At 37.4% G+C, this 144,179-nt stretch overlaps 6 protein-coding genes across 10 annotated transcripts; 2 read left to right on the top strand and 4 right to left on the bottom strand.

Moving 5' to 3' along the window:
• Positions 1-50,369: 50,369 nt before the first annotated feature.
• Positions 50,370-51,395, bottom strand: LOC117615221 (probable glutathione S-transferase parA). Of its 2 annotated transcripts, none has more exons than XM_034344263.1 (2): positions 51,068-51,395; positions 50,370-50,733 (listed from the first exon to the last, which is right to left on the bottom strand). In XM_034344263.1, the coding sequence occupies exons 1-2, from the start codon at positions 51,393-51,395 to the stop codon at positions 50,393-50,395; spliced, it is 669 nt and encodes a 222-aa protein (XP_034200154.1). In that variant the 3' UTR covers positions 50,370-50,392. The 2 variants fall into 2 exon arrangements, with proteins under 2 accessions (XP_034200154.1, XP_034200153.1); XM_034344262.1 differs by having other exon boundaries at positions 50,370-50,737; positions 51,072-51,395.
• A 5,970-nt stretch (positions 51,396-57,365) lies between these two features.
• LOC117615363 (transcription factor IIIB 70 kDa subunit-like) lies at positions 57,366-69,708 on the bottom strand. 2 transcript variants are annotated; one of them, XM_034344436.1, is made up of 19 exons: positions 69,366-69,708; positions 69,191-69,272; positions 68,993-69,068; positions 68,024-68,109; positions 67,856-67,932; positions 65,692-65,748; positions 65,413-65,525; positions 64,453-64,532; positions 64,261-64,347; positions 63,868-63,948; positions 63,236-63,391; positions 62,972-63,136; positions 62,293-62,368; positions 62,082-62,167; positions 61,189-61,269; positions 60,305-60,400; positions 59,631-59,720; positions 58,380-58,433; positions 57,366-57,631 (listed from the first exon to the last, which is right to left on the bottom strand). In XM_034344436.1, the coding sequence occupies exons 1-19, from the start codon at positions 69,422-69,424 to the stop codon at positions 57,419-57,421; spliced, it is 1,815 nt and encodes a 604-aa protein (XP_034200327.1). In that variant the 5' UTR covers positions 69,425-69,708; the 3' UTR covers positions 57,366-57,418. The 2 variants fall into 2 exon arrangements, 1 of the variants encoding a protein (XP_034200327.1); XR_004584003.1 differs by lacking the exon at positions 57,366-57,631 and having other exon boundaries at positions 59,631-59,722; positions 60,306-60,400.
• A 1,327-nt stretch (positions 69,709-71,035) lies between these two features.
• Positions 71,036-75,101, top strand: LOC117612747 (protein CMSS1). The gene is made up of 6 exons (XM_034341418.1): positions 71,036-71,530; positions 72,186-72,381; positions 72,553-72,625; positions 72,921-72,970; positions 74,097-74,210; positions 74,637-75,101. Exons 1-6 carry the CDS (start codon positions 71,209-71,211, stop codon positions 74,767-74,769), a joined length of 888 nt encoding a protein of 295 aa, XP_034197309.1. The 5' UTR covers positions 71,036-71,208; the 3' UTR covers positions 74,770-75,101.
• A 25,244-nt stretch (positions 75,102-100,345) lies between these two features.
• Positions 100,346-112,455, top strand: LOC117632820 (importin beta-like SAD2). 2 transcript variants are annotated; one of them, XM_034366423.1, is made up of 23 exons: positions 100,346-100,448; positions 100,545-100,659; positions 101,012-101,147; positions 101,228-101,315; positions 101,515-101,664; positions 102,755-102,917; positions 103,606-103,790; positions 103,889-104,062; positions 104,686-104,831; positions 104,910-105,033; positions 105,127-105,307; positions 106,802-106,961; positions 107,053-107,094; positions 107,175-107,293; positions 107,381-107,579; positions 108,385-108,516; positions 109,127-109,230; positions 109,537-109,716; positions 109,926-110,065; positions 110,215-110,354; positions 110,574-110,734; positions 111,312-111,438; positions 111,536-112,455. In XM_034366423.1, exons 2-23 carry the CDS (start codon positions 100,570-100,572, stop codon positions 111,694-111,696), a joined length of 3,102 nt encoding a protein of 1,033 aa, XP_034222314.1. In that variant the 5' UTR covers positions 100,346-100,448; positions 100,545-100,569; the 3' UTR covers positions 111,697-112,455. The 2 variants fall into 2 exon arrangements, with proteins under 2 accessions (XP_034222314.1, XP_034222306.1); XM_034366415.1 differs by having other exon boundaries at positions 100,380-100,659.
• Positions 112,456-114,412: 1,957 nt separating this feature from the next.
• On the bottom strand, positions 114,413-119,148 carry LOC117616587 (pentatricopeptide repeat-containing protein At1g12620-like). Of its 2 annotated transcripts, none has more exons than XM_034345948.1 (3): positions 115,767-119,148; positions 115,514-115,683; positions 114,413-114,856 (listed from the first exon to the last, which is right to left on the bottom strand). In XM_034345948.1, exon 1 carries the CDS (start codon positions 118,864-118,866, stop codon positions 116,320-116,322), a length of 2,547 nt encoding a protein of 848 aa, XP_034201839.1. In that variant the 5' UTR covers positions 118,867-119,148; the 3' UTR covers positions 114,413-114,856; positions 115,514-115,683; positions 115,767-116,319. The 2 variants fall into 2 exon arrangements, with proteins under 2 accessions (XP_034201839.1, XP_034201840.1); XM_034345949.1 differs by having other exon boundaries at positions 115,541-115,683.
• A 16,923-nt stretch (positions 119,149-136,071) lies between these two features.
• On the bottom strand, positions 136,072-143,506 carry LOC117615502 (mitochondrial import receptor subunit TOM40-1-like). The gene is made up of 11 exons (XM_034344597.1): positions 143,145-143,506; positions 142,690-142,771; positions 142,495-142,594; positions 142,309-142,404; positions 142,140-142,190; positions 140,201-140,266; positions 139,169-139,270; positions 138,055-138,123; positions 137,840-137,923; positions 136,966-137,061; positions 136,072-136,509 (listed from the first exon to the last, which is right to left on the bottom strand). Exons 1-11 carry the CDS (start codon positions 143,281-143,283, stop codon positions 136,453-136,455), a joined length of 942 nt encoding a protein of 313 aa, XP_034200488.1. The 5' UTR covers positions 143,284-143,506; the 3' UTR covers positions 136,072-136,452.
• Between the last annotated feature and the right edge of the window lie 673 nt (positions 143,507-144,179).

The raw sequence follows: 144,179 nt of genomic DNA, 5'->3' as shown, positions 1-144,179 counted from the left end.
AAATATTTATGGTTGTGCCACTGCACTTTCGTTGATCGTAATTTGTTCGTTAAAACTCCAATTTGAACCCACTATGTGTCTACGAACTCGTATTGACGTGCTCTACGCAATTGTGCTACTAAATCCCCAAATTCTTTCCCAGAAAAAAGTCAAATTTTAAACCTATTAAAATATTCTTGGGGTAAAATTGTCTTTCACTTGAATAATTTAAGAATTAATTATTAATCTAGGAACGGGATATCACAACAACACATAAGTGGCTGGACATGGTGTTGGTTCCGGTGGCCTGGGTCATGGTTTGGGTGGCTAGGTTGGTGAGGTAAGGAGAGGGGCGATTATTAAGGTAGCTAGGTTGCTGTCGTTTGTTAGTTTTATTTATTTTCAGTTTTCGGCTTTCGATACGAATCTGCTGTTTCTGACATTGTAAGACAAATTTGTATTGTAGGTTGAGTAGGCATGCTTTTGGTTGCTGAATCAAGGATTTTAATTAGTTTTTGAGTTGTGTGTTATACTCTCTAGTTCAATTCAACTTATTGTTGCGTTTGATCACTGGAGAAGATTCATTCATATTCAGCACCATAGTGTCTTTGTACTTGTTTCTGTTCCTCTTATCAACAAAATACTATGGCTCTTTATCGAAAAAAATTTAGATGACAAGGTACATAGGTTTAATTTAGTAGTTTAAGAAAGGAAAAATGTTTTCCTCCTGAAAGAATGCTTGCACCCATCGATCCCATGGAGAGGTGTGGGCAAGCAAAGACAACAACTTTATTGCAAAGGAGCAATTTCGGTTACATAGGGAGAATTTTCAGTGGTCTGAGTAAAGGTGAACATTGAAATTTCTCTTCTTTCAGTGATTGTAACAACGAAAAATCTAGAGTGTTTCAAATGACATTGTCTCATAGGACCCGGCTTCTGATTTCTTGCACTTCGGACAACTTCGACAATATGATTCGCCAGCTCATTGTCGACCTCGAGGCGGGTTCGATTAAGGAGCGCAAGCAAGCGGCCATGAAGGTCAAGCTACTCATTAAGAACATGTCTGAAAATCGATTGAGGAAGAGGAAAACCAACCCTAGAAGCTTGGATTTTCACATGGCGGTGGTGTGCTAAGAGTGGAAGCGAAAGCGATGGGGAGAGAAGTCAGTTCGATGAGAGAAGTTTGTCGAGGTCGTCTATGGCGGCTTTTGCCTTCTTGAGGAGCCAATCTCGGGCCTTTTGGATTTAGGGTTGCTGTGACCATGTTGTGAAATCCGCATATTAGGGTTTTTTTTTTTTCTTTCATTTTTTAAAATATTTTTAATTTCTAAATGTTTTGGTTCTTAATAATAATAATTTTATAAAAAAAAATCAAATAATAAGTCACGTGAACCACACGTGTCTTTTTAGATGGAAAAGTATATGAAATTCAAAAATATTAACAGTAAGGGATAAATTGATTGTTTTAATGACTTCGGGTGTTAAATTTACTAATTTTTAACTAAGAGGGTTAAATTAGACAATGGTCATAATTTAGAGGGTAAAATAGCTGAAAATCCTGTTAATTATTATAATATACGTACTTGTGGATTAAACCAACTAAATTTGACAGGACCCGAATCAAATTCCGCTTTGAAATTCGAGTCGAACCTTGTGCGTGTCCGACACTTGGCAAATGTCGGGCACAAAAGACCTATTTGCCCTTTTTCTTAAAATTTTGACTTTGATTTCTACCGAAATTTCGGCAGAGTCTCCCCTATATTTCGTTCAATCCAAAACTTACACCTGTCATAACGAGCATAAATGTCCAAACAACCAACAGCCAGTACTTCAATAAACATGCCAAAAGTTCCATTCTCACTCTAGGGCAATATATCAGAGCAATTTTGATAGTTTACGGATCACTTAATTGTTTTACATACCAACACTTTTGAACCAGAAGGCGCGGAAGTCACGATGGCCCAGTGGTGGATGTCTTGTGCTACAGCCTGGGGGCGCAAAACAGTTGAAAGTGTGAGTGGACCAAAAATAAGGGTTCAGAAAACAATTTGCGATCATAATAACCCCCACTGTAAAATAATAGTAATAAAAGCCGGATATGTAAAATGCGCTTGAATTATGCTAAATGCAAAGCTTTCACACATATATAGATAAATATAAAACATGTTCAATATCGAGAAAACTTGCATAAAATCACATTAATTAATCCTTGCATAAAAACACTGAAATCCAAAACTTGCGTAAAAATATTGAAATCAAACATGCATAAAAGCAATGTACTCAAAACTTGAGTCAAAGCACTGCAATCAATTAAAACTACCACTCGGATGTACCCCTGTAATTCCGTCAATTCCCTTGGCAGGTCTCGGCGACACGCAGTCTATCTGAGCCGCAAACTGGCAGGATTCAGGGGACTATAGTCAGCCTGATCTACTGGCAGGTCTCGGCGACACAAAGTAGACTCGGACCGCTCTGGCAGGATTCAGGGGACCGTAGTCAGCCTGATCAGCAATCCTGGCAGGTCTTGGGGACACAAAGTCAGCCGAGCCGCAAATCCTGGCAGGTCTCGGGACACCAAGTCAGCTGAGCCGTAAATCCTGGCACTCACGGTCCGAGCGTCCCCGAAACTCGTGAGGCAATGTCAAGTGCACTGACAGAACTGTAAATAGACTGGATGTCCGTAGACATCGGTCCAACTGAGGGTAATCACCATAACTGGGTACATGGTGGTTTAAATAAACATTTTTAGAAAAGTCTGATAATTAACTGTAGTTTGATAAATCTGAGCTAGGCTGCTATTTCTGTATCATAAATCTCAAAGTCTGCTGTCTATATAACTTTAGCATGTTCAACTAAGCAGTATAGAAATAAAGATATTTTACAGCACAATTCATGTTCGGTAAACCTCCAATAAAACTCATTCTAGATCAAATAATGAAATTCATTCATATAAACTTATTTATAAAATCATTTATATAAACTCATTTATAGAAAATCATTTATGAAAGAAAGGTCCACTCACTCCTGGTCCGAGCTACCTAGACCTCCTGTAGGTCTCTTCTGCAAGTCTGCCTGGTCCCGGATGCCTGGGTAAACCATCAGGAATATTTAATTAATAAAACTGTTCGGTTTAGCTTTTTAAGTAAAACCCTGACCCCCGACTTCTAGAAGTGCGTGCACTAACTTTAAAGTCATTTTCCTGCCCACTTAGGTATTTCAGATATTTACAATCGTCTGAAAAGACTCGAGACTTCATTAAGCGATAAACTTCCACCTTGGTCGAGACGGAACTCCGTGGGGTCCACGACCTTCAATGACCAATCTGAGAGTTCCTTTAAGTTCCTCACGTATCAGGAACCATATCCTGCAAGTTTGGTCTGAAACTGACGATCGGATTGACCACGATCGTAAAATCATAAAATTTCCAAACCCTAGCCCCAGGGTTCGCGATTTCGGAGTATCCGGGACTCCGATTCACAATCCGTTGAATCCTACACGTTCCTGAAATTATTTGAAACAACATATCCGAAATTGAGTGCGATCCAACGGTTCGGTAATATTGAACCCGGAAATCGCACAATATGAAAAATCCGTTCGGGGCTGAAACGGAATCCAAATTGAGATCCGCGAAATCCTACGCGCTCGTGACAACATAAGGGTCGCAACAAGACACAGTGCCACTGCACTAACCTCACCCACATACCCCAGCACGCGCCGGCAGCGATGGGTGTCTAAAGCGATTTCGGCTCGCCGGAAAAACTCAAAACCAAGGCTCCAAACTCCTACCCTAGGTAAAACACCCCATTTGGAGCCACTTTTATTCGTGGACATACCCCGAAAAGTGGCTGGAAGTGGCCGAAAATAGAGGTCAAAAATCGGCTGAAACTTCAAGCTCAAAAATCTGATGGCTACGCTACGAATCGATCTAATCCTACCCAACAGGCAGCTAGAACAGCTCGAGAGGTTCAAGATCCATACCTGGGTCGACGGAAATGGTGGCCGGAGGAGGGAGATCGACGGCGTTGAAGTTCCGGTGAGTTCCCGTCACTTTTCTGCATTTTCCGGCCAGCACAGGCCATGCCGCCGGCGGGGAAGGGTCGGGAAAGGTAGGGGACTCGACGGCGGTTCCATCCCCACCGGTCCCGTGGCCGGAGGCGCCCTGAGGCGGCACCAGCAAGCTCTTGAAGCCGGCGGGGCAGTTTCGCGCGAGAAGAGAGAGCTGGGCTGGTTTTATAGATCCAACTTCGAAATATTTACAGTTATGCCACTGAGACTCTTTTGACCATAACTTTCTCGTTACAACTCCGATTCGGGCCCACTACGTGTCTATGAACTCGTTTCACCGTGCTCTACGCAATGGTGCAAGCGGAATTGTCAAATTCCTTCTCGATCAAAAAGTCACCTTTTTCTTGATAAAATATTACGAGGGCAAAATTGTCTTTTCCCGAAACAAAATATTCCTTAATTATGAATTTTTGTTTTGGGATATTACAATCTACCCCCTTACAAAAATTTCATCCTCGAAATTTACGCGCTTGTCACTCGAAGAGGAGAAGGGACTGCTCCCACATCTACTACTCGGGTCACCACATAGCCATTTTCACTGAAATTTAAACATTTCCCATTTCTATATCTGAATTGATTGCTTCCCACAGGTGGAACCAGCCTTCAATTCTGTTGATTATTGTCTAACACATGAGATGGCTCAGATTTTTCTCTTTAGAGCATGGGAATACGAAAAACATCAAGTCATGGTGATAAATCTGCAGGCAAAGTAAGCTTGTAAGTTCCTTGGCTCACACGCTCTATAGTCTCCCTGGTCTGAAATAGCGAGGGCTTAGTTCTTTCGCTTCCTCAAATCTCACTACACCTTCCTAAGGTGATAAATTTTGATAATTCCCAACTGAAGATCCTTCTAGTATCTGCATAACTCTTTGTCAATCTTGGGTCACTTGAGTTTTTACTAATTAAACCAATATGTTTCTTTATTTTCCACGAAACTTCCAAATACCAATAATCTTTGCTTATCATTCCGTCATTATACTGAGGTGGTTTATATTATGTTTCGCATGCGGCATCAATTGGAGACATCTCAATTTTAGGCACCAGCGGCAAATTTGAAGTTTGTAATCCGAGGAAGATCAGTTCATCTGACAACTGTCATTTGAGGCACACACTCTCAAAGTGGTAACTTCTCACCCCAATCACTCCGAAACTGCAGTAAACAACGTCTCAACAACTCTTCTAAAGTTTGAGTCATTCTCTTAGGCTGATCATCTGTCTGGGGGTGAATTGCAATAGTAAACTGCAATCAGGTCCCAAAAGCTTCTTTTAACTGAGTCCCAACGGGACTTAACCTGGGGTTCTCGATCTAAAACAATAGAGATTGGTACTCCATAAAGTCTCACGATCTTATCTGTGAAAATTTTAGCCGGTTTGTTCACACTATACTTGGTTCTTCACCGGCAGAAATTAAGCAGACTTGCTGAATCGATCCCTAATTTCCTACACTCCATTCTGCTTTCTCTGTGCTCAGGGAGGCTGAACACAGAATCCATCATAAATTACTTCCGCTTCCCTTCAGAAATCGGAAATGGTTGCAAGAACCCTGATGATTTTTGTTGCTCAGCTATCACTTGCTGACAAACTCTGCTGTTTCTTTCATCATAAGAAGCCACTAGTAGAATCTCCATTTTGAAACTTCATTCTCAGAATCATAAAATCAACCTTCACTCGCAGTGTGCAATTCCAAGAATCCTGAACTTGAGCTGCAGGTATTCGTGTTCTTAGCACTGCTCTTCCCTGAAAAGTGACTAACAGTGCTCTCTGATTATCCATATCTAGCTCAACTTTGCGCTTCCTCAGTCCTACCATCACTGATAAATATCTCCGAAGTAGTCCAAATCTTTTGTTAGCTCTGACCATTCTCTTTGCCTCAATTTTTCTTCCTCTTGTATGAATAAATATTGTAATCCTTTGTGAGCTGTAACGATCTGGCATATTTCCTCATGAAAATACTGCCACCAACGTTTCTAAGCCAAAATTACTGTGGCCCGTTTCAAATCATGAATAGAATACTTCGATTCATGCTTCTTCAGTTGTTGAGACGCATAAGCGCTCACTCTACCATGCTGTATCTGTGCAAACCCCAATTCTTATTGCAAAACAACACTGTAGCACAACAAGTTCCCACTAGCCTCCTGAAGTATTGAAATCGAAGTAGTGGTCGGCCTGTTCTTGAGTTTAACATAACCCTCTTCACACTTATCTGACCACGCAAATTTAACTTCTTTCTTGGCCAAAGAGATGAGCGGTGTCGCCCTGGCGGATAACCCTTCCACAGAGCGACAGTAATACTCGGCTTACTTAGAAAACTCTGTACTTCAGTAGCACTGATCGGCCGTAGCCTGTCCTAAACGTCTCACTTTGTCTACCCAACATGGACACCTGCTGAGCTTGGCATAAACTTGCTTCCTTCTCAGAGTCCACAACCCAACGTTTAAAAATTTTCAATGTGCCTTCTATCTCTTAGAACACACCAAAATGTCATCTAGGCACACAATCACGAAGCAATCTCAATAATGCCGGAACACTCTGTTCAGGGGGGGTCCAAAATGCAACTGGCATATTCCTTAATTCTCATGGCATGACCAGGAATTCATAGTGCCCATACCTCAATCAACACGCTGTTTTAGGCACATACTCTTTCTTACATAACCCTGGAGCATCCCAATGAAAGAAACTAGGCTAGATGAATCTCTTATCTATCAACTCCTGCAATTGAGTCTTTAACTTCTTCAACTTTGCTGGTGCCATTCTGTACAGTGCCTGAGGAATAGGCTCCGTTCCTGGAGCGAGCTCAAGAATGAACTTGATCTCCTGATGAGAAGGTAATCCAAGAAGATCCTCTAGAAAAACATCTGAAGATTCCCCCTTATCTCTGGTATCATTTACACGTGCTCAGTGTCCTAAGCGCTCCTTCCTGGGCCACCTACTGAGACACGGTCTCTGGCCAATCAATCTAATCCTTAAAATGACACCCAAATCAATCACGCCAAAAGAATTCAATTTGTAACTACAGCAGGTAATACATGCGCTTCCTGCTAGGACATGTTATACAATCTAACTGTGGCCCTGGAACTTCCACCACATCCCCTCGGCTGACTGCTGTCTAGTTTTCCTACGGACACCACCACCATTAGGGCCCAATTTGAAAAGAAAACGAGAATGCACAAAGAGCAAAGTCTACAGGAAGTGAAACCTTGCTCTGATACCAAATTGACAGGACCCGAATCAAATTCTGCTTTGGAATTCGAGTTGAACCTTGTGCGTGTCCGACACTTGGCAAATGTCGGGCACAAAAGACCTATTTGCCCTTTTTCTTAAAATTTTGACTTTGATTTCTACCGAAATTTCGGCAGAGTCTCCCCTATATTTCGTTCAATCCAAAACTTACACCTGTCATAACGAGCATAAATGTCCAAACAACCAACAGCCAGTACTTCAATAAACATGCCAAAAGTTCCATTCTCACTCTAGGGCAATATATCAGAGCAATTTTGATAGTTTACGGATCACTTAATTGTTTTACATACCAACACTTTTGAACCAGAAGGCGCGGAAGTCACGATGGCCCAGTGGTGGATGTCTTGTGCTACAGCCTGGGGGCGCAAAACAGTTGAAAGTGTGAGTGGACCAAAAATAAGGGTTCAGAAAACAATTTGCGATCATAATAACCCCCACTGTAAAATAATAGTAATAAAAGCCGGATATGTAAAATGCGCTTGAATTATGCTAAATGCAAAGCTTTCACACATATATAGATAAATATAAAACATGTTCAATATCGAGAAAACTTGCATAAAATCACATTAATTAATCCTTGCATAAAAACACTGAAATCCAAAACTTGCGTAAAAATATTGAAATCAAACATGCATAAAAGCAATGTACTCAAAACTTGAGTCAAAGCACTGCAATCAATTAAAACTACCACTCGGATGTACCCCTGTAATTCCGTCAATTCCCCTGGCAGGTCTCGGCGACACGCAGTCTATCCGAGCCGCAAACTGGCAGGATTCAGGGGACTATAGTCAGCCTGATCTGCTGGCAGGTCTCGGTGACACAAAGTCGACTCGGGCCGCTCTGGCAGGATTCAGGGGACCTTAGTTAGCCTGATCCGCAATCCTGGCAGGTCTCGGGGACACAAAGTCGGTCGAGCCGCAAATCCTAGCAGGTCTCGGGACACCAAGTCAGCCGAGCCGCAAATCCTGGCACTCACGGTCCGAGCGTCCCCGAAACTCGTGAGGCAATGTCAAGTGCACTGACAGAACTGTAAATAGACTGGATGTCCGTAGACATGGGTCCAACTGAGGGTAATCACCATAACTGGGTACATGGTGGTTTAAATAAACTATTTTTAGAAAAGTCTGATAATTAACTGTAGTTTGATAAATCTGAGCTAGACTGCTATTTATGTATCATAAATCTCAAAGTCTGTTGTCTATATAACTTTAGCATGTTCAACTAAGCAGTATAGAAATAAAGATATTTTACGGCACAATTCATGTTCGGTAAACCTCCAATAAAACTCATTCCAGATCAAATAATGAAATTCATTCATATAAACTTATTTATAAAATCATTTATATAAACTCATTTATAGAAAATCATTTATGAAAGAAAGGTCCACTCACTCTTGGTCCGAGCTAGCTAGACCTCCTGTAGGTCTCTTCTGCAAGTCTGCCTGGTCCCGGATGCCTGGGTAAACCATCAGGAATATTTAATTCATAAAACTGCTCGGTATAGCTTTTTAAGTAAAACCCTGATCCCCGACTTCTAGAAGTGCGTGCACTAACTTTAAAGTCATTTTCCTGCCCACTTAGGTATTTCAAATATTTACAATCGTCTGAAAAGACTCGAGACTTCATTAAGCGATAAACTTCCACCTTGGTCGAGACGGAACCCCGTGGGGTCCACGAACCCCGTGGGGTCCACGACCTCCAATGACCAATCTGAGAGTTCCTTTAAGTTCCTCACGTATCAGGAACCATATCCTACAAGTTTGGTCTGAAACTGACGATCGGATTGACCACGATCGTAAAATCATAAAATTTCCAAACCCTAGCCCCAGGGTTCGCGATTTCGGAGTATCCGGGACTCCGATTCACAATCTGTCGAATCCTACACGATCCTGAAATTATTTGGAACAACATATCCGAAATTGAGCGCGATCCAACGGTTCGGTAATATTGAACCCGGGAATCGCACAATATGAAAAATCCGTTCGGGGCTCAAACGGAATCCAAATTGAGATCCGCGAAATCCTACGCGCTCGTGACAACATAAGGGTCGCAACAAGACATATAATGCCACTGCACTACCCTCACCCACGCACCCCAGCACGCGCCGGCAGCGATGGGTGTCTAAAGCGATTTCGGCTCGCCGGAAAAACTCAAAACCAAGGCACCAAACTCCTACCCTAGGTAAAACACCCCATTTGGAGCCACTTTTGTTCTTGGACATACCTCGAAAAGTGGCCGGAAGTGGCTGAAAATGCAGGGTGAAAATCGGCTGAAACTTCAAGCTCAAAAATCCGATGGCTACGCTACGAATCAATCTAATCCTACCCTACAGGCAGCTAGAACAGCTCAAGAGGTTCAAGATCCATACCTGGGTACACGAAAATGGTGGCCGGAGGAGGGAGATCGACGGCGTTGAAGTTCCGGTGCGTTCCCGTCGCTTTTCTGCATTTTCCGGCCAGCACAGGCCGTGCCGCCGGTGGGGAAGGGTAGGGAAAGGTAGGGGACTCGACGACGGTTCCATCGCCACCGGTCCCGTGGCCGGTGGTGCCCTGAGGCGGCGCCAGCAAGTTCTTGAAGGCGGCGGGGCAGTTTCGCGCGAGAGGAGAGAGCTTTGCTGGTTTTATAGATCCAACTTCGAAATATTTACGGTTATGCCACTGAGACTCTTTTGACCATAACTTTCTCGTTACAACTCCGATTCGGGCCCACTACGTGCCTATGAACTCGTTTCACCGTGCTCTACGCAATGGCGCAAGCGAAATTGTCAAATTCATTCTCGATCAAAAAGTCACCTTTTTCTTAATAAAATATTACGAGGGCAAAATTGTCTTTTCACAAAATAAAATATTCCTTAATTATGAAATTTTGTTTTGGGATATTACAAAATTACAATCTTGAGTATTCTTTAAAAAAAAATTACAATCTTAAGTAAATAATTTCAATGTAGTCCTCAAACGCTATTCAATTAGTAAGTTTATATAGTGCTGACTACTCGTTTTGGCTCATTGCACAATCTATCTCGTAATTTGAATTATTTACCTTTTTTTATCTTCATTGCAAGATCACTCTTGTCAAAATTAATTAAAATTGAAGAGCATTCGAACACATTACCTCATATATAAAAATAACAATTCTTAATTATTTTAACTACAAACTTTGTTGAATGTTTATATATTTAAATATAAATTATAGGAACATTCATCCTTATACTCTGTTGAATTACCATCGCTTTTGCTTGTATAGAAAAAAGAAGGAAAAGCATATCAGCGAGTGGACTTCGTGTTTGGTGTATATGTATCCACGTTGATGGTGACATGGACATTTGTAATTTGCTACCATTTGTACAATGACGGTGTTGCTTGCTCTCAAAGAATCATGTCATAAGTTTGTTTGCTTTGTTGTCCTATCCATCTATCTTTGTTCATGTGGTGGTGGGTCTGAAATGAACAAACAAAAAGCAGGTTTACGCGTATAGGGAACTGCTACTAGATCGGTCCACTGTTTGACATTTTGAATGCACGCATCCATAGGCCATTGCCACAGAGTTTGCAATGCGAAAATTGTCAATGCCCGAGTGGGAAACCTGAGACTTCGTTATGGTGATGTACGGGTACGGGCACAATCAAAACAGTCCCATACTCTTATTTTTTTATTATATAAAAACGATATTGAAGAAAGGAAAAATTAAATTTATTTAGATAAATATTTTTAACTATTTGAGTTATAAGATGATTGTAAATAAATTATTCTTTTTATTTAGATTAATCATGAAATTTTATTTTATTTTTTATTTCGATCATGTTTTAAAGGATTAAGTTAGCCCATAAAAATATATGTGTACTAACTGAGTTTGGATAAAAATTAAATGCAAAATAAATAAATAAATAAATTGGCTCCAACGTGAAAAATGAAGATGGACCTCTATCCACCAAACTTGCCGGTTTTATTTTTCAACACAGAAAAAGATCAGTTCTCATTTAGTTGGGAAAGACACTTCACAAACAAAATGTGAAAATAATAATAATAAGAGTTGGGAGAGTACCCTACATCTTTAGGAGCAAGGAAGGTGAAGTGGGTACCTCAATATCTACCATTTCTATGGCCACTCAATCTTCCACCAATTACGTTTTTGATGTATATGGAAAGGCCCCAAGATAAATGTTCCATGGCATTTGTTGGAAAATCAACAATCAGTATTACACTAATAATAATTTAAAAGTTAAGTTAAACAATAAATAAAATAACAAAATTAAATAATGCAGTAAAATAAACACTGATTGTTCTTTTAGATATAATCTTGCAAATTTGCAATGTCCTTGAAACAGAATTTCGCTTTGGCATTAAATCATAACTTGCTATTTGTAAATAAGTAATTTTGAGGCTAGTTTGATAACCATTTTTCAACTTTAAATATTTTATTTTCAGTTCTTTTGAAATAAAAAATGGAAAACATATTTATTAGCAGTTTTCAATTTCCTTTTCAAATCATTATTTACGAAAACAAATTTCAGTTCTGACTTTTGAATTTTCGCTTTTATTTTTTCCCTCTCCTTTCTTATTCACTAATTTAACATCACCAAAAATACATCGCACTCAATTCCCAAACTTGGTATCTAGGACCTCCCAACTTGGCCAGAAATCCAATGGCTAAAACTATGCAATACACAAACCATTGCATTTACAAAACGAACTTTGTAGAACATGAATTATTGAGCCCAAAACTTGGTCAACCTCATAATATGGTGGGAGGAGTCATTTGGTGAGTTTTGAGTGAAATCCAATGGCTAAACTATGCAATAAACCAACCACTCCATTTACGGAACGAGCATTGTGCGAACTTGAATTGTCCAATTTCATTGGCCAATCGATATCGGATTGAGTCCAAAACTTAGTCAACAACATAATATGGTGGGAGGAGTCATTTGTTGAGTTTTGAGTGAAATCCAATAGCTAAAACTATGCAATACACCAACCACTCCATTTACAGAATGAGCATTGTGCGAACTTGAATTGTCCAATCGATATCGGATTGAGTCCAAAACTTAGTCAACAACATAATGTGGTGGGAGGAGTCATTTGTTGAGTTTTGAGTGAAATCCAATGGCTAAAACTATGCAATACACCAACCACTTTATTTACGGAACGAGCTTCGTACGAACTTGAATTGTCCAATTTCATTGGCCAATCGGTATCGGATTGAGCCCAAAACTTGGTCAACATCATAGTATGGCGGGAGGAGTCATTAGGTGAGTTTTGAGTGAAATCCAATGGCTAAAACTATGCAATACATCAGCCACTCCATTTATGAAAAGAACTTCGTATGAACTTGAATTGTCAAATTTCATTGGACAATCCATATTGAAACGAGCCCAAAACTTGGGCAACATCAAAATATGGTGGGAGGATTCATTTGGGGAATTTTGAGTAAATCCAATTGCTTAAACTATGCAATACACCAACCACTATATTTACGGAACGAACTTCGAACGAACTTGAATTGTCCAATTTCATTGACCAATCAATATCGGATTGCGCTGAAAACTTGGTCAACATCATAATAAGGTGGGAATAGTAATTTGGTGAGTGTTGAGTGAAATCCAATCACCAAAACTATGCAACATACCAACCACGACATTTACATAACGAACTTTGTACGAACTTGAACTACCCAATTTCATCGGCCAATCGATATCGGATTGAGCCCAAAACTTGGTCAACATCATAACAAGGTGGGACGAGCCATTTGGTGAGTTTTGAGTGAAATCCAATCACCAAAAGTATGCAATACACCAACCACTACATTTATGGAACGAACTTCCAACGAACTTGAATTGTCCAATCGATATCGGATTGAGCCCAAAACTTGGTCAACATCATAGTATGGTGGGAGGAGTCATTTGGTGACTTTTGAGTGAAATCCAATGGCAAAAACTATGCAATACACCAACCACTCCATTTAATGAACGAGCTTCGTACGAACTTGAATTGTCCAATTTTATTGGCCAATCGAAATCGGATTGAGCCCAAAACTTTGTCAACAACATAATATGATGGGAGGAGCCATTCGGTAAGTTTTCAGTAAAATTCAATCCCCAAAACTATGCAATGCACCAACTACTCTATTTACGAAACGAGCTTCGTACGAACAAGAATTGTCGAATTTCATTGGCCAATCGATATCGGATTGAGCCCAAAACTTGGTCAATATCATAATATGGCGGGAGGAGTCGTTAGGTGAGTTTTGAGTGAAATCCAATGGCTAAAACTATGCAATACATCAACCACTCCATTTACGAAACGAACTTCGTATGAACTTGAATTGTCAAATTTCATTGGCCAATCGATATGGGATTGAGCCCAAAACTTGGGAAACAACATAATATGGTGGGATGAGTCATTTGGTGAGTTTTGAGTGAAATTCAATCGATATGGGATTCAGCCCAAAACTTGGGAAACAACGTAATATGGCGGGAGGAGTCATTTGGTGAGTTTTAAGTGAAATCCAATCACCAAAACTATGCACTACACCAACCACTACATTTACGGAACGAACATCATATGAACTTGAATTGTCCAATTTCATTGCCCAATCGATATCGGATTAAGCCCAAAGCTTGGTCAACATCATAATATGGTGGGAGGAGTCCTTTGGTGAGTTTTGAGTGAAATCCAATTACCAAAACTATGCAATACACCAACCACTCCATTTACGAAACGAGCTTCGTACGAATTTGAATTGTCTAATTTCATTGGCCAATCTATATCGGACTGAGCCCAAAACTTGGTCAACATCGTAATATGGTGGGGGGAGTCGTTTGTTGAGTTTGGGGTCAAATCCAATGGCTAAAACTATGCAATACACCAACCACTCTATTTACGGAACGAACTTTGTACGAACTTGAATTGTCCAATTTCATTGGCCAATCGATATCGGATTGAGCTCAAAACTTGATCGACATCATAATATGGTGGGAGGAGTCATTTGGTGAGGTTTGAGTGAAATCCAATGGATAAAACTATGCAAAACACCACCACTCTGTTTATGGAGCGAACTTCATACGAACTTGAATTGTCAAATTTCATTTGCCAATCGATATCGGATCGAGCCCAAAACTTGGTAAACATCATAATATGGTGGGAGGAGACTTTTGGTGAGTTTGGAGTGAAATTCAATCACCAAAACTATGCAATACACCAACCACTCCATTTACGGAACAAACTTCGTACGAACTTGAATTGTCCAATTTCATTGGCCAATCGATATCCGATTGAGCCCAAAAGTTGGTCAACATCATAATATGGTGGGAGGAGTCATTTGGTGAGTTTTGAGTGAAATCCAATGGATGAAACTATGCAATACCCCAACCACTCCATTCACGGAACGAACTTTGTATGAACTTGAATTGTCAAATTTCATTTGCCAATCGATATCGGATTGAGCCCAAAACTTGGTAAACATCATAATATGGTGGGAGGAGACTTTTGGTGAGTTTGGAGTGAAATTCAATCACCAAAACTATGCAATACACCAACCACTCCATTTACGGAACAAACTTCGTACGAACTTGAATTGTCCAATTTCATTGGCCAATCGATATCCGATTGAGCCCAAAAGTTGGTCAACATCATAATATGGTGGGAGGAGTCATTTGGTGAGTTTTGAGTGAAATCCAATGGATGAAACTATGCAATACCCCAACCACTCCATTCACGGAACGAACTTTGTATGAACTTGAATTGTGAAATTTCATTTGCCAATCGATATCGGATTGAGCCCAAAACTTGGTAAACATCGTAATACGGTGGGAGGAGACTTTTGGTGAGTTTGGAGTGAAATTCAATCACCAAAACTATGCAATACACCAACCACTCCATTTACGGAACAAACTTTGTACGAACTTGAATTGTCCAATTTCATTGGCCAATCGATATCCGATTGAGCCCAAAACTTGGTCAACATCATAATATGGTGGGATGAGTCATTTCGTGAGTTTTGACTGAAATCCAATGGATAAAACTATGCAATACACCAACCACCCCATTTACAGAACGAACTTCGTAGAACTTGAATTGTCCAATTTCATTGGCCAATCAATATCGGATTAAGCCAAAAACGTGGTCAACATCACAATATGTGGGAGGAGTCATTTGGTCAGGTCTGGGTGAAATCCAATGGCTAAAACTATACAGTACACCAACCACTCCATTTACGAAACGAACTTCGTACGAACTTGAATTGTCAAATTTCATTTGCCTATCGATATCGGATTGAGTCCAAAACTTGGTCAACAACATAATAAGGTGGGAGGATTTATTTGGTGAGTTTTGAGTGAAATCCAATCACCAAAACTATGCAATACAACAACCACAACATTTACGGAACGAACTTCGTACGAAGTTGAATTTTCCAATTTCATTGCCAATCGATATCGGATTGAGCCCAAAACTTGGTCCACATCATAATATGGTGGGAGGAGTCATTTGGTAAGTTTTGAGTGAAATCTAATGGCTAAAACTATGTAATACCCCAACCACTCCATTTACAGAACGAACTGCGTAGAACTTGAATTGTCCAATTTCATTAGCCAATCGATATCGGATTGAGCCCAAAACGTGGTTAACCTCAAAATATTGTTGGAGGAGTCATTTGTTGAGTTTTGAATGAAATCCAATCTTTAAAACAAAGCAATACACCAACCACTCCATTTATGAAACGAACTCGTATGAACTTGAATTGTGAAATTTGATTGGCCTATAGATATCGGATTGAGCCCAAAACTTGGTCAACATCGTAATAAGGTGGGAGGAGTCATTTGGTGAGTTTTGAACAAAATCAAATCACCAAAACTATGCAATACACCAACCACTCCATTTATGGAACAAATTGTACGAACTTGAATTGTACAATTTCATTGGCCAATCAATATTGGATTGTGCCCAAAACTTGGTCAACCTCATAATATGGTGGGAGGAGTCGTTTGGTGAGTTTTGAGTGAAATTCGATGGCTAAAACTATGCAATACACCAACCACTCTATTTTCGAAACGAGGTACGTACGAACTTCAATTGCCCAATTTCATTGGCCAATCGATATCGGATTGGGCCCAAAACTTGGTCAACATCAAAATATGGCGGGAGGAGTCATTAGGTGAGTTTTGAGTGAAATCCAATGGCTAAAACTATGCAATACACCAACCACTCCATTTACGAAACGAACTTCGTACGAACTTGAATTGTCAAATTTCATTGGCCAATCGATATCGGATTGAGCCCCAAACTTGGTCAACCTCATAATGTGGTGGGAGGAGTCATTTGGTGAGTTTTGAGTGAAATACAATGGCTAAAACTATGCAATTCCCCAACCACTCCATTTAAGGAACAAGGTTCGTACGAACTTGAATTGTCTAATTTCATTGGCCAATCGATATCGGATTGAGCCCAAAACTTGGTCAACATCGTAATAAGGTGGGAGGAGTCATTTGGTAAGTTTTGAGTGAAATTAAATCTCCAAAACTATGCAATACACCAACCAATCCATTTACGGAACAAACTTCGTACGAACTTGAATTGTACAATTTCATTGGCCAATCGATATCATATTGAGCCCAAAACTTGGTCAACCTCGTAATATGGTGGGAGGAGTGATTTGGTGAGTTTTGAGTGAAATACAATGGCTAAAACTATGCAATACCCCAACCACTCCATTTATGGAACGAGGTTCATACGAACTTAAATTGTCCAATTTCATTGGCCAATCGATATCGGATTAAGCCCAAATCTTGGTCACCATCATAATATTGTTGGAGGAGTCATTAGGTGAGTTTTGGGTGAAATCCAATGCCTAAAACTATGCAATACACAACCACTCCATTTACAGGACGAAGTTCGCAGAACTGGAATTGTCTAATTTCATTCACCAATCGATATCGGATTGAGCCCAAAACTTGGTCAACCTCATAATATGGTGGAAGGAGTCATTTGGTGAGTTTTGAGTGAAATACATTGTCTAAAACTATGCAATACCCCAACCACTCCATTTACGGAACGAGGTTTGTACGAACTTGAATTGTCTAATTTCATTGGCCAATCGTTATCGGATTAAGCCCAAAGCTTGGTCAACATCATAATATGGTTGGAGGAGTCATTAGGTGAGTTTTGAGGGAAATCCAATGGCTAAAACTATGCAGTACACTAACCACTCCATGTACGAAACGAACTTCGTACGAACTTGAATTTCCAATTTTCATTGGCCTATCGATATCGGATTGAGCCCAAAACTTGGTCAACATCAGAATATGGTGGGAGGAGTCATTAGTTGAGTTTTGAGTGAAATCTAATGGCTAAAACTATGCAATACACCAATCACTCCATTTACAGAACGAACTTCATTGAACTTGAATTGTCCAATTTCATTGGCCAATCGATATCGGATTGAGTTCAAAACTTGGGCAACGTCATAATATGGTGGGAGGAGTCATTTGGTGAGTTTTGAGTGAAATCCAATCACCAAAACTATGGAATACACCAAACACTCCATTTATGGAATGAACTTCCAACGAACTTCAATTGTCCGATTTCATTGGCCAATCGATATCGGATTGAGCCCAGCACTTGGTCAACACCATAATAAGGTAGGAGGAGTCATTCGGTGAATTTTGAGTGAAATCCAGTACCAAAACTATGGAATACACCATCCACTTCATTTATGGAACGAACTTCCAATGAACTTGAATTTTCCAATTTCATTGGCCAATCGATATCGGATTGAGCCCAAGACTTGGACAACAACATAATAAGGTGGGAGGAGTCATTTGGTGATTTTTGAGTGAGCTCTAATCACCAAAACTATGCAATACACCAACCACGACATTGATGGAACGAACTTCGTATGAACTTTAATTGTCCAATTTCATTGGCCAATCGATATCCGATTGAGCCCAAAAAAAACTTGGTCAACCATAATATGGTGGGAGGAGTCATTTGGTGAGTTTTGGAGGAAATCCAAATGGCTAAAACTATGCAATACACCAACCAACCACTCCATTTACGGAATGAACTTCGTACGAACTTGAATTGTCCAATTTTATTGGCCAATCAATATCGGATTGAGCCCAAAAGTTGGTCAACATCATAATAAGGTGGAAGGAGTCATTTGGTGAGTTTTGAGTAAAATCCAACCACCAAAACTATGCAATACACCAACCACGACATTGATGGAACGAACTTCGTATGAACTTTAATTGTCCAATTTCATTGGCCAATCGATATCCGATTGAGCCCAAAACTTGGTCAACCTCATAATATGGTGGGAGGAGTCATTTGGTGAGTTTTGAGTGAAATCCAATGGCTAAAACTGTGCAATACACCAACCACTCCATTTACGGAATGAACTTCGTACGAACTTGAATTGTCCAATTTTATTGGCCAATCAATATCGGATTGAGCCCAAAAGTTGGTCAACATCATAATAAGGTGGAAGGAGTCATTTGGTGAGTTTTGAGTAAAATCCAACCACCAAAACTATGCAATACACCAACCACTCCATTTATGGAACAAACTTTGTACAAACTTAAATTGTACAATTTCATTGGCCAATCGATATCGGATTGAGCCCAAAACTTGGTCAACCTCATTATATGGTGGGAGGAGACATTTGGTGAGTTTTGAATGAAACACAGTGGCTAAAACTATGCAATACACCAACCACTCCATTTGCGGAACGAGGTTCATACGACCTTGAATTGTCTAATTTCATTGGCCAACCGATATCAGATTAATCCCAAAGCTTGGTCAACATCATAATAAGGTGGGAGGAGTCATTTGGTGAGTTTTGAGTGAACTCCATTCACCAAAACTATGCAATACACCAGCTCCTCCATTTACGGAACAAAGTTCGTACGAACTTGAATTGTACAATTTCATTGGCTAATCGATATCGGATTGAGCCCAAACTTGGTCAACATCATAATAAGGTGGAAGGAGTCATTTGGTGAGTTTTGAGTAAAATCCAATCACCAAAACTATGCAATACCCCAACCACTCCATTTACGGAACAAACTTTGTACAAACTTGAATTGTACAATTTCATTGGCCAATCGATATCGGATTGAGCCCAAAACTTGGTCAACTTCATTATATGGTGGGAGGAGTCATTTGGTGAGTTTTGAATGAAACACAGTGGCTAAAACTATGCAATACACCAACCAATCCATTTGCGGAACGAGGTTCGTACGAACTTGAATTGTCTAATTTCATTCGCCAACCGATATTAGATTAATCCCAAAGCTTGGTCAACATCATAATAAGGTGGGAGGAGTCATTTGGTGAGTTTTGAGTGAACTCCATTCACCAAAACTATGCAAATACACCAGCTCCTCCATTTACGGAACAAAGTTCGTACGAACTTGAATTGTACAATTTCATTGGCTAATCGATATCGGATTGAGCCCAAAACTTGGTCAACCTCATAATATGGTGGGAGGAGTCATTTGGTGAGTTTTGAGTGAAATCCATTCACCAAAATTATGCAATACACCAACCACTCCATTTACGGAACAAACTTCGTACGAACTTGAATTGTCCAATTCCATCGGCGAACCAATATCGGATTGAGCGCAAAATTTGGTCAACCTCATAATATGGTGGGAGGAGTTATTTGGTTAGTTTTGAGTGAAATCCAATCACTACTACAAAAACTGAAGATGACGACCCCAAAAAAACGACGGTTTGACGGAAAACCGTCATTGTGTTTGAAAAGACGACGGTTTTATAACACCGCCGTGTATGATTAACTTAAACATCTAAAAAATGGAGATTCCAATTGGTGTTTTTAAAAAACGACACACCTAATTAAAATAGTGACATCTTATTGAAAAAGTTTTTCCTCAGAGTAAACTCGGAGCCCACAAACAACGACATAAGATATGAATCCACAGACGTAGAAAGTAAAGACGACGGTGTTAAAAAACAGCCGCCGTTTTTATTCCGTAATAAACACGACCAAGTTTTTGTATCCGGCACCGTATAATTTCAAAACAATCCATAGTGGTAAATTAGAAACTATCGCCGTATTAAATGCATGTACAATGACGGTAAAGATAAATTTGTCAACTTATTTCTTGAAGCGTACTACGACGGTATCTTTAACACTAACTACGTTGGTTTGTTCAATTAACTTTGTATAATAAAATTTAACACGTCGTAAAGTTAAAATTACCGTCATATTTATTAACTTTATACGTCAACCCTTATATATAAACCGTCGTCTTATTAATTTAATTTTTTTACTATTTATTTATTGGATTTTGGTATCCTATGACGGCAGACCAACTTAATGACAATAATTGAGAATAACCATGATGGTTTATATAGAAAACCGCTGACATAATCAATTTTCTGAGACTGTCGTATTTATTTAATTTATACTTCTCAACTTATATCTAAACCGTCGTCTTAATTGTAATTTTTTGTTATTATTTATTTCTTGTATTTTTGTGTCCTATGTCGGTAGATGAACTTAATGACAAGAATTGAGAATAACCACGATGGTTTATATAGAAAATTTCCGACAAAATCAGATTTTTCCTGAGATCCCAAGAGTTTCGAAATCTTTCCAGATGGAACTCTGTTCCTCGTCATAATCAGACCACAGAAAGACAATATTTTAGAAATTGATGATGTTTGTGTCTTTGTGTCTTTGAGATACACAAAGGCACAAACACATCAACATCCAAAAATTTGCCTCTAAAATTTGGCGACGGCAACCTCAAATTTGAAATCAGACAGACAATTTTTTGGAAGTTGATGATGTGTGTGTGTTTGTGTCCTTCAGATACATAAACGCACACACACATCAACATCCAAACAATTGCCTTCTAAAATTTTGATGACGGTAGCCACATATATTCATTCAGAGAAATTTTTGTTTGAACGTTGGTGATGTGTGTATGTTTGTGAATCAAATACACAAACATACACACACACCAACATCCAAACAATTGCCTCATAAGAGGTGAGACTGATACTGAAATCCTAATTGAAAACTGAAACTAAAAGAAATCGTCGAAAAAAATTCAATTTATAAAAAAACATTTCTTATCCACGTTGGTTATATAAACCCTAACGACATTTAACAGAAGGAATCAATGTCGGTTCGTGAAACACGGAAGACGTATTAAAATACAAACAACGTCGGTCATTAATATACAGGCAACGAGGTTTCGACAAATAACGTCGATCCATATAAAAAAAATGACGTGGTAACTTGTAATTTCACATATTCAAAAGTAAACTTTCGTCGTGTAGCAACCAACGAACCACATCGTTTTTGGAATACAAAAAGTCAAAAAGCTTTTTTACTAACCACGTCGTTTGATGTTATTTTAATGTTGTAATAAATACTTACTAGGGCGGTTTTCATGACTACCGTCGTTGTATTTATCATTGGGACACTATATAAACTTTTTGGTCACCTGACCTAAACTTTTACGTTCTCTCTAAAATTTCAGTTTTCTCTCAGTTTCCCTCTTGTTTCCGAAAAGCTGCGTTTCTGATTCTCAACTTTTACGTTCTTCCTCGATTTCGTCCCCAAAATTTGATTCCGATGAAAACTTTCTTTGCAAGCCAAAGGTTTGAAAACTTTCTCAGTCCTTTTTTTTTTCTTTACTTTCCTTATCAGTTGAAGTTTTTTTTGTTTTTGTTTTTTGTTTTTTTTATAAAAAGAACAAGTCCCACTAATGTTTGAGACAAGAAGGTGGTTTGAAATTGCCAAACCTTTCACTGTTATCACTCACAGGTCATGTGAAGACGACGGGTTTTTCTCGAATTTGACGTTTTTGTTGACACACCACGACGGTAATTAAATTTGTGCTATTTCAATAGCACAACTGTTCATACTAATCGACGTGGTGTGTTAATAAATACGACGTTTGAAGAGAAAACTGTCGTCTAATTTGAAACGAACGTGGGAGAGAGAAAACTGGGTGGTTTTTTTTATTTATTAACTTATAATATGACGACTGTTTTATTTAATTACCGTCATGTTAAGTTAATGACCACGTCGTATTAGCACATCCATGTTTCTATGGATTAGCACGACAATTCTTTTGTTTTGCCGTCGTGTGAACTTTCATTTTACGTCTGTATTTTACCTAATCGTCGTTGTTTTCCTTGCGGTTTTTATTTCCCTCTAAACATGGTTTTGAAATCTCAAAGTAAGGAGGCTCAAGCGTCAAAAGGTCAAGGAAGGACATTGCAGTTTCAAAGGCACAAATGGATGAATCCAAATCTATTCCAAGCAATCCCACAAAGAAGATGAGATTTACTTCATCTTCTGAGAAAGACCCAAGCTCTACGACATTTGATGAAGTGACGAAATCGACTCGCAGTATCAACACAATGAGCCGTGTTGTGAAGAGGAAAATCCAGAAGATTAAGCCTATGGTTGAGTACAATAAAAGCGGCAGACCACATGGCAAGACTGCTATTGAGATGCAGAGTTACGTTGGTGTTTTGGCACGCACCAGAGTCCCTTTTGTGGACAAGAAATGGATTCAATTGCCCAAGGACCTGAAGGAACAGATTTGGAAAGCTGTTCAAATGGCTTATGTTGTTGGGGAAGGGGGCAAGAAGATGGTGCTGTCTTCTGTTGCCAAAAAATGGAAGGATTTGAAGTCTACCTTAACTAGGTAGTTTATCCTTCCATTCGCAAATGAGAAGGAGAAGTTAAAAGAGCCCCATCGGCTTTATAACTTCATAGAGAAATCTCAATGGGATGCCTTTGTAGCTTCAAGGTTATCCAAAGATTTTGAGATTGTGCATTCTGAGCAGTCACAGAGAAGGGAGAAATATGACAACCATAGGTTGTCTCGAAAAGGGTACATTGGTTTGGAGGATCAATTGGAAGAAACCATGCCCGGTGAAGAAATCGATCGATCTCTGCTATGGAAGAAGGCAAGAAGATAAACAGGGAAACATCCCTGATCCAAAGGTTGCAGAGAAGGCAAAATTAATCGTAAGTCTCACTGACTCTGTTCTAAACTTGTAAAACAGAGGTTTAATTTTTCATTCAGACGTCGATCTTTTTATTAACCGTCGTTATAAATGAAACCCCATGACGGTTTTTATTTACCGCCTTTTAAAAAAGATATAACGTCAGTATTTTTATAAAACTGACGTTTGTATTAAATTACATTGACGGTTTTGTGTTTCTGTGTTAGGTTTTTTAAATCAAATTTTGAACTTTCTTCATATTCACACGCACACACACACACACACACACACACTCTCTCTCCCTCTCTATTTCTCTGCAATTGGATTGTACATTATTTTTGGATAAATGAATATTTTGGTTGGGTTTTTATCTCTGATGTCAAATAAATGACGGTTATTTCATTGACTGACGTTTTAATGTACACAAAACGACGGTAGTTTTGGGCCAACGTATTAAATATTTTTCTGCGTCTGTTTGTTAAATAAAACGTCGTCGTAACCTATTTATCACGTCGGTTAATATTTTTATTAATTTATTTATTTAATCAGTTTTAGAATCTGTTCACTCACTAACCTTCTCTTTCTCACTTTTAGGATGATTTGAAAAAACAAGTCTTCGAGGGCACTCTGACTGTCTCTGGGAGCAACGATGTTTTAACCTTGGCTTTGGGAACCCCTGAGCATGGTGGGAGGGTCAGAGGTGTTGGAGTTGGGGTTTCCCCAACTCAATTCTTCAATTTGCCGAGACAGCAGAGAGTAAAATTTGCTGACAAATTGAAGGAAAGTGTTATGGAAGCAGTGAGAGAGGAAACCAGAAAGATGGAGGCCAGGGAAAAGCAAAGTGTTTTGGAGGTAGTCAGTGCAGAGAGGGAAATTTTGTTGAAACAATTCAGTCAACTAATTCTCAACTTTGATCCCAACTTGCTCGGTAAAACTCCAACTACACCAATGACTCCAATTACTCCTGTTAAGGCCCAAAAAATTCACAGTTTTGGCCCAAATAAATTCTCGCCCAATGCAATACCTTATCGAGAAAAAAATCCAATTTGGGCATGGAAAAGTTCGTCATATGCGCTTGCACACATGCCACCCCAAGCAATTAAGCAACACGCCACGCTACAAGCTTAAGTGGGCCCAAGCTTGAGTGGGTTGTGGTATGAATGGTAATAAATCGACATGGGGACCATTGATGGGCCGAGAAATGGAAGTCTCGGGTCGCTTGGGAGCCTCGGGACTCAAGCCCATTTCTTAGGCCCAAACATGTGGGTGAGCACAAAAGAGGAAAAAAATAGCCCAATCAAAATAGCCTATTGACTCAACCAAAAAAGCCCAACATTTAATAAAAATAGCCCACTTACTTAATGAGTCCCTTGGCCCATACAATTATCATAATGAGCTACAAAGGCTCTAGCACTTGGCTGGAAAAACAAAAGCCACGAAGAGGTCTGAAGGTTCATAAAACAAAGCTGCTGGGAGGTTCCAGCACATGGGTGGAGCAAGTTTCAAGCAAAGACATTCAAGGAACCAAAGGATATTAGCGCCCAAGCTGCTAGAAGCACCCTTTGAACCAGCATGTATGCCCATTTTCTTTCCTTCATCAGATCTAGCCATGGAAGGAGGAAGGAAAGAAGAAGAAAAATAGCTGAGAATGGGAGTCTCCCACTGAAACAGCTGCGGGAAAGGGCCTTGAGCTCCCCAAAATTCCTGATTTTGTGCTAATAGACAGAGGAAATTTCACCAAGATAGGTAAAGTCAAGGGAGGAGTGGAGAAAGGAAGGAAAAAGCTTGGCCAAATTAGAGAGAAACCATTAGGGTTTCTTGGAAAAAAGATGGCTTCCAGCGGCTATAAAAGGGGCCTCTTCTACCTAACCAAAGACAACCCACACCTAAAGAGCATGCTTCCTCTCTTGCCTGCAAAAACCCAGCAATCTCGTGCACTATTCAACCTTCTTCTCCATCTTCTTCTTCTGGGAGACCATTTTCACATCTGACAGAATTTCTGTCAAGCTGCCGGAAGAACATGGTTCTTTCTTTCTCTCTTCTCAGCCAAATCTGCTTGCAAACCTCTTCTTCCTCACCTTAAACACTCTAATTTCTCCCTAGGAAGCTATATTTTCCTCTTTGGTGCTAAACTCATGCTGATTTTGTTTCCATGCCACAAGCCTCTCATGCCAAGCTAGAAAATTTATCTGTAAGCATCAAGAAATCATTTGTAAGTTGCTGTTGTTTTAGTTGGTTAAGGTAACCAGAACGTTTCCTAAGGCTCTACTGCCCTTTCGAAGCGCTTTTGGGGCTTGATCTTCGAACTCAGGCTCAAGGGGAAATTTCATCCATCTGCCCTTTACGGTAGCCCAGCCCGTTTAAGCTGCCGGAAGAAAAAAAGCCCCTACAACTCCAATACCTCCAATTCCTCAATTGGAGCGAAGCCCAAAAAATCCAATGTCTGACAAAGCAAGCTGCTCTAATGTCCTTCAATTGGAGGAAGACAATCCCACGAAGGATGTTGATGCTGATGCTGCTGAAAATCGTCAAGATGAAATGGTAAAATCTCTGACATTTGATTTTTTCTGATTTTTAAATTTTAAATAGACGTCGGGTTTAAATTTACCATCCGTCGTCTATTTTAACCTAGACGACCTTTCTATTGTGTAGCGACATTATAAAATTTACACCACAACTGTTATGTATGTACCGTCGTCTATAACCTTTACCTCGTCAATATGTTCTAGAAACCGTCGTTGATATTATATACCATGTCGGTTTTGTTTATTTGTTGGAGTCGTCTATTTTACTTCATGTACAAACTAACTTTTATTTCTTTATTTATATTTCTTGTTACAGGATCTCTCAAAGCTTGACATGCCAGCTCCTCTGTTAGCCCTATGCCAATATGTCGAGACCAAGTTGAAGCCTGCTAACGAGACCATTACAATTCACATGCCAGAGGAAATTTTTGGCACTAAGTATGATACCTGGCTCTTGTGTGAAGACGTTTTACAGTTTGCTTCCATGGTTGAGATTGGATCCACAGTGATTGCACTATACATGAGGTAATTCTAGAAATCCAATTTTGTTTTTTTTACATTTCCTTTCTTTTAAATTAAAATCTCATTTAATTGAATTTCATATATTTAATTAGGTACCTATTTGACTATTTAAAAATGGAAAATATGGTAAACCTTGTTGGCCTCGTGGACCCTGGACAAGTCAGCTCTCAATCTGGAACGTTATCTCACCGTTCAAAATATCTCTTAGACCGCCTGAAAAATGCAGATGGGGATCAATTTTACTTGGTGCCTTATAATCCAGGGTTAGTCCCCCTCTATACTTGGTCCTTGTAATATTTTTTGTTGTTGTATATTTAATCTATATGGATCATTTTGTGTAGGGGTCATTGGGTGTTAATAATTGTGAGACCAGCTAAGGAAACTATGTATTACATGGATTCATTGCCAAACCGCTCTGTTGACGAGGACATGAGAAATATAGTGAATACGTAAGTTTATTTATAAAAATCTAAGATTTTTTATTTCTGCATTTGAATGATACGACGGCTTTTTCAAATACCGACATTGTAGTGAAAACACGACGACGGTATATTATAACCGACGTTTGAAATCATTTACAACATCAGTATTATCTTGAAACCGTCGTCTTAATTGAAAAACCACGTCGTTTGTGTTTTTCATTTTAGGATGTTTTAATTTGTTCTGTTCAACTTTTATTTAAAAACAACTTTGGTTATATGTCGTTTTTCTTCGTCACCGACGTTAGAATGATACACAACGACGGTTTTTATTTTCCGACATTTGAAATAAAATATGACGTCATTTGTTTTACAAAACTGTCATCTTCACTTTTTTACCACGACGGTTAATGTTTTTTTATGCTGATTTTTAGTTTTGTCATTAACACTTTTTGTTTTCTTGAAACAGTTCAATCAAAATGTATAACTCTCACACAGGCAAACAATCATCACGTAAATCACCCATATGGAAAAATCTACAAGGCACTCCTAGACAACCAACAAAATGTAGAGTGTGGCTATTACGTGATGCGTTTCATGAGAGATATAATTCATGATGCAGGCCTAGCATTTGAGAAGAAGGTAAAATTTAAGATATAATTTCTTTATTTTAATACCACGACGTTTTCTTTCAAAACCGTCATTTTATTACTTGTAACACGTCGGTTTTTGTTCTTTATTTGCAGTTTGACAAGAAAAAGGAACCAGTTGTGTATACTCAAGAAAATATTGACGAAGTCAGGCTGGAATGGGCAGAATTCATGAACAAGCAATTACAGAACAATATATAAGTGATAATGTATATATTTATTTTAAAAATGTTTAGGTTTATTTTAATTTTTTGATAATGTATATAAACATATTTTTGGTAATTAACTAAACATTCATAAAAAAAATCAAATGAAATGTATTTTTGTTTCTAGTGTTTTTTTTCTATAAAATATTTATGTCGTGGAATGAAATAAAATGAAAATAAATCATAAAAATTTAAATTAATTCCCAAAAACCGACGTCTCATTCTAATTTATACGTTCATATATATAGAAAACCGCCGTCTTATTATAGCGAGAAAGAAAACATCGACGACATTTCTCAAAAACGTCATTTAAGATTGATATACATGTCGGTTAATTTATAAAACTGAAATCTACGAAAACAGTTGTGGAGACATACAACGTCCGTTACAGGCTAAAATGTGACGTGGCATTTATAAACAACGTCGTTATCAACATAATAATCGATAGTGTAAATTATACCCACGGCGGTTATTGAGAAAAGGTTGATGTTGTAACTCCCTAACCACGATGGTGATTACATTGCGACATCTAATGATGTCTAGGACGACGTCATGTGTTATTTAACGTTGTTGTAAACTGATGCAACGTTGGTTATCTACATTTGTCATTTAATTTTTGTATGACTTTTATATTTTTTTTCCTAATATTCATAATAATTTCAAAACAAATTCCATAAAATAAACTGACAACTACTATGCACTCATTGAAAAATTTTATGTCCCATAAATCTTTAAAAAATTTAATGTTGAAAATATTTTTATTTGTATTTAATTACAAATATTCATAATGAAAATAAATCATAAAAATTTAAATTGTTCCCAAAAACTGACGTCTTATTTTTATTTACACGTCTCATATATATAGAAAACCGCCGTCTTATTATAGCGGGAAAGAAAACATCGACGGCATATCTCAAACATCATTTAAGGTTGATATACACGTGGGTTAATTTATAAAACTGAAATTTACGAAAACAGTTGTAGAGACATACAACATCCGTTACAGGTTAAAATATGACGTTGTATTTATAAACAACGTCGTTTGTTTACTAATAATTGACGGTGTAAATTATACCCACATCGGTTATTGAGATAAGATTGACGTTGTAACTCCCTAACCACGTTGGTGATTACATTGCGACGTAATGATTTATAGGATGACGTCATGTGTTATTTAACGTCGTTGTAAACTAATGCAACGTCGGTTATCTACATTTGTCATTTAATTTTTGTATGACTTTTATATTTTATTCCTAATATTCATAATAATTTCAAACCAATTCCACAAAATAAACTGACAACTACTATGCACTCATTGAAAAATTTTATCTCCCCTAAATCTTTATAAAATTTAATGTGCAAAATATTTTTATTTCTATTTAATTACTAATATTCATAATATATTATAAAAAAATCCGAAAAATAAACTGACAAATTCTATGCACTCATGGAGACAATATCTACCCTACAAGCCTGAAAATTTTAATTTTAGATTTCAAAATTACAAGTGATAACAAAAGTGAAAAAGATTTAGAGACAGCACAATAGTCATTATACTTTCCATAACATAACCCTAAGGTTATGTGATCCATTGGTGGTCATAAAATTGAAAATTCTTTAATATAGATTTTAGCCTACTAATATAGAAGGCATTGTTGTAAGGAGTCCGTAGCAATTTTCAGTTCATTTTTCTCATACTTGTGTATTTTTTTTATAATTATTGTAAAATTTAGTGTTTAGGGTTTTGGTTTTATTGAAACGACGCCAGTTTGCTTTCACTCTTTTTGGTCAATACGCGCGTTCGAATCCCAGGAAACGCACACCAAAGCTAATTATGTAATATTTTAGACGTCGGTTTTTGTATGAGCGACGTCAAAACGTTGTACAACGGCGTAATTGTAACATAACCGTCGTTGTAAATTTGAAATTAAACGACTATTGTGTTGTATTTATTGTCGTCTTTAATAAACGCGGTCCTTTGAAATTTTTGACCAGGATTTAAAATTTTCAGAATTTCCCTTTAACCCTAAAGTATTTCCTTCTCTCTCTTCAACGTAAATTTGTCTTAAAGTTTTCGCTCTCTCTCAAAGCATTGGGTATATTCTCTGAGCTCTCAAGAATTTGATATTTTCTCTGAGCTCTCTCTCAATATCCATGTAAGTATATTCTCTCAGCTCTCTCTCAATATTCTCTTATTAGTTTGTATATATTCTCTCAGCACTCTCTTAGTTTGTATATTCTCTTAGATCTCTCTAAATATTCTGTTAGTTTGCATATTCTCTCAGCTTTGATTTCTTAATATGGGTTCTTTTATGTTTTGGGAGCTATGGGTTCTTGATTGGGAGCTATATATGGGTTCTTTTTATGTTTTGATGTTTGCATTCTGTTAAGGGTTCTTTGAAATGGAATGGGGATGGAATAATTAGGCTTTGGTTTTTTGTAAACCACGACGACGGTTGGTTTCCACAAACCAACCGTCATCTAAATTTTTATTATACGTCGGTTTTTATTTACTACCGCTGTTGTTGTTAGGCGACCATAACCCATACCTATTCTTCAAAAAGAAAACAAATATCTTGTTGTTTGCTTAAAGACGACGGTAAATAGACATGCCGTCGTCTTAATCTTGTTACGCGACAATTATTTTGTAAAAATCGTCGTCTGATTATTGTTAAATTTTTTTTTCTTCCCTTTTTTCCCACTTTGTTCTCTTCTCTGTCAATATAGTAGTGTTTCATTGCTGGTCTTTTCACTTTATTATATGTATCATTTTATAGTGTGTGAGATGGATAAGTCATGGATGCATGCGGATAGAAGATCGAAGGCATATGAGTTAGGTGTGGAAGGATTTTTGAATTTTGTTGTAGAAAATCTTGTAAATACAACTCATATTCGTTGTCCATGTGTTAAATGTGGGAATATTCGATTGTTTGGAGTTGGAATTATAAGGGACCACTTATACTTTAATGGAATTGACCAAAGCTATAAGATTTGGATATGGCATGGAGAACCTTGGGAATGGACTACTAATGCTAGTAGAAATGTGAAAGAAGATGAGCAAAGTAGGTTCTGTTTTGTTTCTGAAGAAGTAGGGATGGATGATAATGATTTGGGCAACATTGGATTTGATCCTTATGAGTTTGCCAATGTGATTGGGGATGGAGATCAACCCTTGTACCCTAGTAGCAGTAAGTACACGATGTTGTCGGCTTTGGTGAAGTTATATAATTTGAAAGCAAAACATGGGATGAGTGATGTTTGTTTTACAGAATTATTGATACTTCAAGGAGATTTGCTTCCAGAAGGAAATACACTACCTTCCTCTATGTACGAGGCAAAAAAGATATTGTCTGCTTTAGGGATGAGTTATGAGAAAATCTACGCATGTCCCAATGACTACAACTTGTACAGGAAGGATTATGAAGATTCAACTAATTGTCCTACTTGTGGTGTCTCAAGGTGGAAGGAAGGCAAAGATGCAATCTTGAAAGAGGGTGTGCCAGCGAAGGTGGTGTGGTATTTTCCTCCAATTCCAAGGTTTAAAAGGATGTTTCAATCACATAAGACAGCTAAGAGTTTGACTTGGCATGCTGCTAGAAAATCAGTTGACAGTCATATGTCTCATCCACCGGATTCCCGTCTTGGAAACTTGTTGATGATAAATGGCCCGAGTTTGGTAAAGAGCCGAGAAACTTGAGATTGGCTCTCTCATCTGATGGATTCAATCCCCATAGTTCTTTAAGTAGCAGATACAGTTGTTGGCCAGTTATCTTAGTTACATATAATCTCCCACCATGGCTATGCATGAAACGGAAGTTCATGATGTTGACCTTATTGATTTCCGGTCCTAAACAGCCTGGAAATGATATAGACGTCTACTTAGAGCCTTTGATTGATGATTTAAAATCTCTGTGGGATGGGATTAGAGGAGTGTATGATGCACATATAGGAGAATACTTTACACTCAGAGGTGTATTACTGTGGACTGTTAATGATTTTCCTGCCTATGGGAACTTATCTAGTTGTGTCGTTAAAGGATATAAAGCTTGTCCAATATGCAGCGATGATACACCTAGTCACAGGTTGAAAAATGGCCACAAAATTTGTTACATTGGGCATAGAAAATGGTTACCAATCAATCATCCATATCGGAGGCAGCGTGCAGCTTTTAATGGGAAACCTGAATATGGCACGCCTCCCGAGCCATTAAATGGAGAAGAAGTGTTGCGCATTGTTGAAGATATTAATTACATATGGGGCTCGAAAAATGGGGGAAGTGTTGGTGAGAATGATGGTGACAGAGTTTGTTGGAAGAAGAAATCAAAATTCTTTGATCTCGAGTATTGGAAATACCTTCATGTGAGGCATGTCCTAGATGTTATGCATATTGAGAAGAATGTTTGCGATAGTATCATTGGTACATTGCTGGAGATCCCTGGAAAAAATAAAGATGGGATTGCTGCTCGGTTAGATTTATTGAACATGGGGGTCAAAACTGATTTGCAACCCAAGTATGGAGAAAGACGTACTCGCTTGCCTCCAGGGCCTTGGAATTTGTCAAGAGCAGAGAAGAGAGCGGTTTGCAATTCTTTCTATGGTATGAAGGTCCCTGAAGGTTATTGTTCAAATATAAAAAATCTTGTATCTTTAAAAGATTCAAGACTTCTTGGACTTAAATCTCATGATTGTCATACCTTGATGCAACAATTGCTCCCTGTGGCAATTCGTTCTGTTTTGGAGAAGCCTGCAAGGTATGCAATAACTCGATTGTGCTTCTTCTTCAATGCTATATGTGCAAAGACGGTAGATGTTTCCAAGCTAGATAAGTTGGAAGAAGATGTAGTTGTTACTTTGTGTTTGCTTGAGAAGTACTTTCCCCCTTCATTCTTTGATATCATGGTTCATCTAGTAGTACATCTTGTCAGAGAAGTTCGTCTATGTGGCCCAGTATATTTTAGATGGATGTATCCGTTTGAAAGGTATATGAAAGTGCTAAAAGGGTATGTTCAGAACCGTACTCGTCCGGAAGGTTGCATTGCTGAGCGGTATATAGCTGAAGAAGCTGTAGAGTTTTGCACCGAGCATTTATCTGATGTTAGTACAGTTGGAGTGCCTTCAAGCCAGAAGATGGGAGTTTCGAAGCCATTATCAGGTTGCATAGTAAGCTTAGTTGATCGGGACTTGTTAAACCAGGCACATCTATATGTCTTGGAGAATACGGAGGAAGTCCTACCTTATATAGAGTACGTATGACTTTTATTGTTCATATGGAGCCATTTTAAATATTATTATTCCTTATGTTCATCTTATATACAAGGAACCATAATGCTTGATTTTTTCGTGTCAATGTAGGGAACATATGATCCACATCAAGACCACTTATCCAAAATTTAGAAAGAGAACAAAGTGGCTGCAAGATAAGCACAATAGCACTTTCATTCAATGGCTCCACTTTAAGGTATATATAAGTTATTGAATGATGACATGCATATTCAACTTTAAATTTTCTTCCATTCTATATGTTAGATTGAATTAAGATATATATGATTAATTTGCAGGTTCAAAGTGAACTTAATGGGGAAGAGCATAATGGCGTATCAGAAAATTTGAGGTGGCTAGCAGCTGGTCCAAGCATGGCAGTGCCATCATATAGGAGCTATCTTATTAATGGTGTTAAATTTAACACCAAGGCACAAGATGATGTGCGAACTGTCCAAAATAGTGGAGTTTATTTACTTGCACATACTATGCAAGTTGCTAGTGCCAAGGATAAAAACCCTATTGTCTCCAATATGGGTTTTTATGGTGTTATTCAAGAAATTTGGGACCTTGACTACCATAAGTTTAGAATCCCAGTCTTGAGGTGTGATTGGGTAGATAACACTTCGGGCCTTGTAGTCGACGAACTTGGATTTACCCTTGTAGATCTGAGTAAAATTGGACATAGGAATGACCAATTTGTTATGGCTTCTCAAGTCAAACAAGTATTTTATGTTGACGACCCAATGCATCGTGGTTGGTCGGTAGTGTTATCAATGCCTAATAGAGAATATAATGATGTTATTGGTGATGATGTGCTAGGTGATACTAGAATTGAGTGTGAGCCATTTACTAGAGGGATACCAAATGTTGACACATTTGATGACCTAGTGGGTGAGTTTGGGAATGAAAATATTAGAGCTGGGTGTGAAGATATATGGATTGATTGATTGTTGTAATGTATGACATTAGTAATTTAGTTAATTGTATGACATTAATTAATAATTATGTACATCATTTTAATTCTGATCACATTATGCAGGCTTTGGGCATGACAAATCAAACATTAAAAACGCTGGGTTAAAGCTGTAAAATACGATGGTTCAGTAAAAAAATTGGAAACACAGATGTCTAAAATAAAAACAACGTCGGGTTTTAAAAGGCAAAAGACCGTAAAACAAAAAAACAAACATCTGAAAAAGAAATCAAGACGGTTTGCTTAAAATAAACCGTCATTTAAAGAGCAAAATAAAGGCTGTTTAATTCCATTAACTGTCGTGACAGATGTTCTGCACGTCGGCTAGGCTAAAACTACTGACGTCTCCGAGCATACATACATCAAGGCAGGTTAAACAAGCGACTTTTAAAAGGACAACCACATCATTATGTAATCAAAACTGACGTGGTAAGTAATTACAACGTCAAGCAGCTGGATCTCTAGACGTAGTGACATAATTAACCACGTCCTTTATTTTAATGAAACGGACGTTGAATATATATTCCACGTCGGTTATTTTCCTATCAACGCCTTCAATACTATTTATAACGTCATCCTCTGGAAAAAAAAAACCGACGTGGGAGAGTGTTTTGTACGTCGATATTGAGTAATATTATTTCATTTTAAATCTGTTAGACGTCGGTTATTTAGAAAAAGTGACATCTAACTCTATCAAAGGGCCTTCTTTGTGCAATTTAAACAACCAGTCTCGCAAGAAACAGACATGAAAAAAGCTTAATACATTGGTTTTTGTTATAATTAGCGACATGGATAAATACATAAGCATCAGTGATGTCAGTTGCAGGACGTGGTTATTTCAGATTACAACGGTCATTGAGAGATAAATGACATGTAATTTTCTTTACACGTATGTTGGTTTTTGTGAACGACGTCGTTTATGTTTTAGACGTCAGTTTCACGTCAGTTATTTTCCTATCCACGCCTTCAATACTATTTATAACGTCATCCTCTGAAGAAAAAAAAATGAAAAAAAACCGATGTAGGAGATTGTTTTGTATGTCGATATTGAGTAATATTATGTCATTTTAAATCTTTTAGACGTCGGTTATTTAGAAAAAGTGACATCTAACTCTGTCAAAGGGCCTTTTTTGTGAAATTTAAACGACAAGTCTCGCAAGAAACAGATGTGGAAAAGCCTTAACACGTCGGTTTTTGTTATAGTTAGCAACGTGGATAAATACATAAGCGTCGGTGATGTCAGTTGCAGGACGTGGTTATTTCAGGTTACGACAGAAAATTGAGAGATAAATGACATGTAATTTTCTTGACACGTCTATTGGTTTTTGTGAACGACGACGTTTATGTTTTAGACGTCGGTTTCTTTATTTGTTTAACATAGTATAAATTAACCACGATAGTTTCTAGCTTATCCAAGTGTTTTTCCTTCATTTAGGGACGTGGATAATTATCTGTACGTCGGTTCTTCTTTTGATCTTGACATATAATACTCCTTAGACGTCTCGTTTGTAGTAGTGAATATTTTAAACCACCAAAAGATAAGGTAGAAAAGTAAGGGAATAATGTGACTCATCTCCTTTGGCCAATGATATCACAACATCACCACCAAAAGATAAAATAGAAAGGTAGGGAATAATGTTTGTGCAAATAATCTCACGGGAGAATATTCGCTTCTAGATCCCTCAACCTTCGACCTTCCTTCTCTCTCTTCCTCGTTTCCTGTAAAAGAGATTGTAAATAGACCACACCCGGGGGGTGTTGGCCAAAGGCCCTTCGATGCCTAAGTTAGTTCCAGTGTTTGTAGGAAAACAATAGTTATGTATGGTGTGAACCGGGCGGCCGGAGCCGTGTGTGGTGGCCGGAGCCGTGTGGAGAAAATATGGAGAGTGGAAAGGGAGAGAGAGCTTTAGGTATTTTTCTCGGGTATTAGGAGTAGGTTTAGATGTACCTTGAATGATGAATGAGGTCGTCTATTTATAGGAGCCTCGGGGCTAGGGTTTTGTAAAGAATATGCTGAGTTTATTCTCTACCCAAATTCGTAGGGATCGAGTCGGACTTAGATAATATCTGAATTAAATTATATTATCTCCTTTTATGAAGATAATATTTGAATTAATGATATTATCTTCTCTTTATTAAATAAAGATAATATCATATTAATTAAGATATTTATTCCAATTAATTAATTAGCCAGATAAACTGGTTCAATTAATTAATTTAAGAGATAATCTTCTTTTCCACGTGGCGTGCTGTGATTGGAGACGAAAATATTGGCTCCCACAAATGCCCCCCAGCTTCTGCGTGGCGCTTGTGTGGCAGGTAGGAGATGAAATTATTTTTTTCGGACTCTCCAACTGTGTTTGGGCTTTCTTCTGTGAGTTGGACTCCTTTTGAAGATCGGATTCCCAATTGATGTAGGCTTCTGACAGTTGTTGGAGTTGGATTCCCTGTCGGAATGAGCTTGCAATTCCTTCTTGACCCGGGTTTTCCAACTTTATAAATACAGGGCTTCTCTTCGCTTTGTGTCACATCGCAAACTTAACTTCTCTACTTTCTAGCTTCAGAAATATCTTGGAGAATTTGTACTGCTTGTCGAAGAGAGGAGTTGCCGTGCATTCCAAGATAAGTCGAGCACGTATATATTTTCTTCGTCTTCTCTTTTTCACGACGAGGACCAGTTAGGTGGGACTAGGCTGGTTGACGTTGTGACTGGCGGCCGAAGACGGTTGGAGCGGCGGTGGCCGCTGGTTGCTGCTGAGCGAGTGTCGAAAAAAAGTTGGTGGTCTGCCCCCTGCCCAAGGTGTTGAGAGATGGAAGCAGAATGGTCCAGTCTCTGATGATCTACCGGCTGGGTAGGAGGAGTGTTCTGCCGGATCCCCTAAAGAAGGAAGGTTGATGTCAAGTCTTCAATAAATGAAGCTGCGACTTTGCGGGCGAAGGATGTGTCACCATTAAGGAAGAAGCCAAGGATCCCTTCTGTTGAGAAGAGTCAAGTAGGAGCTGTTTCCCCGTCATCAGCTAGGGTTAAATATCTCGTTAGTGCAGATAGCAAGCAGATTGGCGATATGCATAATATTCGGGATGTTCCACTCAAGCCTCCTGCAAACAAGCTTGGACACCGTGATCTGCTATGTAAAGTAGTCCGTGCGCGATCTAGTTCACCTGCTGTGAGGTAGTGAGATGCAGATATTCTTCTTCGAAGTTCGGTCATCTACACCAGTCAAAGGATGAAGGTCGAACAAGGAGGTCATCTCATTTACCCAGCCATCATGATCCAGCAGTTGAGTCACGAGCACTCAAGCGTGGAGTAGATTCAGCGTCGTTGACTCATTTAGAGGTAAGGATGACGATGGCCAAGAAGACGAGAGAGTCATCTGCCAGGGTCGAGGGCTCTTCTGCAACGTCAGCGACTAATCCCAAGGTGGACAAGTCCACCCCTGCAGGGGATGCAGGCATGCCTCATCTGCTCAAGACAGACTTTCTGTAAAGTCCATCCACTTGTGCTGAGCTGGTTGACCAAATCCGTCAGGCTAGCGATCTTGGCCTTTTCTCAAGTCTTTCCTTGGAAAAACAAAGGGAAGCAGCATTTCACCAGCTTCAAAAGAGAGGTGGTGGAAGATATTGCGAATCAGGCAGGTGGAGCTGCTGAGAGCATGGCTGATCAGGCGGATGCGGAAGAGACTGCAGATCAAGGATCTCCTGCTGGCGTCTCGGAGTAGATGAAGACTCATTTATTTCTTTTCAGCTTTTGTAGTCTGCTATCTGTTTAGAATAATTGGTCTTGTTTGACCATCTTCTTTTTGTTGAACTTGGCCGGTTGATCACTTTGCTATGGAAATTTCAGTTGTTTTTTTTTTTTTTAATAACTTCAATTCGCATAGTGTCTTGTGAATTGCTTGAGTTTCTAAGTTGTGGCATGTTTAGCCTACGTCTGGAGACATGTCGATGAGAGTGGCCCGTTTGGCTTACATCCGAAGACGTGTCGATAAGTGTGGCCCGTTCGGACTACATCCGGAGACATGTCGATAAGAGTGGCCTGTTTAGCCTACGTTCGGAGACGTGTCAATGAGTGTGGCCTGTTTGACCTACATCCGGAGACGTGTCGATGTGTATGACCCGTTTGGCCTACATCCGGAGACGTGTCGATAATAGTGGCTCGTTTGGCCTACATCCGGAGACGTGTCGATGAGAGTAGCCCGTTTGGCCTACATCCGAAGACGTGTCGATAAGTGTGGCCCTTTTAGCCTAAGTCCGGAGACATGTCGATAAGTGTAGCCCGTTTGGCCGACGTCTGGAGACGTGTTGATCAGAGTGGCCCGTTTGGCCTACGCCTAGACGTGTCGATGAGTGTGACCCGTTTGGCCTACTTCCGGAGACGTGTCGTTGAGTGTGGCCCGTTTGTCCTACGTCAGAAGACGTGTCGATTGCTTTTGTGAACACTCCATTGGAAAGAAAAGCTTGAACTTGTATTGATGTCTGTGTGACTACATTGCTTTATTGAACAAAAAGATGAGCTTGCGTGAGTAACATCAAAACTAACTTGTCTTCAATGGGGGTGAGGGAGGCTTGGGTGCCTGCTTAGAGCCCAGCTGATAGGTGAAGAGTTTCATGGATATTCCCCCTGGAGGTGATGGGCATTCCATTGCCTTGGAACTTCCTTCCATTGAAAGATGATGAAAGGTTTGTCTTCCATAACTTGGTAGCTAGTGACAGCTTGGAAGACAAAAGTCGCCTGCTTGATCTTTCTCTTCTGCCCCCTGGTGGTTAGCCGGGGCTCTTGGAGTAAGCTAGGATCGTGTTGATCCATATGGTTTTTTTCGTATAGGCTAATTGTTAGTTGCGTCACAATCCTTGATTTGTTGAATAGCCCCCCTTGAGATGAATTATGTGCAATGGCCGTCTCTAACTAGATCTTCGAGGTACCTTTTCCAGGCGAAGTAGTCGTTTGTGTAATGACCATACCCTTCATGGAATGTGCAGTATCTACTAGTATCCTTCTTGGTTAGGTTTCCCTTTAAAGCTGATGGTTTCTTCAGCCAAGGCATGTCATTTACTTAGGCTAGGATCTGGTGTATTGGGATAGTGAACTTGGTGTAGCTCTCCGTTGCTAGAGCACCTTCCTGAGGCTGTGATTTGCGTTTGCCGTTCTCTTTACTTGCCTGCTTAGCTGCTTGATCAGCCTTCTTTGCTGCAATCTGGTCGTCGTCCCATAGTGCGTAGCGCTCTGCTATAGCAAAGACTTCTATCTATGTTTGGCGGGGAGAGATGGTCAGCTCGCGATACAACTCACAGTCAATTGGCAACCCCCTTTTGAAGGCGGAGGACGCAATTTGGTCATCACATCCTACAATGTTTGCCCTTTTCGCTTTGAACCTCTTGATGTAGTCTCGGAGGGATTCATCGGACTTCTTGTGCACATTGAATAGATGGCCAGGGTTCTTCTTGATCGTCTGATAAGAAGTGTACTCTTTGGTGAAGACATAAGTAAGCTCCTTAAAGCTGCTGATCGACCCGGATGGCAGGGTGTGGAACCAGTCCTGAGCTGTTCCTCGCAAAGTCATTGCAAACACCTTGCATATTAGCGCGTCTTCAGTTTTGTGTAGGATCATAAGGCTCTTGAAATGTTTCAAATAGCATTCGGGATAAGAATCCCCTTTGAAGCATGTGAAATAGGGCGTTGAGAATCATTTCGGGGGAGCAGCTTGCTCGATTTCGGTGGTGAAAGGTGAGGAGTTTCCATGGTCTACCTCCATGCGTAGTGCATCTTTGAAATTTCCTCCAATCTTTAAGTCTCGAAGTCGGTTATTCACAAGCTTCTCAACGTCTTCCGCACACATGGCTGGTCGGCCACGTTGATGACCTTTACGATTTGGGCGAGGCTGATTAACTTCCTCATTAGTTTGCAAGGGTCGAATTTCTCAATTGTGCTGCCTAGGCGGCGTGTTGGTGGACTGCGTTTGCAAGGAATTTTTTGTAACTTGGCGATGAGAATTGGTTCTACAAGAGAGAGTAGTAGAGCGCCTCTCTTCACTGTCCTCATTGTGGGGGTTATCAAGTTGACCTCCTTGGGGGCCTAGGCGGGCGCGGATACCAAGTTGTGGGCCTAACCTATCGTACACGTTGGTCTTAAATTCAATATGGATGGGAGACTTCGTCTGCTCTAAGTGTGGCTTGCGGATGCTTGCGACATGTTAGCGAGCTGATCGCGTTATTGTGCATTTCCTTGTCTGCTTACTCTTACTCGACCTACTTGGTTCCCACTGAACTGCCTATCGGCGTGTTCGTTCATCCTTCTCTCTTCGCCTTGTTGTCCAAGGCCAAGGTTTTGAGACAAGTTTATTTGGTTGAGGAATTGCCTCATCAAATTGTTTTGGTCGTCCATTTTTTGAGTTAGTTGGTCAACTCTCAGATTAAGGTCTACTTGACTTCGTGGATCGGGAGGAAAGAAATGTGTGGAGCCCAATTGCACACGGGCTAGGGTTTCATTGGATGTGTAGGCGGGAGCGTGCGTCGAGCGTAGAGGCAATGAAGGGAATGCTTGAAGTTGCTCTAAGATTGGGCCAAAGTCAGCGGTGGTAGTGAGCCCACCTTGATGTGAGGTTCCACCATGCTCGGCGGCGGTGCTATGAAGGTGGCTAGATTCGGCCAGGGGGCCTTAAGATGGTATGATGGCGGCAGAGGCCGGTGCGGTGGTCCCAGCTGCGAGTCCCGCGGATGGCACGATGGTTCCAGTCACACGGGGCGGCTGCTGTGGTGCGACAACAAGGGTTTGTTGTGGGTTCATGGCGGCGAGAGATGGTTGAGCCACCATGTCGATCGCTGGATCGTGGGAAGAGTAGCTTTGGGCCATCACGGATTGAGCCATCGCGGCGGTTTTGCTCCTCGTGCGCTTGCTTCCAACCATGGTTGTTTGGAAGGCTTCGGTGGATTGGAAAATAGGAGGAACGGATTCCTTGAGCATACGTTGAGTATAACTCATGCTCTCAATGAAAGCACCAAATGTTTGTGCAAATAATCTCACGGGAGAATATTCCCTTCTAGATCCCTCAACCTTCGACCTTCCTTCTCTCTCTTCCTCGTTTCCTGTAAAAAAAGATTGGAGTAAATAGACCACACCCGGGGGGTGTTGGCCAAAAGCCCTCCGATGCCTAAGTTAGTTCGAGTGTTTGTAGGAAAACAATAGCTAAGCAAAGGGTACGGAGTTGTATGTATGGTGTGAACCGGGTGGCCGGAGCCGTGTGTGGTGGCCGGAGCCGTGTGGAGAAAATATGGAGAGTGGAGAGGGAGAGAGAGCTTCGGGTATTTTTCTCGGGTATAAGGAGTAGGTTTAGATGTACCTTGAATGATGAATGAGGTCGTCTATTTATAGGAGCCTCGGGGCTAGGGTTTTGTAAAGAATATGCTGAGTTTATTCTCTACCCAAATTCGTAGGGATCTAGTCGAACTTAGATAATATCTGAATTAAATGATATTATCTCCTTTTATGAAGATAATATCTGAATTAATGATATTATCTTCTCTTTATTATGATAATATCTGAATTAATGATATTATCTTATTGAATAAAGATAATATCATATTAATTAAGATATTTATCCCAATTAATTAATTAGCCAGATAAACTGGTTCAATTAATTAATTTAAGAGATAATCTTCTTTTCCACGTGGCGTGCTATGATTGGAGACGAAAATATTTGTTCCCACAAATAATGTGAGTCATCCACCTTTGGCCAATGATATCACAACTTCACTTGTTGCTAGCATGTAAGGTGGCATGGAAATGATGATTTGATTAAAACCAATTCTAAGTCTCTACACATGGATAACAAGAATGGTATCATTTTTCAACTAAAGGGATAATCTCATACTAGGCTTCAGATTTAATAACATATAAGTCTTCACAATAAATATTTAAATAAGAAAAATTCATATTAATAAATAATTAATATGCAGTATGAATAATTATTTAATATATATTTTACAGGTTCTCACATTGCTAATTTTCAAAACTGACATGATTGTCTCTAATGATGGATTTGCTTGTGAGAATCCAATCCAATCTAGTTAGTTTCATGCTTATTTTGCTCGTGTAAGTATTTGTAATTGAAAAATTTATGAGCATTTTAAATCATTTGATGGAGTTTTGTTTAATATATTATAGAATCAAAATAATTTTCTCTAGCATTTTATTTATATTTTACATTTTACGTCTATTAATATGTTTGATTAGATTAAACCTAATGTTAAATGTTTCATATTTTATTATCAAAATCGATCATCCAATTCAATATCAATTTGATCATATTAAAGAGGACTAAACCTTGAATCTGATCAGATTGGATTAGAAAAATCATAATCCAATCTATATTGGATCAATTTTGAACCGACAGATACCCCTAACTTATTTTAAAAGATTTGAGGAATTAACAAATCAATTTTTGTGTGGTGTTGGTGGGGAATTGGGCTTTGCATGATTTAATTTCTACTAAGACTGATATTGTGGAAGAGCCTTCACCACAAATCATAACTCTCTTGAATTGAGTCTGATGCTGACCCAACCATTACGTGCTCTAAAAGATGTCTGTTCTTATTTTATGCTAAAACCGAATGCACAATGACAACCCATGACAAATTGCAATATGTGCATATATAAGTTTGGCTTAAAACCAAACTTATAGTTTGGCTTAAAACCTTTGACCAAAAAAAAGTTTGGCATAAAACCTAATTCATTAACCCTAGCTAATGTATAGTCAATAGGGAGGAGCCAGTATATGGCCTGCAGTGATCCTGGCCCCAAAAGTTCTCAAACATTATCGATAAATTGGCTGTGAGAGTTCACGTTTTCTGAAACAACTCTCTTTAACTAATACTTAGTCAAACAGTTTGGTATAAAATTGTGATATTGCATAAGTATATGTATGTCCCAGCAACTCAATGAACGAAATAAAAAATATGCCATTATCTATCCCATTCGAGCGAGTATTCGTCTTCACCTCAAGAAACTGCTGTAGACAAAGAAATTTGGCACAATAAATTTCGTTAAATAAGAAAATAATTAGGATTTGATGGATTAAATTGTGGGTCCCATAATCCGCTCATGTGGCATACGACTCATCAAAATCGAATTAGTTGTCAAAGGTGACACATGTCGACATCCGGCGGAGTGCATCAAATGGTTCAAAGTGAAGACAAATTTAAAGGGAAGAATCTTCTGTGATTGACTTTGATTTAAATCAAATATCAATCAAGTCAATCAATCGAAGATAATTAGGTTAAATTGCCAAATTATCATAATTGATTTTAAATCAAATCAAAATCTCACAAAGCAAGGTCCTAAAGAAAGAAAGCTATTTAGGTCAAGCGTCATGCAGGAGCCTATAAATAGGAGGCCTCAAGATGAAAGAGGGGAGCTTAGACAAACCAAGCATTCAGAAGAAACAGAAAACTCTCTGCATTCTTCACCTCACTTTGGAAGAGCCACCAAGCACAACAAATACGTGCCAGTTCCTCCACCCTAGAAAAATCTAATCACCAAACAAGCCTTGTGCTACCTATTTGATCAAGATCAAGTCTCTACGACCCTTGTATCAAACACAAATTTTCATAAAACACTTTGGAGATTGAATAAGAGAATATAATACAGAGATTGTAACCTTAAATTTCATTCATAGGAATATTATTTTGTACACGTGTTGTTCCCTCATTTGACGCAGGAAATTCGTGTTTACAAATTTGGCACGCCCGGTGGGACTATCTCTGCCTCTCATCTCTTTCTCTAGTTCCAAGCTTAATCAATACATTGAAAATGATGTCTTCCAAGAAGACTCAAACCATTCCCGCGACGAGAGGCAAAAGCTTGAGCGCCTCCTTCTCAAGCAAAGTCTCTGCTGGGGTCATCACCTGGAGTGCAATGCCAAGGTGATATCCACAACTCAACATGTCACTTCCATGCCGACTCAAGCCAAGGCGAAAGATGTGAATCGAAGGCGTGAACCTATTATCAATTTGGCCTCCTTGGGGGCAAAGAAAAATACCCCCCGAGCGGATGAGAGAAACTCTAGGAAAGGAAGAAAGGAGTTTTTCAGGCTCGAAGAATTCAAGAGAACGTTCACTCTCGCCTGTTTTAGACGCTGACTCGAGCACATGCTCATACTATGGATCCAATCTGACGACCAACAGAAGAAGATTGTCATGCAACCCTCGACGTCCACAAGTGAGTCTTATTCTATGGCCATGCATGTCAGGGTGACAAGAGCGATATCTATTGAAGAACAGCTAACCCATATGAGTAAAGCGGTCACAAAACTGACGAAGATGGTCGAAGAGGAAAATGCGCAGATTGCTTCTCTCATTACACTACTACAAAAAACACTTTGCAGGACGAAATAAGTTTGTTGCGCAAAGTACAATTTCGTCGCGCAAAACTTGAGCAACGAAAATTTTGTCGCTTATGATCCATCGCGCAAAACTCGTGAAGAAATGGTTTGCGCGACGAAAAATATTTTTCGTCACGCAAAGTATCTTTGCGTGACGAACCTTAACTCGCGCAAATCTACCTTGAGCGACGAAAAAGTATTGGTCGTGCAAAATTTTGCGCGATGAAAAATATTGGCCGTGCTAAGGGAAAAAAATATTTAAAATAAAAATCCCACGTCCCATTTTTGGTACCCGCCCAAATTTTTAAAGTTTTGCGCGACAAATAATAACGTTGTGCAAATATTTGCGCGACGAAATATTTTTTGTGTTTTAAAATTTTTTAATTAAAATAAACTACTTTAACAGTTTGATCGACGAAATATTCTGTCACGTAAGGTTTTAGACTTTTTATTTTAATATTAATTTAATTATATTAATTTTTTTCGAATTTTGACTTTTTAAATTTAATTTAATTGTATGATTTTTTTTAAATTACTTTAATTTAAATTGAAATATTCAAAATAAAATTACATATCAAAAATAGTGATCAAATTATCCAATAAATAAATAAATATATAATATTTAAAATTACACATAAATTAACAAAGTACAATAATAAAATCTTAATACAAGCCTATTGTGGTGGTAGTGGCGGAGGATATGTTTCGATAGCATCCTAATCGTCAACTTTAGCCGTCAAAGTCTCGATGGTTCCCTAAAATAAAAAAAATATATGGTCAAATAACCACCAAAATATATATATATATATATTGGCATAATCTCCCCTAAAATTGTTATACCACAAATCCAACCAAAACTCCAATCCTCACCCTATACTCCACCCCAAACCCCACACAAACTCAAAACTAACTCCAAAAACACATATTAATGAAAAAAAAAATTTTTAATTTGGAGACAATATACCATTTGGCAAGATTGAGAGTGAGTGAGAATGAGAGGGAAAAGTGAGTGTGAGAGAATAACAGAAGATAGTGAGAGAGAGATGAGAAAGTGAGTGAGAGTGAGAGATAGTGAAAAGTGATATGAGAGAGTGAGTAAGAGTGAGAGATAGTGAAGAGAGAGATGAGAGATTAAATGAGAGGAGTGAGTGTGAGAGAAAGGGTGGGATTTGGGGAGAGGGAAAGAGAGAGGAGAGGTAAGAGTAGAGAAAGACATTGAGAAAATGGTGAAGGAGTTATTTTGGTTTTAAAAACCGTATCACTTTGCGCAACGAAAAATATATATTGGTCGCACAAAGTTTTGCGCGACGAAAAATATTGGATTATTTGTTGCACAAAGTTTTGCGCGACGAAAAATATTGGATTATTTGTTGCACAAAGTTTTGTGCGACGAAAAATATTGGTCACGCAAAGTCCAAAAGAAATTTTAAAAAAAAAATTCACACGTCTCATTTTTGGTACCTGCCCAAAATTTTAAAGTTTTAGGCGACTAAAAATATTAGTCGCGTGAAGTTTAAAATTTTTTTTTCTGATATCTCATTTTTGGTACCCGTCCAAAATTTTAAAGTTTTGCACGACGAGAAATATTTGAATATTGGTCGAGCAAAGTTTTGCTCAACGAAAAAGTATTGGTCGCAAAGTCTTAAAAATAAAAAAAATCCCACGTCCCATTTTTGGTACCAACCCAAATTTTTAGAGTTTTGCGCGATGAACGCAAAAGTTGGTTCGTAGCTCAGTATTTATAAAAATAATTGTTATGAATAATTAAAAAAAAATTATTTTATTTTACGATTTAAAATATAAATAAGGTTAAAGCTACTTAATAAATATGTATACTATTCAATTTCTTAAGTGTTATACGTACAAAATAAATTAATTTAAAGCTACTTAATAAATATATATATATATTATACACACACACACCATTGAACGATCCAACCGTCAAACTTGTTTGTATATACTTCGAGATCGTATACCCCAAAAAAAATCACAAACAACAAACATTTAGATATCTAGTAACGGGACAAAACTTTTCGATGGTTATAAATGAAAAATCACGATTTAACGGTTATTTTAACCCCGGTTTTGATTTTTTTTACAGCTACACTCCTTGACCCTATATGAATACAATGACTGAATTTGATCTTCAATTTAAAATGTTTACACAAGTGGATACCACAAAATCTTATGTTATATTTAACGAAATTATAAATAAACTTTTAATTGTTAGTGAATATATTGTTTTGATGGCATATGCATTCTACGAAACTAGTTTCAACGATCCAACTGTCAAACTTGTTTGTTTATAGAGATCATGTACGCCAAAAATCAAAAAAAATAAACATTCGGAGATCAAGTAACGGAATATAACTTTTCGACGGTTATAAATGAAAACTCACGATGTAACGGTTACTTTAACTCTGACTTTGATGATTTTTTACAGCTACACTCCTTGACCCTATATGAATAGAATGACTGAATTTGATCTTCAATTTAAAATATTTACACTAGTGGATAGTACAAAATCTTATGTTATATTTAACGAAAGTATAAATAAACTTTTAATTGTTAGTGAATATATTGTTTTGATGGCATACGCATTCTACGAAACTAGTTTCAACGATCCAACCGTCAAACTTGTTTGTTTATACTTCGAGATCATATACGCCAAAAATTGAAAAAAAATAAACATTCGGAGATCAAGTAACGGGACATAACTTTTCAACGGTTATAAATGAAAAATCATGATTCAATGGTTACTTTAACTCCGATTTTGATGATTTTTTACTGCTACACTCATTGACCCTATATGAATACAATGACTGAATTTGATCTTCAAGTTAAAATATTTACACTAGTGGATACCACAAATCTTATGTTATATTTAATGAAAGTATAAATAAACTCTTAATTATTAGTGAATATATTATTTTGATGGTATACGCATTCTACGAAACTAGTTTCAACGATCCAACCGTCAAACTTGTTTGTTTATACTTCGAGATCATATATGCCAAAAATCAGAAAAAATAAACATTCAGAGATCGAGTAATGGGAAAAAAAAAAAAAATTGACGGTTATAAATGAAAAATCACGATTTAACGGTTATTTTAACTCTGATTTTGATGATTTTTTACAGCTACACTCCTTGACCCTATATGAATACAATGACTGAATTAGATCTTCAATTTAAAATATTTACACTAGTGGATACCACAAAATCTTATGTTATATTTAACGAAAGTATAAATAAACTCTTAATTGTTAGTGAATATATTGTTTTGATGGCATACGCATTCAACGAAACTAGTTTCAACGATCCAACCGTCAAACTTGTTTGTTTATACTTTGAGATCATATACGCCAAAACTCGGGAAAGATAAACATTCAGAGATCAAGTAATAGGACAAAACTTTTGACGGTTATAAATGAAAAATCATGATTTAACGGTTATTTTAACTCCAATTTTAATGATTTTTTATAGCTACACTCCTTGACCCTATATGAATACAATGAACTAATTCGATCATCAGTTTAAAATATATATTTTCTAACAAAAACCCAATCTGAACTACAATAATATATTTTTCTAACAAAAATCCGATCCGAACTAAAATATTAAATTTAAAGCTACTTAATAAATATATATACCGTTTAATTTCTTAAGTGTTATGCATACAAAATCAAAAACAAAAACAAATTGATTTAGGCGACGAAATGTTTGGATTATGTCATGCAAAGATATAAAAAAAAAAATTATTTATTTTATTTATTTTTGTAAAGACTTTGCGTGACGAAACACACTTCGTCGTTAAAGACTTTGTGCAACGAAGTTTATTCTTTCGTGGTGCAAAGTCACTTTGAGCGACGATGTATTGTCGTCGCACAACATTCGTCGCGCAAAGTCACTTTGCGCAACGGATTGTTTTTCATCGCGCAAAGTTTGGTCGCGCAAGACTTTGAATGACAAAGTATTGTCGTCACGCAAAAGTTTGTCGTGCAAAGTCACTTTGCGCGACGAATTGTTTTTCATCGAGCAAAGTTTGGCCGCGCAAGACTTTGAGCAACGAAGTATTGTCGTCGCGCAAAGTGACGTTGCGCGACGAATTTTTTTCGTCGCCCAAGACTTTGAGTTTCAAAGTTTTTAGTTTCGTCGCGCAAAGTGACATTGAGCGATGAATAGTTTTTCGTCGCGCAAGGTTTTTTTTTTTTTTACTAGTATTGACAAGTGAGAGGCATATCAGGATAAAGAGCCTGGTCAAGACGTGCATAAGAAAGGACTACATCATGAAGTTGAATCCAGCGAGAAAGGATTGGGTCATGAAACAGTCGGGTGAAAAGTTGCATGAAAAAGGCGACGCTGCCTTGGTGGGTTCTTTATTGGTCCAATAACTTCAGGATATGATCGCAAACACCATCAGGGTTTAATACGGAGCTCCTTCCCGAGACAGGCACATATATTCCGAGTCATACATCAGGAGGATAGACAACCTGCGACTGCCAAGAGAGTGACGAGGTTCGGCAAAATCATGCCTACATCCCCAGATAGAGTATTTAACTATGCAAAACTAGGGATCAACATTTTTCCTAGGACCGATGAGCCGAGTGGGTAACCCGAGGCCTGATGCCAAAGCCGATCGACCCCATTGTTTAGGCCCGCTTGGCTTGACTTGCTCTATGATTTGGTAGGGCTTGGGCCAAGGCTTTGAGACCTTAAGCTTGCCCCCAGCTCGGCCGGTTTGAGACCTTGACCAAGCCCTCAGCTTGACCAGCCAATAAGTAATAAATAATAAATATAATACCCAATTAAATATTATACTTCTTTACTCAACTTTCTTACTTGTGAAGCTTTATTCTCTCAAATTTCAATCTCCTTTTTTTTTTTTTTTTCCTCAATCTCTCTAAATCCTCATTCCCTTGGTGATGGTGTTCTCATTCCTTTATTCTCTCAAATTTCAAGCTCCAATTTTTTTAATCTCTCTAAATCATCATTCCTTTGGTGATGGTGCACTCATTCCTTTATTCTCTCAAATTCAAGCTCCAATTTTCTCAATCTCTCTAAGTCCTTATTCATTGGTGATGGTGTTGTCATAACTTCATAGTGGTGGTGCTCTCATTCCTTTGTAATAAAAAACTATAAAAGACTTAGAAAAAAATATTGAAAAAAAGGGACCAGCCTTTCTAGGCCCATGGGCGGCTAGGCCTGACCCAATGGGCATGCCCATGTCTGGAAATTTGAAACCTCATCTCGGTCCGACCTAGGTTGAAAATTCAAAAAAGCCCATGACGTCCGGCCTGAATCCAAAAATTCCGGGCCTAGCAGCCCAACCTAATGATGAACCCCAAAGAGAATAATAACATTACAATATACACTTGATGAGTTAAATCAACATAACCCAAACCCGAAACCCTTCTACACCCACTCACAATATTTCCCAAAAAACTCTATCTCTTACAAGGTCTCTTTTCCTCTCTTGCTTTCCTCTCGGTTTCTCTCAAGGAGGTGAAGGGTGTGATAGATTTGGTAACAGATGAAGATAGGAAAGGAGGAGAATGAGGAAAAATGCTGCTGAGATTAAGGAGAAGATAAGATCATCAATAAGAGATTATGCTGAAGAAAAGGGGTCTTCTGTTAAGGCAATGGATGCCTTTGTTGCTACTGTTTCATCAAGAAACAAGAAATAATTAAAATCCAGTAACTCTGTTGTTAGTAATTCGTTTCTCTTGAAAAGAAATGAAAGAATAATTTTTACTTTCAAGTCCTTTGAGAAATGACCAATTGTTTGCAAATTATGGATCCAATTATGTTTTCGGGACTTGTGAATTAGTAGTTTGGAGTTCTAATATTCGTTTTTCTTTCTTTTTTTTGCCCTACTTTCATTTCTTATACACTATTCATATAGATGGGAGTCGCATATACAAGAGAGTGTCGTTCATTTATAGACTTTCAAGAGAAAGCATAAAAAAAGATTGTTAATTGTCTCATGATCATCAACATCTTTAGGCACAATATGATCAATATATCCATTAACAACAAAAGGCAAACTCAATTCTGCTCTGTCTCTTATCTCTTATTCACTCTCTCTTATTTTATAACAAGCGCAATACTTCAATCCAACTTACAATTCCTAGTCACATACAAGCAAATCTGAATCTTTAAAGCAAACAATTTTTTAACTTTTGTTACTAATTAATTCCAAGCATTTTCTTGAATTCCAACACAAAGTCATAGACTTTATATTGGTCAGGAAGGCTCTTGGAAACACTCTCCCTCAGACTGCACCTTTTCACCCACTCGATGAGCTTGGGGCACTCTTTCTCTACGCTGAAATTGCAAAGAGTCTCATATGTGTAAAACCTGCAAGAGAATGGTACCAGGGCAATATCCAAGAGGCCGAAGCGATCACCTCCAAAGTAGGGCTTCTCTCCAAGCTCGCCTTCTAACAGCTTCAAGCTTTCTATGAACTCTTTCTTTGCTGCCTCTTGGTCTGCTCCCTTGCTAGCCCACATCCTTCTCCCACAGTCTGCTATCTGCACAAACATGATAAGACTAATTTGCATGACTACATGAGGATCAAATTTTTTAAAAAAAAACTGATACACAAGCTCTCGCTTAGATGGAGTCGAGTCAACGGGGTTAAACCGCCCCAAAAAAAAAAAATTAAAAAAAATTCATAGGCTTTTATTGAGTAAAAATTATTGTATGGTACTGAAATATCTCTACATTTAGACTGAAACTTTTATGTGTTTCAATATACCACCATACATAAAAGTTAAAAAAACATATGTTGGAGCAATTAATGGCATCTGGTAAAAGAATTAATCAAGTTAAATAATTTGTAAAATTTTGACTATGATCACTTACCTTCTTGTCAAAAAAATCAATCCAAAACCTTGCTTTAGCTCGCTGATAAGGATCCTCTGAAAGTATTGGAGCTCCGTCATTCCAAACATCATCAATGTATTGAAGGATGATGAGGGATTCACAAATGGACTTATCATTATGGATGATAACTGGAACTTTCTTAAAAACTGGGTTCATTTTCAGAAGCAAAGTGCTCTTATTCTTGAAAAGATCTCCTTCTTCCATATAGTAGTAGTGGACTCCCTTCTCTGCCAAAGCAATTTTCACTCTCATGACATAAGGACTAGTCCAGAACCCCAAAAGCACCACTTCATCCTCATCCATTTGACTAATTAAGCAGAGGGATTTTTCTCTGTACTTCCTTTCTGGGAGTGGTGAAGTTTCTGTTCCTTGTTTGTAGCTCAGTTGGGGCAATGGCATGGACCAACTCCGAAGGTGTATATATATACACACACACGCATATATATTTCCACTAGACTTCTTCGTGATTCAAGTCGTTTACTTTTAGGGTTATTATTGTCCCTGCAAAAATTCACTCAAATGAAAAAACACTTAATTATCTAATTGTGACCAAATCAATAGAAGAAAATCATGTTTTCTAAACAAGGAAATGTCCACAATAATAATCAAGTTGCTTGTTTACACCATAAGTAACCAAGCATATTTGGCATTAGATGACTGACACTTAGGCAAACACGTCGGTTGTCAAAGGAAATGAAACACGCTAAACATGTACACAAACAAGCCCTTAGAAGACGAGTGACATCACCCCCTTCTTAGCCTACCGAAGGAAGGTCCCCTTCCGAAACGGTAGATACCTGCTGAAGCTCCCGACCACAGAACCTAGAGCTATAGACACATGTCATCTCCACAACAAATTGCACAAAGTCCCACATCGAAACTTTGTGCAAAACTTCCATTTTCACTTCCCTATAAATAGGGAATAGTACCCGAGTAAAAAGGGTAACTATTTTCTCACATTTACTGTTACTCTGTCAAAATTACCACATATAACTGACATACGCATCGGAGAGCCTTCGGCAGGCACCACACTGGTGTCCGGAGCTTGACGACTGCTTCTTCCTCATTGACTTCTGCATGATATCCAAATACTGAAGGTCCACACCTTCTCCCCTGCTGAAGATCCCATACTCCTTTACCTAAGTTGACCCTCCCAAAAAGAGCATCAACATTGCTAAACAATTTCGAATTTGGATAAATTTTGCATGGGTTATATTTGAGCAAGGACCAAGAATTTGAACAATTCAAATTATAAAGAGTGCTACTATTTCCACCCACCTGTCCTATTTTTCCACCCACTTTATCTTCAAACTTTTAAAGACAAATTTACCCATTTGTGAAATGACTTCTAAGGACAAATTTACACCTTTTGCTTGTCTTGTTTCTCTATGGATAGAAGTTCAAGAAGAAAAAAGATCCAAGTTGACTCTTTTGTGCCATATCACTTCCTCAAGTCAAAGCGTAATTCCTCTCATCTTACTTTTCTATGTTTCTTTGCATTTACTCTTTGTCTTGTGAACCATTCGAAGAATTTTCTAGGTGGGTTTTCTTTTTTACCCAAAAGAAAAAAAAAATCTAAAATTTCTAGTTTGGTTTTGGAGTTTCTAACAATTTTAGTAAAAATTTTGGCTTGTTTGCTTGAATATTTATTTGTTTATTTTCGTTTTGGGGTTAAGGCTACAGAGAGAATTAAGATTTGTGGTTTTGGTATTACAAGTTTCTAAAGCTAATTGGAACAAAACTAGGGTTGTTTTAAGATTGGTTTTGGAGTTTTTGGGTATCCCTTGAAGCTTTGGAATGGTTTGACTTTGTGGGTATTTAGCAGAAGTGCATATATTTCATTTGGTGAAATTGTATTTGAGATTCACGGAGTTGGAAAGTTTTATTTGAGCTTTGTTTTGAAGTTCTAGGCATTTGTTTTGAAACTTATGCGAATGGCTTGACTTTGTGGGGCATTGGCGACAGTTCATTGATAAGTTGTGTGTTAGTGTTTTCTTCAAAATGAATTAAAGGGTATTTTAGGAATAATGGTGGGTGGAAAGATAGGATTGTGTTTTTTCAAATTTATATGGTGGGTGGGAAGATAAGGTGGATGGAGAAATATGACAAGGGGGTGGAAATAGTAGAACTCATTATAAATTACATTTTGGAGTAGACTCGAACAAGAAGTTAGTGTCATATTAACTTGCCACTTGAGCACTTGACAATTAAAATAATAAGGTATCAATTGACAGAGTTCTTTTCTTAGTTGATTGATATGCGTTTACACATGAATCCAAACTTCAGCGTTGGAATAAGTATGATAACTCCCAACAACATTTTTTGTGATTTTATACTCCTAATTTAAATATAAATCGTTCATTATGGTTTGAATCAACCAATTTAAATAGTTCGATAGTGAGAATTGTCAAGCCGAAATATAAATAATGTTATCAACATAACGTGAGATTCATATGTGCAGTAGAAAGATTGAATAATTGGCAAAATCAAAGTCAGTCAATTGGCTACATAGTCAAATTCTATATTTTTATTGCTCCAAAACCTGGAAAACCTAATCTGCCTTTAAAATATATATTACATTCACTTCTCCAAGCTATCCTTCTGACGTAATCCATTACGTCTATGCGTTGAGAGATAAGAGTTCTCTTCATTCAATTCATCCAATAAACAAAGGGTTAAATACAATTTATACCAAAATTTAATTTGGTCACTGAGAACAAAATTTGGTCAAATTAATTACTGTATTTTCGTAAAGTTTACAATTTTTAGACATTCCGTTATCTTTTCTTAAGTGTATTTTTTGTTTTTGTTTTTCTAGGAAGCACCTTCAGTCTTCTTCCTCTAACCCAACGAATTACGGTATACTGTGCTATTAGGGTTTAACAAATTGAGAAAATTTTGGATTGAAATCGAAATTGAGGTATAAGAACCAAATTAAAATGAAATCTACAACTTACCAGTATATTTTGGTGCTCTATCACCTTGAAGAAAATAATTGGAATGTGAAAAGCACGTGCTTTGAAGGTGGAACTTAACGAAAGATAACAAAATGTCTATAAATTGTAAACTTTGGGAAATACAGTGACCAATTTGGCTAAAAAAATTTCTTTGTGACCAAATTGAATTTCCATGTATAATCCAGTGACCAAAAAGGTATTTAACCTATAAATAAATGTAATAAAAAAAAGTTATCCATAAAGTAAAAAGATAAGGGCCAACGACGTCTAGGTGAGTGGAAAAGGGTCTTGATAAAGGAAACATATATATAAATTCAAATTTAATGGATCTTAGGCTACAACAAGCATGAATCAACTATTCAAAAGGTGGAAGTGAAACTTTAAATCATCTTGAGCCTAATATTATTTATGCCCAACATATCAAAATCCTAGAGAAAAGATAAGACTTTCTAACATTGAAGTACTCGTGGATGGTCTCCAAGTTTTCACCTTTGAAAAGGCCTTCTTCCTTGCTAGTCTCCATAAATTCCTCACAAAGATACCAAAGTAAATATTCTCTAGTTCATACACACCAAATGTAGTGAAGAGGTGAAAAAGATGACCAAGAGGAGGTAAGGTTCTCGCCCTCACCTTTAGGACTGGTTTTTACCAATTGGTGGAGAAAGATGATCTATCCTCTCTCTCAACACCATACCCAAACTTAGGAGGCTCAAACCCTAGAGAAAAATTATCTTAAGTGTGGCTTATATAGCCAACACATGGGTGAGGAAAACTCCCCACCAATATAAACGGCCAAGGGGGTATTGGCGCTTCTGTTGGGCCTCATTTTACTTGTGTTGTCATACAACACTTGTTCCTATGCCCAATGGGTTCTTGGGCTATTTTGCTATTTGGGCCAAAATGCCTTTAAAGCCCAAACCAGGTCCAATTGTTAAACTAACTTCATAATTAACAATCTAACTATAATTTGCGACTTAACCATTAAGTCATAATCATAATCCATATAGTTTGACTTGTTCAACCGTTTTGGTCATATTGAGTTGACTTTGACATTGACTTTTCCCATTGACTTTCAACGTCTTATCTACTTCATTTGTTCCTCTTATTACATTTATTGGTGTGTGATTCGTAGTTTCCAATTAGCGAGGCAGTGGATAGGTCTGATTCCTCTGAACCGTGTCTAAATTAAATTAGATCATTTAATTCTCCCTTTTAGCGAAGGCTAATTACAATCAGACCTTACAAGGCCTCCACAAGCCATGAGTGACACCGCAATATGTCATGGCTACCCAAGCTAAGTAGAAATGTGAAGAACCTATTCAAGTTGAATTGTCATGCAATTGAGTCATTTCCGGTATAATGCTCCTAATTCATATTATCAGGGCATAAATACTTTTGTCAAAACCTAAATATGAATTCTCCACTTATATGATCACATTGGTTATGTCTAGAAACTTCATTTCTAGTCATATCCACTACTCTGCAGAGATTTCCTCAATCATATCTTTGGAGAATTCTTTTTCCTTACTGAGAGCAGAGATCCCTTGTTGTACATTCACTTGCCTCTATGAGTTTATCGAGCATCATGAAGATCACCTTTTGAATCATATCTATCAACCCAACGGTTTAGTTATTTCAAAGACAAATGACTTGCCCACAAGACAAATATGATGTCTCAGGCCTGAGGACTAGTTTGCACTATTGTAACTTATGAGTTCTAGTTTGACATGTGAGTAAGACCTATATCCTATCACTCATGGTTTGATTGCATTCAGTGTACTTATCTCTATAAGCACCTACAGACTTATCTTAGTATCTCTACACACAATGACTTGAGACTAGTCATTCTCCGAATCGAGTAAATGTAGAAATATGGGGGTTCAAACCTAAGATCACTAGTCTGCAAGTCAATGCCTTTTTAAACTGGGCTAGACCCTGTTGGTAAGTACAAGATGAAAATTAGGTGCATGTTTGGCAATATACATTTATTTTTAATTTTAAATTAAAGATATACAATGGAAGAGGAGAGGAAAATAAGAAAAAGAATGAAAGATGTGAAGAATAGAGCAGAAAAAGCGTACATATATAGAATATTTGTGAGAGAATTGGAAAACTAAAAATAGATTAAAGTAGTTTCTAACTTTTTTAAAAAATACAAACGATAAACAACAGTCTGCATAGCCACAGAATTTGGGAACATATTAAACCAAATACAAAGATTTTGTTGATGATGACCCAAATTAGCCAGAACATCAGCAAACCATATTTGCTTCACGAAACAAGTGCCGAATTTCAGAAATCTGAAAATGTTGTAGGAGACGTTGAATATCCTAAAAGAAGGGAAGAATTTGCCAAGGAGGTGAACCATAAGTATTTGGGAATCGCCTTCAATTAGCCAATATTAGACATTCCAACACGCTTTAGCCCAAATAAGACCAAGCTTTAGACCTAAAGCTTCTGCCTCCAGTACAGATACAGAAGTCATATCCATCAAAATTGAGTTTCCAAGTATTCAAAGGACGTGGTGCCCATTTTAAATTAACTTTTGAAAGAAATTTCTTTGTTTTCTTTTGAACTTTCTTACACCAAGAATCATGAATATGCCAAAGTCATAAACAAATGTTTTAACATTTAAATAGGAAAATGCACATTAGGTGTTTGATTATGAAAAATAAGTTTATTTCGTTGAAACCAAATTTCCCAACAAATAGTAAGGATTTTTTCCACATAAAAGGGAGGTAAAGAATTTCAAGAAGTAATTCCAGTCTATAATATTAGATGATCTTGGTACAGGAGAATCCTGGAAAATTTCCTAACTGACATTCCGGGAGGGAAAATCGAACGTAGAACTTAAGATGCAAAGGATAAATGATCTTAACCACTTGAGTAACAAACCCCTTCCTTATTTCTTTCCCTTCTACGTCTCATTTTCTTTCCTAGTTTCTTTTGTGTACCTCTCACTTTCATTTAAAAAGGTATAGTTCCTTTTTGGTCCCTTGTTTTTCACTCCCATCACATTTGGTCATTGCAATCTTATTTTTGGTCAAATTGATCACCATTTTCTATTTTATTAATAATTTTGGTAACTGATAATTAATTAGATAGAATCCAGATTTTTCAATTCAAGACAAATATCCATCAACTTCCGAGAAAAATATTGTCGGAGAATTGAAAGACCACCCTATGGACTTTCTAAATCTAATTTCAATTTACCTATTTGATAGAAAATTGAGTCCCAAAGCACTTTTAGGGTTTTAACTCCAAGTTCGATATTGATTTGGTTGTCTAAAAATCAAATTTTAAGCTATAGACATGATTTTAAGCCAATGAGAAATTTCAAAGTTGTTAAATTGCTGATTGAAAGCTACATCAGTAGTCATCACCATAACCATAATCTTCATAGTCGTACTGTTCATCAACATTTTCAGGATCAAGAATATTGTAGCCAACTGTTCCTTCATTTCCATCATCTTCATTTTCATCATTTTTGTATGCATCGAATTCAAGCCCCTCTTCATGTTGCATCACAGCATCAATGTCAGGATGCGATTCTTTCTTTTTCTTGGAGTTATCTGGAGCCTCCTGTTAGAACAAGCAAAACCATACTTCATTGGAGGATTCATGGAAAAATCTTGAGTGTTTGTGTGTGCGTGCCTTAGAGAGAGAAAAAATAGAGACGGGCGTGGCACCCCCAGGCCCAGAAGGTGGTCACCTCAGCCCCGAAATTAGGAGGCTTAGAACTGCTAACTTATCCTATTCGGCCTAAGCCAAATCGGTTTGTCTAATCTGAAGTCCGAAAGTCCAAGACCCAATATCCACCATGGGTGGCTGGCCATATAGGAGTCTCTTTAGCCCAAGTCCTCATCTTTTCAACCAATAATACCCCACAGCAAGGATTGCTTCAATTTGTTATTTATCCATTTCACTCTACTCTAAAAATATCTTATAAGCTCACACCTCTCTCTACTTAACTCTCCACCAATACTCCCTTCAGCTTCCATTCTTAACCAACCAGACATCACCACCCACTTCTTTTTCCACTTTCAGCTTCCATTTAACACCCTCCGATTTTTTAACAGCCACCCCAAAGTGAATTTTGTTCTCACCACATCTTGAAAGTATCCGTGAACGTTCTGGTGATGTAACCAAATGCTTTCGAACAGAAGGTTCAAAGTAGATTATACAAGACTTAAATGAGTGAAACAGGTATAAAGCATCAAAGGTAGGTTCATATTTTCTTTGTGTGATATGGTGAAACTTGCCTTAGGAACAAATGAAAATGTAAATTCATAATAATTAAAAACTTGAACCCAATAAGAGAGGCACGTACAGCTGTTTGGAACATGTCCTCTAGGGCATCAAAGTTGATTTTTGAGCTGAGTCTCTGCAAGGAAACCATGTTGAAATCCATAAAAAACCTGGTAGAAATAGACAATGTGGCCTACAAATCCGCATTAAAAATTAATGAAAAAACAATATGAATGAACACCAGTGCTGCACACATACAGCATATAATATTAATCACCTGTTTAATTCAACATTTGGTCAATCAACTAAATTCCTGGAACATACACTTTACAGTAGGCCCTACCCTAATTTCATTTTCTCTATGCAACTCTTATCTAAGCCATACTACAGGTAAGCTTCAAAAGTCACAAGGACCAGGAAATGGACTTCCACCCAACTACTATGGGGCCCTAACCTACCACAAAGAAACGGACCACAACTCTTCTTTCACTAGTACTATATCCTGGATTCTATTAAATCTTCTTGCTCATATCTCGTCGCCCTAGATTTTGTCTCACTAGAATCTCACTGGATTCTTGAATTGAATTACTTCAGTATATGTAGGTGACAAAACAAACAACAGCGATTTTGTGTCTCTCTTGGATTCTCTGGGCATTATCATGTTGAAGGGCTCCAATTTCTTTCAAAGCTCGTATGAAGATCCCCAAATGTAACTCAGTAGGAATTCACTCAATAAATTAACTTTTTGCATCATTGTTTAATTTCTGTTAAGGGCTTAAGGTTTAGGTCTTAAGTCTATAAGCACCTAAATCCTAAACACTTAAACCTTAAGCCCAATGCCCCAAACCCCCTTAAACATTTCTCAATGCTACAATAATAAACCCTCAATAACCCCTATTCAATCTAACTAAACATTTTATTCAGAAACAATTAAAAAAGTTCAACAACAAAAAGGGCAGCATTGAATGCACATAGGTGTTCAAACGCTACGACATCAGAATGTGGGGCTTAAAACTAAATAGGCAGAATGCTCATGATTCTGTTCACAGCAAGCCGGGATTTGTTAATATCTACTCTCTCTCCAGCTTAAGGCAAACGTCATAGACATAGGCTGTAAAGGGCCTTATGTTTGCAGATGATCATTTATTGACCTAATTTCTTTTTTTCTTTCCAAGGTCAGGAATAAACACTCCCACTTTTGAGTGTCTTATTCTTAAACGTAGAAAGAGATAACGGTCAAGAATGAGCTACTTAATTTAGCTACTTACTAGAGCCTTTTGGTTATAATACATTCTTTTTCTTTTCTTATTTATTTATAGGAAGCTATCAATACCTTCTTAGTCAACATTTGGTGGACAGCTTCTGCAGCAGTTTGAGCTTCAGTATCATTCCTTGCTTCAGCTGCTCGAGCTAGTTGCCTTTCCTGAAATTTAAAATTCATAAAATAAAGGGTTGTACATTCTGTGAAAACTTATGAAGACAAAAATAATTGCGCCTATCAATAAAAAACTGTGCATCATATTAAAGAGCAATGACAGAGCGGAACAGGTAGGGAACAAATCTGATATTAATATATTAAATCTTCTGGAATTCATTGCCTCTGTGCTGCAGCATATCAGGCCTATAAATGGAGCTACATTTTTGGATCAGCCATAACTGTACAGAACTTCTCACAAAACTATTCTGGTGAAACAGAACAAGGAAATGAACAATCTATGCTCCAACAAGTCAGGTATCTCAATTAAAATTTAAATGATTGAAGCTCCCACTGACTATGTTCATGCTTCTGTATCTAAAATCACTTTAAGAGCATGGCAGTGACAAAGTGTTTTCTTTCACTTCCATGCGGCAATTCTTGTTTCGAACTTCGTATAACTGACTATAAAAAGTAAAATAAAAAAAGAACCAAGACCAGCACACACATATAGACAAATGAAATCTTGCTAAATACATAAGAACTCATCATTAATTCCTCTTACAAAAGGATGGGAGAATAAAAAGGCCCACCTTTTTTTTCTTTGCTGTGGCTACCTTCTTTGCATCTTCTGGACAGTTGGGATCCATACCAGCAGCCTTGGCTTCTCGCTCCTTAGCTGCTTGCTCCTGCAAAAGTTTAATGAATCACTGAGATACGTAGGATGAAAGTATAAAACCAACATAGCTCCAGGTATATCATGCCGTACATGACACAGCTAAGCTTTAGAATGACAGAGGGGGAGGGAGGGCTGGCGGCAGCAGAGAGTTACAAAGGACCAAATGAGGAACAAAAAATATGATGGGTTCCAATAGAAGTTCACTCCACATTACTATGGATGCTTTCCCTGAGCAATCATGACCTTTACCAGTATATAATGAAAAATTGTCATTGGGTTCTATTACATTGCTTTAAGCTAGGACATAGGAAGCAGCTGTATAAAATCAAGTTTTAAAACTTGTACATCCTCATACAATCCATTGTCAGAAAGTTTCCCTAATGTGAACTAGCGAATGCTACATCCCCCTAAATGACATAGAGTTCTGTTGCTACCTTAGACACCAAAACAAAGTAGGTTCGCTACTCAGACTGTAAAGTAACAGTCTTTAAACGATGTAACAAGTAACAATACATGTAGAAAAAACTGACTTTGTAGCCCCCAAGCCATTACACATTCTGCCTAAAACACTAGGGTTTTGGTGCTCTTGCTTGCTTCTTTACTCTAGCAAGTAAGAAAGTAAACTACATTAAATCGTGCGGCTATAAAATTATGTTAACCTCCAGAACCAAAAACCATCTTTTCAGTTCCATAGAGATATATTTGATATGAAACTTTTTTCATCATCTGTGGGATGCAAAACTACAATCCATAGAAGAATCAAGAAATGGTACATAAATGCAGAGTCAATTATGGTACCTCAATGTACTCCCGGTTCACTTCTTCCCAAATCATCTTTTTGTAACGTTTCCCCTCTTCATTTAGAAGGTAGCTATCAACCTGCACAAAGCCAAAATCTTCAGTAATGACCCAAAACTACAAGCAAATGAACCAAAATGAAGCAACATGTATAGTTTATGCATGCATAAAAACAATAAACAATTCAGGGCAAAAAATACAAATAAACAATGATGAACTACTCTCAACAGAAAGTGGTCATCATGGTAGATACATTAGTAACCAATGAGTGGAAACCATCATTTGAGATAATAACATATGTGATCACACTCTTTGATGCGAGAATCAAGGTAGGGCATACAAAATTTAAAACAACGGGAATAAGCCCTAAGAAGAGGCATTGAGCAATGATATTTGTGTTTCATTATTAATCATTATGATAGCTAATCAGTTGTATTTTGAAGTGCAAACAAAATAAGCAACACTTTCTATATCAGTATCTATAGCATTTCAGTAAAACAAAAATTAAAAGGGCAAACCCAACTCTGGTAAAGTTACTGCGTGATAAAATAACATGATGAAAGATAAAAAATCATGAAAATAGAAAAATATATAACCCCTACTGTTATTGGATCTGACAAAAAACAACTGTACAACGTGGCAAAACAACCGTACAATGTGGCAGAGTCAACCAACAGAATTTTAGCACAATTAGAACTTGGTGCAAATTAAAGTGCCTATCCAGTGTTGCTGTTAGTCTTAGATTATAAAACCACTAATAATCAATTTTTATATCACTGTGGAGCAGCACCAAAGAAGAGTTTGGTATCTGGAACTCAAGGGTCTGTTACAATAAAATTTACTTTTATAAAGAATATTAAAAAATTGACACATTTATGTTAGTAATTCCGCACCTCTGCGTCATCAATATCCGAAAGGTTGTCAGGTTCATCACAATCTTCAGTACCCACCTCAACACCTGTTTTCACCGTATCATCACCTAAAACATCACATTTTTCAGCAACCCTTCCAGTAAAACAAAGATGCATATATAAGACCCTTTATTGGGATACTATTTATGGGACTGCAAAATGAAAATGAAAGGAGGGAGAGAGAGGAACCTACCAACGCTTTCAGGCTCCGTAAACTGCAATCCTTCGCCCCCACTTTCTGCTTTTGAATTGTTTGGTTCTTTCTCACACTGTCAAAATGGAATGGGGAAAAATAAACATCAGACAAACTTTTTTATATGAGTTGGGAGGATAGTAGTTACGCTGTACAAGGTAGAAGAGTTATCGTAGAAAACTGACAAGGACCAAAAGTTCCCAAAACAAATTATCTTAAATATCTATTTTGATATAGAAAACTAGCCTTCGAGAGAATTCCAACCCTACTATACCTCTCCCCATCTACAAACACCTAAACAAACATAATGGAGTGGGTCCTTCAATAGCACTTCCCAAGGACACTAGCATAACAGGCACCCAACCTTCAGTTCCATTCCACAAACATCTCAATAAAGTGGAATAACCTAATTAACCCAAACAAGGAAAATAAATACCTTTTAATGCCAAATCATCAACTCAAAAGTCATGCCCATTAATATAAAGAAACGGAAAGCAGAATTAATGCTGCCTAAAGTATTAGTGCAGCAATCAATCAAGAATCACCATTTCTCTAAAGGGTTTCACATATTATGTGCAAGGAATTCAAACAGCCATTTTTCACATAAGAAACATTCCTATTGTTATTTTACTAATAATTACTTAATACATAGCAGAAAATAACTAAATTTAATAGTTACATTTAATATCTCTTTACTGTTGTCTAGGCTTTGACAAGGTATGCTATCAGCACCAGAGTCATTAGCATTTTCCTCAGTAGATGCTTCCTCCAATCTCTTTATTTCGGCACGCTGGAAAGCTGGAGGATTAGACCCTCCCTCAAGTCCACCTGAAATTTGCATAAACTACACCAACACGTTAAAGCACAATATACATTATGTCTATGTAAATGATAAACAGAACTTCAGGAGAAAAAAAAAAAAAAAAAGCGAATTTGGACTCACGTCATCATAGCAAACTCTACAAAGTCCATATTGAAAAGGTTTTGCACTTCCCTTATGCTCACAAAGGACTTCGTCTGTGTTATCAACTTTTACTCCCAAGTTTGGTTCTTGGCTTAATTCTTCTAGCTCCCTTGCCTTTACAAGGAACTCTTCAATCTATAGTCAGAAAAAGAGTGCAATACTGGTATTATCACAAACAAATGCATGGAAAGGAAAACATCATATATGGAATAGCTGTTAGATCTACATTATTATTTTTTGTTTACAAGAAACATAACTTTTATTTAAATCTCAAAAACAGTACAACAATCACCTTATAAGAATAGCAATACACATGACCAGAAGAAAAAAAACCATATTTGAAAAAACAAATAGACAGAAATGACCAAAAAATACAACAGCAATACACATAGAAATGCATTAACATGTCAAATTGCTGTTACCATTCGTTGTTTCTTTGTCCAGAAAAATGTGGAGATGGAATCATGTCCCATGTACAGGCAAGTTGGGAAATAGATGTAGGACATTTCAAATTTTAGTTGCACCTAATGCTGTACTCATATATTGAGATTATATTGCCAAAATGGAAATGTTGCAAATTACCATACATGGGCTCACTGCAAGAAACATACCGTCAAGCTTCCAGATTCTGTATTCTCAAACTCAACCAGCCGCTTGGTCAATGTTGCATCACAAACATGCACAATTCTGATCTGATATATACAACATAACATCATATAAAATGAAATAAATAAATGAAGTGTTACATATCTTTCCCAAGAAAAATTTGACAGAACAACATATTTAGAGCACAGGACTGAATATGACTAAGAAACAAGATGTTCACAACTTGAAACAAAATAAAGAAACCATGCACAATATTTTATTACTGAAAAAATTTGTATTAGAAAATTGAACCAAAACAATGACTAGAAAATTCTAACTGGGATGACGAGTAACACAAAGAAACCAACTCATTACAAAATTTCGTTATCACATCACAGTAGCAATTGAATCCGACTTACAATATCAGACTTGGAACACTTGAGACCATGTGAAAGTGCAGATATATATAATGCAGCACCACATAGCCCACTGGGTTTTCTACCTGTCTGTAAAAAATTGAAGATCTGTCATATGATACATTCCTTGATGATTTACAACTACACCTGACACCCAAAATGCATTAAATGCGATACTGAAAAGGGATAACATACCTGCATCCAATCCCGTTTCATGCTAGTGATAATCCGCTGTGCAGTTTGGATAACCCCTTTATCTGTTCCTCCTGGTAAACCTACAAAGCATATTTGTAACTGTTATGTCTCCCTGTTTAAATGCAGTCATATAATTTTACATCTAGCTAACTACTTTAAACCAGAACCAGAATGGTAACTGAAACGCAGATTCGACATTATACACAAGAAGAGTTTCAATTATTATTACCCATGATTAATTCACATGACTAAAGTTTCATTTATTATTTTAAAAAACAAATTTATAGTGATTTCTTACCAAAACAAAAATAAAATCACAGGTTTTGAATATTATATTTAAGCCATGGAGTATACCAGCAAACTCAAATATTTGTACCAAAAGGCAAAAGGCAAAAGGCATGTCAGACCTATTCTCACAATCAAATTACATAATGAAAATACAAAGTGAAATTAAGGCAGCAAAGAATTGGAGTTGTGTGGCTGGGAAGTAAACATTATGAATAGACATCCAAACTATCTATGAGCATGAGGGTCATAAGTTTAAATCCCCTGACCAGCTACTTCTACCTGCAAACTTTAAGTGGCTAAGCATAAAAATTGCTCAAAAGATTAAACAAAGCACTGAACAGAGGTGTTAAACATACAGGATGTACAACTATAGCAACAGTACCTATTAGTCAAAACAGTCCCATCAAATCAGAAAAGCATATGACAACTCATTTTGTTTTATTTGATATTTCTGTTGTATTGTAAAAGCAAAAGCTTTTAGAAATAAATAATAACTACATATGTATCCTTCAACATAACCACTTAGTCAAAACAATTTCAACACTGCTTAAAAAGTGCTGGCCTTGTGTTTGGAAAAGGAGGATACAAATACTTTGAACACATTCAATTGCATTTAATTTGGATCCTAGAGTAAGAAAGCTTTTCATTAATACAGGATTTTCAGACACTTACTCTCTGTAAATTTATGAATAAACCAAGAAGGATCAACAGGTTTTTGAACAATTGGGTGCTCATCAAGCATAAAAACTTTGCAAAGCTGCAAAAACACGGCACCTAGCACATAACTGCAAATCAAATTATATGAAACAATATCAAATCCAGAAGGAAACTGTTGAAGCTTAAATTCAAATCACGTCAATCAGAATGTCATTACTGAGAATCAAGGGAGAACAAAGTCAAATGAGAAGGGAAAAGGGAAAAGGGATAAAGAAAAAGGTAAGGCTTTCTCACACATTTATCTTCAAGTAATTTGAAAAATCAATAAGAAGATACGGCTTCCTCTTTTCCCTGCAAGACAAGATTCAGATTCAATACTGTTGCATATCATTATGGCTGAAATTGAATATGGATAGAAAATATAAATACAACAGGATATAATTAGCATAACTGCGTAGCACCAATATGCCAAGACTTTCATAAGAGCCAAGTAATATATAATTCACACATCTCTAATAATGTTAGATTTTCAGTAGGAATCTTGAAAAGAAAACAACAACAGAAGGAAAATTACAATTCCTTCGATTAAGGATATGTATAAACCCTTTTAGCCTGTAATCCTTATTTGTGGCACTCAGATGCTTCTAATGAACAGGTCAAGCAGCATGTCCAATATGCTCATTTATCTATTGACTTACTGATACAAAGGCCTATGTTGTGTACTCTCACCTTAATGATATCTTCCTGATGGAAAATATCATCTACTCTACCCTTCTGAATGATATCTGGACCACCCATGCTTTTATTGTCTTATGCAATAAAATTTCGTCTCTTCTGAAAAAATGTAACAGAAGACTCATCTAAACCAAGAATGGATATAATGGGGTTAGCCATTAGATATTTTTTGCGGCATCATTGAACAGCATACTTCACTTAATAAAATTGTTCATTCACACCGTTGCAGTTGCAGCTTATCCTGAATTATTGACAAGGCCACCTTTAGTTTACAAATATTTTCATTCTCATTCTATCTTCTATTATGTTTCCACCCACCCACCCTATGAATCATCCACACAAAAATGTGCACGTGAGTTGTCTAGTATTCTGCAAAGCACACTTGACTTGATCATATGCTATCCAACTGTGCTTTAGGTTGAGCGTTTGCTTACCTTCAATTTTTTCAGTTCTTTCCATTTCAGCAGATTAATCTTATCAGAAGAATCTTTAGCACATAAATTGTTTTTAGAAATATAAACAGCTGTTTGCATTTCCGGTCAATCTATACAGTACTCACTTTCAATATTGTGACAGAACATCTCTCTAATGGTTAGTCTTTCACTTCACTAATTGTATCAATGTACTTCCTAAAGCAATAATGTAATCTCAATAAAAACTCTTACCACTTCAGAAATGTGCTAATGATATTATGACCTCTCATTTACAATGATGGCCCTAAACTGTGAAAAACCAAACAAACCATATTCACCCTAAAGAACGTAAACAAACAAATTCCTTTGTTTTTGTTTCCGTTATTCATTAGTTGTTAATTTGATTCTAGATTGAATCTTCCATAAATTCCCACAAAAATATAACTTAACCAATCAGCATTCTAGACTATGTAACTAGAATTCAAAATCTAATAAAATCCTCACCCTAAGTCATACATCAAGCAAACAATGTTATGAATTCATGTGGGTCTTGGGGGAGCCCTGATAGAATAATCCCAGTAGACCTGAGAGACATACGGTAGTGTAAAAATCTGAGCCAATAGGAACCCAAAGTCTGACAAATAATGTAATCCAACCATCTGGTTCAATTACATTTTTCATATATTAAATGGAAAGGCTAATGCCATGGTCTTAGCTCTTGAATATCATGGTGTGACAATGTTTCAGGTCAGACATATACCTAACTTGCCTTTCACATTCCTAATGTATATCTTCTTTTTTCCACAAGAAACAACTTCTATTACAAACAAAACCAGTACAACACTATGTGGACAAGTGGTCAAACATCTAAACTACAACTATATGAATCAAACAGCCTACCAAAAACTAAGTGGAACTTTTAGACAGATTAAGAATAACAGATGTTAAAAGGGTGGGGTGAAGCGACTTAAAACAACCTAATCATCGCTTCCAATCCAGGAATTTGAGACAATTAAAGACGGAATTAGAATAAGCAACTCTAAACCTCTTGACGTATCGGTTGAAGTTTGTTGGTACATGAACAGATAAGCTTTTACGAGTTTAAACATTCTTCTTTAAGATTCTTTTTTTTCAATTATGTTTTTAAACTTTCTATGTATAGAGTTTGACTACATTGGTTACCACCCCCAACTGTTCTGTTAATGTAATTTCTCTAAGCACCAAAGAGAAGTTATTCAAGCTCATTTTTTCAAGAATAACATGAGGAAATAAAAATTAATATATACAAAAGTAATAAGGGGTTTCCTTACCGACATGCAATGTAAAGACACGAAGCCAGCACTTGCTCTGATTTACGCCCCCTGGTGAAATTCCGGTCTACTGCAATCTTTAAAAGGCAAAGCAGATCACAGATTAAGATGTTCATAAGTTCTCTATAACTAGCAACAATGAAGCTTAATTATTACAAGTAGACATACTCTAAAAAAGCGCTTAGCAATGTCAACAATTTCTTCATTTTCTCCCATATCTAAAGCATTTCTCATGCATCTTAATTCGTATTCGGCTGCAAAATGAAATAAAGAATAAATGAGCAGATTAATAAGGCAAATCATATTTATCTTCAGTAAATTTTTACCATCAATTTTTACATAACCTTGATAAAAATTGGCCATGTTAAAGTTTATGAAAATTTCAAAGTGGACGTGAAAGTTAATCATCTTAGTTTGTGGAAGTTGACACACTCTTCACATCAATAAAAATAATCAACAGCAACAGAATGTGCTAAGTTTAAAAGAAAATCGCAAAGCAGTGATATAGACTGACTCCAGTCTTTGCTCTGGAATATGACCTGCCTTGGTTACTGGCAGGTGATTTCAACCAAAATAGTAATATTCAATGAACTCAAGAGGCTCAAGTACCATTGTATTAAATGCAATCAGAACATTAAGTCTGTAGAAAAATGCAAAGTAGTTGATCTCCCTTATATGCTTGTTCTCGGCTGTCGAGTCTGTGAATGATTGGATAAAGCACACATACAATTGAAAAATGCAACCTAAAGGTTGTCTTCTAGTTGATTTGACCAGAAATGCTAACACATGATCCCCACAACCTTTCTATGTTCGAGTTTCATGTCTACTCCAAGTCTCCAAGCAGATTTTCTAAAGAAAATCAAGATCTTTATGCAATAATTTAACCTCACACCTACAGAGAAAATTCTAGCTGTCCGCCCACCACGCAGAAGTTAGCATTTCTTTGAACCCAAAAAAAAAAAGAAAAGATTCTTTCTTTATTTTAAAAAGAACTTGAAAAGTGGAACTTATCCATCATAAAGTATTTATATCTCCCAGAAATCATAGGCTAATAGTGCATGGGGGGTTAGGAAAGCTTCAACAAAACAAACAACAGAAAAGCCAACCTTTGAAAAGAAAAGGCTTAACAAACCATACCATTCTCGAATATCCTCGCACGGGAAGCTGAGTCATCACTCTGAATGCTACGTACATTTCTTCCAGCCAATTGGCTCTGCAAACGCACAACCAAAAACCATTAAAGAGAATATAAAGCCAATAATAGCTTGCAATTGGTGTCAAGTATAAACAGAACCACAATGAGAACCCAGAAGCAGAAGAAGAAAAACCCAATACCTGGCCGGCCGCATTTTTAACGAATGTGGGTTCGTCAGAGTAAAGGTCATACTCTAAAACCTTCCCACACCCAGAACACGATCTACAAACAATTACAAAATGAAATCACAATCAAATTCATATTAGCAACATGAAACTCCATCATTAAAATAAATAAATAAAATTTGATACCCACATTCTACCACCATCGTTAATTCCACTGACTTTCTTTCTACAGTGAGAACAAAACGGCATCCTCGAAAGCCAAGAGCTATTTTCCAATTGTGGGTTCTAGTTGTAGAGAAGCAGCAGCCGGGACGGAGAAGACCAGAATTTGCAGGGACCGGTCGGATAGAAATTTCCGACGAGTTCAGAGAAGCAGCGAGATGAACAGTGGGGGAGGAGGGAAGGGACACGTGGCAGTGTACAGATTGGGGAGAAGGACTGCAGAAGTTGTTGATGTTTCTCCGGAAGGTGAGACAACGTCGTCGTTGGAGGAGGATCGCCGAGTGAAGGCTGCGGACAAGACAACTGCCTAGTTCTGGGAACAAAGAAATAATTTATTTTGGAGCTGGGCCTTTTTTTAGAGTTGGGCCTTTCTCTCTCTTTTTTCTTTCTCTTTGGTCGAAAGTTGGGCCTTTCTCTTGGGGAACAATCTTACAAAATACTATGCAACAACTAACAACCATGCAACCATCTCTACTTACTCATGAGAGAGCACGCGACAACATCATATAATATTGACTCAGTAATTTCTCAAACATTATTGACAGATTTGTATTTAAAATGTTAAAAAAGTTATGGTTGGAACTTGGGGAACTAGGGTCTTAACTAGAGAATTCCTATCAATAATAAAGAAAACAGCAGTAAATCCGCATTACACAGGTTAAACAGCAGTAAATCCGCATTACACAGGTTGTGAGACACTTTGGTCTATATTCAATGTAGTCATTTGAACATTGAGAAAACCTTTATCACAAAATTAATTTTGATGGTATAACATGATCTATTTTGCACCTTAAGGGTTGCGTTTGCGTTACAAGTTACGACAAGCTCTTCATTGGGCATTTCATCTTAAACTATCTCGTATTGAAATTGAGAGTGATTCTCAACGATTTGAATACAAATGATCTAAGATAAAAACAAAAAACAAAATTTCTTGGAAGAGTACTATTATCTAAGTTAACTATCTAATTACACTATTACTCATGTTTATCAAGAAGTAAAGAGTAGCCGACAATTTAATATAAAAATTATTTATATTACTCTTTGTTTTTAATGTTGAAGTGTTATTACGTATGTCATAGCGTTTAGTAACATCAATCTCATTTCATGGAAGTCTTTCCCGTGACAATAGAAGAGATATATATATATATATATGTATGTATATATAAAGCAAAAGGCAGAGTATGGTGAAACATTCAAAATACCAGAAAATGCCCTTAGTTAATGTAAACATTAAGAATTAAAATTATTAATAAAATGAGGATAATATGATAAATTCACACTTTTTCATATTATAAAAAAATTAAAATTAAAAGAAAAATTAGATAATGAATCCTATTTTTATGAAACACAACCACCCATTATCTTTTTTAATTCTAAAATAAATTTTCGATGTATTTTTTTAATATCAATTGAAATCTGAATTGAATACGCCCAAATTTTTACAAACTCTTTTAAAATCTAAATTGAATACACCCAAACTTTTAAACTTTTTAAAACTCTTTTAAAATATTAATTGAATACACCGAAAAAAAAATAAAAATTTAATGCCTCTCACAAGAGTGAAGGCGCGTGTGGGAGAAGCTAGTAATAAATAATAATAAAAAAATAAAAATAAAAAAGAATAGTTGTACTCCAGTTGTGACCCTAGGTAACCGGCAGCGGGAAAATACAAGCAGCAGAGGAGAGAAGACGGTTAACTAACTGGTAAGAATCTAGCAACCCTAATTGCCGATTGCTTAAATACACAGTTGCAGTTGCAGTTGCAGAGAGTTAGCCGTTGGAACTAGCAAGCAAGCACCACCAAACTGCAAATGGCGAGCGGAAAAGCAAAGAACCTTTCAAAGCTGTCTCTCAGAAACCCTAAGAATAAGGGTAAAACGCTTGGCCCCAACAACACCAAGAGGAAGAAGGAGAAGAAGGAGAAGAAGAAGAAGCAACGGGTCAACAATCAAAACCCAATCGAAGACAAAGCTAGCAATCAAAACACCCAAAACAGCAACAACAACAACAGTTTGAGCAATGCTACGAAGCCACAACCGGCATCGGCTTCAGCCCAGCTCAGCTTCTTTCTGGATCAATTTCAATCTGGCAATGGCATTAAGATTTCTTCTCTCGAGTTGGAGTCCGTCAATGGTACCATTTCTTTCTTTATTTTCATTTGGGTACGTGTTTCATAGGTTGGTGAGAAAATTTGGTATTGAATTAGCCACAACCTATAAAAAAGGGTACTTGGAGAATGTAATGTTAGGGGTGGCGATAAATTTTGTGAATATGTAACAGGTTCGTTGTAACAGTAAATTGTTTATGCTGTCTGATATCACTTTATTTTATTTTTTTTTCAAATTTATATTCTTTAGACAAAAATGTGAGGTAATCAAGGTGTTTGAACTTGCATTTTAAGCAAACACATAGCAGATGAGATGGAAAATTTGTAATTACTGTAACTTCTTTCTCTGGGAGTTATTACCCCTAAAAATTCCAATCAGATGAGAGGATAAATTTTTCTTCCTAAGGGCAGGTAAATGATTCAACTATGGCAAAAATCAAGGATAAGATGTGGTAGTTCGACCTATTTGTGCCATTAGTAGAAGCTACCTTTCAAAATCCAGTCAAGTTAGTTTAGTATTGGCATTGACTTTCTATTCAGCATTAAACTTTTGCATCTGTGGAATGCTATGGATTAGGATTACTTTGAAGCAGTCATGCAAAGTTATAAAAAAATAAAAATAAAAAGCCCTCGCCTGATGAAAGAACAAAAATCTATTTTTCTAATCTATAAATTTTGCAGACAAGTGTATTCTGGATCTCTCTGAAAGCTTGGATCAAGATGTCAGCCTCTTGGGGAAACATGTGATGGCAGCTTTTGGTCCATCATGGAAAGAAGAACTTTGTGAAAAGCATCTCTTGGATGGAAAAATTGATCCTGGTAGTCCGGCAATTCTTATTATTAGTACATCTGCCCTGAGGTCAATAGAACTTCTAAGGTGAATTATGTAACTTTTTCATTCTAGCAGTACCATAACTTGAACCATTTGCACACTTGATATTGCTAAACCCCTTAAAATTAATGTTCAGCAGAAATGTCTCGTTAACACTAGACATTTGCATAATTGGTACATGCATCTCAATCTCAACAATGTATTCTCTTCCGACAGGGGCTTGCGGGCGTTGACTAAAGAATGCCATGCAGCAAAGCTGTTCTCTAAGCATATGAAGGTTGAAGAACAGGTACTTTACTTATTTCTCCAAGATGTTGGGCATTCCTGTGTGCATTATATCTGTCAAAGTGACGAGGAATGCTGCATACATTTTTTACTATTTACTAGGCTCACTAGAATCTCTTTAGTTATAAAACTTATAATACAGCATGTTGAGCATACCTATGTACAATGTTTATCTACTATAAAAAAAATTGTGCTGGTTGTGGAGTTTGGGAAATGTTCATCTCTCTTCTTAGCCTTTTAGCTTTATTTTATCATATACATGTTTACCTTCTCTTTAATCCCCTTTATTCTTTATGCAGGTATCCTTGTTAAAGAACCGCGTTAATATCGCTAGTGGTACGCCAAACAGGTAGTCATCATAATCTTCTGTAAAACCAGTAACCATTTCTTTACTTACGTTACCCTTCAATTGCTGCTTGTACTTGTATGCTATTTTTGGGGTATATCAATTCAACAAGCATGGTGCAATGTTATTCTGTTCTTTAACTAACATGGGGTTGTTTTATTATTTGGTGTTAGTTGTGTAGTTTGGGCTATGTATATAAGTTATAAAATAATTTGTTTTATGATGACTTCTACATGTTAATTGATAAGATATTATTTGGAATAGAAAAAATCAAAGGGCCAAGCCACTAAGAGGAAATGATATAGCATGAAAACTTTATAATTTAATCATGAATTGTGTAAGTCAACATAACTGCCTACGCAGCCAATTAGTAATGACTGAGATTTCATTTTTAAACCTATTGATGTAGCAGCCTTAGCTTGTTTAAAGGAAAATATCCCTTATGAGTTATGGGCAAGATTATGCATCATATAAGATTTATTGGTCCCATGGAGTGTGCCCTTGATGGTTCTAATTATCTTTTAGGGTTTCTATAGATGTTTTGACTCTTAAGAGCTATGGTTAATTATTTTCCAAGGGTTTATCTTTTATTTGTATAGTGAACGAATATTGTTGATTAAAAATGACGTCATACTCACCTTTGAGTCATGGTAGCCTTTGCCCTAATCTGAGTCCCATAGTTTCCTAGAAACCATTTCGTATTCTACCGACTCCCTAAATCTTCCCATTCTGGGGTAAATGAAGTTTAGAGAAAGACAGTTTTAGGATTTTTCCGCCACCCTCCATTATTATGGGGAAAAAATTAGGAAAAAAGAGAGTCTACAATTAGTGTGGTTCTTTATGGCAGGACTGAAACTCCTTAACACTGGATTTCTGTACTATATGGTTACTTTTTTTGAGGTTGTTGGATGCTAAAATTATAATTTGCTTTATTGCAAAAAAATGAGGAAAATTTAGGACAAGCTTCTACTTTATTTATGCTCATGCTTAGTTTCACTTTTAATTCATTTTGAGTTCACAAGGTTGCAGACTTGCAGTGTCATATGGCTGTCCTTTATTTTTCCTGTCTGTATAAGTTTGTTTGTTTGAATTGAATAATTTTGTTCTGTATTTAACTCATCTCTTCCAGGATAAAGAAGCTAATTGACATTGAGGCATTGGGGCTGTCTCGGTTATCAGTGATTGTACTGGACACGCACCCAGATGTCAAGGGGTATTCCCTCTTTACGCTTCCACAAGTCAGGTAAGATGATGAGTTATCTCTCGCCAGTTTACCATTTGCTTTGTCTTGGTTTTGGTGCGTACTGCTTTTATCTGTTTTTTTCCCCTTCTTAAACAATACCCAAATACATTGCTCCCTCTTTAGCACTAATGACAGGGTGAAGTGGCGAACCTTCCCTAGGGCTTATATATTATTTCTCAATAAATTCTTTGCAATCATATTATGCTCAAATCCATGTTGATGTTGAATGATTAATGGAGTTTTAAAAAATTATATATTAATCATCGTTTTTGCTTTTTCTCCAAGTACACTGGCCAGAATGGGCTGTGATAGTTCCAAAAGCATAGAGAAGCTTCTGATTGTTTCCTCTCTCTTTTTATGTCTTTGTGCTGCATTTTGAATGGATAAACTGTCGACTTTATGCCTCACATTCATTTTATTTGGCAGAGATGAATTCTGGGACTTGTATAAGAGCTATTTTCATGATCGTCTACTCCAGGGTTCCTTGTGTCTTGGTTTGTACGGTCCATTATCATATGGGAATGAGCTTAAAGGGAAAAAGAGGAGCCCTATTGAATAACGATTCATTTTTCGTACAAATTTTGAGCTGAGAATCATTTCTTCCCCTCCTAAGTGAGCTGAGTATGTCATGTATCCTTCTAGCTTTTGTATCCAGCTGATAAGATAATGGTGTTTTATGTCCACATTTTGTAGTTCTTCAATCAACGCGAGTATGTAAGATAATATCACTATCTTTGAGAGTCGAAATACCATAATAAGGTATGATTTTTTTTGGGGCGAAGACTACAACACACCATAAGTTCCTGAACCAAAACGATTGTGCAAGATGTGGCAAAAATTTCCCTCTTGTTCTTTTTAATTTTTTTTTAAATATAATATTCCATTCGTGCACGGTGCACCTTAGAGACAATCTAACCTTTTAAAATATTGCAGCCATACAATTATTTAAACCCATTAGAAATTCTCTAGAGTGATCGGATGAGGAAATTTAAAAGTATTAAGGAATTCATAAATGATGGAATATAAAATAACGGAAATTAATGTTCTAGAATTTGTAAAGTTTCTTCTTTAGTAAATGGATTTAAACACGAAATTTAAAGTTTATCATTTTGAAATTTTAGAAATGACGACTATTTAGATATAATTTAAATTTGGGACACGTGTCAAGTGGAAATTTCAATTTATGTCATCGTAGTTATGCTTATTGTAGACAAAGAAATTTTGGTGTAATAAATTCTATTGACAAGAAAATAATTAGGGTTCGGTGGATTAAATCGTGGGCCCCGTAATTCACCCATGTGGCGTGTGACTCATCAAAATTGGATTAGTTGTCAAAAATGACAAATGGCGACATCCGACGGAGTGCATCAAACGATTCAAGATGAAGACAAAATTAAAGGAAAGAATCTTCTGTGATTGACTTTGATTTAAATCAAATATTAATCATGTTAATCAATTGAAGATAATCTGGTTAAATTGCCAGATTATGGGAATTGATTTAAATCAAATCAAATCCCACAAATCAAGGAAAGTTATTTAGGTCAAGCATCCGACAAAAGCCTATAAATAGGAGGCCTCAAGATGAAAGAAGGGGTCAGAGAGGTCGGAGAAAAACCTAGCACTCAGAAGAAACAGAAAACTCTCTACATTCTTCACCCTACTTTGGAAGAGCCACCAAGCACAACAAATACGTGCCGGTTCCTTCACCGTAGAAAAATCCCAAACACCAAACAAGCTTCGTGCTACCCGTTTGATCGAGATCAAGTCTCTACGACCCTTGTATCAAACACAAATTTTCTTTAAACACTTTGGAGATCGAATCAGAGGATTCAATACAGAGATTGTAACCCTAAATTTCATCAATACAATATTATTTTGTACACGTGTTCTTGTCTCATTTGTCGCAGGAAATTCGTGTTTACACTTATGAACACATGTTAAATAATGAGAAAGATGATGAGCATATACTTTAAGTTAAAGTGGTGAGCAAAAAAATGCTCCATAAGTAAATAAGGGGGCAAAGGATCACATTGTCTTAAACTACGAGATAGAGAGAAAAATATTTTTGACAATCCATTAAAATAAAGAAGGTAAGAGAAGAAATACATTTTAAAATCCAATTTATCCAAGTAGGATGAAAACCAAAGATAAACAAAGACGTAAATAGTTCCAATCAATTCTATCATTAGCCTTTTCCAAATCTAATTTTATAGCCATACATTTTTGTTTACGACTATTCCTTGAGAAAGAAGAAAGCAATTCATGACTTCTTATCCTCAAGAGGACGACTTGGTACACATTGACGGACCCACAAAAGCACAAGGAGGTGCAAATTCACATTTTATCGTCAGAAAATCCATTGAAGATATCGGAATTTGCCCCTTTGCTGGTCTTAACAATTCACGAAGAAGAGGAGATAAGTTGCAGAGGCGGCATTGTCTTTAGCGAAGAAGTTGAGCGTGTATTGGTGCCCTAACAAATGAGAAATAATGTTTGGCCTCTTTAGTGAAACATTGAGTTTCATGTCCAATATGTGGGCTCCATGTTTTAGTGGATTCTAGGGAAAAACGACAGAAAATGTGCTCCCTTTATTAAACTGTTCTTATGGTCTCATATAAACATCAGCCTACAAATATCTATATACATGTTGCCCACCCAATTTTTTAAATTTTGGGTCCCTGCCTACAACTATGTGTTCGACTAAAAATGCCTTAATGAGATTTTACCAAATTACTATTGTTTAAATTTTAAAGATATGTAGTTGTTTTAAATTTAAAAAACTATAGCTTTTAGCCTTTTAAATACCGCCCTTCTTCTTAAAAATTCCTAAATTAGCCATTGTTGGTACAAAAGCATCATGATTTTGAGAAATACATTTATAAAGAAGTGGCTTTCATATGTTTATAAAAACTTTTATAACATTACAAAGGCTAATAAACCGACAGTGTTGAACCTTTTCTTGATAATTATTTTGTGGAATAAGTACAGCAAAGGTGTGATTAAGGTCATTCAAAGGCTCCTGATTAGACATGAAAGAATGAACTATGCTAAAATTGTAAGATCCCACATCAACCAACGGAGAGGGGGTGATGTGCCTTATATGTGCACACCCGCATCCTTCTAGCACGAGGCCTTTTGGGAGCTCACTGGCTTCGGAGCTCCCAAAAGGCCTCGTGCTAGATGGATGCGGGTGTGCACATATAAGGCACATCACCCCCTCTCCGTTGGTTGATGTGGGATCTTACAATAAGTGGAAAAGGTGGACAGTATCCGAGCAATCCCATGATGGGTGACCCACTGGGAAGTTGCTCGTGAGTTCTCATAAACAAAACCGTGAGGGCCAGAGAAGGGGGGCCCAAAGCGGACAATATCGTGCTACGGCGGAGTTGATCCTGGATGTGACAAAAATAAAGTGCTTAACATGTCAAGCCTTATAAAAGATCCAATTTGAGTAGTAGTAGGCAAATCAATTTCTTTTTTATAGAGATTAGTGAAATCAAGCATTATCAGTTTCTTCTGTAGAGATTGATGTGTTTTTCAAGGTAGCTAAACTTGGACTTCTTGTGCGTCAACCATTCTTAATTGTAGCTTGCATAGATATTTTTCAACACATTATGAGTTTGACTATTTTGAGCTGGAACAGCCTTTCTGATAATAATTGCACGATAGGTGATAAGTTCATATTTTCCCTATCGTTTGTATATGATTTTACATGGTTACTTATCATAGTTTGTTGCTACCAAATACAAACATGGCCCCTAAAAAAAAATCCCAATAACCAACCTTGTTACTTAAAGCCATCTCCAATGCGAGAGGGTTAAACCTAATATTTGACATTTTACCCCAAAATCGTTCTCCAACCATGTATACAAAGGGGCAATAAAATCAATCCAGGCAAATCCCAAGCAGAATAGCGCCCCTTCTATTGCCTGGATCCAAATTTTATGGAGGTCCAAAAGCAATTTGTAAAATTATCCACGTGATAGTGGAGCCCACAGTCAAATGTGTAAGATTCTGAATCTCCTTGCCTGGGACACATGTCGCGCTCTCCTCTTCTGATCGTTGCAAACCAACAGTTCACTTTGAATTGCTGGTTCTTTTTTTTCTTTTTTTCTTTTTTGGTGGAATTCTACTCCAACGGCTATTTGATCTATGGCTGGGAATTTTTGGGTGCAAATCCAACTGTATGAGATCCAACAGTTGAAAATTAAATCCAACGATCATAATAATATTATTAATTTATGTAAACTAGATCCAACCCCAAAACTCATCCCAAACTCTATAAATAGTCATCCATTTGTTAAATAATCTACCAAATTCAATATTATCCTTTTCCCTTTGTTAATTTTGTTAATTCTCTTTCCATTGTTGTTGAAGATGGCCCCCAAATCCCAAAGAGGTATGAATAGGAGACTAGAAGAAGATGATGCATTATGCAAAGGGTAGGTTTTTGTATCTGAAGATGGGGTGATTGGCATCAACCAAGCAATCGATACATTTTGGGTTCGTGTGTACCAAAAGTTTTCGAAGAATGATCTGAGCATGGCTAGACTGGAGCGTTGAACTCCACATGCCATTGTTTCCCAGTTCAAAATCATCAACAAACAATGTTCTCTTTGGAAGGCATGTATGACTAAGGCCAATGCAAGGCAAGCAAGTGGCTCTAATCTTGATGATGTGGTGAGTACCCCTTTTATTCAAGGCGTAAATTTATAATTATAATTATTTTCAATTATTAGCTTACTTTTTCATTTAACTCATTCATATGACATGCATGTAAAATCACTTTTCTTGAATGATAATAAGACTCTTGGAAGGCCTTTCATGTTGTACCATGCTTGAAAAATCTTAAAAGATTGCCCAAAGTGGAACAACCTATTGGAATCTCCCACACCAATAGTCAGAGATTCTTCCAATAGTGGCAATACAGTCAATTTGAGGAAGATGGAGATGATGTGCAACAACCCACTCCAAGGCTACTTGGATGAGATAAACAGAAGGTTGCAAAAAAGAAAGGGAAAGGAATTGAAAGATCCATAAACATGAGTTCAAACTACATTGCTGAGTTGATTCAATAAGGAAATGATTTCATGGAGGATAGGAGGCGAAAGCTAGAGCTCCTACAAGTGCAAAATAAACTTACCGAATCTCAACATGCCTTTCAAGTCCAACAAGATAAGGAAGCCAATGATGACATGACCAGACCTAAATTCAACTTTGGAATTTGAGCCGAACCCTATGCTTGTCCGACACCTGAGAGGTGCCGGGCACATTTGACCAAATTGCCCTTCTAACAAAAACCAAAATTAACCTCAAGTTTGAATGCTGTCAAAAATTCGGCAGTGTCTCCCCTATAAATACTCGTTTCCCAAAATTTTTTACCTGTATAAAACATGATTTTATAATCCCAAACGTTCAGCATGCACAGTAATAGAATTCATGCAACCAAACATCACATCATTTTGGCCTCAGGCCTTTTAAACCCAAATAAATCGTTCTGCCATTTGAAATTGATTTTCACTTTTAGAACATCAAGAATACATTAACAATTTCAAAATAGCTCAGCAGAACAACCTTTCAACCACTTGAACTTGTGGCTGCACCTAGTAACACTAGGTTGCCTACGTACTCTTACTGAGGGATCAAGCCACACGTAGTTCTTTCACTTATTATATTTACACATAGTTAGGCTACTCAAAGAATTTCCTCAAATCCATGAATCAATTTATATTTTATTCACGTAATTCATATGTAATAACAAACAACCTCATACAACGCTTTTAATTCTTCCTTCAAAGCTCATAGAAAACTCATGTACGCAAATGAAGAACAAAATCATTCATTATTTGCCCCACAAAATCAAAAAAATAGTTATTAAAACTTTTACCCAACAATACCAAGATAAAATCCTCAATTTTTGTTTAAACTTCTTAAAACCCAAATATTCTCCACCTAGTCGTACCCCCATCCATATTCCGTCAATTCCTTTAATATTCCATCAATTATAATAACATTCCGTCAATTCCAATAACATTCCGTCAATTCCAATAACATTCCGTCAATTCCAATAATATTCTGCCAATTCCAATAATATTCCGTCAATTTCATCCTCGCAGGTCTCGAAAACTCAGAGTAACCGAGCCGCATTCCTCGCAGGCCTCGAAGACACCTAGTCAACCCGAGCCACAATCCTCGCAGGCCTCGGAGACATTAAGTCAACCAGAGCCGCAATCCTCGCAGGCCTCAGGGGACTATTAGTCAGCTTGAGCCGCATTCCTCGTAGAACTTAGGGGACATGTAGTCAGCCCAAGAACGCACATCCTCGCACCACACGGTTCAGGCGTCCCCGAAACTCATGAGGCAATGTCATAAATGACAAATCTGTTTCAACAACACTGGAGGGTATTTTCAAACCATATGAAATTCCTTTTATTTCGTAAACCGTACTTAAATTATTTTCTCAACTTTCAAGAAATTAGTTCTCAATTACCTTGGAATTTACACCACATATTGTCGAGAACTAATGTCCATAATTCATCATTTTCAATTACTCAGTGTATGTATTAAATAGAGACATGCACAATTTAGCAATCTATATATATATATATATATATATATAAATATATAACCCATTCCATACTCATATAAATCCATAATAGATTGCATAATCAATGAAAGCGATGCTATTACAAACCAATGAATACTCACATAAGCATAAATTTCCTAAAGATCTGGAAATAATTCAAATAGAAATCAACACTTGTTTTCACATAATTCTATAAAATATTGTATCCCACCATTAAAACAATATACTTCCATACATAACACAATCCATTTGCTTTATTTACAATCATAATAATATCAATTAATGAAAAGTAATAACCTTTAAAGAAAATCTCATAACTTCAATTATCAATATAATATCCAAGAATTTCTATAATGTACTATAAAACAATCCTCTAATCATAACAAGATCAGAATAACTCAACTTTCGGTTAGGACTTGTTTACATGGTCGTTCTAATACTTCTTGAAGGGTAAAACTACCTCGGAAGACTCATGGTCAACCGAGGAGCCAAACTGCCTAAACTTGGTCAACCGGGCCCGCGGGGCCCACGACTTCCGATTTCTAATCCAAAAGTTCCTATGGGTTCTCTAAGGTTTAATAAACATGTCCTGCCAATTTGCTCACAATCACACGATCGGACGGTTATCGTTTATATTAAACTTTAAATTATTGAACCGGAGTATTCGGGACTCCTATTCTCGATTCGCGAATTCCTATACGATCCTAGAAGTGCCTAAATCTACATATTTGAGAATCAAACTGATCCAACGGTCCAAACCTATCAAACCTGGATATCGCCTAATATGCGATATCCGATCAACAGTCAAACGGTACCTATATGCGATAGGACCAAGAGGGTCACCCACACAGTGCCCACACGCCTTCACACACGTGGGTGTCCAAATCGATAACGGCGATAGGAAAATCTCCAAACCGCCGGTCAATACTTATACCTACATGATCACCACATAGAGTGGATCAACTTTTGTTCTTGGACCTACCCCAAAACGTCGACGGAAGTGGCAGGAATCAGAGGCCGAAAACGGGCAGATTTTCAATCGCTTATTTACCCTCCAAAACTCAGAAATTTCTCCTATCCAACACAACCAGCAGCTATCTCGAGAGGTTGAGAAAGCATACTTGGATTGACAGAAATGGTGGCCGGAAATGCTCAAACGAACGTTGGAAATTTCACGTAAAAACCGCCCGGATTTCTTTATTTTTCGACGGCCAGAGCTCACGTTGAAGGCGGCGGAGGAGTGGAGTAAGATGGGGGAGACTGGCCTATCATTTTGGGACCGATCCGAGCTTCCATGATGGTCGGAGGTAGCGACGGCAACCCAAAACCCGTGCAGTTGGAGGAGCTAGTCGCGTGCGAAGGGAGGAAGGTGAGAGAGAGAGAGAGAGAGAGAGAGAGAGAGAGAGAGAGAGAGAGAGAGAGAGAATATGTTTTTAAAAAATCCTGTTTCGCAAAATTACGATTTTGCCCGTTTGTGAATTTGATCGTATCTTCCTCATTACAATTCAGATTTGAGCTCACTACGTGTCTACGGACTCAACTCGACATGCTCTACGCAATAGTCCAATTGAAATTTCTAAATTCCTTCCCGATCAAAAAGTTAACTTTTAAACCTATTAAAATATTTCATGGGCAAAAGAGTGTTTTACCTGAATAAATTAATAATTAAAAATTTATATAGGACCGGGTTATTACAAACGAACAAAGGATAATGTCCATGGATCTATCCAAATTTACTCTAAGAAAGAAGAAATATTAGGGGAATAAGCAAGATGAAATTATGGAGGCCCAGATGTACAAGTTCCCCTTACATTCCAGAAGACAACTCTGGAGACTATTATCCAAGCCCTCCACATGGTGCTTATTAGTTTATCTTTATTTGTAATTGTCGTTGATCTTGTTATTCTAGATGTTCGTGGACAATTATCATCATCATTAGATTCTGCGTCTAGATCCTCATACTCATCCTCAACAATCATGTTGTGCAAAAATAATACACGTCATCATGATTGAATGAAGTTGTGCATTGCACCACATACGTGTAGAGGCGGCCTTAGGCCAGGGCTACTAGGGCTACAGCCAGGGGCCCAAAGCTGAGGAGGGCCCAAATTTTTTTTAAAAACCTATTTGTACATGTATAAATATATATATATATATATATTTAAAAACATAAGATAAAAGCCAAACTGCCTGTACCTGTATACCAAAGAGGAAGCCAATCAATCATTTATTATATTCTCAATCTCAAGAAACGTAATGAGGAAGAAAAGTCCATTATTAATTATACAATATAATATAAAACAAAATAAACAAAATATGGGGAAATCAAAATAGACATTCTTAGCCGCAAAAGGAAAAAGAAAAAACCCTTACTAACGTATATCAACCTTCTCAGAAGTTCATAACATAAGCAAATTTTCTTTTTGGCGATTCTCATCTTCTCCAACACAGAGTTGGAAAACAAATCATCCACAAACTAGACTAGTGCATTTCTTTGAAGGTAATTTTTTATTTTTTTATTTTATAAATACATATAGATTCTAGATGTATAAATTTTGTAAATTGTAATTCATATCTTTATTAACTTTTTCTTCTTTATTATTTGATTCAACAAAAAACTTGGCTGGAATTCTTATTCTTTATAATTGGAAGTTTCAAGTTGAAGAAAATATGCTCAAAACTCAGGTTTTATTATTTTTATTGTGTTTTGTTTATTATAAAAATTAAAAAAATATTTCCTAAGAAACAAATTTCCGGAAATTACAAGAGACAAAGAAAGAAAAAAGAAGAAGAAATTGCTCAAAGTTTAAGAAGATCTTTGAATAAATATTTTGTTAAACAAACTAATGCTTCACTTGAAAATTTAGATGAAGATTTACCAAATGAATATGATTGTTTGCTTTGATTAATTGTGGAGGATGAAAAGAAGATTGATCAAATTAAGAAATGCTTACGGAGATTGGGGAGGAAGCATGTAGACTCAACTGTATAGTTTTTAATTTTTAATGCAATGTTTACAATGCGGGGTACTCTTTCTCCTTCGTTTGGGGTTTTGCCCCATTGAGTTTTCCCCAAACAAGGTTTTAATGAGGCCCCAAAGTGTTCTTCCTTATCTTTTTCTTTATTCCAATCTATACCCCAACAAACTGAACCAGGCTTAACCGAACCTGCCAAATTAAAAAAGATATAATTTTAATATTTATTTATATCCAATGCTATATTTTTAATCTCATCACAAATATTTACCCAAGTTCAATTTCAAAACATCTATCTTTTCTAGCCTCAATATTTCTTTTTGTATGAAATTTGATAATTTGTTAATTTTCAAGCCAAAAAAATAAAATTTCAATTGAATAGAAAAATAATAATAATAATTCGGTTCAAAACCGAACCGGACCGAAACCGATTCAACTAGAACTGGACAGTTTTATAATTTTTTTGTTAAAATTGGACCGAACCAAACCAGGTAAATAGTACCGAATTCAATTCCAATTTGAGGTAAAAACCGACGCAAACCGAACTGTGCCAACCCCTAATGTTTGGATTGCTGGGCATATACTACTGCAACAAAAGTGTATGGTGTTGAACAGCTATTGCAACCCTCTGTTGAATAACTCCTCTAAATAGACAAGAGGTTGAGGTTTGAAATGAAGATGAGAGGAAATCAGGATAAGATACAAAGGGATAAGTAGGAAGAGAATAAATAATGGCAAGATGACAAAACAAAATGGCCTACATGTCTGATCAGAATTGAATGAAGATAGAGAAAGATAAGAGGATCCAATAAAGGAAGATGGACAAAGATGAGCAATGGTTTAGAACATGATTAAAACAAGATAATAGGAGATGGGAAAGGGTTCATAAAATAATTAAAGAAGATAATGGGTGGTGGGCATGGGTTCAGAGCATTATGGAAAGAGAATAAAGGAATCCAATGAAGTAAAAGTAAAAGTAAAAAAATCAATATACCCATCCATTTGCCTATAAATATTTACCTCCATATGCAACCTAATCAACCACACCAATGGAACATAACAATTGAATGGAGTAGCATACATTTGATTAGGGATGCCCCCATCCTAGGTGCAATCCACCTCCACCTCCTGTAGTAATCAAGAAATGTAATAAATAAGTATTCCTAGAGTCCGACTTCACTCAAAGTTCAAAAATTCGAGCCCATAAGCAATATCCAAAGTCCAACACCAAGATCATCAAGGGGAAATTTGTAATTTGTAAGCGTGACAATGACATAATTCATTTAATGTCAGAAGAGTATAAAGAAAATATGAAAGACAGTCATGGTGATGGCTTTAATGAAGGGTTCGAATTATTTCGAGTGTACGCAAAAGTTGTAGCTCCATGGGCTATCGATTGGGATGATGTAGATAATGTGACCACATTGCAACTAACCAAGTAAGTCATGTTGTTCCATTTATTTTTATATAAGTCGCGTGCTACTTGTTTTTAACTTTCAAAGTCTATGAAATAAAATGTTATTGTCCTTATTTTTATTTTTAAGTGAAATTATAAAATGTTTTGGATTTTGAATTTTTTTAGGTTAATATGTTCAGAAGATTAAATCATGAATGTTGAAACAAAAATAATGTCAAGAAAAATGAACCCAAAAAAAAATATAGGTTAACCATTCTTAAACAATTTAATAATACCGAGGATTCAAATTATGAGTCTGCATGGTTGGAGAAAAAAAAAGTTTGAGTCCGGGCAATACATGAATAGTTGAATTTGGAGGGTGGAAATTAGAGTTTAGCCCCAACATGGTTGGAGATTGCCTAAGGAAGTAATCGTGCCCAAAAGGCCTAAACTAGGCCTGAAGAGCCCATTATCCAAGCCTAAGGAGGTCCACAGACTAATGGGACCAACCAGGGCCATCCAATACATGTGGTTGGTCCTCCAGTTTGACCAGCGCCCAGCACTCTGACTAGAATCCAATGTGTTGCTCACCTAAAAGGACCAATTGGCCCATGGATATTCCACTCATGCCTGATTTTCCCCTAGAAAAAGAGACACATGTCAGTCTACAACTGACCAACCACCCATAAGGTGCCACGTCACTAGTGAAACTTCAGTCCTGCAAAAATAGGAACCACCCTATCTTCTATAAAAGAGGTGTACTTTCTCACCTAAAATGTGTTTCCCTCTTTTAGGTCGTGTAGACTAATTGAATGAGTTTAATATATATATATATATATATATATCCTTCTTTAGTTGAGTACACTACGTGCCACCACCAAGCCATGAATTGGGCTTGAATAGAATGTGAGTAGTTGATGCATCCGAGATCTGACTTAAATCAAATGATTGTTCGGCCGAGTACGGAACCTCATCACTGCATAAAGTAAAAAACAGAAATTAAACTGCGCAAAGTAAAGAATTGAAATACAAGTGTGTAATGTAAATTGCTAAAATTAAATAATTCAAATGTAAGTGCATAAATTTAAATGCAAAAGTCAACTAATTTAATAAGATCAATAAAGGGTCAACTAAGACTTGAATTGAAATGGAATTGAAAAACAAGAGCAAGAATGTAAAGGCATAACTGAAATCTAAGGAAACTAGGGCGAAAAAATAAGAGCTAAACTATCAACTACATTGCACTACTTCTAGGCTAGGAAATAAAAAGAAAGTAAAATAGCAAGTTGTGTGTTGTGTGGGGGTTTTGCTCTCTTTCAGTATAAGGGCTTCGGTGCATCCCAATTTGGTCGGTCATCAATTGGCCACAAAATCTTTCAATCAGTTTTAATAATTTATTAGCATTAACCTTGGATCATTCCGTCTATCATAATGATTGCTTCAAAATGCATTCAATTCATTGTCTCATGCATGTGGTTTGATGTGAATGATAGTGCTTGATTTGATTTTAATTCCATCGTGAGCTCTCCCACAGTAACTTTTGTTGGCCATCAGGTTAGCATAATTTCCTTCTATGTTTAGATTGTAACATGTGTGAAAATCCTCCTACAAATTCTCTCTCCTCAAAGTGATAATAGCTTGAATCTGCTCATGATTCCTAGGATTAGCTTCTGTTTGGCTTGGAAATTGACCTTGTGCTCTCTCTACTCTGTTTAGAGCAGTAGCTATTTGTCTCAACTGAACCTCAAATTTGGATTGACTCTTTTCCAACACTAATTGACTTTGTTTAAGTGATGAAACTTTTGTTCATATCTTTGTGATTTCTTCAAGAGTTGAGATAGCATCTCCTTGATAGAAGGATCTTCTTGTTGTGATGGAGGAGCTTAATAGGGTTGTTGGTATGACCCTGATGAATTTGTGGGTCCCATTGTATTTTGTGAATAGCTCCAAGAGAAGTTTGGGTGTTGTCTCCACCACAGGTTATACGTATTGGAGTAAGAATCATTTGAGGGCCTTTCATTGAATGCATTGACCTCTTGCACATCTTCTAAAGTAGGATTCGATTGGCAATTTGTGGTGTCGTGGTCTATGCTAGCACATAAATTACATGGTTGTGCAGTTACCTTCTTTACCAATGGCGTGAGAAGTTTTGTGATAGCTGTTGACAGGACCCGACCCAATTTCCGCTTTGGATTTCGAGCCAAGTCCTGTGCGTGTCCGACACCTGGCGAATGTCGGGCACAAAATACCTTTTTACCGTTCTTGTTTCAAATTCTCTTTAAAATGCCCTTAGACTTCTGCCGAAATTTTGGCAGAGTCTCCCCTGTATTTTGACCAATCCCAAAATTTTCCACCTGCTAAACAATCAGTAAATCCATCCCAACAGCCAGAACATCTCAAGTAACAGGTCTCATCTCCAGTTTTCCACTAATACTAGATATCAGAGCATACTTTAAAGTTTTCAAAGATTTTCTACAAACTCTACCTTGGTGCGGAAGCTATAATTGGCCCGGTGGTAGATCCCGCGTACTTCTACAGCCTGGGGGCGAAAACAGTTTGAAGATGTGAGTGGACCGAACATAAGAATTCTTGAAAACAGTTTAACAATCATAATAACCCCCACTATAAAAATTGTTAAATAAACTAAATACGTACATTCCATTTAAAGCCTTCTAAACTCAAAGCATTCCATGTAAATCATAATCAAGCTCGATAAATTTTATTCAAAAGCACTGAAATCAAAGCTTGTATAAAACACTGAAATCAAACTTGTATAAAAGCACTGTACTCAAACCTTGTATAACTGAACAAAACTGTATAAATGTATCAATGCCCGAAAAATTGGAGAAGTTGATATAAAATAACTGAAAGTCATAATTAAATAAGAGAAAACCCAAAATCCTTTGAAAATACCACCTATTTGTACCCCTGTCATAACCGTCAATTCCCTGGCAGGTCTCGGGCGTCACACAGGCTACCCGAGCCGCAAACTGGCGAAATCAAGGGACTATGATCAGCCTGCCCGCCGGCAGATTCCTCGATGACACCAAGTCAGCTCGAGTCGCTCTGGCAGGATGCAGGGGACCGTAGTCAGCCTGATCCGCAATCCTGGCAGGTCTCGGGGACACAAGTCAGCCGAGCCGCAATCCTGGCAGGTCTCGGGACACCAAGTCTGCCGAGCCGCAAATCCTGGCACTCACGGTCCGAGCGTCCCCGAAACTCGTGAGGCAAAGTCGAGTGCACTGACATAAACTGAAATCGGACTGGATGTCCGTAGACATCGGTCCAACTGTGGGTAATCACCAAAGAAAATGGGTACGAGGTGGGTTTAAAATAAATTCCTTTAGAAAAAGAAAATCTGATTAATAACTGAAATCTCAAATTGTGCTGCTATTTCAACTGATTCCAATCTCAAACTCTGTTTCTATAACTGGTAAATAAGCAGCACAGATTTATAAAACTATTACTGTACTAATCATGTTCGAAACCACAATAAGGTTTACTCAAGATCAAATAAAGAAATTTATTCAAATAAACTCATTTATAAAACTCATTTAGATAAAATCTATATAAAATCACTTATGAAATCTTACTTATAGAAATCCTCTATATAACATATTTATATAAAATAATTTATGAAAGGAAGTCCACTCACTGATGGTTCGAGCTAGTTGGACCTCTTGAAGTTCTCTTCTGTGTCCTGTCGGGCTCCTGGTGCCTGGTTACCCATAAAGATTAAATTAATAAACTGTTGAATAAAAAGAATTTCAACTAAACACCCTGCCCCCAGCTCCTAGAAATACGTGCATCTCATTCCCACTTACTCTTATGCCCACGTTAGCCCTCTCAGACACTTGGACCAGTTTTGGGAAGGTCCGACGCTCAACTAAGTGATAAACTGCCTGATCGGCCGACCCGGGACCCCGTGGGTCCCTGACCTCCAATGGCCAATCTGGGCTTCCCTGAAGGTTCCTTACAGAGAGGGAACCATGTTCTGCGAATTGGGTCTGAAATGAACGGTTGGATTAGCTAAAATTGCGTTATCGCTTAAAATCCAAACCCTAGCCCCAGGGTTCGCGATTCCGGAGTATCCGGGACTCCGATTCGGGTCTACTCCGTGCCTACGGACTCGTTTCGCCGTGCTCTACGCAACGGCGTAATCGGAATTACCAAATTCTTTCCCGATCAAAAAGTCAACTTTTTCCCTATTAAATAATGCGATGGTAAAATTGTCTTTTTGCTAAAAGATATTTTCCTTACTTATTTAGATATTTTCTTTCTTTTTAGATAAAAGTAGTGAACTTTTTGCTATACGTCAAAACCATGATGAGGGCATTGAAGAAACAAATCCTTATATCGCTTCCAACATTCATGAAGTTGTTCATGCTTTTGTTGACGAAAACTCATAATATTTGTTATCAAAGCATTGGTTTTACAAGCAGGGAAAAATTTGGAAAGAAATTTCTTAGATAAATAAGTCCAAGAACTTATGGATGTTTACGGAAGAGAGTCTAACTAGTTTGTAGCTTTATTCCTTAGAGAAAATGGGAACAATCGGAGTCGAATTTGCTCTTCACTAACACCGCCATAATTGAATGTGGAGCATATGGTGAAGAATGTCTTGAGATGATGGCAGAGATTTTCCTCCTCCTTCCCATGATAACTAGGTAGAAGTTGGATAGTTGTTGGGTGAATTTTAAAATGATGTGTGATTGGAGTCAAGACGATGCACGACGGTGCATTATACTCCATTGGTGCAGTGTAATCCCTTAAACGCCATGATTGTGCTGGTGGGTTATCTCCACCATTGTTGACTAGATTATCCATGGCTGGTCTTGGTGAAAAATACTCTCATCGATGTTTTCATACCGTACGCTCAAGTTCTTGATCAATGGGAATTAGCTCCAATTTGAGGGAACGCCTCCCTTGCATACAATTTTCAGAAATTAGGTTTTTGTACATACGACAATGGCAAAGAGTTGTTTAAATAAGTTAATAATAATTGAGGAATGAAATAAACAAACCCAAATTCAATTGGAAAGAAAACAAAAATTTAAGTCTGGGCTGGAGTGGGAGATGATTCCCAATTAAGGAAGAAGAACTTCATGTTGCTTGGTGGGTTTGGAATTCTCCAATTGGTGGAAGGAGTTTCCAATTGGTGGGTGGAATAGAGGCATGAAGTAGCTGGAGTGAGATGCTGGAGTTGGAGTTGTTGGAAGACCAAAACCCAAATCCAATTGAAATGCTTCCAATTTATGGAGATCTTGGCATTTGCAGCTGGAGTTCTCCTTCCAATTGGGAGAAGGATCCACTACGTAAAGTTGTCTCTTTTGCTTTTTGCGAGCTGGCTTTTTTTATTTATTTATTTATTTATATTTTATTTTTTATAGTTGGCTTCGTCCTCTTCTCTTTGGTTGTTGTGTATTTAAGTTGGAAAGTGGCGTGTAAGCCACATGAAACTTGTCTTCTTTTACTTGAATTTTATATTTCCTAAAACCAAAACAGATTTTCAGAAAAATAGAGATAATAAAAAATAAAAAAAAATAAAAAGCAAATAAGATAGGAATAGTAAAACAAAAATACAAAACAAATTAGAAACAAAGTCAATTAGACGTAAATTAGGAATCCAAATTTTAAATTAAATTAGAATTCCTAGCAACGGCCCCAAAAACTTGGTTTGTCCTTGCAAGAACACAAGAATGATGTAGTATAGCATTTGATAAGTCCAAGTATCGTTCCCACGAAGATTCCAAATTAATCTAATATTTGAATAACTAAATTAAATCTAACTCATACGCAAGTGAATTTGTAGAGATTATTGTTGTGAAAGTTTATGAAACAAACAAAAAATTAATAAAAACAATTGAGAATAAAAAGGTTGAATTTAAGCTTGAAAAACAATGATGAAGGTCTAAGGTTTCCGAATCAACCACAAGCAATCCAAGTTAGATTTTAATGCATTCAACATATTCTTTCGATTCTTTAGATGATAATTCCCGTATCTAAATCTTTTTCAGGCACTCATACTATAGTTTTCCTTAAGTGTAAGATTCTTTTGTAGTTCAGTTAAAGATCATATATTCAATCCTACAATCTATTCTGGTTAAGGCATAAATTTAACAAGTTGCACTCATTACGTTCTAGAAAATGAGATAACCAAGCAAACCATTATTCTTCGTCAAGCAATAATGTAATTCACCACACTTAATCACAAGAAGCTAATTGAATTATATTGCGAGTTCTGCCTCAAATTCATCTTTCAATTTACTAGATGTAAAGCCCTAAGGTTATCAGTCAAAGAACTTAAACAAATAACAACAATTAAAATAGTGATTAAACATTCATCTAAAGAAACTTAGAATCCATTAAATAACATTAGAAATCATAACTATCCATGCTTGGGCGTCATCCTCACCCTAGAGAATAATTTAGTTACTCATGTTCAAAGAAAATATAATTGAAAAACTAGAAAACATAAAATAAAACTTATGGATTGTGATAATGCTTGAGAACTTGACGATGTAAATGGCTCCTTGACTATCCTTCCAACTCCAGCATAAGAGAACCCTACTTTCTGCTTTTCTTTAAATAAGGAACAATGACTTGGTAAATATGCTTTCCTAGTTTGGCTTCAATTGTCTTTGATGAGTTAGCATCCAAAATCCTACTAAATATAGGATCAGACCTTAGAAAATAACCCTGCATCCTTGTAGACACTTCTAAAAAACAATGGACACAAATTAAACTCCAATGATTGAACTTCAAAAGGATTATTTTGCAAAACCCGCATAATAGAATCTGCCCGTACTGTCTGTACTAAAACGGCCACTACTCTCTCCACACACATCCCCATCATGAACAGTAAAATTCTACAGAAAGTTAACATCAGAATCTTTCCAAGGTATAAGGTTCAACATCTGGTTCGCTCTAAGGAAGTACAGTATATTCTGTCAAGTTGACTGATCTGCACAGGAAATTCCTGCTCCTAGGATTTCACATTATATTTCAAACCCAAAATTGCTCCTTTTGTTGCTTTTCCATCTTTACTCTTCAAACCTAGTAAAACACAAAAGTAAGTAAAAATGGACTAAACTCACTCAAGAACATAGTAAGAATCTAAGAGAAAGATAATAAAAATGTACGAAATCATGGTTATATCACGTAACAGAGAAGGCCATGCGATGAAATTCAAGCAAAATGGCTCTATGTCTAGTGAACAAGCTTAAATGTAGAAACACAACTTAAGCTCAAGTTGCAACAAACTTGATTTGTCGATGACTTGCAACATGGATAGACATCATGGCCGTTTTAGTAGGCCCTTTATAGAAAAAAAAAAAATGTAATAAGTCACTCAAAGTCAAACTAAGAAAGTAATGACCCTTACCCAAAAACAAACTAGGAAGGTAAATCAAACAAAGATAGTAATGATTCTTCGTAAGTCTAGCTTCACATGTGACCATAATATTACCGTAGTCGGTCTCTGCTTTTGTTCACCTTTCACCAATACTATGAAGTTAAGGTTCGGGATGATGACCCTAACTCTTCTTGACTTAACCGTTATTTCGGGTTTTCGGCCATGTGGTGGTGTAGTAATCGTCCTATGTCAATCAAAGTGTGAGATTGCTTTCTGTTTTACCAAAAAGAATAAAAGCTACAAGACTTTTATGGAAGCTAATGCTCAAGAAACAGGGCTGCTCACGCATAAAAAGCATTCAGCTTTTCTCATTATTTGGCTATGCAAATATGTTTTATGCATGGCACCAGCGCAAGTTACCTTAGAGGTTCAACCTATGGCTGAAGCACTAGCAAAATGTCGTTAGTTGGCCCTTGGGCCAATAGTGTTGGCCTATCTATATATAGGTCTCTACCATATGTTGTCACTCAACCCGATGAATTGTAACACTACTGGGCTGATTTGGCTGTTTCAACTGTGGCTTCAAGTATACTTTCAAGAGATACGACCATCTCATGATCTATTCACTCCAAACTCTCTTCTTGGAGTAAGTCTTTTGTCTTTTCCCCTTTCCGGCCTCAAAGTCAATGACTACTTTAGAATCTTATACAACTATGAAGGCCATTCTCCAGGCAAATTCTTTGTTTGCCTAGATCAAGAATTTCCTTCTTGGGCTTAAACTAAGTTCCCCTTCCCTGACAGAAAACGGTCGAGATGCATGACTTACAATCCTTTGGGCTAACATTCTATTAAGTAGAGACTTACACCTTGCCTTGTCAGTGGGTACACATGGTAACTACCCATGTGGAGTTAAAGTTTATTTTTCTTCTGCAACCGATCGCCACTTGGGTTTTACTCAAGGTATCCCACTTCCAAACACAAAATCTTGCAATATGGGATCATCCCACAATGTTAGGTTCAAAACAAAGGTCAAATGCAATGTAATCTCCTCAGCCAGCAAGCAAGTGTGAAAAACCTTTAACATGCATTTAGAGATGACAACTTTAATGCTACAACCTACTTTGACACTTGGTGGAAGCACATCACCCGTGATTGGTTCACATTGGCCGTTGATATTAATTTTTCCAGGATTTTTGAGAAATGACCATCGACCATTAAGGATGCCACGTCCTCTAATTCGGCCAATGAAACAGGCATGCTTCATTCATGGTTGCAAGATTTATCTTCAACCATTTATATAATTCTAGTGATTTCTCAACTAGTTTTTATCATATGTAATGCAGCTAAATAGATGAGTTCCACTTCTACGACATTACCAAAGAAATGAAAGGACTGCTCATCAAGAGAGACTACTTGGCCAAAACTGGTAATGTCCTCACTTTGAGCATTTTCTTTTCAAGCTTCAGAATTAAACTTTTATCACTTGGCTTTATTAAGGGGTTCATTTGGTCATGGTTATGCCATTTCTTGAGCCAAGCTTAGGGTTATCATAAGGTCTAAATCTCAGGCCATTCACGGTATTTTCTTGCCTCTTCTTCCTTAATTTCTTTTGGTCGTGCAATAACATCATAACTTTCACTTGATTTGTATCTTGCTGTAAAATTATCATAATGTACGACTCAAGAATGCTTCAACGAAACAGCCCAAGAGAGATCCTGTCATCGAGGTACTTCCAACTACAAAATTTATGTTACCTTTTTCTCTAATATTCTTGCATGGGATAATCACTACTTTTATAAGATCTACCCGACCTTTCCTCACCCGACCATTCTCAAGAATTCATAGGCTTTGTGACCGATGTCCAATTTTATTCCCCAGTCGATAACAATGTCATGACCGAGGTTAACGAGGTTGTTGTTGTGGCCTTAGCTAGTGATGATTAAAGCAAAGATATCTCTCCTTTTAATATGGTCGAATTAGTTAAAGATGCAATACATGTTGACATTTTCTTGATCAAGAATCCTTTTGTTTTCTTTTTTAGAGCACTTCCACCCATGGGGTCATGGCAAAGGGTAAGGGCAAGTAAGGGTAGTTACTGTTCACATGAATAGTAATTGGCATAGCAATTTTGTGTGTGTTTTTTCACCCATTGCCATGGCAACCTAAGAACAATTACTATTCATATGGGATTAATTTTATTTATATGTATGAGATTAATAATAATAAAAACTTGCTAGGTATGTAGAAAAAAAATTCTGAATCTTTGGTAATTTTTCAGATTTTTGTTCAATTTTTTATAAAAAAATTTATTCGCCGACATCAGCGCCCTTAGGCAGCAACTCAGGCTGATCTTGCCTTGGGCTTTGCCAGGGATTGGTAGATCCCAGCTCTTGCCTGGGCTGGATGTCTTTGTTAGAACCACTTTTGGAGGCCTAGTGAGCCTTTTGCTTGTGCTAGGCTCCTGCGGTGGAACTGCTCTTAGATGCTCACTCTATCATTTTTCCGTAGGAGATTAATGTGGGGTGTTGGTGTCGAATTCAACTGCGCCAAAATTGATTCAGTTGCATCCCCAACTTGTGATACTCGCAAGTGCATGAGCCGTTCAGTGGTATAGCATATGTAAGTACGAGGTCGATCCCACGAAGGTTGGGGTCCGGGTATGACAATACCATCCCCGTCCTCGTCCCCACCCCAATCCCCGATTTAGGCTTTTCGGGGAATCCCCGTCCCTGTTGGGGAAGTGCTTCCCATACCCGCCCCAATCCCCTGTTTTCAATTGGAAGGTATAATATTTTTTACAATAGAAAACTATCAAAGAGAGAACCTTGTTGACCTTTAACACGTGAACTTGATTTGAAAGATATCTTAAACAGAGAACCTTGATGTGTAGTCGCTCAAAAAATTCGAGAGGATAGCATCTTTTTTGAATACGAACAAAATTTAGAACCCAAATTCATATATGACCTATTTGATGGCATACAAAAACTTAACTTTTTTGTAAACATTTTTGAGTTTTAACCTTCAACTTTTATTTCCTCATCAGTCATGGTCTGTTTGAGGATTTTGGTTTTCCTAACAACCAATAGAAGCAGCAGCACGTGGCCAACCCCTCATCTTCATTCATGGTATGTTCATGATCCTCACCATATTAGACCAATCCACTATGTTGTTGCCAAGTTTGGTTAAATAATGTATCCGATAAGCTCATCTAACTGTGCCGTTGTGCGTGCCAACCCTATGCAATGTATCAAGAATAAGGAGTGACCTTAGGGTAACTTCGTTTATTATATTATACTAATATATATTAATGTATATATTTATATTTTAATTATAAATAAATATATTACTTATCGGGCCGGGTTCGGGGATAGGGATAACAATACCACCCCTGCCCCACCCCTGACCGGGGATTTTGCAAATTCAGGGATCCCTATACCCGGCCTTGATTTCCCCCGGAAAACTCTCCCCATTAGGGCCGAGGACCCGACCCGACGGGTATTATTGCCATCCCTAGTTGGGGGAAAAAACGGTTTGAGTCCGGCAAAACCCAAATAGTTACTTTTTGGAGGGAAAAAATTTGGGTTTAGCCCCAAATGGATTGGAGAAGGCCTTATGAAGTTTAGCATTAACAAAAAATATTGCGGCATCTCTATATTCCTTTACAGTAGGCACTGGTTCAATTTCCTTGCCGTTCAAATCAATTGCCTCTTTCGCCTATTAAACAGACATAAATGCAATGATCTTAACATTATGTAACATTCCTAACTCCTGCTGTACCTTATTATACCTTCTTAATATTTTTAAAGACACATGAACTTGTTTGTCATCATCCATTTAGTCCTTGAGAAAAACAGAGAGACCTTTTCCAAAAAAGGAAAAAAAAATTTATGAAGAAGAGAGCTGCTGGTGATTGTTGTTGCCTCTTTCTTTTTCCTTTTTGAATTGAGTCGACGTTGCGGCTTGGCCGCTTTGTTGTGGCTGTGCTACAGCTAGGCCCGGGCTGAGTAGGCTTCATATATATATTTTTTGTTTTGCTACAAACTAGGGTTTCTTCTTCTTGCGGTTCACTCTTATGGTTTTGACTTGTGATTCTAATCATCTTTTTCCATTTTGTAGCTGCTGTGCCATCATGTTGTCTGACGAAGGAAGCCAATCATTTGGTTGAGGAAGAGAAGAGGAGATGAAATGGTTGTGGGCGGTTAGGGTTTTCAAAAAAAGAAAAGGGGGAAGACAAGGGAAAGGAAAAAAAAAGGGAGAAAAGTGGTGGCTGGGATAAATGAGCTAGGGTTACCTGCTTTTTTTTTTTTTTTCTTCCAAATTTCTCGTAAATGGGAAGGATTAAATACATTGGTTATGCAAATATTTCACAAGACTTAGCAATGCAACGGTTTGGAGGTAATATTTGAAGTTGGTGGTCATGAGTTCAAAACTCGCTCGCTCTAATATCTCAAATATTATGGTTGTTTTTAATGTCAGTTCAGTTCTCAACAACCGTTGTAGTCGGGTTGGTCCCACAAACTGGTCGAATACCAACCCAGATCAAGGTAGACGAATTTTCAGTTCAAAAAATCAAGTTGGGTCGGTTGGTTATTCGGTTTGTCGAGTGAAAATCTCAACCCTAATATCTTAGGTTTCGTAATAGAGGGAGCGGATCTGTCCCAAAATTAGGTGTCCCCATATGTCCCCCCCACATGTCAACTAACTTAACAAATGTTTGACTTTGTTAACTTTTTTATTTGGAATTTTCTTTTTAAAAAATAAGAACAAAAATTGTGTCTTCTCCAATTCTCCACTCTCCCTCAAACTCACGTTCTTTCAAGGAAAAACCCTTGCAAAATCCACCTACACCTATTCACTTCCTCCTAATCTCTAAAAAAAAAAAATGAAAAACTAATTAGTATGCCAATTGATTGAAGGCACGAACCAAGTGAAACAAAACACAAAGTCAAAGAGAAAGTTTGAGTTACAACAAAAGTTCACATAATGGAATTCTCAATTCATGTTGATAAGGTTCAGACGTTCAATCAAAGAATAAGCAAGTACTAAGCTCACTCGACATATTAAAGTAAAGAGATCCTCCCACCTATTGCTGGTTCAATTAGTCGAAATGATAAGGATTTGTATCACCTCATAGGTGGGGAAAAAAAAAAAAACTAAATCTTGAGGCCCTAATAGCACTCGATTAAACTCCAATTAAGTATTTAATTCACAAATTCTTCATAGATAACCAAACACATGAAAAACCCCAAAATTCAGTCATGCCCTAAAATCAAATTAATTGAGTGAAACTTGTAGAATAGTTGACAATGAGGTAAATATTGAAGTCGGCCTATTGTGGTAGAACATAGACAAGGGCATTGGACTGGAGATGCAACGAATGAACAACCTGAGTTTGAGGGAGGGTGGAGAATGGAGAAGACGCAAGTACCGCTCTCTCTCGTACGACGTCGTAATTTGGTTTATTTTATTTATTTATTTTTTAAAATTGCCATATAAAAGAGTTAATAACTCTCTGTTAAGTTAGTTAACAAGTGTCAACAAACTATTAGAGGGACACCTAATTTGGGGACAATGGATCCGCACCCCGTAATAGAGGTCCAATGATCTTTGTTGGGCCCATCATCGTGATTTTTCCAGGCCCAAACATTGCCACACATTTCCAAAATATTCGGCAAACCAATGCTTGTGTAGGCTAGGCATGCAAGTATCATATTCGTTAGGGTTGCAGGGGTCGTTTAGTACGGCAGACTATCATGTACTGGACTAAATATTGTTGGAGAATTTGATCTATGGATGCTACTTTTCTTGCAAAACATCACAAAAAATATATATTAGAAAATTGTAATTTACATTGATATAATAGATTAAATAAAATTAATAGAAGTGCCGTAAAATACTTATCTTTTGGGATGTAGAAGTTGGGTCTTCATTGATATATACTTGAGTAGAATAATAATTTTAGGTTGAGGCGTGTAGTTATTGTCCTTAAGAGTAGATTTCGCCTATTGGAGACAATGTCTTGGTGTAGCAAGGTTGTATGGCGCCCTACCTTCTAGGATACAACAACCTATGATCCTCATAAGCATACACTCGCAATATTTGGGCCGGATGAACAACTCGAATCTTTCCCAGAAAACAAATTGGAATACAAACTCAAGAATGTGGAGGAGAAAATAATGAAGAAAGGTGCCAATCTGATTTCTCTTTTTGGTGTATATATAAGCTTATTGACTCCAGTGAATGTTGGGTTATTAACCAAGCAATTAAACCACATTTGCACGTTAAGAACAAAATTGAAGGCTATTGCTCAAATAGTAAAATCTGATCCCAACTAAGCAACTAACTCATGCAATAAAGCTTTGGAATCAAAACCTTCAACCACTATTGTAAAACCAAAGGCATTTAACTTATTTAAATGATAAAATAAATTGATACAAAAAGTTAACTGAAATAAACCAATTAAGACCACAAAGGAGATATCAAAACCGACAACAAATTAATGTCCAATTTATTCAAAACCAATACGAAAGAAGTTTAAAATTTTTCATAAAATAGAATTAAATCAAACATTTAATATTTCACTTTCAATATAAATTAGATAAATTAATTTTGTATTTTGAAATACTCACAAAAATTCCAACAAATACTGGGACTATCTTGGATTGGCTTAGCCTGTCATAAGTTGGATAACACATGTACTGCATTTGATGTATGTTTGATTGGACTAGGACTAAAAAAAATTTAAAGTAAGTTTTAAAAATATTTTTTGACTTTTCTTCTCTCTCTCTCTCTCTCTCCCCCCTTCTTCCTCTTCTTCCTCATCTTTCTCTCTGATTCTCTTTCATCTTCTTCTTCTTTGCATATATTTCATATTCTTCTTCTCTATCCTCTCTCCTCTTCTTCTGTCTACTTTTCTCTTTATTTATTTATTTTGAAAATTCTCTCTTTCTCTCTTATTCCTCTTCTATTCTGTCTTCTCCTTAATTTTTTTTCGAAAATTTTCTCTCCTCTCTTTGCTTTTCTGTCTTCTTCTTCTCTGTTTTTTCGAAAATTTTATCTTCTCTTCTCTTCCTCTTATATTTTGTCTATTCCTTCTTGGGTGGTTGTGGCTGGTGGTCGTGTCTGGTGGTTATGGCTGGTGGTCGTCTTTGGTGGTTGTGGTTGCCACTTGGGGGGTCGGTGGTTGTGGAGAGCTTGGGTGGGGTTGGTTGCTCTTTGCTTGGGTCGGGACTGTTAGTCCTTCCTCTCCAGACTAGTTTCACTTAGAACTCCTAAGAAGTTTTTTTTGGTGGGGCCCATATTAATTAATCCCACTTAAAATTAGAACTGGATGAAACAAACATGGGATAAAATCTTAGCCAAGCCAATCCATGCCTGCACAGTGTAACAAACAAGCCCTCAAAGTCTTACGCAGACTCTAGACTTTCATTATTAGGCTCTTGTAAAGTTTGATTAGCTTGATGGTAAAGGAGAAAACGACTTAAAATCCTTTTAATAAAGAGTTATTTATACTAGAACCCCTGAGGTTTTCAGTGTTTTCACAAAACTTCATGATGTTTCATAAATTATACAAACACCCTTTAAGGTTTTAAATTGTTTTCACAAAATTATTTTTCGTTGATTATTTTTTCAATCAAAAAACCCTTGTTCATGTGAATTTTAAAATATTAGGGGATTTTATAAAAACACTAAAAACCATACGGGGTGTTAATGTAAATAACTCTTGCCAACTATTGTCTTATCAACAATCAGTAACCTACATTGCTTTTTCTTTTTCCTTTCTGAACACGTGTGATTTTTAGGTTTTTTTTTATTTTATTATTATTTTTTCCAGAAAACGATTTTAGTTTAACAACCGTAAACCCTAGTGCTTTAAATAGCAGCACACTCCTCTAGCTGTCTCTCTCCGCAAGTTGTCTAAACCCTAGTAAGTCGTCACTACTCTCTCCCATTCGCATATACATTTTCCTGCTAGGGTTTAGATTCGGATCAATTCTGATCGTCAAATTTTTGATCAAATTAGACTTCCGATCGTCAGTTATCGGGATATGGATCTTCCGGGCCTCGCTGTAATACTGCAAGCTGCTCTCAGCCCCAATCCGGATGAACGTAAAGCAGCCGAGCAAAGCCTCAATCAGGTTCGTTATTGTTTGAATTAAATTTTCATGTAATGCCTTGTGTCGAAGTTATTTTTCCAAATTTTTGGTTAATTGGATATAATTTTGACGCATAATTGTGAGTAATCAGAATTGACCTTGATTGTGCAATTTGATATAGGTTTACTTGCTTTTGAAAAGAAGATAAGTGATTCTGAGAACTTATTAGAGATATGAGGATTTATATTTAGTTTTGAGTTTTATGTTGACTTTTGTGTGTGATGAATTATAGTGAGTCGATAATAGATGCATAGAAATGACCTTCTTTTCTGTATGTGCGATTGTCTCATGCTGTGCTGTGATGTCGTCTTTAATGTTGTATTTTCTTTTACAGTTTCAGTACACACCACAGCATTTGGTCAGACTGTTGCAAATTATAGTCGATGGCAATTGTGACATGGCTGTGCGGCAAGTTGGCAGTATCCACTTCAAGAATTTCATTGCGAAGAATTGGTCACCGCTTGATCCCGGTATGTCATGATTGTGTTATTTAGCTAGTATCCTAGCCCCGCTGGTATTCCAGTTGCTTATTCTTTGCGTGTTGATGTAGATGAGCAGCAGAAGATATCACAGAGTGATAAAGACGTGGTGAGGGATCACATTCTAGTCTTTGTTACACAGGTTCCCCCATTGTTAAGGTACTTTTTGTAGTATTGCTATGATTTTGTTTTCTGTTTCAGTTATTTATAGGTAGATGTAACTACTATGTCTGTCAGTTTACGGACATTAAATACTCTGTAGTTTTAGTTTTCTAGTTCTTTATAATATGGTGCCTTGTGGGAACTGTGTGTTTTCATCTTCTTATGTGCTGGCGATGTCAAATGTCATGTTGTACAGGGTACAGCTAGGTGAGTGCCTAAAGACAATTATTCATGCTGATTACCCTGAGCAGTGGCCACACCTTTTAGACTGGGTGAAACATAACTTACAAGATCAACAAGTCTATGGAGCTTTGTTTGTTTTGCGGATTCTCTCTAGAAAATATGAGTAAGTCATACTGTTTTATGCTGTTCTTTTAAACTTCAGCTATTTTTCTTTCTGAGGCATGCTACTGATTTGAACCCAAAGTTAGTTTGAAACATAGATAATGAAGACTAATGTGCTCATATACGATGTTCTTCATATCTATTACAGTTGTAATATAGGCTTCAAGTTTTCCCTTCATTTATTTGGTTACTTGATAACTAAGGTTCCTGTTGTCTTTGTAACAATCTTTTTTTGTATATATGTATGTTTGTGTGTCGGATTTTGCATATATCTAGTAATGTAGACTGACACTAGTGTGAAATTGTCACTACAGTGGTGGAAGTGTGGAATTGGATTCAGTCCACCCAAACGTTAGAAATATAGGATTATTCAAGTATCATGGCTATATGTATTTTTCTAGACCACCATTGTTCCATTTCTAATTCAAAGCAATGCTTGTCATTCTCTAATTCACATTCCGTACTTCCTCAAGACTATACATATGGTCAATGTCATCACCTAGTGGAGTACAGTACAGTACCAGTATTTAAGAGAATTACTTATCTATTATATTTCTCTTTCTATCATGTCACAGAATGCACTCACGGATGATATTTACTAATTTCATCTGCTCCAGTGATTAGAATGAGTATCTAAGTTGCATATTCCTTATAGTTTGTACAATGCAAAATCTTAATAACTATCTGCTCATATCTTCAATTTATTCAGGAAACAATATCCAAATCTTACTTGTGATGCAGATCAGAACTACTGACAGATACAGAAGTTCTCACTTTTTCAGCTATTTTCATAATATTATAATTTTTTTTTTATAACTTATAAGTAGTTGAAACCACTGTGCACCCAAATGAGACTGAACAGACATTAAAAATTCTGCGGTTTTTGTTTGTTCTCTATAACACAGTATCTGTGCTTTTCAGAAGCTGTTATGATAGCCATGTTACGGAAAATTGGTTTTTAATTATTAATATGTAATGATTCTAGTATTTCTAAGTCTTGAATAGCAAAGGAGAAGCCTTCCAATTTTAATACTGGCGTGATATGTACCCAGATTTAGTAATGAAAATTTTCTTGTTATTTATATTATTAGGTTCAAATCTGATGAGGAGAGGACCCCAGTTTATCGCATTGTTGAGGAGACATTCCCACCTCTACTCAATATATTCAGCAGGCTTGTCCAAATTCCTAACCCATCACTGGAAGTGGCAGATTTGATCAAGCTTATCTGCAAAATTTTCTGGTCATCCATATATGTATGTTCTGGACAGAGATTTTTTCATTGTGCTTCTGTAGTGGATTCAAGTGTCAAGTTTGTGTTGGTTACATGGATATTAATGGGTGATACGTATCCCTTTTTTAATAAACCTCGTGCTGGTGGATATTCTGCAAACTCTATTAATAGAATTGCTAGCAACCCAACTTTTTAAAGAAGAGATATTGTTAATTTCTCAGCATGCCTCCTTTTGTCTTTTCTATCTTACTTATGCAAGAAAGAGGCATGTGGATACCTTACTCAAAGTTTCATTTATTTCCTGTCTAATTGTGCAGATATTTCTATACTACGTTTATAATCCTGCCTATTCTTATACTAGTATCTCTAACAAAACATAGGCTCTTTAGTTATATATAGATGTGTGTTAATTTAGGTATATTGATAGCTTGTCCTTTGCATAAAAACATAGATGCAAAGGATTTATAGTTTTGTTCCTTTTTTAGTTATCAGGTGGTTTTATGTTTATTTTATTTTAAATTCAGAATGTGTCCATTTTGGTTATAGTGAGTACTTGATAGGATTTGAAATTTTTCAAGAAGACCCTTTCAACCTTTATTACTATTGATTCAGAAAAAAATTAGAGGTCAAAGGAATCATTTATATCTAATAGTATAGATAAATTGTACACTAGCATTATTTACGTATATTTTTTTGGCGTCTCTTTTCAGCTGGAGATTCCAAAGCAACTATTTGATGCAAATGTGTTCAATGCTTGGATGATGCTTTTCTTAAACATATTGGAGAGACCTGTTCCCTTGGAAGGCCAACCTTCTGATCCTGAGCTTAGAAAAGCATGGGGGTGGTGGAAGGTGAAGAAATGGACCGTTCACATTTTAAATCGGCTGTACACTCGGTAAACTTTTAGATTAAATAAAAACTGAACAAGAACTGTGGCTTGCATTTTAAAACATATTTCTGACATTTCATCTCTTTTTACATGTTGATCCCTAGGTTTGGAGATTTAAAACTTCAAAACCCAGAAAACAGAGCATTTGCTCAAATGTTTCAGAAGAATTATGCTGGGAAGATTCTGGAGTGTCACTTAAATTTGTTGAATGTGATCCGAACTGGTGGCTACTTACCTGACAGAGTGATCAATCTCGTTCTTCAGTATTTAAGCAATAGGTGGGCAGTTTTGTTCCTCATAGGTTAAGTCCTTTTATTTCGTTTTGTTTTGTCTTATTAGGTGCTGATTTTACTTTTCCATTTTATTATCCTTAAAATGGCAATGTTGGATTTTTATTTATTATCCTGTCAATTTTAAAATGACTATGATCTTATGAATAATACATGTGCTTGAATTTTGCTTGTAGTTACATGAAGACACGAACCCCAGTTTTGGAAGTGAGCTTATTTCATGTGACTAATGTATAGCCCCAAAGAGAAATTCGTTGAACATATCCATGCTATCATTTAAGAGAACCCATTTGAACCCTAAACCTATTTAAAAAAAATCTACAAATATACCCCATGTTTGAAAGGAGATAGAACTGCTTCCACCTCACTCTCTCTATGTTAACTCCTCACAACCCCAACCCTCCTCACACACTTATACTGTGTGGGGGTCTTCTTGTGTTGTTGAGTGGTGTATTTTGTACTGTCAACCTTCAATAGGAAATTTGTGTTTACAGCTATGTTATATTTGTTAATTAACTTGTGAATTTCTTATTGTACTGTTCTAGTGGTGAGATATGTGTAAACAATTTGGTGTCTCCCTAACCTCTCATTTGTTAAATATGTATATGCAGTATCTCGAAGAATAGCATGTATAATCTGCTGCAACCTCGACTTGATGTTCTTCTTTTTGAGATTGTTTTTCCCCTTATGTGCTTCAACGACAATGATCTAAAGCTTTGGGATGAAGACCCACATGAATATGTCAGGAAGGGTTATGGTCAGTCTTCACTATCTCGTTTGATTGCTTGATGATCTCTGTTTCGTTGGTGATTTATCTGTTTTCTTGCTGGTGCAGATATCATTGAAGACTTGTACAGTCCCAGGACAGCTTCCATGGATTTTGTGAGTGAGTTGGTTAGGAAACGTGGAAAGGAAAATCTTCATAAGTTTATTCAGTTCATTGTCGAAATTTTTAAGAGGTAGCTTTTCATAATCTTTTGAAAACGATACATACATTTTGGTGCTTTGACATTGGTTTTTTTCCCTCATAAGTTTCTTGTTTCCTGATCTAGGTATGATGAAGCGCCAGTGGAATACAAGCCATATCGACAAAAAGATGGTGCTCTTCTTGCTATTGGAGCACTTTGTGATAGACTGAAACAAACTGAACCCTACAAGTCTGAACTTGAGCGTATGTTGGTGCAACATGTATTCCCTGAGTTTAGCAGTCCTGTTGGCCATCTTAGAGCTAAGGTTTGTTACATAAAATTCTTTTTGTATGTTAGCATTATTACTTGTTGTACCCATGCAAGAAAGTATTGCATATTAAAAAAGAGGTGGACCGAGTGATGGTCTTGAGACTCCAAGAAAAAGTAACCCAGGTTGTCTTAGAATCAGAAAAAAAAGGGCAAAAAATTGGCTTACACTCCAGAGTGCTACACAGCAACCAGCTGTTACCTGGCAACTCGAAATACACACTATATATGCATGCATAATAGAAAGGGGTGTGCTCATTCGATGCATGTGCAACATAGTGGGAGTTATTGGTGGAAAGAGAGAGGGCCCCGTAAACAAGAAGCTGGGTTGGAAATATCAAAGGGAAATCCATTGTGAGTTGAACTATAGAACATCACTGGTTCCTCAGTCTGTTATCAAAGTTGCTGGTGAAATGGGGACAGCATCGCTGTCCAGAAACAAAGAGGGTTCCCTTATTAATAGTGTAAATGAACCTCATTAGATTCTAAAATGAAATGGATCAAGCTATTCATGATGCAACCAGAGGAAATGATGTCAGTAATGTTTAACAACGTTATGGGAGAAAGTTAGATTATCGTCTTCGCTATGGGCATCAATTTCTACATACTTTAGAGACATTTTTTTTTGGATTCATTGGCTAGTAGATGGAAAGCCACCATTTGCTAGTTTCCATGGCTTTCTTTTTCTTCAAGTTAAGGGTTTGTTTGTGTAACTGTTATATCTGATAACATTCATACTGAGAAGGAAAAAGGTCTGTAGGTATTAATATTGATGATGGGTTACAATCAATGTATGAGACAATAAAAGACTGCCGCTCTTGACATTTACAATTGAGGTAAAAGGTGTATATATATACACAAGAGACTATACAGAAAACCCTAGGACAAGGACCCCTGAGGATGACTCAGCGGATAAGAACAAGGAATATGCTTGTCCTTGTGTTGAATATGCCTTTGTGACTGTTGGAGCCCAGCAGCTGTCATAGCATGGGTGTGTTAACCATTTTCTGGTTTTTGCTGGGTGTGATGATCATTTTGGTCAACCATAGAGTTATGGCTAATAATATCTCTGTTTAGTTTTCTTTTTGTGGCCATCTTGGGCACCCTTGTATTTTATTGTTATATGCAGTAAAATATTATTTATTTTTTCAAATAAAAAAAGTCATGTTTGTTGCTTAATAACGAAGCTGGTCAGCTGTAATATGTGTTGAGCAATAGTCTTTGGTTTTCTTTTCTTCATTTCCACAATGTTCTAAATATATCGTGTTCCCCCTTGTATAATTTAGGAGAGTAGATTTTCTGTATTATTCATTCTTACATTTCCAACAATTTTGAATTTAATATGTGCTTCGTACCTGATTCTTCCCTTTTGTATAGTTTTTGCTCTATTCATTGTACTGTTTATTTTATGAAATTATCTTGGAATTTCTTTTATTATTGTTATTTTATGTCAAAGAGTTATTCTTAGCTTGAATTATGACATGAATATTAGGCAGCCTGGGTCGCTGGACAGTATGCCCATATTAACTTCTCAGACTCAAACAATTTCCGTAAAGCATTGCATAGTGTTGTTGCGGGGATGCGGGATCCAGAACTTCCTGTTCGAGTTGACTCAGTTTTTGCATTGCGCTCCTTTGTTGAAGCTTGCAGAGGTATATATACAGCTCTCCACTGTGGATCTTGCATTTATGTAGTTAATTTTTTTTTTTTTAATGTATGTAATCTTTTTCGTATGCTATGCAGATTTGAATGAGATCCGACCTATTCTTCCTCAGCTTCTTGACGGTATGTGGCATGGAAAACTTTGCTATGCATCGTTAGCACTAATCATGAGACTTACCCAATCTGTACATTTTTCTGTTCAGAGTTCTTCAAGCTCATGAATGAGGTGGAGAATGAGGATCTTGTCTTTACTCTGGAAACAATAGTGGACAAGTTTGGGGAGGAAATGGCACCTTATGCCCTTGGTTTATGCCAAAATCTGGTAATATTTACTTTTCCGCGTTTTGAGAGTACTTCTGCAATCATCGTGAAACATGCTTGCCTAATTCTTGTGTTTTGTTCTCTTTAGGCTGCTGCATTTTGGAGGTGTATGAATACAGCTGAAGCTGATGATGATGCTGATGATCCTGGTGCTTTGGCAGCAGTTGGTTGTTTGCGTGCTATTAGCACCATTCTTGAATCAGTGAGCAGGCTTCCTCACCTTTTTGTCCAAGTTGAACCAACTTTGCTTCCTATAATGCGCAGAATGTTGACAACTGATGGCCAAGGTTTGGATGATACTTATTTTCCTTTGTCTTGTATGCCTAGTACTTCTGTCAAGTCCTGCTTAAAAGTTAGTTTGTTGCCTTGTCTTCCCAAGTGTTGGGGTCACTGTTATTTATTTGAGCAAGCTGCTGTCGATGAGTCCAAACTCCATGCCATCACTTTCATTAATTCTGCATATTGCAGTTGTTTTTAATATAAGAATATAAAAAAGCTTCGGGATTTTCTGTTCCTCCGATCTCCTCTCTAACAGTGCGTTTGGATGAGGAAATTTAAAAGTACAAAGGATTTCATAAATGACGGAAATTAATGTTCTAGAATTTGTAAAGTTTCTTGTTTGGGTGACTGATTTAAAACACGGTATTTAACCTTTATTTGTAAAGTTATCTTTTTTCAAAAATCTATCTCTCTTGGGATTTTAGAAATGACGACTTTTAGATAGAATTTAAACTTGGGATTTATGATATTCAAATTCCATGTTTTTTTCCACGCGGAATTTCTAAATTTTTATGTTTTTTTATCCAAATACCGGAATTGGTTCATGTCAATTTAGAAATTCTGAGTTTTGTCAAAATCCCAAGTTTATTTCCCTCATCCAAACGCACCATAAGTGTCTGGCCAAGACAAAAAAAGCTAAGTCGGGAGAAAGGAAAGAAAAAATAAATAAATTATGTGAGCATTAAACATAGGTTTGAGTGCATCCTTCATCTTACTTATTGATGGAAAATTTTGTGTTTCTTATATTCATATAATACATATTGTTGATCAACACCAACAGTTCTGCATCCCCTCTTGATGTTTCTCTTGCAGAGGTTTTTGAAGAGGTTTTGGAAATTGTGTCATATATGACATTTTTCTCTCCAACAATATCTTTGGATATGTGGAGTCTTTGGCCGTTGATGATGGAAGCATTGTCAGAATGGGCTATTGATTTCTTTTCAAGTGAGTTAATTCTCATATTTTATTCACAATCCTTTTTTAAAGATTATTTATTCTATGTTTTGTCCTGTTCATCCTTGATTGGACTTACTGATTATCTGCCAATCTGTTTAGTTTACTGCTTAATGCTTTATAGTTTTCTTAACCTTTGTGATAATTATTTTGTGTTTGTGGTTTTTTTTTGGGGATATAAATAGTATGTTTTGCAGTTCCAGTTACAGCATGCTATATGGTACTATAAGCGTATAACTACTGACTTATCATTTCCAGCTCTGATATTTCTTGCTTGTGATATTACTTATCGAAGAGATAAGACCAATGACTCTGGACAAACCCCAGTTCTCTTTGCCATTGAGTTTAAAAAGTATAAAAAAATGAAAAAGCGATAAAAAGAAACCTGCTGGAATATGTGATAAATCCCCGGGAGACTTGAACTTGTATAATGGTACAGCTATACCTAATGGTAAACATGATAGTATAACGTTGAGTTGGGGAAGAAGTAGCAAAATGTCTGCCTGATTTAAACTTTTGATGGTCCACGTAATTAGATTTATGCATTCATGTACTTTTTTCTTTCCATCCTGTAGTTCTCATATTATATGTTTCCTTGTAGATATTCTGGTTCCTTTGGATAACTACATTTCCAGGGGGACTGCACACTTTCTCACTTGTAAAGAACCGGACTACCAGCAAAGCCTTTGGAATATGATTGCGGCTGTAAGTTCCTTTATGTTACAAATTTTATATATTCTTGCTAGACTGAACAATGCATATAGGAAATGTCTTCTACCCTTGTTTTCTCTATTGTGTTAGCAACTGTCTTCTTGAATGGGGCAATTCATGAAATGACTGCTATTAACACACTACATGGTAGAACTTACCCAGTTTAAGAAGATGATTGGTCAAGCATCCCTCCCATTGCTTTAGTGAATTGCTTGAGTTTTAATTTGGTGACTAATTAGTAAAATGTTGTTGTGAATTTAATTGATCTAATAGATATTTGTATGTTCTTGTTTTGTGCAGATAATGGCAGATAAAAATATGGAAGACAGTGATATTGAGCCTGCTCCGAAGCTCATTCAAGTAGTTTTTCAGAACTGCAGAGGGCAGGTTGATCAGTGGGTTGAGCCATATCTTAGAATTTCAGTTGAGCGGTTGCGTCGAGCTGAGAAATCATACTTGAAATGTCTTCTCATTCAAGTGGTAAGTAGCCAGATGTCAACTTTTATATTTCTTGATATAGAAACCTTTGCTTCATCTTTAAATGTGATAAGTTCTGTGTAGTGCTTCTGAGCCATAACTTGTCCATAGTTCTTCCGAGCCTTGGATCAAGGTGTTACATACTGAAGCTGGACCCCTTTTCCTGATTGCTTGTTTCATACTGAAGCATGTATTAAATTTTCTGTTTGCAGATTGCCGATGCTCTGTACTATAATGCAGCTTTTACACTCAGCATACTGCAAAAGCTGGGTGTTGCAACTGAGATCTTTAATCTTTGGTTCCAGATGCTGCAACAGGTTAAGAAAAGTGGTGTGCGTGCCAATTTTAAAAGGTAATTTGCAGTTTTGTTTCACATTGGTAATGCCCCACCCGACTGATTTTGTTTCCCCAGTGCCATATATGTGAATATTATTTCACATTGGTATTCCCCCTCCCTAAAGAAATTTTGGATATAGAATGTAATTGAGTTTTTCGTTGCAGGGAGCATGATAAAAAAGTTTGCTGCCTGGGTTTGACATCATTATTGACACTTACAGCAGAACATTTACCTGGGGAGGCATTGGGCCGTGTTTTCAGGGCCACCCTTGATCTCCTGGTTGCATACAAGGAACAAGTTGCAGGTCTTTTTCTCCCTCTTAATTTATATTGCTTATTCTTCCACTTGGAATATGAACTTTGGAACTACAAGCACCATAGTGTGAATTATTTTGGATTTATAAATTAGAATATTTATAAGTTTCACTGTAGCTAGTAATAACTTTTTGTTTGCATGGTTCACACACATTTATTTCAATTATATGTTACTAAGTTTTAAATTCTTATGAACGTTGTTGTGGCAGAAGCCGCAAAGGAGGAAGAGGCAGAAGATGATGATGATATGGATGGTTTCCAAACTGATGATGATGATGATTTTGGTGATGGATCGGATAAGGAAATGGGAGTTGATGCTGAGGATGGCGACGAGGCCGATAGCATGAAGCTTCAAAAGTTAGCTGCACAGGTGTGCCTTCTTTTCTTATTTAGTCAATTTTATTTGTAGATTTTGTCAACCTGAGAAATTTTCTATTGTTCAGTTAGTTAATTTACACTTGGTTTCAAATTCCTCATTTGAAATACCTCGTCTAAATGGACCCTTAATTCTTATTAGGTATTTTTGTTTGGAGGGAAAACTTATTATTTTATGGTGATTTTCTTCTGTGTTTTATATTATTCTGGTTTGTCATGCAACTGTTGGGCGAACAATTCATTCTTTTTAACCTGTCCCAGAAATTCAATTTAATTCTCCTTTTTTTTCACCTTTACGAGACAAATTCTCATCATGCAAAATTGATGAAGCTTTCTGGTAATTGTCAACGCATGACTTCTGTTTAAGATCAATTTCTTTAAACAATCCCAGGCACTAAGTAAATAGAAGATGCCTAACAGTCCTTGAGGCAATGCAACTTGATGATGTGTCTGAGTACCCTACCTCCTTTAAGGAATTGTTGCTTTTGACTACATGGGCTTCTTTTCTTAATTAGTCTTTCTTTTTATGTATCTTCTGCCCGATGACTAATTGTAACTTGGCGGTGCAACAGGCAAAGTCTTTCCGCCCTAGTGATGAATTTGATGAAGACTCAGATGATGATTTCAGTGATGATGAGGAGTTACAGTCACCAATTGATGAGGTGGACCCCTTTATCCTCTTTGTAGATGCAGTAAAGGGTAAGTGGAGAGTTTCCTCTGTGATATGTTGAAACTCAAATCTTGAATTTTTGGCATGTCTGACGTCTGCTTTATTTTCTATGCTTTGCTTGTGTAGGCATGCAAGCATCAGATCCGTTGAGGTTTCAGAGTCTTACGCAGACTCTAGACTTTCATTATCAGGCTCTTGCTAATGGTGTTGCACAGCATGCAGAACAGAGGAGAGCAGAGATTGAAAAAGAAAAGATGGAGAAGGCATCGGCTGCCACAGCTTCATGATTCTGCTTTATATCTCATGGTGTGGCTTCAATTTTGCCTTGGTCTTCTTTGCCTTTTCCATTCATGTAGTAATGGGAATATAGAGAAACAGAGTTGTTGGTGGTCCATTCAGAGCATTTGGTTACTCTGGTGGTCGCGTTTGTCATTGAGCCCCAAGGAGTTTTCATTTTGACATACTTGGAGCATGTCTGATGAGTTCCACCAATATGCTAAATTTGAGATTGGGGAACTCTGGAGCTGGCACTTCAACTCTGGGTTTTGGCTTAGTCATTGTCTGGTGAGTCAGGCCATTCTATGGCAGGATACGCCTCCCTCCACCGGTTTGTGTCGTCGTTTTTCTTTTTTTGTTCACTTTTTCCTTCACAAGTCTCCTGTGATTTAGGCACCGTTTGTTCAGGTTGAGATTCCCTTCTACAGGATATTTTATTGATTTGGATCCCTTACGTTTTCATTGTGCATACAAGCGAGGGTTCCGAGCACACCGAGTCTGTAATATTTCTTGCCATTTGATGTGGCCATTATATGGGGTGATTTGATGGTTGTATTGGTATTTTTTGGTTTAGGCCCTGCAAAATTTTCCCCCACTTTTCTTATTTTCGTAAATAGTCAACAAATGTCGGTGCTATCGATTTATTGGGTTGGGAGTTTTGATATCAATGCAGAGAGCTTCTAAGGGTTGCTTGCTGCTTATTGTAATACAGTGATGAATATATTTATTTTTACAGATTGGTTAATTGGAAATGATGGGTTTTTTCCGGACGTCTCCCATGTTTGCTATATAAAAACACCAAAGTTCCTTTTTATTGCTATCTCACAACCTTATATTTATAGCTTTCAAAATACATTTTATTTTTACCCTGTGCCTAAAAGACTTTTCACGATCTCCCTCTAATTGTTTTGGGTTTTACCCAAAGCCCTGAACCCAAAACTTACCTTTACCTAATGGGCTTGCCCTTAGGGACCCATTAATTGGAAGCAGGTTTTGGACCCTGGTATCTATTGGTGAGCAGTTTTTGGCACACGATTATGCTAATAAAATACCAAGGTCGGATTTTCAGTTTTATCTTTAATCTAAACGCCTATTTAAACAAACATGATAAAATTTAATATACAGTTTATTCTTTGTTAGAAATGAAGAGAAAATACATTGGAGAAGATTAATGATAAGTAAAAATTGAAAATAATGTTAAGCTGGTTTTGTAGGTTGAGTGTCGTCTTTTTCACCCTTCGTTCTTTACACCAATTTTCAGAAAGAAAAAATGGTGGAAGTAGTGGTGGTACTAGAGAAAAGAGATGGTGATCGTAGCAGAGGTGGTGGCAGCATCGTACATGATTGTTTTCTTTTTTCTTTTTTTATTGTTTTTTTTTCTTAAAACTCTCATTTTCTGGTTAGGATTAATCGTTTTATTAGTCCTTGAACTTAGATCCGATTTGCATTTGAGTACCTCAATTTCCAAAATGGTTCCCGTGGTTCTTCAACTTTAGTTTCGTTAGGACAAATGGTCCTGCCGTTAATTTTGTTAACTTTTCTGTTAAATGTAGGGACAAAATGGTATTTTTGTATTAAAATTGATTAAAATATGAATAAAATATTTAAAAAATTAAAAAATTAAAATTAAACTCTCTCTCTCCCCCTACTCCCCAAAAACTTAAATTTTTATTTTTGGGATTGGTTTTTTATTTGATTTTCTTTTATTGTTATTTTAAAGATATGATTTTTTATTCATTTTTTTGGTTTTAATATAAAAATACAATTTTGCCCCTGCATTTAACAGAAAAAGTTAACAAAATTGACGGCAGGACCATTTGTCCTAACGAAAGTGAAGTTAAAGGACCACGGGAACCATTTTGGAAATTGAGGTATTCAAATGCAAATCGGATCTAAATTCAGGGACTAATAAAATGATTAACCCTTCTTGTTACTTTAGAAATTACAACTATTTTAATTGAATTAACGTTAGAATTTATGATCTCCAACTTTCATAGTTTATTTTTGGGTAAAAGTCACTTTTGGTCCATGTAGTTTAGCACTTCAATCACTTTTGAATTTATAGTTTCAATTTCATCAATTTTGACCCCGCTATTTCATATTTGTAGTAATTCAAGAACAAGTTGGTATTCCCATCGATTTTTTTTGACGGTGAAAGAGGTAATTTTGTCAACCCAAAACCCTTGAGCGTCAAAGTTCATCTAAAACTTTCCCCATTTCATATTAGGGCTTGAAATTGGCCATTTGGATTTAGGGTTCTTCAAAAATTTGGATTAGTAGTTGAATTTCGAGTCCTAATATGACATGAGGAGAGTTTCAAACAAGCTTTTACCCTCAAGGATTTTGGGTTGACGAAATTGCCCCTTGCACCATCAAAGAAATTGACAAGAATATTAACTTGTCCTTGAATTGCTACAAATACGAAATTACAATGGCAAAATTGATGGAATTAAAACTACAAAATCAAAAATGGTTGAAGTGCCAAACCACAGAGACAAAAAGAGGTTTTTGGCCTTTATTTTCTTCACTTAAAATTTCTAATTTTTTGTTCTTTATGAATTCAAACAAGATAATACGTGTTTGTTAATTTAAAAATTCTAACTTTTGCCCGAATTTCAAGTTTATTTCCCTTGTCCAAACACAGCTAGGATCTTAATCTACTTTTGGTATCTGTGTCGTCCATTTCTCTCGCCAACTTGCTAATTTTAGTTCCCAAAAGTGCGATCCTTTCTTCAAATTTGGTTTTGCATTCCTTCAATTCTTCATTAGTGTCTAACCAATCCAAAAGAGCAAACAAGAAAGCGGTCAAAATCCCCTAAAAGCAGCATCACCAAAGTCCTCCACACAAATAAATTATTAAATTGGAGCACCAGCAAAAGCGAACACGAGTGTATATCAACCAATGTAACATAAGCATTCTACTACTGCTAAGCAGCAATAGACCTTCATTCTCCTCTGCAAGAGCTGCATACTTTTGCTACTGCTGCTGCATAAAGGAAGTGCTTCTTACAGCAGTCTTCATCGATATCTGGTTTCCACAAATCTTTCGTTGATGGTTCACTTCACTATAATGCATTTTAGCATCACGTCTTGCATGCTTCCGTCCAACTACTGCATTTGACTTCTCCAGCAATTTATGTTTTTTCTTGATCTTGAGATACTCTCCCGAACCTAGAAGCACAAAACCTCATATCAGCAAACTTAATCTCCAAAAAGTTTACATATATCAGATATTAAGCGAAAATAAAACCGTTATTTCCAATCCAGTTGAAAAAGTAGCCATCATTTCTAACAACTAAAACAAAGAAAGAAACTGTGGCACCAATGCTGAACTCGTGTTGCATATACCAGTGTTATAAACAGAGTAATGGAGAAGGCAGAAGAAACAGCTACTGCAGAATGCAAACTCATAAATAAGATACAGAAGGATGGTCACAGAGCTTAGCATGTAAGATTTATGTTTAGGAAAGATAAACAAGAAACATGTTTTTAGCAAATGGACATTCATTGTGTCAATTACTTCCATCTAAATTTCCATGACCTACATACATGCACAAGGGAGGAACACAATCTGATATAACGAATTAGAAACAAACTATGAGCATTCCATTAGCAAAAATTAATGAAAAAATTATGGACAGTTGTGACCACTATAAGTCAAAAGGTTCACTTTTACGTGTAACCATTTTCATGATTACTCAAAATCAGGGAACAAGCCCTTTTGACACAACAATTGAAGGCTACATATGGAACGAAATATTAGTATAAAAATTTACCTCAACTAGGGCAATGAAAGAAAAATAAAAAGTTGATAACAAAAGACAATACCGGGCAGCAGAGAAGATATCATCAAACCTTTTCCTTCAATGTGGATGGATCTTGCAAAGGCCAATTGGCTTCATCTTGGTGCACAAATATAACATTCTCCAAATGGCGTTTGACACACCCAGTAATGCAGGGATTTCCTTATCCCTATCAGTATAGCTAAAGAAATATTTCTGCAACTCAGAAACAACGAATCAACAATTTTGAAGGAGCTTCACAAAATAAAATTTGAACATAACAAGAAAAGAAGTTGTACCTCTCCGGTTTGATGGTATGATGGTTTGAAGGACGATGTCGAAGGCTTTGAACTCCATTTTCAAGGCTTTCTGCGTGAGCTGAAATGACCTAATGCATACCACATCTTTAATTGCTGAGGTTCTGAATCGAAGCTTAATTTGGGCATTGGGCTCGGTTTCAACTACAACCTTTGGGTCATGGATGAAGTTGTGGCCAGACCTAGCATTGGGAGGCAACTCGTTGGAGCAAGAAAGCTTCAAGTACTCGAGAATGGTGGTTTTTCTGGTGCTGTTGGGGCCAACGATTGGGTTTAAGGGATTGAAGAAGGTGATGATGTGCTTGGTCTCCGGAATGAAGCTCCAAATTCCCTTTATTAGCATCCTGTCCACTGTACTCTTTTTGGCTAGTTCTTTACTCCTCGTCTACCGATGCTTAGAGGACAAGCGAGAGAGAGAAGAAAGGGTTTTTCACTTCTCAGAGTGGGAGAGAGTCAGGAAATCACAATGGAAAGGATGGGACAGAAAATATGATGTCCATATATATGTCTTTAAGGACCAATAAAATTATGATGTCTATTTGTGAGGTTTATTTCTACACAAGTAATCATATGTAATGTACATGAGGAAATCCAGGAAGAGGCTTTTTTCAGGTGTCCCACTGGAAATTTTAGAACCTTCTTGCATATTATGATAGGCTCTTTCCAATAGTTTGTAGGTAATGTCATCAAACCAAATTGGAATATCACTAAACTTCTGACCCCACATTAGAGCCTTCTCAGGCATCCCCTGCTTGCAGAACTGAGACAACAATACATTAGTTGTAACAATATTTGGAAGAAAGGCCAATTTAAGCAGTTTAGCCATTAAAATCATAGCACGATCCAGTATGTCAACACAAGCACCATTCATCAAAGTGTTGTATGTAACTGTGTCTGGAACAACACCTCCTGAAACAAGCTCATCCAGCATCATTACAGCTCGATTTATTTTTCGGACACTACAAAAACCTTGCATACGTATATTATAGGTTGTGATATCTGGTTCCCACCCACTGGCATGCATCTTACACAAAAACTCATCTGCTCCAGCCAAGTCAAATGCTTTACAATAACCGCCAATTAACGTATTGTACGTGACAATATCTGGTGTTAACCCAGATCGGTACATGTCCATAAATGTATCAACTGCTGACTTCATTCTCCCCTGTTTACAGAACCCATTAATGATCATATTGGTTGTATAGATATCTGGAAGAAGACCCTTTTTCCTCATCTCACTCTCCAACTTCAATGCATCACTCAACTTCCCACAGTTGCAAAACCCACCAATCAAGGAATTATAGACAAAATTGTTAGGCACGAACCCCTTCCTTGACATGTCCAGAAATATGTCATATGCTTCTTCCACTAGACCAGCTTTAGATAGTCCATTGATAAATGCTGAAAAGGCAACAACATCAGGACATATCCCTCTTCCTTTCATCTCATTCCACAAACTTTGAGCCCCATCTAAATCACCAATTCTAAAGTACCCATCCAAAATCACTGTGAAAGCAGCTTTTTTTATTGGAAACCCCTTCTCTATTATCTTACACAAAAGCTCTCTGGCTTCTTGCAGGTTCCCCTTCTTGGATAAACCCATAAGCAAAGAGCTACATGTAGAAGATGAAGGAGTTATACCAAATGCAATCATAAACTTATAGGCCTTATAGGCCTTGTGTTCTAACCCTACTCTGCTGCAAGTTGCAATAACTGAGTTAAATGCAACAGCACTTAGCGGTAAACCTTTTTCTAGAATATCCTCTAAAAATTCCATAGCATCGTCCAACCGACCTGCCCAACATAACCCAGAAACCAAGATATCATACAATGAAGAATCTGGAACCAGCCCTGATACAGATAAATCCCTTAACAACCTGTCTGCATCCTCTTCCCTTCCGTATTTGTAATACCCAGCAATCAAGATATTAAAAGTTATGCCATCAGGAGATATGCCCTTGTTCATCATTTCTTCATATATCATGTTTGCCTGACCCATGTCCCTTGCCTTAACATACCCGTCCATCATGGTATTGTATATTATGGTACTAGGAGGATCACCCATATCTGGGATCCCATCAAAAAGCTTCCTAGCTTCCACCAGATTTCCTTCCTTACATAAGGCATTTAAGATGGTACTAAATGTAACAATGCTCGGTTTACAGGCCCTTGAAGTCATCAAATGCACCCAGTGAAGTGCATCTAGTGTCTGTCCCCTCACACAATTTGCATTGATCACAATGTTATATGCAATAACATCCGGATCACACTGAAATTTCCACATCACATGTAATAAACTCTCTCCGACTCTAAGCAACCCTTTTCTACAAAACCCAAGAATCATTACATTAAAAGTATAATTACAGGGGCGAGGCCCTTTCCGAATCATATCCCTTAACACCTTCCAGACACTACCATAATCACCAATCCTAATCAAAAGCCTGAAAAGATTCGTAATTGCTGACAAACTCGGCCTTAACCCCACCTTCCTCATCCTACTCACAATCTCCAACGCCTCCAAACCCATTTCTGCCTTCAAGAAACCCCTCATAAGCGTATCAAGAACTGAGAAATCTGACTCATACTCACAATGACTTGCCCACATAAACCCCACCAAATGTCTACTCCTACTCGGCTCAATTTTTGCAATTACACATGAAACGACATCTTGAGCTAGAAAACGTAGATTCTCCCCTGCCAACAAATGTGCAACAATACAACAAGACCTCACAATTTGTTCACTATCATCCCTAAGGGCTAATTTAAAGAACCCAAATGCAGTTTCTCTAGAGCCTAATAGTTTCATAACTTGTGCGAGCAATAATGGGCAAAACCGTCTAGAAAACTCCTTCAAAGCATAGCCTTGTTGCTTCTTTATTAGTCTTGATAACCCAACAGTGACTTTACGTCGTTCATTAGAGTTTATAGAGCTCAAGGATTTGGAGCTTGGGTCATTAGCAAATGGCAAAAACTGAGTAAAATAATCAAAGCTTCGGGAGCTTGTAATTAAGGTTCGAGTGGAGCTGAAAGTATGATAGTGTACCTTGAGAGAAGGGTGCATGCGACGCAGGTCAGCGGACATTGGGAACTTGCCTAAGAGCTGTACTGTTTTCTGGGTTTTAAGGGGACGAACCAGAGCTACCTGGTTCGGAGCAGAGTTACATGGTTCGCTAATTTGATCGCCAAAATGCGAGAACCCGCCTCCTCTGCAGCTGCCGTTGACAAAATATCGGCGATGTTCCAAGATATCGGCGAAATAGATCCGAAATCTCGTACCGGCCGGATGTGTTGAAGAAATAGAGGGGAAAAGACTGAAATGTTGGCCTTGACGACGTTCCAGACGGCGGTGCGAAAAGGTCCTGTTCGTAGGTTGCCTCGCGAGGAAGAAGAAGGCCTCTGCAACCTTCTGTTCGTTTTTCTTTTGAAAACTTGCTCCAAGACGTCACCGTTTCCTGTACGAGTGTACTGTCCATTTAGTGAACCGGTGCGTTTCAAGGCGTGTCTCATTGTGTATGGGATTATGGAAATAGGTGCACTGAACAGAAACCAAAAGAATAGGTTTGTGTTGTGTGTGTCCCCTCCTTACATTCGAGTTTTATTCCCTTTTCTTAATATCGGTTTGTTAAAAAATTCTCTCTTATCTTTTTTATTCGTAATATTGATTTCTTTTTTCTTTTTCACACGAGTATTGATTTCATTTTAGGAAAAAAAAAAAAAAAAAAACTAACCCCTGACACACACTCACTCCTGTGCCAATTGGTAAAAGCTACCAAATTATATAAGGCAGTGGTGAATCCACCATGGGGTCAGACGACCCCATGGCAGATATGAATTTTAGTGGTAGGATCTGGTTTTTTTCCTTGGCAGTCATGGAAGCGACCCCATGCAGAAGAAGAAGCTTCGTGGGCTAGCTGGGGTTCTGTTTTTTATTTTTTAAAACTACTTGACAAAACGATGTCGTTTTGGCCAAAGCAATTTTTAAAAATGACCTAGCCAAAACGACGTCATTTTGGACTAGGCCTTTTTTTAATAAAAAAAAAAAGAAAAAAAAAAGGGAGTTCAACCCTCTAAATAGCACAAACCCCAAAATTCACCTCCAAAATCCCAATTTTCATATATCTCCTCAACAACAACCCTAACCCCAATCTCCCCAAGACCTCCACCACCTCCTTCCTTGCCACTGCCACCAAGAGTGCTAGCTGCTGTTCACTACCAGCCGTCCCCGCCGCTGCCACTATTTTTGTGAAAGTTTACAATTCAATTCAAGTAACTTTTGTAACTTGTAATATTGTTTTTGACATTAATTATGAGTGAAAGTACTATCGTTTCATTTTCAATATTTTTTTCATCTTAAAAAATATTAAGTAGTTTACACTATGACCCAATGAGTGGCAATTCCTGCATCCGCCAGGGGTGTTTAGTTTGTACAATTCTCAGCAACATTACCAAAGATTTTCTCTTGTTAGACTACTAGTTCTATGCGATTCCAAGCACTTGGAAAATACCAAAGATACTTCACAAAAAGAGGAAGAGAAAAAAAGGGTAAAGCAAAGCAAGAAACATTAGGCATGAAGTCCCATCTGCAAGTTCAGTTCCATGTTATGATTTTGTTAGGGATGTAGAAGGGAATATCATTGTGCTCAAGCTTGTCTTGTTGAAAATTTATTGAGCTTTAAGCTTGATTTGGCTGCTTCTTTTTTTTTTTTTTTTTTTTTTTTTTTTGGAAGTTGAGTTCGATACTGTTTGGGTCAAAATTCTGCATGCCAATCCATTTTTTGTCAAAGGGCCCATGAACAAAACATTTTGGGCTTTTTATCTAGGGAAATAGCTTAAAATGCGACCCTTTTCATAATTTTAACTAAAAATACCACCCCTTCCCAATTTTTTTACAACTACCACATATAAATACATCTTTATTGTAGACTGATTGTACCCATATCAGTTTTTCAGAAATTGGGTTCTCTCTCAACTCTCTTGGCTCTGTCTCTCTCTTGGGCCTGTCTCTCTCTCTATCGCTCAGCTCGCTTCCTCGTGTAACTCTCTCTCTCTCTGACGCAATTGTCTTTCTCCCTCAGCGGTGGCTGTTCATCCAAGCTTAAATCCACCGTTGACATCCACGAGGTACTATTCATCTAACCCTCACCCATCTGGCAACAACATGCACACTCCGTCACCTTCATTTATCACTCTGAAACGACAGCGTATCACAACTCATTCTCATGGTGCTGTACTTAAACTCCAGACCATCTCCTTCCTCCTCCCTCCTCCTCCTCCTCCTTCTTCTTCCATCTTCGCCAGTGCTGGTTCCCCAGTTTGATAGATTGAAGAAACAGTGTAAAGAGATAAATTGAACAAGTGTACAAGGAAATCGGATTTCTTCCATGGTAGCGTGCCGCCGATAACTTTGCAAGTAAAGTAATCAACTTTATTTTTCTCCATGGTTGTAGTAATGATGTCGTAATTGAATCGATTCTGTTATGATTTTGGTTAACTTATCTGAGGCTTTTTATTTACAAAACCAATGCCCTAAATGTTGCAGCTGCTGATGTGAAAACATATTTGTTGACTGCTATTAGTAGAGGGGTGAGTTTCTTGATTGAGCTGTAGCTGCATATTAATCCAGTAGACGCCCATCTTAGTTTTCTTCCATTTGAGGCCTAACTTATCGTTATAATATCTTCATTTAAGGCTTAAAGTACATTGTGGTTATGCATTCAGATTCCAAATGGCTTCTTTATTAGTCTAATTTTGATTTCTTATTTCGTTTAGGCTTCTTTATTAGTCTAATTTTGATTTGTATTGGACAGAGGAATATGGAGAAGAGCAGATGAAATACAACAGAGAACTGGATGATGAAACTCAGGCTTTCGGTGCATAATTGGAAAGCCTGTTGGAAGGTGATTTGGGCATCAATATGGTGTTTGTCCTATCGAAAAAGTTCAGAGCAGTAGAAGGGCAAGAAAGCACTATGGAAGGAGATGTGTTCTCTCAAGAAACTTTCAAGTGCAGGTTGGCAGAAGTGAAAGAGGAACTAGGACAACAAAAACTTACTGTCAAGATAGGCGGAACTGCCATAAATTTGGCCACAGAACAGCTGTGTTTTTCAAGCCTACCAAAGAGGGATTCAAGGAAATAGTGGAGGCCGACCCACGACCATTTCTACCATATGCATTATGTTTTGAGGCCAGGTACTATCATGATGACCTTGGTCCTTTTACTTTCTTTGGAGTCAACTAGAACGGCCACCCCCATGGTGTCACGGCCTAGAAACTCATTGAAGAAGGTCTGGCTAGTTCTCTAGAGGACTGGAATAGGCCTTGCATTCTCAACCTCCAGAGTTCTGATGTTTAGCTCAAACCAGCAAGAAAGGGATCGAGCTGCAACAATCCGATCCATTACAACTAAATTGTTGGTATATCAGGAAGAAAGGAAGCATTCTATGCATAGTCTAGCCCTTAACATGGCAGAATTCATGCATGAGAGTATAGAAGAACAGTAAGGAAATATGCAAGAGGAAGAATTGGAATTTTCACCAGCAGCACTAGATGACTCTCTGCCAGAAGTGGAGGATCTTTTTCAAGAAATAAACCTAGGAACAGAAGAAGATCCTAGACCTACTTTCGTTAGCACATTACTAGAAGAGCCATTGAAGGATGAAATCATTGCACTTCTGCCTGATTTCAAAGACTGTTTCGCATGGCATTATCATGAAATGCCTGGACTGGATAGAGGATTAGTGGAGCACAAATTACCAATAAAAGAAGGATACCTACCAGTCAAGCAGGCCAAAATAAGAATGTCCATGGAGACAGAACTGAAAGTTAAAGAAGAAATAGAGAGACTAGTTAAAGCAGGTTTTATCAGGCCAGCCATTTATGCTGATTGGTTGTCTAATATTGTACCAATTCTTAAAAGAAAAACAGGGGCAGTCAAAATCTGCACGGACTACAGAAATCTGAATGAAGCATCTCCCAAAGATAAGTACCCTATGCCTATGGCAGACATGCTGGTAGACGGAGCTGCTCATAACCAAATGTAGGATACAATCAGATAATGGTGGCAGAAGAAGTCATCCACAAGACAACCTTCATATGTCCAAGGCATATAGGCGCTTTTAAATACACTGTAATGCCTTTTGGTTTGAGAAATGTAGGGGCCACTTATCAAAGAGCAATGAATTCCGTTTTCCATGATATGATAGGCCATTATCTAGAAGTATACATAGATGATGTGGTGGTTAAATCTCCAGAAAAAGTAGATCATGTATCCAATTTAAAGAAAGCATTCCTAAGAATGAGACAACACAAGTTAAAAATGAATTCCAAGAAGTGCGTCTTTGGGGTTCAAGCTGGCAATTTCTTAGATTTCTTAGTCTACCAAAGAGAAATAGAAATCGATAAGAACAAAGCAAAATCTATCGTGGAAGCTTTGCCACCTTGGAACAAGAAAGAATTACAAAGTCTCCTATGGAAGATCAACTTTCTAAGAAGATTCATATCCAATTCTGTAGCACCAGCAGGCTTTTGAGGAAATCAAGCACCACCTCTCAAATCCACCAGTTCTGTCCCCACCAAAGAGAGGCAGACCACTCAAATTATTTGTCTTTGCTTCAGAAGTATCCATAGGGAGTCTTTTAGTTCAAGATAACAAAGAAGGAAAGGAACATGCGGTCTACTACCTGAGCAGAACTCTGACAGAAGTAGAAATGAAATATTCTACAATTGAGAGGCTTTGTTTGGCTTTATACTTTACTGCTATAAAGCTCAGACATTACATGCTACCTTTTACCATTTATATCATTGCCAGAACATATCTGATTAAGTACATACTGACAAGACCAATGTTGAGGGGGAGAATTGGCAAATGGACTCTGGCCCTATCAGAATTTGCCTTCAGATATGTTCCTTAGAAGTCCATCGAAGGACAGGTTGTTGCAGATTTCTTGGTAGATCATCCAGGGGAAGAGATTGAGAATATGGATTATATGGACATAGCCAATGCAGATATGCTGACCAGAGCTCACACCTGTCTCAATAATCCCATTTATTCAGTCCATCTCACCTCCCGAAAGCTGTATTTTGATAGGTCTAAAATTGATTTAGCCTTTAGAGCAGGAATTGTTTTATAAGATCCATTAGGAATCAGACACTATTATTCATTCCAGCTAGATTTCTAGTGCACCAATAACAGAGCATAATACGAAGCTTTGATCATAGGTCTCGAAATACTGTTGGAGCTAGGAGTCTAGTCTGTAGAAATTCTGGGAGATTCCATGCTTGTACTAAAATAGATTGTTGGGGAATACAAGTGCTTGAATCCTTCCTTAGCTGTCTATTTAGTAGCGGCTAGAAATCTCCTGGCAGAATTCAGGAAAGCAACTTGGGAACATATTCCAAGGGAAGAAAACTTTGCAGCTAATGAGATGGCCTAGATAGTAACATGAGTACAGATGCCTGAAGACTGTGTACAGAGAATCATCAAGGTAGGAAGAAAAGTCTGCCATCCGTTCTGACTAGAGGGATGGAGATAGATGTCAATTTTGCCATGATGAGTGAGAAGGACTGGAGATTGCCCATAATTAATTAATTATCTACAATATCCAGCCCTCCCATCCGAGAAAAGGGTAAGAATCATGGCTTTAAATTATGTCATGTGGAATGAAGAGTTGGTCCAGACAACCAAAGATGAGTAGCTTTTGAGATGCTTGGGAGAAAAAGAATACATGAAAGTCATGGGAGAAGTCCATGAGGGAATTTGTGGAGCACATCAAGGCGGAAGAAAGATGTGTTGGTTGATTAGAAGGTATGGTTACTTCTGGCCTACCATGATGAAAGACTGCCTAGAGTATTCCAAGGGATGTGAAGTTTGTCAAAGACATGGTCCAATCCAGCAGGCTCCCTCAGTTCCCATGAATCCAATCGTCAAGCCATGACCGTTCAAAGGTTAGGCAATGGACATCATTGACAAAATCTATCTAGCCAGTAGCAAACAACATTGTTTTATCATAGTGGCTACGAATTATTTCACCAAATGGCTAGAAGCCATGCCAGTCAAGTCCACCACATCTCAAGTGATCATTACCTTTATAGAAGAACATACTGTGCACAGGTTTGGCATGCTAGAATCAATCACCACTGACAGGGGAACTTCCTTCATATCCATCGAAATGCAAGATATGGTAGAAGCGCTCAAGATCAAGCTACTTCAATCCACTCCTTACTATGCATAGGCAAATGGACAGACAGAATCAAGCAAAAAGGTTATCATCAATATCATCAAGAAAATGCTTGAGGAAAATCCAAGACAATGGCATAAAAAACTATCAGAAACTCTGTAGGCCTACAGAACTTCAAAAAGAGAAGCAACTAGCATGACTCCATATGCTCTAACATATGGACATGATGCAATTCTGCCCATGGAAATCACAGTTCAATCCATCAGAATTTCCCAACAACATAATTTAGTTGGAGAAGACTACTCACAAGCAATGTTGCTAGAATTGGAAAGACTGGACACAAACAGAATTGATACTTTCAACAAAATTTTAGCAGGAAAAGAGGCTGTGGCAAGGGCCTATAACAAGAGAGTTAAAAACAAGAGTTTTGAGGAAGGTGAAATTGTTTGGAAAGCAGTTATGCCCCTTGGATCACATGTGGCTGGACATGGAAAATGGTCACCTACATGGGAAAGCCCTTCCATAATCAAACAAATCCTTGGATTGGGGGCATACAAGCTACAAGACTAAGATGGAGACATCCATGCTGCCTCAATCAATGGTAAATGGTTGAACAAGTTCTATCCAACCATGTGGGATTCACAAGCAATACAAACAATCCTAGGATTGAAGCAGAGAAGGATGAAATTGTTGTTTAAATGTTTTCAGTCAGTTCTTGTGAATATTTTATTTCTTGTTTTCTAGATTATGTCTTTCTTTTCGTTTGTTTAAAACAGAATGAAAAGACAAGTTTCACAAAATGAATAGGACCCTTTTATTAAATATAATCATCTTTCCATGACTAAGTTTTATTACAAAAGCAGAAGTCTAAAGTCCTAGTTTTTGGAGAGTCTCCTGCAGTCCGGCCTTCTTGATGGACATTTCTTTCTAGAGGAGCACTCCTTGATGAATAGAGGCCTCTGCGATCTCCAATGCAGGCTTTGAAGCTGAGGCCATGCTCTGCACAAGAAAGGTAGCCTTAGTCTTTGCTCCCAGTCTAGCCCTAAGATTTTTCTACCTCTTCCTCAATATGACTAATTTTTTCTGGAGGTCTTCAATGTGCTTCTCCAGCTTGTCAACAGCAGTCCTGGTCTCTTTATAATCAGCAACTAGAACATCCAATTCTGCCTTCTATTTTTGATAATCAGCCAAGTTGGCTTCATGAGTAGTCTTGTAGAACTCAGAAGCGTTAAAAGAGGGCTTGAGATCTTCATAGCGATTGTGAAGGTTGAGCACATCTCTTGCCAAACCCAAGCTGATCTCTCAAGGATAGGTCTGGGAGCCATTTTCTCCCTGTGCAGCAGGTCCAGATCCTTCATCAACTGATCAATAGCTTCCTTGTTCTCATCCAAATCCAGCTCAGTTGACTGTCAGATCTTCACTCTATCCACTGCTTCATCCACTGCTCTAGACTTAGCCTTGGAGTAGCCCCCAAGTTCTCAAGTTTCTGCAGCTGAGCATCCGAGTCCATGGCTTCAAACTCTGCCAATTCTAGATCAGCAAAGGAGGCTGTGGTAGATGAGCCAGGAACAGAATAGATAGGCAAGGCATCTGTAGAACAGAATTTCAATTAGCTCTGTGCAAAACTAGGACAAAAAAAAGAAGAAAGCTGAAGCATGATAACACTTATAGCTACAATTAGAGGTTTGCGAGGACTAGTCACCAAGGCCAAATCCCTAATAGTTCTATCCTCGTTCACCTAAAAGAGCAGAAATTATATATATATATATATATATAAGGGGCAAGAACAAGACAGAATTAAAAGATAGAAACATGAATTACCTCGGGCTCGGGGACAGCAGCAGAGTTCTCTGTCTTCACATCATCAAAGAGAGCCAATTCTGAGCTTATGGGTTCTCCCCTCTGAGCCTTATGTTGTTGCCTAGCCAGCTCAATGCTTTCTGCTATCACTTCAGTAGGAATTTCCTCTTACGAAAAGACAGAACTCAAGTCAAAAGGGGAATGCATAACAAAATAAGTCAATTATGTGCCAAAGGAAGAGAAGATCATTTCTGCTATGGACTCACCTCTTCTTCTCCTTCTTTGGTCTTTTCTTTATCTCCTTTAGAGACCTCCTTCTCTTGTTCCACAACATCAAAAGCCTCTTGCAGCTCTTCATCAGTCTCTGAAGTTGCCATGGGAACTGTTGCAGGCTCTTTTATATCCTCAGACTCAACAACAACTCTCTTTCTGAGCCTTTTTACCTTGGTAGGAAGAGGGGAAGGACTTTTAACTGCAAGTATACAAGGAAATAAATTAGAAATCAGCTTAGAACTAATCAAAAGGGAGACAAGAGTCTAAAAATTCCAAGAATTCTACCTGGAGGTTCAAGCTCGACAACACTATCCTAAGCCTGGGTGGCCTCTTTTCTTTTGTTCTTTCTGGTAGAAGGAGTTGCCTCAACAATTGTTTGTTCTGCCAGAGTCTCGTAATCATCCTCCTCATCGCCAAAGGGGAGCTCCAGATCTCCAGCAGCAATAACAGAAGTGACTACACAAAGGGAGGAAGAATTAGCAAACAGTCCAGCAAGGAATAAACATAAAGGCAAAATTCAGAAACTTACCAATCACTTCCCCAGCCTGGACAGCTTGTCCCCCAAAGTTCCTTGTTTGGAAGGATCTGGTACAAATAGAGAGAACAAGGTTTAAAAAATCATCACTTGGGCAGGATAAGTTAATCGCTAGCATAACAAAAAAGGGGGGGCAGAATTAAAAAAAATTACCTTCAATCACTTGGGCATTTATGTCTTTGATCGTTTGCACCATGAATTTCTTAGCCTCTACCCCTACATGAAGAGTCCAAGAATCCCAGCCAGTAAGGAGCATATTTGTGGCAAAACTGGAGTCAGGCAGACCAGTAAACCTAGCCTTCCACCAGGCATCAAACTCACAAGAATTGCAGGAATTAGGCTCCTAGGAGAGATAGAGGGCATTTGCACTATTGTTTATTTTGTTCACTGCACATCTGCAATCTTTATGCAGGTCCAGATCGTTTGCATCTCTCCAGGAAGAACCTCGATGGCAGCTTCTGTAGGACTTCAATGGGATAAGTTGAGGCCAACCAAGCTGTCTAGCACAGAAGTGGGGTGATAGACCTCTCCACCTAGATGATAGTCGGGAGGCTTACCACCTCCAAAAGGCAGGTCCCGGAGCAGCATTACACTTAGGAACTTCTTCTTGAAGTCAGTTCTGGCCTCTTCATCCTCAGGCTCTTTCTCGAACAATCTATATCCAGGCTGGAACCAAGGATACGTTCTTCTAAGTACCACCTGCCACTGAGTAGCAGACCTCTTATTGCAGTGCCTAAAGAACATTAGATATTCTTCAATGAAGCGCCGTAACTTGGTCTTCAGGCAAAGCAATGTCTAGAAACCTCATTTTTGGGAAATAAACCTACAGCCAGATCTGGATCATCCAGAATGCGCCAGGAGCAGAGATGTTCAATGGATTCTCCAAGGTGGGGCTGTGAATATTCTTGTACAGATGAGCCAGAATTATAGGACCAAGTCCCACATCAGTGTGGTTTTGCAGAGCTTCTGCCAGATGCTTCTATTCAAGCAAAACTGCTAAAGAGCGGTTGGGAAAAAAGAACATGTTCAGCCAATATAGAAGAAACAGCATATGCTGCTAATCCCTATCTCTCTCAGTGCTTAACTTCTTCAAATATATGTAGAAGGAGTAGTTCTGGTTGATCGTGGCAAGATAGATGGTAAATGGCTTTGCCAGCTTTTCTTGATTCTTCCTTCTGTGGTAATCACCAACTGCATCAACATGCCTTCCATGAGTTCTGAGCCATATCTAGCAATGTTGGAGTCATAAGGCCCACTCGGAAGTCGAAGGTGTTGCTGGCAGAATTCCAAAAGCACAAAGCAGCAGCCAGCAGATTCTCATCCCTGTTCACAGATTGCTTGGACAGAAGTATGGCATAATATATCCCAGCCCTCCTCCAGTGATCTCCGTACCTCGGAAGGAGTTTATCAATCTTGTCCGACCCACTTCACTGCACTACTCCTCACTTCACTGGAAGAATAGGATCGACTCAAATTCTTGCTGACCCAGGTAGGAGAAGCCAGAGCAAAATAGGTTTGAAAGCACAGAGGATCCTCAGCATCTTCTTTGAACAGTTTAACCATTTCCTCAGGAACAGTGCCAAACCGATGAGGACCCAGAACAAGAGTGTTCTCAAACATGTGGAGAACATTTTCATCCAAATTCTTCTGGGTATATGAGTGGAGCTTGCTGCGAACTTCAATAGCGTGTTGATCAACGCCTACCCCAGAGATATAGGCGGGAGGAAGAACAGAAGAAGAGGCCTTGGCACAAGTTTTTAGGGAAACATCTTCGAGTTCAAACAAAAACAGAGGAGGATTAAAGAATGAGCAAAAGAACAAAGGGTTTCGAAGGGAAATGGAAGCTAAAAAGAGTTAGGTTTCCAGATGAACAGGAACGAGGTTATGAAAAACTCTTATAAAGACTCGGAGAAAGATCGTAGGAAGAAGAGAGAGTTACCCAGATTTAAATAGCCGTTAAAAATTGACCACTCCCCCACAAAGTATAGGTAGATAGGCAGATGTGAGCTAGAGCAACGGCAGGAAATGGCGAGCGTCATTTATTGGCCAATCATTAAGTTTGGAACCGTTTTTAAACGAGTCAGACTTAGGGGGCATTGTTTGGGCCAAAATTCTGCACGCCAGTCCATTTTTTGTCAAGAGGCCCATGAACAAAACATTTTGGGCTTTTTATCTATGGGAATTAGAAATCAAACTAAGAAGCTGAAATAGCCCATACCTTTTTGAGCAGATTACAAATATAGCCATGGTCTAAAAAATAAAATAATATTATTGGCAATTAAAAAATGACACACACAGTTTTGGATAAAAGCCTAGCTTCTGAAAAATTCACACCACTTGACCTCTACCCCAAAAAAGGCAAGTCAGTAGATCTTTTTCTCAAGAGAGCCCCGACGTGACTTTCTAACTTTGGAAAAGTCAAAATTTTCAACTATCACAGAGGAGGTAATAGGGAGTTAATGAAGGCAGGTTTTACAGGTGTAGGGGCTTTTTCGTTCCGGCACCTACTACTGGCCTGGACTGCTGTAACGAGCCAAATGTGTGAAAATTGCCCCTGGGTCTAAGTTCAAGAATTAGGTCCCAAGAATGCTTCAAAAGGGTAGCTAAACCTTAGGAAGCACATTGGTTACCTTTACCAGCAAAATTAATAGTTGCTTACACGTAGATTCTTAGCTTGGCATGAGAAGCTTTTGACATGGGAGCAAAACCATCATGAGTTTAGCATAAACAGAGAGAGGGCTGTGAATTCCTATGAGAAATAGATTCTAAGAGGGTTTGTTGAAGAGAGAGATGGATGGGGGTATATTGGGTGTGTTGAGTAGTTTCCAACAGCTCGACAAAAACTTTGTCAAGCTTTGGAACAGTTTACCAAAAGGGAAAATGGGGTGAGATGGAAGGATGAGGCTCGATATTGCAGAGGTTTCAGAGGTGAGAGATGAAGCTTGCTCTCTAGATGTATGTTGTAGCTAGTGGTGAAGTATTGGGTGTTTTGGGTAATTTTCCAACAGCTTGACAAAGGCTCTGTCAAGCTCTGGAATGACTTACAAGAAGAAAAAATGGGAGGAGATGGAGGACTGAGGCTCAAAATTGCAAATTTTCGGAGATGAGAAATGAAGCTTGTTCTCTGGATGTAAGTTGAGATGATGGGTAGGAAATGCCTCTCTTTATAGGCGCTGGAAGCTCTTTCTTCCCAAGAAACCCTAATGATTTCTATCCAATTTGGGCAAGTCTTTCCTCTCCTTTCTCTTCCCTTCCTTTGACTCATCCTATTTGGTGAAATTCTCTCTGCCCAATCGCACAAAACAGGGTTTGGGGAGTTCTAGGCTTTTCCCTCAGCTGTTCCAGTGAAGGAATCCCATTTTCAGCCATCTTTCTTCCTTCTTTTCTCCCCTCTTCTATGGCTAGATCTGATGGGGGAAAGAAATGGGTATGTACACTGGTTTGAAGGGTGCCTTGGCTCCTAGCAACCTACGCGCGCTAATATCCCCTGGTTCTTTGCATGTTCCACCTTGGTGTTCGTTCTTAGCCCATGTGCTGGAGCCTCCTAGCTGCTCACTGACATAACACTTTGGCTTTCATCGTGGTTCACGTTTCTAGCTAAGTGCTGGAGACTATAGATATTTTCTTGGCTGCTTGGGTGTTTGCTTAAGTGATTGGTTAGCCTACCAAGGGAATGGGCTTAAATGATGGGGTATTTTATTTATGGTGATGGGCTAATTTCCTAGGGTATTGGGCTCCCTTTTTCTCTCTTTTATGCTTACCCACATATTTGGGCTCAAGAAATGGGCTTGAGTTTTGGAACTCCCAAGCCGCCCAAAACTTCCATTTCTCGGCTCATCAATGCACCTCATGAAGGCTCGTTATCATCCATACAACAACTCACTCAAGCAAACCCCGGGCATTTGTGTGGCTTGGACCCACTTAAGCTTGTAGCGTGGTTGGGTGTGAAATAATGATTTTTTGCTTGGCATGGCATGTCGATTGGCGTGCTTTAATTTTATCGTCTTTGAAAAGGAACATGATGCTTGGCTGGGTAACTAGCATGGGTTAGTAAAGTCGTTGCCTTTTATAGGCCCATTTCAATTCTTAGTGTGCCGGATGGCATATTTATTTGGCATGGCATGTGGTCGTGGCTTGTGTAAGGGTGTATGACAAACTTTCGCGTGCCCAAATCAGATTTCTTATCGGTAAGGTATCGCATTGGGCGAGGGATATATTCGGGCCCAAACTTGAATTTTTTGGGCCTCAAGAACATGAGGACTTCTCCATTTTTTACAGCCAGGGAAAGAAGATCAAATCCACTTTTCATATACAGAGAAGCTCTGCACCAAAACAGGTTATATTTCCAAGAGATAAGCAGGCTACGTTCTCAAGAGATAAGTAGGGAGCAAGGGAGTTGTTCATCAGGAAAAGCAAACTAACCATCATGGTAGATTGTATTTTTACAAGAGACAAACAGGGAACAAAAGAGAGTTGGTTTTCTTTCAGAAAAAGCAAGGAAAAGACCACCATGAAAACTGACTGTTGATAGTTTTTTCTCTGCCAGAATAATAACTTCCCTTTTTGTGGCATTTAAAAAGAAAGATCTTTTTGAAAGATCTGCCGCCCTTTTACTAAAGATTAAAAACCCCGCTCCAACATTTTCTATAAATATGAGAGGAGGTGAACAGATCAAAGGACAGTAAAAAAAATCAATCAAGACAAAAACTCTCAAAGTCACAACTGACAAACTCAAAAAGATCAACTGATCTCAAAAGTCTTTAGACACTGAAGCAATCAAAACTCTTTGATCCACAAGGAACAAATCAGTCAGAATTCAAATCTCTTATTTCAGCTTAGCTTAGAGAAACAGTTTTACAAAGCGAGATTTCTCTCGTTACAAATTTGGTCCAGCACAAAGCCAAGTCAAGCAGAGTCCGGGTTTTTACAAATATGAAAACCTCAATAAATTTACAGAAAGCATTGGTCAAGCAGAATAGGTACCATAGCACAGCTTCAACTCAATGATTATCAATCCAGCCACTTCTGTCCTCTTCAGACTAAAGAGGCCTCAATTATGCCCGTTCGACAAGCCTTCCATGGCTCGAAATAGATTGAAGCTCTACCAAACTCAAACATTGGTATCGATTTCTAGCTGAAACTTATCAGTTAAAGGTGTTGACAATCCAATCCAGCATAGACCTATCCAGTCCAGCCCAGTTCAGAGGCAGCTATCCAGACAGAAATCGAAGTCCAACGTTCTGTTGTCTTTTTCGGAGTTGCCATTTTTCTTTTTGAGTCATGTAATAGGTAGTTCTGCTTAAACAGTTTGTCTTCTTTTTATCTATTCTGGCCAAAACTACCAGTTTTGTACTGTGAAAAATTGTGAAGTTTTCACCAAGTCTAAGGCAAGAAAAGAACTTACTTTGGAGATATTCCTCACCCAAATTCACAATTGCTTGTTTAGAATCAGTAACTTGGGGCGCAAGTTATCTATTTTTTAGAATTCTGCTAGGGTTTTAAACTGCTAGCAGTGGCACGCTCATGCACAAAATAAAGTTGACTTGTTGACCACCAATGGTTGTCAATCCAATGGGGAACTTTACCCTACTATCACAAGACTAAATCAAAACGAGTGAACAAATACAAACTTGAGCTACATCCAGCCAGGTCGGTTCTAAGATTTTGAGAGTCCTGTGCGAAACTTAAACAATGACCTCACATAATTTAATATGAAAATACTAAAGAAAATAAAAAAATTTCCATGACTTAATACCTTAAAACAACTTTTGTTACAACTAAAATTCATCATAAATTAGCATACAATGATAATCATAAATCAAATTTATAAAAGTTTTAATGTTTCAATTTGAGGAAAAAAAAAAAAGAAGGAAGAAGAAGACAATAACTTTTATTTATTTATTTATTTTGAGTGGGTGAAAACATGTACAAATTTTTTTTGTTTTTTTGGTTAACTGGAGAAAGCGTATATATATTGCTTGTATGTATTTCTGTTGATATCAGTTAAAAAGAGTAAAAATGTAAAAATACAACTTTTGAATGACACATTCCAGACTCGAACCCGAGCTACTTACTAAAATTGAGACAATGAAGACCAACAAAACCAAATACACAGTTGTATTATTTTTCTACACTCTTAAATATATATATATATATATAATACTTGTAATATTAATCTATATAATACACACATCAAAAAATTTCGGGGCCCTTAAAAATCGGGGGCTTGTGCGGTGGTACAACTTGCACACCCTTAGGGCCACTCCTGCATCAAGCCAAAACAGTCAGTTGGGTATAGAGAGATTCGAAGCCCCAGACACCCACTAAATATTTAAGTAAACTCCACTCCCCCACCACTTGTACTAAAAAAATTTAGGAACAAAACATGGATATTTAATAATTAAAAGAATACATGTTTAAATTATTTCAACATAAACTTTAAAAAGTAATACACAAACATACTTTAAGAACAGGACAGAGCTGATATAAACTTCAAAAGAATAAAACAAACACAATGCTTTTGGTTTCGAGTAGAATTGCTTTGAAATTATTTCAAAAGTTGGTTTGTTCCAAACAAGCTTCTTATGATCGAGCTACTCTCAGGATTTACAAATATCTAACCTCAGCTTGACTTGTTTTCTATTATGCACCAAGCGTAGACGGTCCAAATCCAAGCCAAGCTAGAGCTCGAGTTGTATCGAGCTACTTTACAGCCCTAGATTTTGCCAATAAGACGGCAGGATGCTAATGGTAGTTTGAGCCTTTTGTACATGTTCATCAATTTTGATGTAGTTACTATGATGGTAGGGTAAAAATTTTCATTAACTTGAAAACCATTGGCGGCGAACAAGTCAACTTTTTTTGGTGTGCAAGCGTGCCACTGTTAACAGCTTTATAAAAAATTTAATAACTTGCGCCCTAAGCTATTGATTTTGATCAAGTGATTGTGAATTTGGGTGAGGAATATCTCTCAAGTAAATTCTTTTCTTGCCTTAGACAAGTGAAGACTTTACAATTTCCCACAGTAACTAGTAATTCTAGCCAAAAATGAATGTTGCAAGTGATTCGAACTTAATTCAAAGAAAATTGTTTATTACACAATTTAAACAAAATAGAACTGCCAAGTCTGGAAGGACATCAGAACATTGGACTTCGATTTTTGCTTGGATTGTTGCCTGTGATTCAGGCTTAACTGGATATATCTGTGCTGGAATTGCNNACGTCAGCACCTTCAACTAGTAGGGTTCAGCTAGAAATCGATACCAATGTTGAGATTGTTAGAGCTTTAATCTATTTTAGCCATGGAAAGGCTTGCCAAATAGGCAGAACTGGGATCTCTTCAGTCTGGACTGGATTGGAAGTGGCTAGATTGACGATTGCTAACCTGCTCTTCAATACATGTTCTGCTTAACTGTGGATCACCTGAGAGCTATTCTGATGATTCTAAGACATCAAGATTTCCTTGAAAATTTGTTGAGGTTTTCATATTATGAAAAACTCAAACTCCACTTGATTCACCTAGTCTGAACCAAATTTGTAACGAGCGAATTCTCATTTCCCTTGTGAGCTGCTTCTTTGAGCTGAATTGTAGTTGGAAGTTTGAGTTCTGCTTCTTTTGTGAAAGGCTGGATGACTTTCGCAAAAACAAGGAGTTTGGTTGTCTTTGAGTTTGAAAGCTTTGGGATCGAATGATCTTGTTTGAGTTTGTCAAAATGACTGGGAGTTTTTATTTTTGATTGAATTTTTGTTGTCCTCAATCCTGTTCACATCCTCCTATATTTATAGGAGCTCTGCATGAGTGATTATTTCGTAAAATCTGGAGGACATATCATTGAGAGGATTCCTTGCTCCAGCGCAAAAGGATGGTGGTTAATCTGACAAGAAAGGCCCCATCAAGAGTCAGCTTTCAAGATAATCAGTTTGGACTTTCTAACAACCAACTCTCTTATTTCTTGTTTATCTTTTTGTAATCCCAGCTGTGTACTGACAAGAAATCCTCACAAGTATGGGAAGAAAACTTGGCCCTCTTTTCTGACATTAAATGATTATGGGGAGTGGTTTTTGATTTTGCCTTTCTGCTAACTCCCTTACACGTCCTCTACCCCCTTTATGTGGATGTCTTGTCATTGGGGTCACGCGGGCACTGTGGAGAGAAAAATCCCCCCTACTATCTGTTGATTTGATCTCCGAATTTGTGATCAAACTTTTGAGCCTTTTGGAAAAAATTGGAAATTGGGTATCAATTTAAACCAACTAAAACTGGCTTTTCTAGATTAAGTCACCATTAACGGTACTTGTAAGATTATTTTTTGCAATTGGTTCGCAGTTGTTTGGACTTCTAAAACATTCTGGGCTTACTTCTGATTTTGGTAAAACAAAGAAACAAAGCCCAATCCACTGTTGTTCACATGGGCCAATAGTCAGATGAGCTCACGCATGGAATTTAGGCCCAAACAGTATGGAAATCCCAGTATGACCAAAATAGGAATAAAATCACTAAGGAATTCCTGCCAACCAAGCAGGGCATAGGAAAATGCCCCTAACATTTTAACATTAAAATATGTTGGGAAGCAATCCAAGTTGATCCAATTCATCGTTGCTCATGTGACTAAACCAAATTGATCAAACAAGAAATCAGGTTTATTCCGACAAAGGCTACCACTGACTAGGAATTCAATTTGAATTATTTTGAAACAGAATTCTACAACTCTTATATGAAAAAAGCGAACTCCAAACTTGAATACCGGCTGCTAAAACTGGCTCAACTGATGCCACCCTGCGATAATGTTACTCAAGTACATCATCTCTGGTTCAACTCAAATGGAAAAATAAAGAGATAATATATCTTGCCGGCAAGAATGATGAAACAACATCGGTGCTGCAATTTACTCCCCAACAGTCAATCCAAACCCAAATTTGTAGTCTTTCTTTCTGTGATCAATCTGCAAAGCATATATTTTAGTACTTGTCAAGAAAGAATTGGCAAAGCAGGGTGCTTAACGAGAAGCGAATTGTCTAAATCAACTACAAACCAAAATATCCACCAAGCTAAAGCAAGCGATGAAGAAGCTAATGCATAATCAATAATCAGCTGGTATTTTTGGAATCGTCAACATAACCATTGGATCATGGCATTGCATCTAGACAAGGAGAAATTCTTGTACGAGGCAGCCGCAAGGGGCAGCCCTCTCACAGTGGAGAAAAACTTGCCTTCAAGGGTTCATGCAATTTTTCTACTGAGTGTGGTTGGACCCACATGTAGGGCCCACTCAACTGTGAGAAGGCTTCCTTATGTGGCTGCCTCACCTAAGAATCACCCCTAAGCAAGCTAAAGTAAACAAAGCATGTTTGCCTTAATTCAGAAGAGGAAGAAGAGAAAACAAAACATTGATAGATACCTCTGCAGAAAGGACAAAATTAAGACCCATATTTAGTCGCTCTTCCAAAAATGCAGCCACGGTGCCATTGGAATCAATCTTTCCTCTAAGACGGCACTGCAACAAAGATCGTATTGGTCAAGGAGAATGATCACAACTTAAAAAATTCAGATCTTATTGAACAACTCATAACAGGTAACCACGCAATCCAGCTAGTTGTCCACAACAAAGGGCACAAACAAAATTCACGACCGGCCTTTATATCGCCACAATAAAAAACCAAGAAAGAATCCCATATCAATTATGATGGCAGAAATGTTTTTGCCAGCAGCAGCAATTGTGGAGATGACGAATGCGAGAACGACCATGTCAATTAGACAAACTAAGTCTCATCAGGAAGACACTGATACTAATATTTAGGTGTGTATAAATACATGCATGCACTGCACATGTACGTAAGCATCTTATGTTGCCAGACTGAATCTGGATAAGAAAAATTTCCATGTGGAATCATATCAATGTCAGCATAACATTAACAGGCCACCAAATCCAGTAGTATTACTGGCACACCTGATTATAGTAAACTGAAAAATCATGTTTCATGAGGGTGTTCACCTACTAGGTGGTAACATTGTCCAACAGCAATCAGATACCACTGATTGTGCAACCTTGCCATGGACCTAGGCCCTATGGTAAGATAACAATGTATGAAGGAGAACATAAAGAATATCTATGTATTGCAATGAAGTGAGAATTGTTGATTTATACATCTCTCACTATCATCATTATCACAATCATCATCTCAACATGAAATATTCCAGAGATAGGGTTAAGCATGCAAGATATAATTACACCAATATCATGAATATTTGAACATTCACAATACAAAACCTACCTGTCGAAGAATGTAATCATAACCAAAACTAGCTGTGACGTCTCGTGACATGTAGTTGTACATGAAATCCGATGCTAGAGAAACCTATAAGGAAGCAACACTGTAAGAAAGAGTATTCGAAGAAACCACCAAAAAGACAAACTGCTGCAAGATACTTCAACAATATAAAATTTAAACCCTGAATCAATATTCAACCACAGATTAACTTTGCTCACCTTCTCAGAAACTTTTTGTACATAGCTCAGAGCAACCATTCCAGTGCTAGCGACTTGCCCTGTGGCAACCTGGCGTGCAAAAACAAGTTGGATTAGGGTATGAATCACACGATAGTTACGAGTCAAAATTTCTTGCCAATACAATCAGCAAGGAAACTTCAGGGTACATATAAGAAAATCAAGTAGAAACATGCATCATTAAATTAGTGGAGTATGTTTTAGAGCTGCCCAAGAATCTACCAGGCCACCCAGCTTCACAGGCCTAGCTTGCAATTGGGCCAACTTAGGCATATATTTTAAGGTCATTGGGCAGTCTTTGGCAAAGTTTAACCTGATCAATTTATGTGTAGAATTGGACTACAATAAGAAAACACTAATACAGCATGCCCAGCCCAACTCGGGCTTGACTGTCGTATGAATTTTGATTTGTTTCTGTCAAAAATTGCTAAATAAAACTATCAGCCATCAAACAACAAGAAATATATAACAAAAGAAAATAAATTGTTGAAGTTGTAAACTAGTGCTTTCATTAATGAATAATTTTATGATTAGCTTTCACAGTGCTCACTAATATATAGATGATCCTTTCCAATTAATAAATTGTCATGGTCCAGTAGGAACCTAACTCAGAGATCGAAATAAGAAGTATCCAACTCAGCCACTGAATCATCAAGTGTAGTAAGGTGCAAATGAGCTGAACAGTATCATGCTATCACTCAGTCGTTAACCTAGCAAGCAATCAGATTTTATTACAGGTTTCCTTATTGACTTCAGTATGAGTTTTCATTCACGCCGCCTTTTAGGAAGATCAAATACATCATAAAAGTGTTCATGACTAATACTTACACCATGGCTTATTTTTCCTTATAATTGTGACATTCATTTAAAAGACAAAAAATAAATAAATAAACCAAAGCGGGGGTATTTTGAAACAGAAACAAGAATGATCAAGCATACAGTTAATTCTTGATAGACATTTTAGATATATAAATTTTTTATGCCAGAATGCAACAAATTAATAAACTTACTTGCATAGCAGAATTAATAGTACAACAAAAGTAGGAAACAATGAAAAGCTTCAGGATGTTATAACTCAAGGCTTCAAGAATTATACCATCTTGTCAGTGTTGTATCGAGCAGCATAGCCAATACCAGACTTCCGATGCTGACCAGCCCAAAATACTTCACCACCCAAAGACAGATGGGGAGTCACGCTCTGAAAATCAATAAGCACTTCAAAGATTGGTAAAACACAATAATCTTTAGGTAAACAAATCAAAATTTCTACTCTCTAACTTCCACAGGGAGAGAAGCATGAGTGCCACTGGCAGTAAACAAAACACGCTTAACACTAAGAATTAATTTGCAAAAGTTATGAATGCCTTATCTTCATGTCCAATGGTATGAAGAAAATAAATAAATTACATATTACGTTGGAACAATTAATTATAGAGATACTGTGCTACTGAAGTAAAGATTTGGCATCATTTTTAAGTCCAAAATAAATTTGTGTGGGATCAACAAATGATAGATGTAAATTTTGTAACAAACGAGTAAATAGAACCTTGTAGGTGAAATGGCATCCCTAGCCTCATATGCACTTGACACTGAGAAGGCTTAGGGCCATGTGAATTGAAAATTTATTCTCTACCTTGTGCTTCCCTTTCCTCAAAAACATGCATGATTAGGAAGTCTAAAATGTGATGGCTTTCCTCACTTTGATTATTTTAAGGTTTTGGTCTTCATTCCTTACTTTTTTTTGTGTTCAGTAGGTGATACCAGTGACTTATTTCTTATGGTCCTGAAGGGGTTATATAGTCAAAAAGGAGTTTCATGAACGTTGGTGAACAACCCTCCTATTATATCATGGTGTATATATTTCTAACTAGGGTCCTCCAGCAGCTTGCCAACTCGAATAAATGACAGAAAAAGAAAAAGACCTCAACTCTGACGATACAGACACCCTGAAGGAGGCCAAGAAATGAACCCTCTCACACAAAGGAAACATTGTAGAATTCATTTTGTGCTAATTAATATATTTCTGTAGATTAGCCAGAAAAAATCAGTATTCTCATGAAAAGAAGCATTTCTTTTATCATAAATTACCAACAAGGTTAAGTACAAAATAGGTTATCTAATATTTTACCTGAATGTAGTTTGCTCCAAATAATGCACCATTGCCTAGCTGAAATTGTGACCTGTAATCTTTGCCCTGTACAGAAGAAGTTTAATGTTGGGAAAAAAAACAACAGAAAATTATCAGAAAGTTAATAACAAAGAAGTGCTCGGCTCAAAATATCCCAAATCAAAATATACAACAAAAAAATAAATAACTATGTTATTTTACAAACATATAGAAGAGCATTTGCTCGATTATGTTTTTAAAAAATGTTTTTAAATAGAAAGGACCACTTTCTTTGCGTGGCAACCCGAGAGCATTATCTTTTTGGGATTCGGTTGTTGAAAAACTGAGGAAAAGTATAGATGGGACGAGGAAAGGAAGTCTAAATCTTTTCTTCTTTATCTCTGGCAGTTATTCTTCAAAGAAGATCTTAAAATTCTAGTTTTTTTTTAAGAAACAAACTTTATTAGAACTTCTGAAAAGTATAATACTGTGGACAGGGAGTCCACATTGAAATCAAACCACCACAGACCGGCTTTACAACCAGAAACTTGTATATTCTAAGTAAAACTAGATTAAGAAGCAATTGACACACAGCTTCCTTCCGTATAGAAGAATAGTAGAAAAAGGACACCCCCTAAATTCCACTGAAACAGATGACCAAAGCAAATCTGAAAACCTAACTCTATCTTCTAGTACTTACACCCCAACCCCTTTATACTCCTAGACCCCAACCACTGCCAGCACATTGAATTCTCAAAGGGCTGTAGCCTTTTTCCCACCACCAAGAGTCTTATGTTTTTCACTTAACAGCGGATAGAACCCGGCTCCGCCAACCTCCTCGAATAAATCTTTCCATAAATCTTAGAGATACTGGACAGTGCACAGATAAATCATCAGCACTCTTCCTCCTGCTTATACAAAATGCTGTCTTCTTTGAATCAAGTTGCACATATCAGCCAGGCAAGGTACACAGTCCAGGCCTCCTTGAATAAATCTTTCCATAATCTTAGAGATACTGGACAGTGCACAGACAAATCATCAGCACTCCTCCTCCTGCTTATACTATTTTGGCTGTCTTCTTTGAATCAAGTTGCACATATCAGCTTTACCCTGAGACACAGTCCAGGCAAGGATGCTGAAGATTTTCAGGTCCGATCTCTTGAATCTGCTCTAGCATACGACAATCTAACCCCTTCCATAATAACCAGCAAAGAAGATAATTCCCCAACCTCCACCTCATTTAAGTACCTCATAAAAACAAAAATTGCAATTCACCAGAAAAGACGTGTAAAATGCAAGCAAGTTAATCGTTTCATTATGGTACCAGGGCAGCATTAACAACTATGGAGATAAGCTTCTAAAAGAAACATCGCCCAACCAAATATTTCCCAAATCTCACCCACCAACTACCAGACAGCAACAAAGTAAAAACTGATCCAAACCAATTAACCCATCACCCAACAATTTCTAAAACCAACCAACTAGCCATCCTTATTCCTGGTTATTGTTCAATAGTAAAACGGACATTTATGTAATTAAATTGAAAATGGCAAGGTTAACTTTGTCAATCTCAAAAAGAATTTTGATTAAAGAGAATAGTTTCAGCTTTTTGGAGAGGTTACAACTTAGAGGTTCTCCAGAAGCAGTTATTAGCTTTAATTTAATACAATATCTGGTTTCCCATTAATAAAAGGAACCTGTTTTTAGCTTTTGTGTGAACTGACTTTGAAAACAAAGAAAATGCTTTTTACCATAAAAAACACTTTTTCAGTGCCATTAAGTTGTGCCAAACAGGTACAAGTTAACATAGCTCAATACAAGTTTTTTTTCTTGATAACTGCCAGGTACACATTTTGTTTCAGAGAGAAGTTGCCTTCTTTGTAGCAACACCATTATACAAGGACACAACAACAAAAAATATACATAAAATAAAAGATATTCTAAAGTCAGAACACCATACCTTGTAATCAAAATTGACCATGCCATGTGACATGTGTGGCTCGTTAGTAAGCTGGAAAGAAACACAGAGAAGTTAACCAACTAGCTTTAGATATTGCAGAGCGTATTGTCATTACAAACCATGCAAATAAAAAAAGGGGATAAAGTTCTTCAACAGTCTTGGAAATCACCTGAGAATTAGCCTTCAAAGTAAGATTCTCAGATAAATCGCACTTTACTCTTGCATTAAGCCTCCCATCAGTCATTATTCTCCCAAAAAGCATCAACTGCATGACACCCAATTTTTAAATGGCAGTTTAAATTCAGCCTGTCATAGAAAAATATGCAAATGACCAATTTAATAAGACGCTTATTACCTTTGGATCTATAAAATTGGCACCAAACTCATAGTGAGCAGTAGGAATTTTAATAGTTTCCGGAGATTGTGAAGGAACCTCCATAGGTCCCATGAACACGCTGATTTTTGGTCAAAAAAGAATAGTTATGATTCAGATCAGTATCTAAATAATAAAGAGAATGATGACAGACGTGCACAGGAAGTCTGCTCATACCTGTGACTGAGTGAGAATCTCTGGTTGAGTCCTTTGGTAAAATCGAAGCGCATCCCCTCAAAAAGTTCTGGCTTTAAAGACACTGCACCACATACAAATAATTTCTTACTTCTTAGACTAGATCACTTCTTTCACATTGCAAGTAACCCAAAAATAAAAAGTCAATTGACAGTACAAGACCAGACACAAAAAAAATAGTTACAAGACCAAATATACTCCTCTTTCGATGTAAATTCATTCTTCAAATATGTAAAATTGAAACAGAAACAGAAAAGATAAATCACATAAAAAGTTTTCACCAGTTATATGTAAAAATCCCAGAAGAGCAAATGTGCAAATCTTAATAAGAAGAAACACAAAACTCCATAATTTTCACATTAAAGAACAAAGCACTATAACTACAAAGAGAGCTTCAAATTATTTAATAGGGGTAAAAGGGTAGGAGAGAGACTGACTGAGAGCTTCACGATGGATCTCCTCGTAGGGGATAGGACAAGGAAGATTAAAGTAATCAACTTTCTCATCCTCTTTCGGCTTCTGGGTAGTATCAGCCGCAGTGGTTGGAGGAGGAGGAGGAGGAACAAGGGCCGCCATTGTTATTGTTCTTTATGCTCTTAGCTTCTGTTGACAGAAAAACTGCGACAGCTATTTCTGTAGAATAAAAGGACAACAATGGCTCTCGATGATTCAGATCAAACCAGAGAGAGAGAGAGAGAGAGAAGAGCCTGAATAGTATCAAATTGCAAAACCTCCGAAGTTCCGAAAAGTCTAAAACCCTAGTGAGAAGAAGTGGCTGTTTGGGTTAAGGAATCAAATGGGCCGTTAGTGGCTGCTTTTTTGGGTAAAAAATAAAAATTCAATGAAAAAATAATGTGTTTTGATTGCTACTGTAAATTTGGCAAGAAGTTAACTAACTCTTTATTCTGAAAAAAAAAAAAAAAAAAAAAACTAACTCTTTATTTAATAATATTTTTCTTCCTAGTAATTTTTTTTTTAAATGTTTTTTTTTTCTCCATAAACGTTGAAGGAAGCTTAAACTTCGAATCCATCATTTCTCATATATTTTTAAAAAGCTCACATTTTGACGAAAAGAGCATCTTCATTGCAGCAATTAATTTTGGAAAATAACTCAAAATGCCACCTATTTTATAATTTTTTCTGAAAATACCACTCCTCCCCTAAAATTTTAAAACTACCACCTATAAATACATATTTATTGTCCACTTATTGCACCCATATTACATTTTCAGAAATTTTGTTCTCTCCACCGACCACAACTTCTTTTGCTTTGCAAGGTCGTAATCGATAATATTGTTTGCTCCACTGAGATCTTCGTCGCCCCCTACCACACATCCATCGGAAAGGCCCTGGCTTTCACATCGTTTTCCGCTTCTTCTCACTTGGACTCACCGATCCAGCACGCTAACTCGCCCAACAGCTCTCCGGCATTGCAGAGATCACTCACTTTTGTAGCTGCCAGCAGGATGAAG

Source organism: Prunus dulcis, chromosome 1 (genome assembly GCF_902201215.1).
Source record: "Prunus dulcis chromosome 1, ALMONDv2, whole genome shotgun sequence".
NCBI classification, from domain to species: Eukaryota; Viridiplantae; Streptophyta; class Magnoliopsida; order Rosales; family Rosaceae; genus Prunus; species Prunus dulcis.
The sequence above is the reverse complement of the archived record's forward strand: the minus strand, read 5'-3'. Positions and strand labels throughout refer to the sequence as shown.

Bases quoted from the DNA above. Each gene is read 5' to 3' on its own strand.
- LOC117615221 (XM_034344263.1), bottom strand. From the start codon at position 51,395: ATGGATGAGGATGAAGTGGTGCTTTTGGGGTTCTGGACTAGTCCTTAT. The intron at 50,734-51,067 runs GTGATCATAGTC...TTGTGCAGATAG, and splicing joins TTTTTTTGACAAGAAGGTAA to CAGACTGTGGGAGAAGGATG.
- LOC117615363 (XM_034344436.1), bottom strand. From the start codon at position 69,424: ATGCCGTTTTGTTCTCACTGTAGAAAGAAAGTCAGTGGAATTAACGAT. The intron at 64,348-64,452 runs GTATGTTATCCC...AATTTTTTACAG, and splicing joins TGAAACGGGATTGGATGCAG to ACAGGTAGAAAACCCAGTGG. The intron at 62,369-62,971 runs GTAACTATTAAA...CCATTTTGACAG, and splicing joins ACAGTAAAGAGATATTAAAT to TGTGAGAAAGAACCAAACAA.
- LOC117612747 (XM_034341418.1), top strand. From the start codon at position 71,209: ATGGCGAGCGGAAAAGCAAAGAACCTTTCAAAGCTGTCTCTCAGAAAC. The intron at 72,971-74,096 runs GTAGTCATCATA...CATCTCTTCCAG, and splicing joins GCTAGTGGTACGCCAAACAG to GATAAAGAAGCTAATTGACA. The intron at 74,211-74,636 runs GTAAGATGATGA...TTTATTTGGCAG, and splicing joins TTTACGCTTCCACAAGTCAG to AGATGAATTCTGGGACTTGT.
- LOC117632820 (XM_034366423.1), top strand. From the start codon at position 100,570: ATGGATCTTCCGGGCCTCGCTGTAATACTGCAAGCTGCTCTCAGCCCC. The intron at 104,063-104,685 runs GTGGGCAGTTTT...ATGTATATGCAG, and splicing joins CTTCAGTATTTAAGCAATAG to TATCTCGAAGAATAGCATGT. The intron at 110,735-111,311 runs GTGTGCCTTCTT...GCGGTGCAACAG, and splicing joins TTCAAAAGTTAGCTGCACAG to GCAAAGTCTTTCCGCCCTAG.
- LOC117616587 (XM_034345948.1), bottom strand. From the start codon at position 118,866: ATGTCCGCTGACCTGCGTCGCATGCACCCTTCTCTCAAGGTACACTAT.
- LOC117615502 (XM_034344597.1), bottom strand. From the start codon at position 143,283: ATGGCGGCCCTTGTTCCTCCTCCTCCTCCTCCAACCACTGCGGCTGAT. The intron at 142,772-143,144 runs GTCAGTCTCTCT...TATGTGGTGCAG, and splicing joins GATCCATCGTGAAGCTCTCA to TGTCTTTAAAGCCAGAACTT. The intron at 140,267-142,139 runs GTATGGTGTTCT...TCTTCTGTACAG, and splicing joins TGGTCAATTTTGATTACAAG to GGCAAAGATTACAGGTCACA.